The sequence below is a fragment of the Diplotaxodon limnothrissa genome, linkage group LG6, assembly GCF_057381915.1.
Source record: "Diplotaxodon limnothrissa isolate DT_005_m linkage group LG6, D_limnothrissa_male_GT1.1, whole genome shotgun sequence".
NCBI classification, from domain to species: domain Eukaryota; kingdom Metazoa; phylum Chordata; class Actinopteri; order Cichliformes; family Cichlidae; genus Diplotaxodon; species Diplotaxodon limnothrissa.
The window spans coordinates 23,407,625-23,532,202 of record NC_140601.1 but is presented as its reverse complement, the minus strand read 5'-3'; the positions used below and the strand labels follow the sequence as shown (position 1 = coordinate 23,532,202).

At 40.5% G+C, this 124,578-nt stretch overlaps 5 protein-coding genes across 6 annotated transcripts; 3 read left to right on the top strand and 2 right to left on the bottom strand.

Annotated features, from left to right (window-relative positions):
- The first annotated feature begins 17,048 nt into the window (after positions 1 to 17,048).
- On the top strand, positions 17,049 to 25,729 carry LOC146630578 (serine/threonine-protein kinase pim-2-like). Its single transcript, XM_085355954.1, has 10 exons — positions 17,049 to 17,109; positions 17,735 to 17,977; positions 20,751 to 20,993; positions 24,150 to 24,284; positions 24,402 to 24,496; positions 24,638 to 24,685; positions 24,789 to 25,007; positions 25,111 to 25,291; positions 25,378 to 25,548; positions 25,638 to 25,729. Exons 1-10 carry the CDS (start codon positions 17,049 to 17,051, stop codon positions 25,727 to 25,729), a joined length of 1,488 nt encoding a protein of 495 aa, XP_085212080.1.
- Positions 25,730 to 56,337: 30,608 nt separating this feature from the next.
- ankrd49 (ankyrin repeat domain 49) lies at positions 56,338 to 64,197 on the bottom strand. 2 transcript variants are annotated; one of them, XM_085355953.1, is made up of 3 exons: positions 64,077 to 64,197; positions 61,330 to 61,551; positions 56,338 to 57,592 (listed from the first exon to the last, which is right to left on the bottom strand). In XM_085355953.1, exons 2-3 carry the CDS (start codon positions 61,540 to 61,542, stop codon positions 57,116 to 57,118), a joined length of 690 nt encoding a protein of 229 aa, XP_085212079.1. In that variant the 5' UTR covers positions 61,543 to 61,551; positions 64,077 to 64,197; the 3' UTR covers positions 56,338 to 57,115. The 2 variants fall into 2 exon arrangements, with proteins under 2 accessions (XP_085212079.1, XP_085212078.1); XM_085355952.1 differs by having other exon boundaries at positions 61,330 to 61,548.
- Positions 64,198 to 79,611: 15,414 nt separating this feature from the next.
- Positions 79,612 to 118,905, top strand: gpr83 (G protein-coupled receptor 83). The gene is made up of 4 exons (XM_085355951.1): positions 79,612 to 80,034; positions 88,285 to 88,410; positions 115,494 to 115,627; positions 118,188 to 118,905. Exons 1-4 carry the CDS (start codon positions 79,612 to 79,614, stop codon positions 118,903 to 118,905), a joined length of 1,401 nt encoding a protein of 466 aa, XP_085212077.1.
- Positions 81,302 to 82,154, bottom strand: LOC146630576 (uncharacterized). The gene is made up of 3 exons (XM_085355950.1): positions 82,050 to 82,154; positions 81,721 to 81,816; positions 81,302 to 81,541 (listed from the first exon to the last, which is right to left on the bottom strand). The coding sequence occupies exons 1-3, from the start codon at positions 82,119 to 82,121 to the stop codon at positions 81,302 to 81,304; spliced, it is 408 nt and encodes a 135-aa protein (XP_085212076.1). The 5' UTR covers positions 82,122 to 82,154.
- Positions 100,182 to 100,909, top strand: LOC146630575 (zinc finger BED domain-containing protein 4-like). Its single transcript, XM_085355367.1, has 2 exons — positions 100,182 to 100,273; positions 100,411 to 100,909. Exons 1-2 carry the CDS (start codon positions 100,182 to 100,184, stop codon positions 100,907 to 100,909), a joined length of 591 nt encoding a protein of 196 aa, XP_085211493.1.
- Positions 118,906 to 124,578: the final 5,673 nt, after the last annotated feature.

The window sequence follows — 124,578 nt, the reverse complement described above, 5'->3', positions numbered from 1 at the left end:
AGCAGATTTCTCCTGTATTGGCTTCCCTGCATTGGCTCCCTGTTAAATCTAGAATTGAATTCAAAATCCTGCTCCTCACATTCAAGGTCTTAAATAATCAGCCCTTATCTTATCTTAATGACCTTGTAGTGCCATATCACCCTATTAGAGCACTTTGCTCTCGCACTCCAGGCCTACTTGTTGTTCTTAGAGTATTTAAAAGTAGAATGGGAGGCAGAGCCTTCAGTTTTCAGGCCCCTCTTCTGTGGAACCAGCTTCCAGTTTGGATTCGGGAGACAGACACTATCTCTACTTTTAAGATTAGGCTTAAAACTTTCCTTTTTGCTAAAGCATATAGTTAGGGCTGGACCAGGTGACCCTGAATCCTCCCTTTGTTATGCTGCAATAGACATAGGCTGCTGGGGATTCCCATGATGCATTGAGTTTTTCCTTTCTAGTCACCTTTCTCACTCACTATGTGTTAACGTGATATAATTTGAAGCATGCGCGGTAACGATATATATCGTGATATATTCTTTTCCACAACGTATTTTCCACGCTATAAAGCACACTTAAAATCCTTTCATTTTCTCAAAAATCGAGAGTGCGCCTTATGTATGAATTCTGGTTGTGCTTACTGACCTCGAACCGATTTGGGCGTGCAGAGATCTGTTAAATTAATGTAGTTTACAGTGATTGGAATATCTATGCTACACCTCTGTGTTTGCATTTTGCAACAGCATGTAGACAATTTTTAAAATGCAGGGCGAGTCGCCGTTTTGCCTTTTTTTTTTTTCCAGGAAATGGTAGTAAATAGACAAAATATTCTGTCTGCACACAGACCAGACTGCAGGTCTGTAGCTTCTAATATCGTAATACTTGCCAATTTTCATGCATTGTGCAGAAGAGGGACTCAAAGTCGAAACCACTGTTCCTGTCTTACGTTTGAAGTAGTCACAGAGGACAAGTACTTCTACAATGTTAGTACTTATAGTAATTGCAGGTAAGGCTTTGATTTCTGGATCTTTTATAGCATCCTGTAACGTTCATGAACACTATGCTAAATGCAGCATGCTCACATGATGGAGTCTGGAGTATGGCTTAGCACTGGAGCTTGCTTTGGTGTACCAATGTACCGCATATCTGAATGTTAAACAGTGTTCACCATAATGATGCCATCAGAATGGTCCAGCAGAAAATTAATTTACTTTGTTATTTCATTTAAAAAAAATCTAATCATCAACATTATGCTTGGTTTCTGCTACAAAAACAGGTGAGTATTTAATATTCTTATTACTAAATCTTATGACTTAATTTTACTTGTAAAAATATGTCAGTACAGTTCAGGTGAATGGACACAGTGACCTTTTGGGACTGGACTGGACCCCCAGGGCATGTGCAAAACCCCTATGCTAATGATATAGTTTCCCTGGTTCCTTTGACAGAAAACGTACTGGATTTCTAATATCAGTCATATCACCACTAAATAAAGAAAATGGCAATTTCAGGCAATTTTAGACATCAATTAAAGCAAATCAAAGCAAAAATATACAAAAATATAACAAAACAACCAACCAACAAAAAAACAAAGACACGGAAACTAGAAGTACAAAATTATAACTAACTTCAGTGAGTGTTCGCGAGAGTACTCTGGCATCCAGAGTCGAAAGAAATGCATGAAGTTAGTCTAATTGATCATTCATCATGTGAGTGTGATTGGTTGTCTGTCTCTTTGTGTTAGCCCTGATTGATTGGTGACCTGCACACAGTACACCCTTCCTCTTGCCCTGTGGCAGCTGGGATAGTCCAACGCTGGAGGTTGCTGCTTGGACAAAGTACATAATAACAAATATGTGCACGTTATGTTTCAAGCAAACTTGCAAAATTAAATGTGCAAAATTTTTGTATTCAAATTTTAAAAATATGAATCATTTTCAGGTAGGATTAAAAACAAACAAACAAAAAAAACCTTTGAAGGTCCCCAAAGTCATTGATCCTGTGAAAATACTGAGCATGAGTGGAAAATCTGAAGCCAATTCCAAAATCAAAGTAAAATCATTGTTAAACCCCTGAAGAAGTCATCGTTCCTTGTAAACAAGTGTTTTAATTCCTCTGTTCATCCCTTTTCTAATTATGGAAAACATGTCTGTCATGCAGTAAAAGTGCAGTTGACTTATCTGATCTTGTTTTATCTCTCATGTGGAAGCTACACATTCAGTTCACCACCAGCAGGACGATTTTCAAACGGTGTGTTTTGAAATCTGAATTCAAAGATCAAAAGCGTGTTCCCATCGAGGGGACTGGGCAGATCATCAATGGTTAGAGGCAACTACTGACCTCGTGTCCAATCCAGTCTGTCAGCTGTCAAATGAAAACCATTCCTTCTTTAAAGTACTCTCTCTGCACATTATACCTATAGTGTGTAAACCACTTTTTCATTGCAATCACAAGAACATTGTGTTTGAACCTCATCGGGAAAAGTGGGGGCTTTTGTTAGCAGGCTTGTCACGTTATCTATTCAGGACAGTAACACATCAGGCTGCCTGCATTTGTTCTTGTGGTATGGATTTTGTTTGGATTTGTTGCTGTCCAGGGTCCTGCTTCAATCCTCGCCACGAGGAAGCTGCAGAGCAAGGCAAGTAGGTAAAGAAATATATAGGACGTGAGGTGCAGGATGAAGCAGATTATTTGAAAGGTATGCTGCCTGCTGTGAAATATATATGAAGGCTTTGAAAGCATAGATCCATGTCAAGGCTGTGCACATATTTACAGCACTTTTTTTCTCTTACTGAGCACTCAAAGAGCCTCTGCATTCCTCATTCACATGTTCACACACATATTTATACCACACTTTAATCGCTGCACTTTATCATGCACAAACTTACACTTTTGGTGCAGAAAACTAAATGTTTAATAAAAACATAGGACAAAATATATTAAATGTATTCACTTGTTCTTCACTTTTTCCACATTGTGTCATGTTACAACCTTATTCCAAAAAGGATGACATTAATTTATTCATCTCAAAATCCTACACACAATACCAGATAACAATGAAAGTTAACAAATTCTTTAAAACCAAAAACCAAAGATGTAACATGTACAAAAGTATTCACAGCCTTTGTCATGATACGTTTTCCCCTGATCACTACATGATAGGGGTCCAACTGCATTACTTTCAGTTGATTGGGCAAAGTTAAAGTTGACACGTCATGTCAGAACACAAACCAGGCCAGGGAATTGTCCAGCAACTGAGACAGGATCATATCAATGCACAGATCTGATAGATACATACAGAAAAAGATACAGAAAAAAATCTGTAGCATTGTCCCAGTGAGCACAGTGCCCTCCATCATTTGGTAAAGGAAGAAGTTTGAAACCAGCAGGACTATTCCTGTAGCCTGCTGCCAGGCCAATCTGAGCAATCAGGACAGAAGGCCCTTAGTCAGGGAGGTGACCAAGAACCCACTGGCCACTCTGACAGAGCTCTAGTGTGGCTCTGTGGAAAGAAGTGAAAGTTCTAGAAGGACAGCCATTTCTGCAGCACTACACCAATCAGGCCTGTATGATAGAGTGGCCAAACAGAAGCCACTTTTCAGTAAAAGTCACATGACAGCCCATCTGCAGTTTGCCAAACAAAAATTCTCTGGTCTCATGTCTGGAGGAAACCAGGCACTGCTCATCACCTGGCAAATACCATCCCCAGAGTGAAGCATGGTGGAGGCAGTATCAATTCTATAGCGATGTTTTTTCAGCATCAACAGGCAGACTAGTCAGGTTAGAGGGAAAGATGAACGCAGCAATGTAAAGAAACATCCTTGATGATAACCTGCCACAGAGCGCTCTGGAGGTGAAAAATGAATTGAATCCATTTTATATGACAAAACGTGCAACAAATGAAGCGCTGTGAATACTTTCTGGATGCACTACAAAGAAAAACAAATATCTATAGGTAAACCTTTAAAAATGATTCTGAACTTTTTTTATTTACTTAAATAATACATTTCATCTTTTTAACATATCAGTAGAAATTAAAATGAAATGCTTTCATTTTAATTTTATTCATCTGATAGATTTCAAACCACTAGTAGACAGGAGCCCATTCACAAAAATGTATTTTGGGTGATAAATGAAGAATTTTGGCTGATAAATATATTGCACTAGGGCTGCCACAATTAGTCGACTAGTCACGATTACGTCGACTATCAAAATCGTCGACAACTGATTTAATAGTCGACGCGTCATTTGAAGGACACAGGAGGATTTAAGAGTGTAATAACGGACTGAAACAGAAGATGGCAGCACTGCATGTACAAGGATGCCAGCTGCCGTTAAACCCCGAAGAAGAAGAAGAAGTAGCTCTGTCCCAGAATTCATAGCGCAGCCCAGCTCAGTTTCCAACAATGGCAGCAGCTAGTTAGTTTTAATATTACTCTTATTATTCTTTCTGGGTCATAAAATGGGGAGATCGTGGCTCAAGAGTTGGGAGTTCGCCTTGTAATTGGAAGGTTGCCGGTTCGAGCCCCGGCTCGGACAGTCTCGGTCGTTGTGTCCTTGGGCAAGACACTTCACCCGTTGCCTACTGGTGGTGGTCAGAGGGTCCGGTGGCGCCAGTGTCCGGCAGCCTCGCCTCTGTCAGTGCGCCCCAGGGTGGCTGTGGCTACAATGTAGCTTACCATCACCAGTGTGTGAATGTGTGCGTGAATGGGTGGATGACTAGATGTGTAAAGCGCTTTGGGGTCCTTAGGGACTAGTAAAGCACTATACAAATACAGGCCATTTACCATAAAACAAACGTTAAACATATTTTCAGGCGAGAATGTAACTGTGTAAACCTCAAATATCTGCTCAGTTTATCAAGACACCACATATTTTCAAAAGCGCTCCGACGTTTTTGGAGACGTCTGTTACCCACCAGCTCGATAGCTAGCCGGGGGCAAGGCTTACTAGAGCCCGTGAGAACACTGGACTCCCGGCAAATCGTTTTCAAACCCACCGTCGTCTTTCGCTACTCAGGTTAAATATATATAAGATACTTAGATCAGCGGTCCCCAACCCCCGGGCCTCGGACCGGTACCGGTCCGTAAGTTGTTTGGTAGCGGGCCGCGAGAGTTGAGGCTCAGGTGTGAAATGTATGATTTTCAGGGTTTTTATCGGTTTTCATCGTTATTTTGTTATCGTTTTTATCGTTAACTCGGTTTTCCTGGGTCTTTTCACGTGTGTTATGAATAAATCTTCTTTTTTTCGGTACCGGTACTAGTTTTATTTGTTGTATTTATCCGCGACACCTTAAAGGCCGGTCCGTGAAAATATTGTCGGGCATAAACCGGTCCGTGGCACAAAAAAGATTGGGGACTGCTGACTTAGATAACTTAAAAATGTTATTGTTTGGCTTTTTTTTTGTATTTTATTTGTTCCTGAGTAAATCGGTTTGGCTGAGATTAAAGTTATAGTTTTTACAGGGTTCGTATGGGTGCTTGAACTCCTTGAAAATGCTTGAATGTTAATGTTGTCTTTTCAAGGTTTGGAAAGTGCTTGAATTTCAGATGTGGTGCTTAAAAGTGCTTGAAAATATAACTGTATTTCATTCACAATAAATAACTATCTGATTGAATTTTTTTTTTTTAATCAGATAGAGAACTAAAATGGGTCGCAAAATGTAAAAACAAAATTTCCTTTTTGTTTTTACATTTTGGGCCTCTGTCTGTTTCAATGTGTCCCCCCCCCTCGGATAGTCGGGGATGAGTGCGCTAACATACCTGTAGCTTGCTGTTTTAGTGTTGATGGAAAACGACAATGGCGGAGTTTGCGCTCTCCAGTCGCATGATAGGTAAGTCCTAGTAAATAATTTTTCATTACGTGTACGTTACACATGCTATTTTTTAAAATTATGATTATTATTTTGCTAGCTATCAAACTCGCTGGAGAAATGATGGCAGTATGGCAGCGCTATTATGGAATATGCTGTGAACTTGACTCATATCACTGCTAAGTAATGTTAGTTAATTTACTCAAGTGAAAGCTTTAAACATTAGCCGATACATAACTAGCCAACAAGGCTTTCTGATTAACCCTCTGGGGTCGACGGACCCAGAGTCTCCATTTCAACTTGGGTCGAACATGCGGACTTCAAACTATATACCAGTTTTAAAATTGTGTTGATAGGCCATGTAAAACCGATGTTTTTTGAATAAGACAGTGGCGTTTACTCTGGGAAGAAACGGTAAAAACGGCGTTTTCTAAGGAGAGCGCTAGCAAACACACTTTGCTTGTGAGTGAAAAAAGAGAAAGAAAAAACACTCCTTCCTTATTTGTGGAAAAATGTACCACTTCGACCAATCAAAAAATGATATGGCAACATGTGGCATTTGGTTGTTTGGGAAGAGAGGGGAGTTTTAGGAGTGGCCGGAGAGAGAGAGAGAGAGTTTTGATACGTGAGAGATTTGTGACGTTTACCGTGTTTGGAGTCTCAAGTTAGTGTGTTGTCTTGTGTAGTTAGTGTGTAGTGTAGTCGTCGTTTTGTTTTGTATGTCAGTTCTACTAGTGAATGTCACAGTTGCTGCAAAAAAGCCACCGAAGGCAGATTGCAGTGTAAACACTGAGTGACACACCTGCTGTCAGACCTGCAGGATTATCCCTGTGCTGTTCTCATCTGTGTTATAGTGGACACAAACAATTTTGTGGAGTTGCATAAATAATTTGTGTGCCTTCTTATTTGATGCAGAACACCTGATTGTTCTGTAAATAGTTTTAAATGGTTATATAAAAAACGTCTGATCCTTGGCTGCATTTTTAGGTAAATAGTACCATGTAACTTTGTTGTTTGCAAAACTTGTGCATATTTTTAAAAAAAATTTACAATTTCTATTTGCATTTCAAGTTATGAAAATGATTCGTTAAACATGCTTGTGGTTTTTACAGTCAAAAAATATCACTTTCTACTCGTATTTTAAATTTTGTCTGAATTTAGATAAATTGTGCTGACACATTATGTCAAAATGAGTAAATAACAGATTGGCAAGATAAACAGTTTTTAAAGGTGAAATATAGAGGCCAAATCAAAAGTAGTCAAAAATGGCCAGTTATACCCTGGACCCCAGAGGGTTAAAGGCTAAAAGCAAAGTTGTCACCAAGTACTGTTTATATTTGTGTGTATTGCTGCAGCTTTTTTAAGTATTAACTTGGTGCCTTTGGGTGAAATAATGGTAATATGAGGGACCGATCCATATGGTCACAAAGAATAGCCACTTGTTTCTGTGCTACCAAGGTCCCCGGCTTTAATTCAAAATGTGTTTATGGTCAGCACCTGCACATTAAACTACTTAAACAGTCAGTGCTGTTCTCCATGCCTGTCTGACATGATGTTATTAGCACAAACACTTTAAAGGTGATCATTTAGGACTTCAGCAATAATACAGACAGCAATGCAGTTAGCAATAAAACAGTTTTATTGGGAATTAACTTAAAAAACAAACAACAAACAAACATCTGTCTCCTATTTTTTGTTACACAGGAAAGAAGCATCAATATCTGATGAGAAGACTTATTTATTTCTTTTTTGGTTTTTTTGTTTTTTTCAACAGGAGAAGAATATCTCCAACAAGTTGATTTGTTCACATTTTCACATCTTAATTTTTAAGTGAAATGTGCATTTTGAGTTTATACACTACCTATATAAGGCAACTGTTTCCTTTTGCAGTATTTTTGTGTGGTGCGTTTTTCTATGTCTTAACAGAAGGGGAGCAAAGGTGTCTTTTCACATGGTCTTACTGAGGTGATGCGAATGAAACATGCATTCTTTTTTTTCTTTTCTTTTTTTTGGGGGGGTGCTAGAAAAGCTTGAAAAGGGACCTTGAAAGTGCTTAAAAGGTGCTTGAATTTGACCCTGAAAAAGGCGTATGAATCCTGTTTTTACACAGCTGAATAAACGTCAAGCAGACAACTGATTATCAGAAGTGTGAGATGCTCGAGAATATACTCTTTCTAATATGCAAATCTCAGTATGCAGGTGCCTTTCCGTGATTGGTGGATCCAGAGGCCGGACCATACAGACTGGCTAACTAGCTGGAAATGACTTATATGATGGCACCACCATAGACTGCTATTCATTCATCCTTGGCTCATCCCAACCAGCAGACCTCTGCAAACATGCCCAATGCGGTTAATTATATACAGGTGTTTGTAGGGATGGACTGCCTTTTTGCTTTATAGTTTTCTGTGGTTTTTTTTAGTTAAGGAGGCAAGTTGTTGGGATTTGCTTTGATTCTTTTGATGAGGTAAACTTGGTAAATCCTCGAGTTAGGCTCCTTTTGTTTGTTGTTTTGGCGTTAAGTCCACTCTGAAGCTATAAGCAGCTCATTCTTAGTGTCAAATAACCTAACAAACTAACATATTGTAAATAAATCATTATCAAACTGTAACAACTGTGTGATGTGGCTGATGAGGTCTGGCTGACAAGGATGGATCACCCTGTGGTCTGGTCACCCCTAAACGGGCCATAACGGTATCCTTATATTCTTGTTTGTTTAAATATGTATTTTCTTTATATTTTATCTAGGTGTTACTTTATGTGCAATATTTGCTTCTATGCAATATTGAGGAGACTCCGAGACTAAGAATTTCATTGCCGATAGTGATATGCCATCATTTCCTGTATATGACAATAATAATGATATGATTTGAGTTTTTGAGAGCTATATATAATCAGTGGGCTTTTTCTTTAAAAAAAAAAAAAAAAAACTAAATGAATTGCACAAATGTATCATGCACATTAAAACGTATGTATCCAAACTGATATTTAAGTTCTTTAAAGAGAATTGTGAGAAGTCCAGTTTAAAAAAAGTAGATTTTGTGATACATTTTTAAACTTAATATGTTATTGTTATAATTTTACTATGTTTGTCTGGAACAGTTCTCTCTTGTAAATGAGACATTGGGTCTCAATGGGACTACTTGTATAAATAAAGGTTAAATAAAATGAAAAATAACAACTATATTAGACTATCATTTTATTGCTAGTGTTAATAGTTTCATTTGTCTGATCTCGTTTCATTTTTCAGTTACATCGATAAATGTCTATTTGCGTGCACTGCTGTGAACATACAGTTATTTGTGTTTCCTGTTTTTATTTCCTTGTTATTACTTATTTCCTACAGAGTTATTTCTTGGGGAGCCTTTTCCCAGTTGCTGATAATTTATGATTTTCATTATAATTTGAACCTTAGCATTTAACTAGACATTTATCTGTCTTCATTTAACTGCTGTTTATGATTATTGCTGGCTCCATATTGGTACTGCTGATAAAATACTAACAACAAACAGGCATTTAATGCTTACAAAAAGCTTTTATTGCTCAGCTGGTGGAACAGAAATTGCCTGTTTGTTTGGTCATTCCCTTAAAGGTATGTGGTGCACGGCTCAGTGAGCCAGACAATTTGACAACGTGTGTTTTGTCCGTCAGGGCCAGCCTTCAGTGAGACTTCTCTTGTCTGGTCCCTGGAGCTTCAGAGTGGCTCCGCTTCATCACTCCACTCATCCTCCTGGCTCTGAAAATAATTCTTGCCACCTCCAGTGTTGTTTAAAGCACCGAATGCCAGAAGTGAAGGTTTTATGACAAAATCTAACTCTACTGTTTAATACACAACAAGACTGAAAAGCACAAGTAAGCTCATCTGTTTTCCTACGTTTGATAAGGGCTCCGAGAACATCTGATATATCCTCAGAAAGCAAATGCAGTCGGACACTCCTCAATGTGTTAATTAACCATTCTTCAGTTGTGTTAGCACCACATGTAGTAAATGTAGCAGTGGGAAATGGACATTTTACCAATGACTTTATTATGTTATTTTAATTAATAATAATAATGGATTGGATTTATATAGCGCTCTTCAAGGCACCCAAAGGACTTTACAATTCCACAATTCATTCACTCTCGCATTCACACACTGGTAGAGGCAGCTACAGTTGTAGCCACAGCTGCCCTGGGGACTGCCATATCGCGCCATCGGCCCCTCTGGCCAACACCAGTAGGCGGTAAGGTAAAGTGTCTTGCCCAAGGACACAACGACTAGGACAGAGAGCCCGGGGATCGAATCGGCGACCTTCCGGTTACAGATACACTTCCCAACCCCCTGAGCCACGGTCGCTAATTAACACATTAGCAGTAGTTTGTTGTGCATAATGTGTCAGCCTTTAGTGCTTTTAAAGCTATTATAATTCATTACAGAGCGTTGTTCATAGTAATATCAGAGTCTTAGATTATCCTAGATTTAATAAGCTTCTTTAAATGCAAAACTTTGTTTCAGTGCCATTTCAACAATATCCAAACCCGCTACATATAAGATGAGTCACAGGTGTGTGAATCACCGTCTGGAGGAGTGAGCCGTCTGCATAAACAGCGTCTGAGGTGCAGTGATGCTTTCTGCTCAGCGTCGGCTCTAACATGTTTTTAATATAGCTTACTTTCTTGCACATGTAATAAACTTTCCCTCTCCTGAGGAAAGGCCTTCCTCCATTTGAAATTAAATTGGGATTGGATATTTATATTGCCGACGGGTCATATTAATATCCATCTTCAAATGAGGGGCAGATGATTAAAAGAAAAGTCAAGAAAAAGTGTTTTAGTACGTGTCGGGACACCAGATTAGATCATTTGCTGTTTTATAGAGAGTAATGGAGAGCAGTTTCTAACGTGTTGTTGGGTTTAGGCTGAAATGAAGCCACATCTCCCTAACTGTGGAGGGCTTCATCCTCCAGTCAGAAGATTTGTCACCTCAAAATACATGAAAAATGCAGCTTAATAAAAATGCAGATTATAGGACGAAAGAATGACAGTTACATGGAAGAGAAGCTGAAAGACAAAAAATTTTAGAACATTTTACAGCTAGAGGTCAATTGTTCCTCTATATGTTGACGTTTGTTTATTAATGACCTTGTAGTGCCATATCACCCTATTAGAGCACTTTGCTCTCGCACTCCAGGCCTACTTGTTGTTCTTAGAGTATTTAAAAGTAGAATGGGAGGCAGAGCCTTCAGTTTTCAGGCCCCTCTTCTGTGGAACCAGCTTCCAGTTTGGATTCGGGAGACAGACACTATCTCTACTTTTAAGATTAGGCTTAAAACTTTCCTTTTTGCTAAAGCATATAGTCAGGGCTGGACCAGGTGACCCTGAATCCTCCCTTTGTTATGCTGCAATAGACATAGGCTGCTGGGGATTCCCATGATGCATTGAGTTTTTCCTTTCTAGTCACCTTTCTCACTCACTATGTGTTAATGTGATATAATTTGAAGCATGCGCGGTAACGATATATATCGTGATATATTCTTTTCCACAACGTATTTTCCACGCTATAAAGCACACTTAAAATCCTTTCATTTTCTCAAAAATCGAGAGTGCGCCTTATGTATGAATTCTGGTTGTGCTTACTGACCTCGAACCGATTTGGGCGTGCAGAAATCTGTTAAAAAATGTTTTAGTACAACTTTGGTAAGCCGCACTGCTGGGTTGTCAGAGAATTACGGCTGCCGTAGTAGGAGCTTCGCGGAATACTCTGGGTCCAAAATGCCGTCCATTTCAGGTCCCAAAGTCAAACGAACACAGAGTTAAAAACGGTCTAAATTCTTTAATCTTTAATAAAATCATCATCGTTGCTGCTTTACCAGGTGTAACAATTAAGTTTAACATCCAGGCATCCATGAAAACAGAAGTTATTAAATTTAACGGAGTTAGAAGTTAGCAGGAAGTTAAGCTCGCTACTTTCCTCCTAAACATGACATACCATGTTCTGACTGAGAGATTTTTGAAACTAACTAAAACGTACAGCTCTGCTACCACTTCCGACATAAATGAAGACAGAAAACTAAACAGCAGTGGCGTTTGTATGGTTACTGAAGTTGGACTACCTGGAATATAATGTTGTGCTACGCGATTCCTAGCCACACAGCTATGTTAGCATAACATTAGCACAGTGAAGCTGGAGGATGAACGCCAACTTTTTTCCCCACTCGATAAAGGTTAACGTGACGGATTCTGGTGGTCAGGGACAAATGCAGTCGCATAGCAGGATGCTATACACGGGGCAAACTTCAGTCAGGAGAACAACTGAGATTATTCATCCACAATACGAGGTTAGTTATTAATATACTGCAACAACATGGGAATAGAGCAGCTGCGAGAGAATTCAACATTAATGTATCAATGTTACGGAAGTGGAGGAAGCGCAGTTTTTGGCTTTCCCCATATTTCAAAAGTGCTTCATCTCTTTGCTATGACTGTGAGCATAATTTGCAGATGATAATGGTTGTAGCCACTGCGATGCTTTCGACCAAAACAGGCGCAGCTTGATGACATCATCAACATCCGCTATCGTGATAGAGCGGTATAAAATCTCTATCGTTGGCCAAATTTATATCGTTTCTATCGTATATCGTTTCTATCGCAAACCCCTAGTTATTAGACCTCTCTGCATTGAATCGTACCTGTTATTAATCTCTGTCTCTCTTTCACATCATGTCTTTATCCTGTTTTCCTTCTCTCACCCCAACCGGTAGCAGCAGAGGGCCGCCCCTCCCTGAGTCCTGAGTAACCGCACATAGCAGCTATAGCATCACACCTAGCATCGGGGGTACCATCTGTAGCTTAGAACATTAAACACTTATTGTACTTACTGTAAGGAACAACAAGATAAGTAAAACAACACACTACATTCTCACAGTTCCCGACTGTATTGGTGTTTTGTTTAGTTTTTTCAAATGTTTCTGAGCTTAATCGGCGGGAAAAATACATTGTCTAAACTTAACAGGTAGCTAACGAAAGCGAGTGACTCACCGGGACAAATAACTCGACACACGTTATTCCCTTTGTGGTCAGAGTTCGGGGCCTAATAAAAGAGTAGCTTATTAGCATTGATATGTAAAAAAAACAAAAACAATTTGGTCTCATTATCTAGTTTGCAGCACTGCATACTTTGTTGAAAAAACACTTGACCGCCATTATTGCAAAGCTCTCATAGGAAGAGACAGCCAATGCTTCCTGCGCACGAGACACAAGGTCGTAACGCAGCAAGACTGCATCAAAGCGCCCCCTTGTGACAATAATAGGCAATCGTTTTAGATGACAAGAGGGGAATTTGCAGCCCTGTATTTTGCATGGGTTAGACCAGGGGTCGGCAATCCTGGGCACTCCTGCCACACAGCTGGCACGCGAAGGGTTAACTGATGGCACGCCACCCAGTGAATTAATCTGAGAAGGTGTATTAAAAAATTAATGGCCGTGCCAGCGGAGCACATCGCAAATTAACTCGCGTAGACACATTAGTTGTACTGCTTCTTAATGACGGTATCTAAACTAACAACCCCATGTACCAGATTCAACTTGTAGTTGGCTAAAAATAACGTAGCCTACCAGTGAGAGGGACTTTGCTAGCTGGTAGTTTTTTCAAGCGATGTTGAAATTTCCACATTCCGACACTTCAAAGGCTTCAGGAGCTCTCCGCTCAGCGCAGCATCAGCACCGCGGAAATACACGGATACATCCGTAGACTCGAGCAGAATTCACAATGCGTTTTCGGGGCTTTTAGGTGTATGGACCAATGTTTTCTTTTATGATCAAACCAGAAAGCTTTAATGAGCAAGTGGATTTGGGTATGGAATCTAGCTGGACACAGATGACATTGAAATGCAGCTGACTGAACTGAAAAGGTTGACTCTGTGGGGGTCAAAGTTTGCAGAACTACGAACACAGCTGGAATCCATAGGTGTGCCTGTTCATGGAGCTTGCATTTTCACCTGCTGGACATCACTACCTGACAAGTTTAACTGTCTTCAGAACATTGCAGAGGCCTTATTGACAGTATTTGGCTCTACATATCCCTGTGAGCAGATTTTCTCTCACACGAAGAGTGTCCTCAGGTAGCCGTCTGCATGCTGGACACTCGGAGACCTGTTTCTCTTATCATTGTTTTGAGGAGACCATAAATGGCATTTGCATTTTCCGTTGTACAGTTCATTTGCTGTTATGGAGTTCTTGTTCTTAATAAAAAGTGTCTTTTTTTTTTCAAAATAGCTGATCTGTTCTATGCCAACATCTGCGAAAAAAATATAATTCTATAAAGGTGGTCTATATAGTGTGTATACCCATATGACTGAAGAAGAATTAGTTGAAATCTTTATTTCTTTATTTAAATCTTTATTTCAAATCTTTATTATTAGTTTATTCTTGGACTCAGCAGTAAAAACAGATCAACAAGTGTCATGAAGATCTAAGTCTTAGTAGACCTAGTATGGACTCGTGTTGCTCTGTTTTTTATCAAAAGGATAAACTTGTTATTATAATTTAACCAATACTTCCTAAAATGGCATCAAAATCCTTCCAGTCCTGATGTCGAGCACTCTTTTTCACTACTGTGTTGTTGTTGTTGTTTATAGACTCTAAGAGCAGGATGGCTAAAAGAAAGGCCAGTCTGAAAAGACCCCCGTAAAAAGAGGGAGGGTCACTGAGCAGGCTGCTCCTTCCACCAGCTCAGATACACACCAGGTCAAAGCAGTGAAGAGTAAGGCCCAGCAAGATGGAGCGGGCACAACCAGTGCACCGAAGAAGATTAAACTTGCTGAGCCTACGAATGGAGACAGGGAGCAAGCGTCTTCCTCCGTGGACACTGGTAAAGGTAGGCTAATTAGTTGAGTGAGGGGTAGATTAAGTGCACAGCTGGTTGCTCGGTTTAAGATATTAGTGTTTGGGAGATACTTTTCTGTTGTACAGTTCATTTGCTGTTATGGAGTTCTTGTTACTGATAAAAAAAAAAGTGTATTTTTTGTTTCAAAATAGCTGATCTGCTCTATGCCAACATCTGCGAACAAATATAATTCTATAAAGTTGGTCTATATAGTGTGTAACTGTTGATATAGAGCATAGGTGTCAAACTCTGGCCCGCGGGCCAAATTTGGCCCGCAGACTAATTACATTTGGCCCGCGAAGCCATACCAAATTACTATCAGAGCTGGCCTACTGGTATTATACAGCTAATATATATATTGTCTAGTATTAGGCTTTGCTTGTTCCATATTCAGTTTTTCAGCAAAACGTTTTTGAGTCTATAAGAAAAGATTCATTCTTATATCTGGAGCAATAAATATATTTCAATAAATATTACTGTTAGCCCGCGACTTTGTTCCAGTTTTGAATTTTGGCCCACTGTGTATTTGAGTTTGACACCCCTGATATAGAGCGTTATTTAATTTATTGCTAATGCAATCATATGGCACGTTGACTTCTAAGGAAATTTTAGATGGCACTTATCATCAGAAAGGTTGCTGACTCCTGGGTTAGACCTTCATATTAATTTTTTTTTAAAACTTTTTTAAGAACGCATTTTAACATTGGACTCAAAAATAAATAAATCCCCCGCTAACAAAAAAGGCTCTTCAAGTGCCAAATTGCTTTATATTTCTTCACTTAAATATACGGCCGCAAGTAGGGCTGACATGGGCCCCAGGTTTGATGTGTTCTGCCGTAAACTGGACAAACCAACATAAGGATGGAAGCCACTGTGGGACTTTTTCAGTAAGTTGAGCATGTGTTTTATAAGTTAATCAGTAAATTAACACCAATAGCTAGTTAACCCATAGCTATTCACACAAATGAATAGCTATGGGAAAGGTGATACAACCTCAAAAATGTGGTTGTCTCTAGATTTAAAAAGAGAAATAAGGTCCAGTAGTTACACTATATAAAAAAATAAATGCACAATTTAAAAAACAAAATTTATAGGTAGGTATATCGACTTCTCATTAAATTATATGAATTATTATGGCTTTGTCTGCCATAGTGTTTTTCTTTAAACTACTTAGGAACACTTTTACTGGCAGTCGGTGATGTCACTGAAAGGCAAGGTTCTGATGCCATAGTCTCCGGAGTAGGGATGGGTACCGGTGTCCGGTGCCATGATGGCACCGGTTCTGACATAAACGGTAGTAACCAGACCGAAAAGCAGCGCACATTTCGGTGCTTTATTTCGGTGCTTTTTTTTCCTGAGCTGTGATAAACTTCTAGCCAATCATTTTACGTTTCCGAGGATAGTAGGCGGGTCCAGGTACGTGCGTTCTTTTAGAGCAGAGCTACAGATTAAAAATGTCCAAGGCAAAGCGGTCAAAAGTCTGGCTGTACTTCACAGCAATATATGCAAACTCAGCAGCCTGCAACAAGTGCTTTAAGCTGATACTGTGATACTGTCAAAGGAGGTAACACCTCGAATCCGACGAAACACCTGGCGACGCATAGCGTTTTTTTAAAGCCGAGAAATGCGCCGTATTTGATAGCTTGCTGCGAGACCTCACACCGAGCACATCTACTGCGGGTGGGTTGCCTGTTATGCAACATCCCCCAAAAACACGAAGAGGAGAGTCCTGGCCCCTAGCCCTGCCAGTGTAGCAGAAATGATGACGGATGATGATGCAGCAGCAGCCGTTCTTCTCTGCGTGAGTAGCTTAATGTTGTTCGTGTGTAATTTACGTTGAGTAGGCTAACCACGTTATTACATTAATGCAGGTAAGGTGAACTAGCAAACATCATCATAGCTACATGCGGCTGTCTTCTTGTTTGATGCCAGATACTCCCTTCACCCTGGCCAAAAAGGCTAAAAAGACCAAAGAAAAAGTGGAAAACAGTTAAACATGAGAGGTTTAGGACAAAGTTTGTGTTTTTTCCATTGATTAAGCACTGCTTCCAGCCAAGAGTGATGCCATATATGCCCCATAGCTGCAGAAAAGGCTAACATTGTTATCTTTTTACAAAAAACAGCTGAACATGAGAGGTTTTTGGACCAATTTTGTGCTCTCCATTCTTTAAGCACCGGTTTGAGCACCGTTTGAGCACCGGCACCGTTTCAAAAGTACCGGTTTGGCACCGGTATCGGATAAAACCGAAACGATACCCATCCCTACTCCTGAGTTTATTTTGAAAGCTCACTTACGGAACTCGCTTAAACAGCTTAGGAAAGACAAGCGCACACATTTGAAGAAGTATTCCCTCATCACGGTGACATTTTCCATTTTACAAGGTCTCAAAAATTAACATGAAAAAGGAAACGAGAAAAAATACAAATTCAGGAGATAAGAAAGATCCAGGAGATCAAAGTAAGTAAACAAATACATCAAATCTGGGTAAAATCCCTCAAATAACAGAATCTACTTTTCTAAAAATGTTGACAGTCTGTGTATAAAATTAAACATTTGAATCCTACCCATATGGAAAAGATATATATAAATCTTATAAAGTTTGTATCTGTCTTGTGTGAAACTTGTATGTTTTGGATACTTACTAAAACAATATATGAAAGTAATGAGAAAGTGGCCACTTTCATGAGTAAATCATATAAGCCTGATATGATTCACTGCATGAAGTAGGCCACATCTTACGCAAGTCTTTTATAAATTTGTACCATTTCTTTTCCATATGGGTATGTTTGACTGAAAATAGCATAATTACAACACGTCTAATCAAAGAAAGGTTAATGGGGCACTTTGTCTTTTGGTAAAATAATGTGACAAGTTTATTCTTGGACTCAGCAGTAAAAACAGATCAACAAGTGTCATGAAGATCTAAGTCTTAGTAGACCTAGTATGGACTCGTGTTGCTCTGTTTTTTATCAAAAGGATAAACTTGTTATTATAATTTAACCAATACTTCCTAAAATGGCATCAAAATCCTTCCGGTCCTGATGTCGAGCACTCTTTTTCACTACTGTGTTGTTGTTTATAGACTCTAAGAGCAGGATGGCTAAAAGAAAGGCCAGTCCTGAAAAGAAGACCCCCGTAAAAAGAAGGAGGGTCACTGAGCAGGCTGCTCCTTCCACCAGCTCAGATACACACCAGGTCAAAGCAGTGAAGCGTAAGGCCCAGCAAGATGGAGCGGGCACAACCAGTGCACCGAAGAAGATTAAACTTGCTGAGCCTACGAGTGAAGACAGGGAGCAAGCGTCTTCCTCCGTGGACACTGGTAAAGGTAGGCTAATTAGTTGAGTGAGGGGTAGATTAAGTGCACAGCTGGTTGCTCGGTTTAAGATATTAGTGTTTGGGAGATATTTTTCTGTTGTACAGTTCATTTGCTGTTATGGAGTTCTTGTTACTGATGAAAAAAAAGTGTATTTTTTGTTTCAAAATAGCTGATCTGCTCTATGCCAACATCTGCGAACAAATATAATTCTATAAAGTTGGTCTATATAGTGTGTAACTGTTGATATAGAGCGTTATTAAATTTATTGCTAATGCAATCATATGGCACGTTGACTTCTAAGGAAATTTTAGATGGCACTTATCATCAGAAAGGTTGCTGACTCCTGGGTTAGACCTTCATATTAATTTTTTTTAAAAACTTTTTTAAGAACGCATTTTAACATTGGACTCAAAAATAAATAAATCCCCCGCTAACAAAAAAGGCTCTTCAAGTGCCAAATTGCTTTATATTTCTTCACTTAAATATACGGCCGCAAGTAGGGCTGACATGGGCCCCAGGTTTGATGTGTTCTGCCGTAAACTGGACAAACCAACATAAGGATGGAAGCCACTGTGGGACTTTTTCAGTAAGTTGAGCATGTGTTTTATAAGTTAATCAGTAAATTAACACCAATAGCTAGTTAACCCATAGCTATTCACACAAATGAATAGCTATGGGAAAGGTGATACAACCTCAAAAACGTGGTTGCCTCTAGATTTAAAAAGAGAAATAAGGTCCAGTAGTTACACTATATAAAAAAATAAATGCACAATTTAAAAAACAAAATTTATAGGTAGGTATATCGACTTCTCATTAAATTATATGAATTATTATGGCTTTGTCTGCCATAGTGTTTTTCTTTAAACTACTTAGGAGCACTTTTACTGGCAGTCGGTGATGTCACTGAAAGGCAAGGTTCTGATGCCATAGTCTCCTGAGTAGGGATGGGTACCGGTGTCCGGTGCCATGATGGCACCGGTTCTGACATAAACGGTAGTAACCAGACCGAAAAGCAGCGCACATTTCGGTGCTTTATTTCGGTGCTTTTTTTTCCTGAGCTGTGATAAACGTCTAGCCAATCATTTTACGTTTCCGAGGATAGTAGGCGGGTCCAGGTACGTGCGTTCTTTTAGAGCAGAGCTACAGATTAAAAATGTCCAAGGCAAAGCGGTCAAAAGTCTGGCTGTACTTCACAGCAATATATGCAAACTCAGCAGCCTGCAACAAGTGCTTTAAGCTGATACTGTGATACTGTCAAAGGAGGTAACACCTCGAATCCGACGAAACACCTGGCGACGCATAGCGTTTTTTTAAAGCCGAGAAATGCGCCGTATTTGATAGCTTGCTGCGAGACCTCACACCGAGCACATCTACTGCGGGTGGGTTGCCTGTTATGCAACATCCCCCAAAAACACGAAGAGGAGAGTCCTGGCCCCTAGCCCTGCCAGTGTAGCAGAAATGATGACGGATGATGATGCAGCAGCAGCCGTTCTTCTCTGCGTGAGTAGCTTAATGTTGTTCGTGTGTAATTTACGTTGAGTAGGCTAACCACGTTATTACATTAATGCAGGTAAGGTGAACTAGCAAACATCATCATAGCTACATGCGGCTGTCTTCTTGTTTGATGCCAGATACTCCCTTCACCCTGGCCAAAAAGGCTAAAAAGACCAAAGAAAAAGTGGAAAACAGTTAAACATGAGAGGTTTAGGACAAAGTTTGTGTTTTTTCCATTGATTAAGCACTGCTTCCAGCCAAGAGTGATGCCATATATGCCCCATAGCTGCAGAAAAGGCTAACATTGTTATCTTTTTACAAAAAACAGCTGAACATGAGAGGTTTTTGGACCAATTTTGTGCTCTCCATTCTTTAAGCACCGGTTTGAGCACCGTTTGAGCACCGGCACCGTTTCAAAAGTACCGGTTTGGCACCGGTATCGGATAAAACCGAAACGATACCCATCCCTACTCCTGAGTTTATTTTGAAAGCTCACTTACGGAACTCGCTTAAACAGCTTAGGAAAGACAAGCGCACACATTTGAAGAAGTATTCCCTCATCACGGTGACATTTTCCATTTTACAAGGTCTCAAAAATTAACATGAAAAAGGAAACGAGAAAAAATACAAATTCAGGAGAAAAGAAAGATCCAGGAGATCAAAGTAAGTAAACAAATACATCAAATCTGGGTAAAATCCCTCAAATAACAGAATCTACTTTTCTAAAAATGTTGACAGTCTGTGTATAAAATGAAACATTTGAATCCTACCCATATGGAAAAGATATATATAAATCTTATAAAGTTTGTATCTGTCTTGTGTGAAACTTGTATGTTTTGGATACTTACTAAAACAATATATGAAAGTAATGAGAAAGTGGCCACTTTCATGAGTAAATCATATAAGCCTGATATGATTCACTGCATGAAGTAGGCCACATCTTACGCAAGTCTTTTATAAATTTGTACCATTTCTTTTCCATATGGGTATGTTTGACTGAAAATAGCATAATTACAACACGTCTAATCAAAGAAAGGTTAATGGGGCACTTTGTCTTTTGGTAAAATAATGTGACAAGTTTATTCTTGGACTCAGCAGTAAAAACAGATCAACAAGTGTCATGAAGATCTAAGTCTTAGTAGACCTAGTATGGACTCGTGTTGCTCTGTTTTTTATCAAAAGGATAAACTTGTTATTATAATTTAACCAATACTTCCTAAAATGGCATCAAAATCCTTCCGGTCCTGATGTCGAGCACTCTTTTTCACTACTGTGTTGTTGTTTATAGACTCTAAGAGCAGGATGGCTAAAAGAAAGGCCAGTCCTGAAAAGAAGACCCCCGTAAAAAGAAGGAGGGTCACTGAGCAGGCTGCTCCTTCCACCAGCTCAGATACACACCAGGTCAAAGCAGTGAAGCGTAAGGCCCAGCAAGATGGAGCGGGCACAACCAGTGCACCGAAGAAGATTAAACTTGCTGAGCCTACGAGTGAAGACAGGGAGCAAGCGTCTTCCTCCGTGGACACTGGTAAAGGTAGGCTAATTAGTTGAGTGAGGGGTAGATTAAGTGCACAGCTGGTTGCTCGGTTTAAGATATTAGTGTTTGGGAGATATTTTTCTGTTGTACAGTTCATTTGCTGTTATGGAGTTCTTGTTACTGATGAAAAAAAAGTGTATTTTTTGTTTCAAAATAGCTGATCTGCTCTATGCCAACATCTGCGAACAAATATAATTCTATAAAGTTGGTCTATATAGTGTGTAACTGTTGATATAGAGCGTTATTAAATTTATTGCTAATGCAATCATATGGCACGTTGACTTCTAAGGAAATTTTAGATGGCACTTATCATCAGAAAGGTTGCTGACTCCTGGGTTAGACCTTCATATTAATTTTTTTTAAAAACTTTTTTAAGAACGCATTTTAACATTGGACTCAAAAATAAATAAATCCCCCGCTAACAAAAAAGGCTCTTCAAGTGCCAAATTGCTTTATATTTCTTCACTTAAATATACGGCCGCAAGTAGGGCTGACATGGGCCCCAGGTTTGATGTGTTCTGCCGTAAACTGGACAAACCAACATAAGGATGGAAGCCACTGTGGGACTTTTTCAGTAAGTTGAGCATGTGTTTTATAAGTTAATCAGTAAATTAACACCAATAGCTAGTTAACCCATAGCTATTCACACAAATGAATAGCTATGGGAAAGGTGATACAACCTCAAAAACGTGGTTGCCTCTAGATTTAAAAAGAGAAATAAGGTCCAGTAGTTACACTATATAAAAAAATAAATGCACAATTTAAAAAACAAAATTTATAGGTAGGTATATCGACTTCTCATTAAATTATATGAATTATTATGGCTTTGTCTGCCATAGTGTTTTTCTTTAAACTACTTAGGAGCACTTTTACTGGCAGTCGGTGATGTCACTGAAAGGCAAGGTTCTGATGCCATAGTCTCCTGAGTAGGGATGGGTACCGGTGTCCGGTGCCATGATGGCACCGGTTCTGACATAAACGGTAGTAACCAGACCGAAAAGCAGCGCACATTTCGGTGCTTTATTTCGGTGCTTTTTTTTCCTGAGCTGTGATAAACGTCTAGCCAATCATTTTACGTTTCCGAGGATAGTAGGCGGGTCCAGGTACGTGCGTTCTTTTAGAGCAGAGCTACAGATTAAAAATGTCCAAGGCAAAGCGGTCAAAAGTCTGGCTGTACTTCACAGCAATATATGCAAACTCAGCAGCCTGCAACAAGTGCTTTAAGCTGATACTGTGATACTGTCAAAGGAGGTAACACCTCGAATCCGACGAAACACCTGGCGACGCATAGCGTTTTTTTAAAGCCGAGAAATGCGCCGTATTTGATAGCTTGCTGCGAGACCTCACACCGAGCACATCTACTGCGGGTGGGTTGCCTGTTATGCAACATCCCCCAAAAACACGAAGAGGAGAGTCCTGGCCCCTAGCCCTGCCAGTGTAGCAGAAATGATGACGGATGATGATGCAGCAGCAGCCGTTCTTCTCTGCGTGAGTAGCTTAATGTTGTTCGTGTGTAATTTACGTTGAGTAGGCTAACCACGTTATTACATTAATGCAGGTAAGGTGAACTAGCAAACATCATCATAGCTACATGCGGCTGTCTTCTTGTTTGATGCCAGATACTCCCTTCACCCTGGCCAAAAAGGCTAAAAAGACCAAAGAAAAAGTGGAAAACAGTTAAACATGAGAGGTTTAGGACAAAGTTTGTGTTTTTTCCATTGATTAAGCACTGCTTCCAGCCAAGAGTGATGCCATATATGCCCCATAGCTGCAGAAAAGGCTAACATTGTTATCTTTTTACAAAAAACAGCTGAACATGAGAGGTTTTTGGACCAATTTTGTGCTCTCCATTCTTTAAGCACCGGTTTGAGCACCGTTTGAGCACCGGCACCGTTTCAAAAGTACCGGTTTGGCACCGGTATCGGATAAAACCGAAACGATACCCATCCCTACTCCTGAGTTTATTTTGAAAGCTCACTTACGGAACTCGCTTAAACAGCTTAGGAAAGACAAGCGCACACATTTGAAGAAGTATTCCCTCATCACGGTGACATTTTCCATTTTACAAGGTCTCAAAAATTAACATGAAAAAGGAAACGAGAAAAAATACAAATTCAGGAGAAAAGAAAGATCCAGGAGATCAAAGTAAGTAAACAAATACATCAAATCTGGGTAAAATCCCTCAAATAACAGAATCTACTTTTCTAAAAATGTTGACAGTCTGTGTATAAAATGAAACATTTGAATCCTACCCATATGGAAAAGATATATATAAATCTTATAAAGTTTGTATCTGTCTTGTGTGAAACTTGTATGTTTTGGATACTTACTAAAACAATATATGAAAGTAATGAGAAAGTGGCCACTTTCATGAGTAAATCATATAAGCCTGATATGATTCACTGCATGAAGTAGGCCACATCTTACGCAAGTCTTTTATAAATTTGTACCATTTCTTTTCCATATGGGTATGTTTGACTGAAAATAGCATAATTACAACACGTCTAATCAAAGAAAGGTTAATGGGGCACTTTGTCTTTTGGTAAAATAATGTGACAAGTTTATTCTTGGACTCAGCAGTAAAAACAGATCAACAAGTGTCATGAAGATCTAAGTCTTAGTAGACCTAGTATGGACTCGTGTTGCTCTGTTTTTTATCAAAAGGATAAACTTGTTATTATAATTTAACCAATACTTCCTAAAATGGCATCAAAATCCTTCCGGTCCTGATGTCGAGCACTCTTTTTCACTACTGTGTTGTTGTTGTTGTTTATAGACTCTAAGAGCAGGATGGCTAAAAGAAAGGCCAGTCCTGAAAAGAAGACCCCCGTAAAAAGAGGGAGGGTCACTGAGCAGGCTGCTCCTTCCACCAGCTCAGATACACACCAGGTCAAAGCAGTGAAGCGTAAGGCCCAGCAAGATGGAGCGGGCACAACCAGTGCACCGAAGAAGATTAAACTTGCTGAGCCTACGAGTGAAGACAGGGAGCAAGCGTCTTCCTCCGTGGACACTGGTAAAGGTAGGCTAATTAGTTGAGTGAGGGGTAGATTAAGTGCACAGCTGGTTGCTCGGTTTAAGATATTAGTGTTTGGGAGATATTTGTGTGTATGATCTAATACGCTGATGTGCTTTTGCTGTTTTCCACATCTGCAGACTGCAGTCAAAACACAAAGGGGTGCACAAAAAATGGCAGAAACAAGTCTGCGGGAGACAGCAAAGAGTCACCCAAGAAAAAGAAAAAGGACAAAACCAAAAACGTCGTCCAAAATCCAGCAGCCGACCAGCAACGTAAGTAGCAAGCAGCTTGGCTTTTATACTCAGGTGAAGAGCAAAATGAACATTTAGGGTACAGCAGAGAGTAATTTGTGTCACAGCTGTAGTAAAACAACATTTGGGTCTTTTCAGGGGAATACCAAGCCAGATATGTGCAGGAGCACCATCTAGGAAATGGCGGCTGTGGAGCAGTGTTTGCTGGCTACAGGATAACAGATCATTTCCCAGTAAGTGTTCAGATGGTGGGAGTAAGACAGGCAGTAATGCAGATAACGGATAATATCGTCAGCTGAGCATTAAAGGTGCCGTTTTACACCTTTAATGATGTCATACTGAGGAAATGCTCACCAATGCTCTGTGTCTTTTAGGTAGCCATCAAACACGTTCCCAAGAACAGAATCCCCATCAAAGTGACGGTAAGTGTGCAACACTTGAACTGTTTTTACATTCCTGGACTGAGTGCAGCGTTCACCTGTGAAACATCTGTTCCTCATCATCCACTTTGTTGTAATATATCAGGATGAAAACGGGAAGGAAGTCTCAGTGGAAGTGGCCATTTTGCTGAAGCTTGCAGCTGAAGCAGATGGATCAGTGGGAACGTCGGCTCCTGTGTCTCTGTTGGACTGGTTTGACTTTGGCACAGAGCTGATCCTGGTGCAGGAGAGACCTGTCCCCGCGGTGGACCTGTTTGACTACATAAGAGAAAATGGAGGATGTTTACCAGAAGGAAAGGCCAAGGTAAGTTGACTGGAAGAGCCTTAGACTGTACAGCACTGAAAGCACAGAGTATCAGAGAAGCATCAACCTGTTGACTCATTACTGTCTTTTTCATCTTTTCCAGGTCATTCTGAAGCAACTGGTTGATGCAGCAAAGGACCTGGAAGAGAAACACATCTTTCACCGGGACATCAAGAGTGACAACATTCTGATTGAGACCGGCTCAGATGTGCCTCGAGTTCGTATCATTGACTTTGGCCTGAGCTGCTTTGCTACGGAGCAATCGCAGTTCTGCTTCTTCTATGGTAACATATTCAGCTCCTGCTCTTCACAGATGTAGCAATTTGTGCCTTTTGTTTTAGAAGAAATTGTAATTGTGTCTGTTTATTAGGTACACCTATCCACAGCCCTCCCGAATGTTACTGGGGCAAAAAATACAGGCCTGGACCCACCACGGTGTGGCAAATGGGAGTGGTGCTGTACGAAGCGCTTCATGTGGGGGACTTTAATATCATGACGTTCATTAAAAACGAACTGAAATTCAACGAGCATCTGTCCCCACGTAAGAAAACATCACACTTCAAGATTCACTGATGGCTTGGATCACTGGAACTATCATCTTCATCTTTTCTCTCCTTTCTTTCTTTCCAGACTGCCGGAATTTCCTGGATGCGTGTTTAACCGATGTCCCGGAGAAGCGCCCAACGCTGGGGGACCTCCAGCGTCACCCCTGGCTCAGATAAACCCATCTCTCACACACACACATTTCATATATTATCATATAAGTGTGATACGTGACCTAACTTTCTTTTTTTGTCTTTCTTTCATTTTTTTGGTTTTTTTTAACAGGAAAAGGTTGTTTTTTGGGTTTTTTTGGCCAATTCTAAATTTTGCTATCCTGAAATTCCTGTAACCCCCCCAGCCATCCCAGGAAAGGGGATCTCTCTTTGAATTGGCTTTCCCGAGGTTTCTTCCCATCATTCTGGCCCCCCGGGGAGTTTTTCCTCGTCTTCATAGAGAGCTTGGGCTGGGTCAGGAGCTTCATCAAAATTGGCCTTATTTGATTAGGTTAATGTAATAAAATTACGTTGATGTAATCAAAATTAGTAAAAATCAAAAGATTTAACTTAAACTTCCATTAAAACTTGTTTAACTCAACTTTGCTGAGAATACTCTTTCATTACCATGTCAAGGATTGTTTTTTACTCATGATGCATTTTGACAAGTAAGAAAACTGAAAACTCAATCAGGTTAAAGTATGCACAACGAAAGTCACACTGTCACTGCTCTGAAGACTTGCATCTGTTGCCCTAACCTCTAATGCGTCTCAACAGATTTCCTGGATCTAACAGAGGTTGCAACAGTTTTTCCTTCCCACTGTTGCTGATTGTTTGCTCATAGTGGGCTCTCTGATTGGTGGGATTCATTTTCTAATAGTATAGGGTCTCTGCCTTCCAATGTAAAGTGCCTCTAGACAACAGATGTGACTTGTTGCTATAGTTAAGGTTGAATTGAATCATTAATGTCCATTCAGTAGTGAAAATTTTATATTTCTTAATAGGGGTGGGTTTTGATGATCGATTTATCGATTAAAATCGATTCTGGCTTGGATAACGTGATATCGATTCATTAAAACCTGAATCGATTTTTAAATAGAAATTTATTTTGCCCGAAACGCCAGAATCTCAGGTTAAACCTCACAAAATTTCTACAACCACCAAACCGCTAAAACAGTAAATGAGAGCAGGTACACGGATTCTGCACAAAGATGTAAACACAAAACGCGGACCCGACGGATCAGAATCACTGAGATGTGGCTTTCTCACCCGCCGGCACGTACGCTTAGCTGTGTCTCTAATCAAACCTCTGTAACTTTGCTCTGCTTCACTTCGTTTTTGACTGCACAATATTTTTAATGTCATCTGCTATAAAAACCCAGACCAAGTCTCGCAAGCGTCAGCTTTCTATTTATAGATAGAAAAATATAGATATGTACTGATAAGTGATCAGAATTATAATATTTCTGACTGTCTGAGGCAAAATTTCCCTGATTCAAATCGAATCGAAACAAATCAAATCGTGGATCGAATCGATTCGGGACCTTGTGAATCGGAATCGAATCGATTCTAGAAATCAGTGACGATACCCAGCCATATTTCTTAATATCCATCTATACTCAATGTGAATTCCATAAATTTAATAGAGCTGTTTGACTGATCACCTAATGTGTGACAAAAGAATCCACTGTGATGCTAATGACCGTCTGCGCTCTCTTACCTGTCTGTAAAAGTTGGCCTTGTCTCTCTCACTCTGCCTTCTCTCACTCGTTTCCCAGTCCAGTCACGCCTCTCTCCTCTGTTGCAGAAGTTCCAGCCCGTGCTCTTCCTGTGTTCCGCATGCCCGACTGTTTCTCTGCCCCCTGGTTTCCCACGTCACCTGTGCAGAGTTTCTGTTAATGACCGTGCTCCTGTTTAAGTTGATTCCTCTCATGAATAAATCTTGTAAATATTTCAAGTGATTGAGTCTGCTCTTAGGTCCAACTGCACTCTCATTTCCAGTTTGTGACATGGGCTTTTCTTTCTTTCCTTTGCATTATTGTCAGGTCTTTACCTTTCAATATAAAGTGCATAGGAGGCAAACGTTGTTGTGATGTTGGCGCTACATTAATAAAAGTGACTTGAAATTGAATAAGTGCAAGAAGACACAGCTGAGCTCAATCTAAATAATAGAGCAATTGAAAATAAAACTAAAGGCAAAGTACAAGAGACAAAAAACTGAAAACAGAAACTGAACTAATTACACACAGAGACAAGAGACTAACACTCAACTAGTCATAGAAACACAGGGGAGGTTACAGCTAATCAAAACACACCGAAATATCAAATTCAAAGAATTCTTCCCCTCAACCACAACCGCTCACAGCAGATGGCTGCCCCTCTCTGAGCAAGACATGTCCGTCAATGCACATATTAAACAAATATGTAGGACTGCTTTCTTCCATTTGGGCAACATCTCTAAAATTAGAAATATCCTGTCTCAGAGTGACGCTGAACTAGTTCATGCATTTATTACTTCTAGGCTGGACTACTGTAATTCATTACTATCGGGAAGTCCTAGAAACTCCCTGAAAAGCCTTCAGTTATCCAAAATGCTGCAGCAAGAGTCCTGACAGGGACTAGAAATAGAGAGCAGATTTCTCCTGTATTGGCTTCCCTGCATTGGCTCCCTGTTAAATCTAGAATTGAATTCAAAATCCTGCTCCTCACATTCAAGGTCTTAAATAATCAGCCCTTATCTTATCTTAAGGAAAGTGTAACAAAGATGGAAGTCCTTAGAAAGCCCGAAGCATGAATTAATTTCTGTATAGAGCTTAAATAAATTCTGGAAAGCACTGGGCAAGTCTTGAGTGTAAATACAGCATACTGCCAAAAGAATGGGTTGGTCTGCCTTCACACGCCTGTGAACTTGAGTGACATCTTAATGTCCATTCTTTCAGAAGCGGATTTATGAAGTTGAACACTGGGACGAGACGGCCTGTCATGGTTCTGGGTCGGTTCGACCCAGCATTTTGAGTTCCTTGTGTTTTGGTTTATTTTTGAAAGATGGATTGTTCTTTATGTTTCTATGGTGCTTTGATTTTTATTATTATGAATCTATGTTTCTGTTATTCTGGTGTGTTTCTGTATTAGGATTAATGTTCGGGTTGTATTTCGTTGTTATTGCAGGTTTAGTTCAGTGTCTTGTCTGTCTCACTCTGTCGAGTCCGTGTCCTGGAAAAGTGTGTCTTGTTTCCTGCTTTACTTTGGAGGTTCATGTTCCTGTCTTATGTCTGTGTGTCTAGCTTTGCTCCCCGCGTCTCGGTTGTGTTCCCACCTGTTCCTCGTTCCTTCTTGTTCCTGCCTCAGTATTTATAGCGCGTATCCTCCAGTGTTCAGCGTCGTGTCGTTAACGTCTTCTGCCCTCACTCCCTCTGTGTGTTCTGTTTGCCAGCCTGCCAACCTGTCCAGTTATTCGGTACTCCCAGTTTAGTTAGTGTTTTTCTGCTTCATCCCAGCAATAAAGCTGTGTATTTTGAGTTTTTTCCGCGTCCTTGAGTCCTGCAATTTGGGTCCTCTCTTCCTGCCTGCCCACACACAGCGATGACACGGCCTGGTTCATCCCAAAGGTGCTCAGTCGGATTGAGGTCAGGACTCTGTGCAGGCCAGTCAAGTTCTTCCACACCAAACTGACTCATCCATGTCTTTGTGGACCTGAGAGCGACCCATTCATTCACAAATGTTGACAGAAACTGTCTGCATGCCTACGTGCTTCAATTTATACACAGAAGTCACTGATTTGGATGGGTGAGTGAATACTTTTGGCAACAGAAGTCTTGTCTAGGCGATTCAAACATAAACATGGATGTGCAATACACATTCATATTAAAAACTGGTAGAAGATGAGGATTTCTGAAGAGGAGAGGAATTGAGATGAGTTTTATCCTCATTTAAGCATAAAAATATTTGCAAAGCACCAGTCACCTATAGACCTTTTCTCTCTTTTAAACATACAGATCTGTCTGAATAATTTACATTTCTTTACACAGCTGTGAATCGTGTAACTCTACAGCTCTACGGTGCTCCTGATTACGCAAAAAAAAAATAAAATTTAAACAGCTGCAGGTGCCGGACAAAAGTTGTTCGGTCGACCACCGCATGTGTTCATTTACATTTTTCATAAACAAACTTAATTCAGGCAGACTGTCATACATGCTCATTGCTCCCCTGTTTCTCTCTGCTCGTGTTCTTTCAGTGCTCTGATCCGCAGGTGTGTTGAAGTGGAGAAACCACTATCTCCCGGTTTTTCTCTCAACCCTCAAACATCTTCAGCCATTTGCGAAGGTCTTCCTTTCTTCTGGACCGCCTTTTTGTTTCTTTTAACCAGGACTCAGTACTCTTAGTTTATTTGTATTTGTTTAAATAAAAAAAAGTATTGGTAAAGTGCAGGGCCGTGCAGAGAGGTTTAAAGGGGCGGGTGCTCAAAGTTAAAAAGGGGCACATTGAACCAGGCTGAATAACAACAACACACATTCATCAAGAATCTAATATGGGAAGGGCAGGGCTGTGTTGATCTGAGACTGTAGACATTAAAAAGTCCATAGGAGAGATGGTAGCTGATTAAACAAGTGTCATGAGATAATAACAAAATTCAAAGATTGGTGACAGCGCTTAGGCTCTGCCTGTGAATCACTCTTTGCTTCTCTTCTTCCTTCCATCCCATCATTTCATATATCACTCTCCACTTGCTGTCTATGTGAGAACAAGGCACAACTTGCTATTGCAATAAACTATAATCTAATTATCCACACCTAACAACTCTTGCACTTAATCTATAATAAAATGATGACAGAAAAATGTTATAGCCCTGCCTTTAGTAGCCTCACACAGCTCCTACTGTTTCCTCCTCATGTCCTTACCAGCCATGTCTGCACAATGTTATATCATGAGTAATATTTTTTTAAAAATCCATCTAAATAAAACACACACACGCACACACAGGGACATTTTAGACCTTCTTCAGAATACTGTATATACTATGGGCATCACTGTGCTGATCCAGAATCCTTACATTATTATTTATTACTAGAGCTACAATAATAAAGCAATGAGGAGGGGGAAGTAATAAATATGAAATAATGTATTTATGATGATTCCATTTGTTTCACTATCCACTCTGTGCAGGGGCAAAGCTTATTACATTTTTAAACTGTAGAGATACAATCTTTTTACTGCTGTAAAATCCAACTTTTGTCTTATTTAAAATATAAATCTAATATAATCTGCTTCTTAATGTATGTTCTTTAAAATACAGCGTGTGTTTTTAATATATTATAATTATAATAATTATGTGGACATGCATATTAGATCGTTTTTTAGTGAAATATAATCCCTCCAGAAAGGCAGGAAAAGCCCTGTAACTTACTTTAAAACTAAATATGTTCCCTAAAACGGTGACAGAGCTACAGACCCATGACAGCCAGGTAGCCAGCAGCTATGACCAGCACTACTTGTGCAGTTAATAAAAGGACAGGTAATGTTTGTCGCGCTGTTGCACACACAGCACGCTCGTTTGTTTCAGTTTGTCAGTTGCAACAAGACAGCTTACCAACGTGTACGTAATAAGCCAATACTCTGGGTGCTATACACTACAGTGTATGCTGTACACCTACTTACTGGTTTTGTCGCATCAGTCTGTGTCTCTGAGTTAACTTGTGTTTCTCCTACAGCTCCGGACCGCTAAAAATGCGCGTGCTCTTTGTGAGCTCGTTCCCGGCTCGTAATCAGCGCGTTCTGCCGTCAAGGGCGATCATTGGTTAAATGCGATCATGTGACTGATGCAAGCCAGATCCTTTTATTTAGCAAAACTGTGATTAATAGTTAAATATTATTGTTGAGGGGCACAGACAGGACTCCGCACGCGCACACACATAAAAAAATAAATATTTTTTTTTTTAAAAGTTGCCTTATCAAAAGGGCACTTTGGGCACCCATCTGGAAAGGGGCGGGTGCTCAAGCCCCTCTAGCCCCCCCCTCTGCACGTGCCTGGTAAAGTGAATCTTGGCTGTGCGTTTAACAGACCTCCACCACCCTGATAAATATTGGATACATTACCTTGAATAATACATTAACTCGCGACCAGAGATGGGCAGTAACGCGTAAGACGTTACTGTAATCCGATTACTTTTTTCAAGTAACGAGTAAAGTAAGGGATTACTATTGCAAAAATGGTAATTAGATTACCATTACTTTCCCGTAGGAACGCTGCGTTACTGCGTTACTAAAACCGTGATTTTTTTTTTTTGTGAGAATGTCTCATGATAGTGACGTAAGCGAGTGCGACGTTCGTGACAACAGCTGTGTGCAGATCAACAATGGATCATATATCGATTGTGGGAGAGAGTATGAGCGTGCAGCGTTTAAAGCGTGGAAGTACTGACCTTACTTTGAGTTTGATTCCATAAAAAGTGACAAAAACATTAGTGTCCGTTGTGCGTGGGAAGAAAACTTCTTTTTACAGCGAAAAAACCCCTAAACTTCCAAACAAGCACCGAGTGCGCAACGACTTAATGGGAAACTCATAGAGAAACTCGCGGATTCTTCCACTGACCGCCGCGGCACACCTGCACCAGGGTAAACCTCCGCCTACCCCACTCCTGCTTTACAGGTGAAAATAGAGCAAAAGGACCGCTGAGTCTTTGACTTTATTTATTTTCTGCTGTGTTTTACTTGCATCTATTTGAAAGACTGAGTGTAAACACAAAAAATATTTTATTTTATGTGCTGGAATGTGCAGAAAATAGGTTTAAATGTTAAACTAATTTATTCAAGTCAGAGAATGGTGCATATAATTAAATTTTTGCTTGATGTTTAAAGTTAAAAGATTAAAACTAATAAAACAAGTTTTAAAAAGAGACTTTTCCATTTGATTACATTTTGTATGATGGATTATGTAGAAAAAGTAGAATTGGGCTGAAAGATCTATCGCTTTATCACCTATTCAGGTTGTAAATTGTGTTTTTAAAAAGTAACTAAGTAACTAAGTAATTAATTACTTTTGAAAATAAGTAATCAGTAAAGTAACTGGACTACTCTTTTTGGGAAGTAATTAGTTACTGATTACTTTTTTCAAGTAACTTGACCAACACTGCCCGCGACCCCGCTGTTGCTGTGCAGGAGACCTCGGCCAGCATAAGGGTCATCATCTCGTGCACTCAGCTCGGTTCTCTGGGCCATCAAAGCTCCACCATGTCTCGCTGTCCATCCTCCAGGGATCTGACTTCTTTTGCTCCTCAGCACGCATGCACACATCAGCACGCCGCTTGCATTAGTAATATTTTTAACTTTATTATCACTTTATTTCTCAATGGGCTCTTCAGTGACATCCTCTGAGCCGGTTTGTGATCATCTGATGCAATTAACGTTATAGGGGCTTCCCATATGACTCTACAGAGGGTTATAAGCCCAATCTTTTTGGTTTTGTTGCTCATTCTCGGCGCTCTAATGACTTCTATTCCTACTAGCATTTAAGCAGCTTTTTGTGTAATGCTCTTTTATTCACCTAGTCCTCTTTTTCCTCACACTGAAAATTGCCCAAATTTGCATGTGTAAGAATGATTTCCCCCCCCCCCTCTTGCTTAATCGGTCATAATTATCATACCTGCAGTTTGAGTGCATTTGATTTTAAATTATATATTTTCTTGGCTGTGATGTTGTGAAAACTCATTAGCCTCGATCCGGCACACCGTGTTCGTCTGCAGCCCTGCTTTGCTACAGTTCAGCGTAAAAAGAAAATGTCCTGAAGTTAATGAATTATTATCACCACTTACGCGTTCCCTCTGCAAATACAATGTGCTAGAATAACTCCATCAAATTACAGCTTTAACAACTTGCAGATGTGTTGGCCTCAGGGTTGGACCCGAGCACAATCATAGTTGTCTTTTTTTCTTTTTTTGGTATTCTACATATTTAATAAACATGTTTTCCATTGCTTGAGAACAGAGTGTCTTGCCCCCTTGGAAGGCTGTGCCACTGTTTGTTTGGTTTTTTTTTTGTTTTTTTCCAACATTACAGCAAAAACTAACTTTTAAAGCTTGTATTGCAAAGTGAAATTTGACAAAGAAAGTAACCCTACAGTTCACAAGACTGCTAAATGTAGTTTGCAGTTTTCTAACAGTACATTGGTTTGTTTCATGCTAAAAGCCTGTTGAGAAATTTTTTTGTCTTTAATGATGACATTTGTGCTACTCTAAGTAAAAATAAAATCAAAAATCAACCTATCAGTGCTTTTATGTTTCACTTCTTATCATATTGTTTGTGGGCCTTTCTGTCTGTGTTCATTTCATGTCAAACAACTTTGTGTTCCTGTCAAAAATGACCGTCTCATTAAGACTCATCATAAAAACTATAATTATTGATATGCTATCACTACTTGTTGCTCTAGATCTTTTTATCTGCTTAAGTTCTTGTGAACATTACAATTTTCAAACTTCTGTTTGGTATTTGTGGCCCGTATGTCTCATTAATCTGAGTTTATATGCTTTGAATTTGAGTTCTAAAAAAAGAATTTCCAACTTTAAGAAATACTTGGATGAAATATATTGTACTGCTGATCACAAACTTTTCACAAAAAATAACTCCTGTAGTGTTCCCAGTCACGTTTGAATAGGAAGATTTTATTTGTGTATTAGGGAAATTATCCCAAAACTACACTGGTGGGTCTCCCAGTATAAATCTGCATGCTCCAGACATAACTTGTTCTGGCATCATATGTTACCCATATCTTTGTACCATTTTTAGATTGACAGATGCTCATCGACTGTGATTTTGGACTTGGGATACAGATGAGTAGCTGCTCCACAAACCTATTTGATCACTGCCAATTTGTATTGTTGATGGCAACCTGGTCTTGTATCTCCATTGTCAAAGCGAATCACCGTAACAGCGTAATAAAATTTCTTGAGTGAGTTGATGGCCTGAAATATTTTCTGACCAGACTCTGCATCCCATAAACTGTTGGTAGATTAATTTCTTGATCTGCTTTGATCTGATTTGCTTGATGTCTTTCTGGGTTACCACCTTCCAGCTGTCCTTGTAAGTCTTTTTCCTCTCCGAGTCGATCATGTTTACTGCTATGGTTTTAATAGACTGAGGAAGTGTTCAAAGCAGGATCTGATGTCATCAATTCAGGATATGGCACATTTTGTTGCCCCTGCATCATCCTGATGATATTTTCAATTGAAAGCCCAACTTGATTCTTCTTTGGCCGTCCTCTTCATCACTGAATTCCTCCCCACCAGTCATTTCTTGGTCTGGATTGCACTAATTTTATTCCGTGCCGTCTTTAGCTCCGACGCTTCCTCCTCTAATCCAGACCTTCCCAAAGAGTGGGGCCAGCCCCCTAGGGGAGGTGCAGAGTCATGGCAGGGGGGGCACGGGATGATAAGGGGGGGGGGGGGGGGGGACAAAACGCTTGGACACTGCTAGCATGGCCGCCTACAGAAACGCAAAGCAGGAGATGAAGCATCGCTGAATATGCTTCCAAACCAACTTCATTCTAAGCCAAAGACTAGAAAATATGGTGAAGCATATCTGCCCTTTGGTTTCACCTGCACAAGTGCCAAGGTAGGTCTCCCCTGCAGAATTGCTTTTCCCTTCGTCGACTCGGGAGCAGCGCTGGGCTGTTTAAATCACGGACAAACAGTATCCCACATTCTTGATTTTTAGTTCACAAACACTTCTTGTAATGACCAACTACTCCTGACATACAGTAAAGTTACAGCTGGATACAAATAACATCAGGCTGATCCTGCCGCGATTTGTTCCCTCGGTTCAAACAGTATCCCACAGCTGTTGATGTTTTTAAACCTATTTTGCACAGAGGCATTTTTTGAAAAATGTATTGATAGCAATGTTGAACATTATTACACAGGAAAAAAACAACTACACGTAAAATAATCACATTGTGAGGTCTCTGCCTTTCTAAATGGAGGGACAGTAACTGCGTGTAAAACCTGCAGATAGTCAGATTAACAGTATTTTGTCTCTATCTGCCATTCTGCAATTCATCTCATGTAAACAATAACGTAGCGCACAGCGTGATGTGAAAAAAGGCACATACCTTTGACGTTGAGTGACGAACTCTGTATTCCTCGTCCACACGTAAACGCAAAAAAGGAGTTTTAAAAAAAATCTGTTTTCGGTGATTCGAAACGTCGTTTACATGTGGACGAAACAGCTGCGTTTTCAAAAATACCTGTGTAGGTGCGGACGCAGCGTAACAGAGTCAGCCACCGATTGTGCAAGTTCCCCCACTTAAAATGATGACAGAGGTCAGTAATTTGCACCAGAGGTACACTTCAACTGTGAGAGACAGAATGTGAAAAAAAAAATCCATGAATTCACATGGTAGGATTTGTAAAGAATTTATTCGTAAATCAGGGTGGAAAATAAGTATTTGGTCACCTCAAACAAGGAAAATCTCTGGCTCTCACAGACCTGTAACGTCTTCTGTAAGAAGCTTTTCTGTCCCCCACTCGTTACCTGTATGAATGGCACCTGTTTGAACTCATCATCTGTATAAAAGACACCTGTCCACAGCCTCAAACAGTCAGACTCCAAACTCCGCCATGGCCAAGACCAAAGAGCTTTCGAAGGACACCAGGAAAAGTATTGTAGACCTGCACCAGACTGGGAAGAGTGAATCTACAATAGGCAAGCAGCTTGGTGTGAAAAAATCAACTGTGGGAGCAATCATCAGAAAATGGAAGACATACAAGACCACTGATAATCTCCCTCGATCTGGGGCTCCACGCAAGATCTCATCCCGTGGGGTCAAAATGATCATGAGAACGGTGAGCAAAGATCCCAGAACCACACGGGGGGACCTGGTGAATGACCTGCAGAGAGCTGGGACCAAAGTAACAAAGGTCACCATCAGTAACACACTACAACGGCAGGGAATCAAATCCCGCAGTGCCAGACGTGTTCCGCTGCTGAAGCCAGTGCATGTCCAGGCCCGTCTGAAGTTTGCCAGAGAGCACATGGATGATACAGCAGAGGATTGGGAGAATGTCATGTGGTCAGATGAAACCAAAGTAGAACTTTTTGGTATAAACTCAACTCGTCGTGTTTGGAGGAAGAAGAATACTGAGTTGCATCCCAAGAACACCATACCTACTGTGAAGCATGGGGGTGGAAACATCATGCTATGGGGCTGTTTTTCTGCCAAGGGGACAGGACGACTGATCCGTGTTAAGGACAGAATGAATGGGGCCATGTATCGTGAGATTTTGAGCCAAAACCTCCTTCCATCAGTGAGAACTTTGAAGATGAAATGAGGCTGGGTCTTCCAACATGACAATGATCCAAAACACACCGCCCGGGCAACAAAGGAGTGGCTCCGTAAGAAGCATTTGAAAGTCCTGGAGTGGCCTAGCCAGTCTCCAGACCTCAACCCCATAGAAAATCTGTGGCGGGAGTTGAAAGTCCGTGTTGCTCGGTGACAGCCCCAAAACATCACTGCTCTCGAGAAGATCTGCATGGAGGAATGGGCCAAAATACCAGCTACTGTGTGTGCAAACCTGGTAAAGACCTATAGTAAACGTTTGACCTCTGTTATTGCCAACAAAGGTTATGTTACAAAGTATTGAGTTGTATTTTTGTTATTGACCAAATACTTATTTTCCACCCTGATTTACGAATAAATTCTTTACAAATCCTACCATGTGGATTCATGGATTTTTTTTTTCACATTCTGTCTCTCACAGTTGAAGTGTACCTCTGGTGCAAATTACTGACCTCTGTCATCATTTTAGGTGGGGGAACTTGCACAATCGGTGGCTGACTAAATACTTTTTTGCCCCACTGTATATCGACCTGCCATGGTGCTGCCACGCAGTGACCTGTGAGCAAGGCTTTAAAAAAGCATGATACAACAAAGCTATGAGAAAAGTTCAGAGTTATTGAAACAATTTTGTAACTGTCTATGAGAAATGCCAACACAGGAATGGTTCTCATGGAGAAGAAACTCTACTGGGCAAAAGTTTTTGTAGTGGTTGCCAATGAACCCAAGCTGTACGCATGTGTGTGTGCACACACATGCATGTTGTTTAGGGTAATTACTGTATTCCCCCCGTTCATTTTTAATGACCAATTATGTTTGACTTGGAATACCAAAAGTATGTTGAATAAAACACACAAATTAGACACAAACTGCATTTTTCTGAAGTAAAACTTATAAATCAGGCAAAATGTGACCCAAACACAACACTAAGGCTAATGTGGTGGCAATTTCTTTTCTCATGTATTAATCACATATTTTAATCATATCATTTTAGTATAGCAAGGTCGCTCCTGACACCAGTTGTATGCATGCATGTAGAATGTTATCACAAGTGTTATTGCACCTTCACAGAGGGCACATTGTAGACTTGAAGATCTCCAGACATCCTGCTCATAGGGAGGTGACGGGTGGTGTCACTTCACCTATTTTCCTATTACCTAAGATTTTCCAAAACAAACTCAAACCATAATATTTCATAGATTATTCGTTTGCATCTCACGGTGAACCGTCTCCTTCTGGAAAGTGTCTTTCTCCTGTCTCCAGAAAGTTGATTCTGTTCATCTGGACATAGCGTAGCGTGGAAGAAGTCACTTGGATGAGTGACAAAACGCTACGTCCAGATGAACAGAATCAACTTTTTGGAGATACTTTCCTGGATGATTGAGAATGCATCAAGATGTCTTTCTCCTGGTTATTATGTAAAGGTTTGAAAAGGATCCCACAATCCTCCACCACTGTTGTTTTCTCAATGCCTTTTCTAACTTTTTTTCCTTTAAATTACCAGTGTGTGCTGCTGTCTGTGCTGCTTTTCTTGATTTGGCCGTTCCTAATGGTCCAGATCTATTTTGATGGACTTGCTTTGCTTTGGAAGTCTAATGATGGCTATTTTCACCAAGCATTAAAAGCTCCTGTGTGCGATCACAGCAAATGGATCCAAATGCAAGTGCCACACATGGAATCCTCTCCAAAACCTTTTTACCTGCTGAATTTATATAGAAGTGAGAAAGAAAAGCTCTCTGTGAGGAAAATGTCCCATTACTTTTACACCTTTAAGAACAGGGGGCTGTGTATAAAAATAGCAGTAATTAATTCTGGCCTAGAGCATTGTTTAACCCCTCCACTTAAATTTATCATTAGTCATGGCTAATGATGGGAGGCGGAGAGACGAAGCCGTAACAAAAGATACAAATTTATCAGCCAAAAGCCCCTAAATTAACATGTAAGGTGGTGTAACCTAGAATAACCAGGCCAAAGGAACTAAATAAACAGCACGAAGTTGGGCAGAGGGAGAGTGAGCAAAGACTAAGGGTGTTTGTTTAGTTTTATAAATATAGTTTTATTTACTCTGGTGAAAATCATCTGTTGAATTTGTACAATTCCAGCTTTTATCGAAAAGATAAAACTCCAAGTGAACCAAAATGTGTCAGTGCAAAACGCGTTCAGTCCACGTCAGGCTGGATGTTTCTGCGGTGGGAGGAAGTAAGTCAATAAGTAAATAAACTTCCTAAAATTCGTTTAAAATGGTTCCTAAAATTCATCCGACACACTCAAAACAACAAAACAGCCCATCTTCCAAAACAGTCCATGAGATCAGCACTTTCCAAAAAAGTTGACTGGTCCCTCTGAGGACTCTGCATTTGTAGCATTTATCGGGTTATTTATTTATATTTATTATTATTTATTATTATTATCTATTTATAAATTTGTTTTTTACAAGAGCTATGACTTAGAGATTTAAACAAAGAAAACGATATTTCTTGTTGACCTCAATAAACTTTGTTACCCAGTTTATATGCTAATAAGCTGAAGATATGATATTGTGAATATTGTTTTGATTAGCCATTAGTGACCTGACCATAATTGCAAGCCACAAAAAGAGCAATATTTTCAGAATGAATCCAATCCACTGTGGGGTTATGTTTGTACAACCATGCACGACGTCGAAAAATAAAATAACAACGAAGCCAGACTTCTAAAGTTAATGAAATTCAAAATGCAAATAATAATAATGAAAACTCATTTTAAAATATTTACTTGAGTAATACAACAGTGAAAGAGGATATGAGAAATAATAATAATAATAATAATAATAATAATAATAATAAAGACAATAAATACACGCTCACAGGTCATCAGGTACACCTTGCTCGTATGAGGTTGGACCCCGTCTTCCTTGAGAACTGACTTAATTCTTCACAGCACAGATTCAACAAAGTGCTGAAAACAATCCTCGGAGATTGTGGATGATGTTGACATGAAAGTATCTCACAGTTTGCAGATTTGTCAGCTGCAAAGCTGAATTTCCTATTCCACCGCATGCTAAAAGTGATCTGTTTGATTGAGATCTGGTGACTGTGGAGAGCATTTTAGTTCAGTGAATTCATTGTTATTTTCATGAAACCAGTTTGAGATCACCGGAGCTCTGTGACATCCATTAGAAGATGGATATGCTGTGGTCACAAATTTCTGTTATGACCAGCAACGATACTCAGACTGTGGTGTTTAAATGATGCTCACTTTGTATTAAGGGGACCAAAGTGTGCCAAGAAGATATCCTCCACACCCTTACGCCACCAGCAGCCTAAATGTTGATAGGAGGTGGGCGCTGAATGTTTGTACCTAATAAATAAATGAATGCATAACATATAATTTTATCTCTCTTTCAGTTCAATAAGGTAGTTTTAGGATACTTTGTGCAAAAACAGTTGCAACAGTGTATCCACTGATACATTTAATCAATAAGAACATTTAATAAATTAAAAGATGCCCCATAGAAGCCAGGCTTAACCGCTGGATTTTTAAAGATAGGAGTATCTTCTACTGTTCTTAGATCTTGTGGAAGGCTGCTCCAGAGACTCACAACATAAAGACTGAAATGAGCACCATGGACTCTTTTTATTTTTGTATTGGAGCAGATAAGAGAATAGACAGAGGAGTTTATGAGGCTTTCTTTTGTTTAAATACTGTTGAGCATTTCTCGATAGTCTTGTGAAGAGATTACGGCTATTTGTAGAATAATTACTAAACTTTAAAATTATAAATGAATATGTTTCTGACTAATTGTGGAGATTTATGGATGAACTGCAGCCGATTACTGTATTCTGTCCAACCTGCAGGTTATAAAAGAGAGCTACGGCTTTTCCACGTGCAGCTCACAGAGAGAGAAATGTTCCTGCAATGATAAAAAGCTGTTTATGTGAAATGCCACAAAATGACCTTTGAAATTAAAAAGCTAAAACTGGGGTGAGTGTTTTAGCACAAAATCACCAGCTGCCACGCTGATTAAATGTTAAAACCTTCATTAACCACTTGTCTTTGAAAAGTAAATAATTACATAGATTTATCTCATCAATGTCTCATCATGCGCACACGTCACAGCTGGTACACAGAGTGTCGGTGAGGGTTTTACTGTCACACATCTGAGGTTTCCAAATAGCTTGTCGCAGGATTTAATGCTTAAGCTGGTTTTTAATGCACTTCGGGAAATCTACTTTCAGAGAGGAGGTCGCTCTAGGAGTTCAATCTTTTATGTTTAGAAGGAAGTATGGTTTTTTTTTTATTTTTTATTGGAATTTCATTTGAGATGTCTTTGGTTTGAATTTTCATACTCGACTGTCTAATATGTAGGGAGTCACTGCACCAAACAGTCACAGTTTTGATGAAACTGTTGGTCAAATATGCGTATTTATACACGGAGTACTTGTATAAATGTATACAGGGACAGGTTGTAATTATTGTGCTCATGTACTCGTACTCTCTGTCATTGTATTTTACCTCAAACTTTGATTATCAAGTAATCCCATCCATTTCCTAAAGAAGCAAATAAACAACATTAAATAATCAGTTTCTCTGGTGAGTTTTTCACAGTAGCTTTTAGAGCTGCTGAGTTAAAGCCTGTTGAATATGCTGTGGACATTTGCTTTTCATCATGCAGCTTAATCTGAGATTACCGAAAAGCACCACTGAACGACACAGGAAATCATTCCTGCCTGTGGCCATCTCCCTGTACAACGCATCCACTTAACACACTGTTTGCTGCTACAGCTACACATGTTTCTTTTCCAACTATTTATTTATGAGTGACTTATGTATGTATGTATGTATATATATGTATATATTGTACTATTCTTAGTTAGTGTATTGTCTGTCTTGTCTTAATGTTGGTTTAAAATGGAGCACTGTAACAAAAAATAATTTCCCCCAGGGATCAATAAAGTATTCTGATTCTGATTCTGATGATTAATCAGGTTGTGTCTAGAAAGGTTCAGGACTGTAGTAACTGTGTGGAAAAGGCAGAAAACTTCAAACAACCCTTTGAGTGACTGAGGAAAATAATTCATAATCATCAAACACCAAATGTCCTCAAACTCAGCATCAGAGAATCCCATAGGTCCTCACAATGACATGGAGTACACAAACAGTGGCTTCAGACACCAGCACAGTGCCCTTTAAAACTTTTAAAACATTTAAAACTTACTGATGTACGTTTTAGTCCCCATAAGGAAGATAGTCCCTGATATATTACAGTGAAATCAGAGTAAGGTCCCGCATCATAAGAAAAACCTGGACCACACACACACACACACACACACACATCAGTTACTTTATAAAGGCACTGGTTTATGGACTGTCTTGCTATTAAGAAGAAGTGAATCTCTAATGGAAATGCATGCGGCATTTCAAAATAGCTTTAGTACATCAAGACCTTGAACTAGTTTAATACAAAATGAATCATTCATGCAATTTACAAAAGAAAAATAACCTTCTACCTGCTGGCAACCATGTGCCAACTATACATCTACGTTCCCAGTCCACATGGTGCAAATGCCAAAGGCATAAATCAGTTTAAAGCTACTTGTTATTGGCCAATTACAGCATAAGCAATCTTAAACCACTTTACATCAGAATGCTAAAACCCTAGAATACAAAGAAAAACCCAACAATTTGCTTCAAGTAAGCAAATAAAGCAAATATTACAAGAAATAGAAGCCTTTTAGCAGCAGCTTTGGATGCTGAAATACCTGCAGGAAGAGAGGGAGTGAAAGAAGCACAAACTACAGGAGACACAAACACCACATTACACCGCGTTCCAAATTATTATGCAAATTGTGTTTAAGTGTCATGAAGATTAAATAAGTTGTTTTTCAATTAACAACTCTTTGGATGACTAAACTCAATCTTGGACACCTGTGATCATTAGTTTGCCAGGTGAGCCCAATTAAAGGAAAAACTACTAAAGAAGGATGTTCCACATTATTAAGCAGACCACCATTTTCAAGCAATATAGGAAAGAAACATGATCTCTCTGCTGCTGAAAAGCGTGAAATAGTTGAATGCCTTGGACACGTAATGAAAACCTCATATTTCACGAAAACTTAAGCGTGATCACCGTAATGTAAGAAATTTGTGGCTCAGTCAGAGCACACATGGGTTCATGCAGATAAAGGCACAATGATGAAGGTTTCTGCCAGACAAATGCATCAGACTAAGAGAGCAGCTGCTAAAAGGCCATAACAAAGCAGCAAACACATATTTGAAGCTGCTGGTGCCTCTGGAGCCCTGCGAACATCAAGGTGTAGGATCCTCCAGAGACTTGCAGTTGTGCATAAACCTTATATCTGGCCACCTCTAACCAATGCTCACAAGCAGAAATGGCTGCAGTGGGCCCAGAACTACATGAAGACTAATTTTCAAACAGTCCTGTTCACTGATGAGCAGAGGTGGGACCAAGTCATTGTTTTGCAAGTCTCAAGTAAGTCTCAAGTCTTTATCCTCAAGTCTCAAGTCAAGTCTCAAGTAATGTCAGGCAAGTCAGAGTCGAGTCTCAAGTCACTGGTGTAAAAGTCCGAGTAAAGTCACAAGTCTGAAATTTTCAATTTTCAGTTTTTGAATTTCAAGTCCTTTCGAGTCTTTAAAAAAAAAAATGAAAAAATAATGTTGCAGTTATGCTAAATGTAAATATTAGACCATGTAATTTTTAAATCTGTGTTTTTCTCAACACATGACAAAATAGTGAACTTAGAAAATATACACAAATTGTGAAATTGCACCTCTTTAAAATGCAGCTCAATTAAACCTAGCTCCAAGAATAATTTTCACCGACAGTTCTGAGATAAGCTGCATGTTATTCTTGGATGCGGTTGTAGGACCAGCTTTAAAATCGCATGACAAAAATATCATACACATTAAAAAAAACTGCATCACCAACGTAGCCTGGACAACATTTGCTAGTTAGATGAAGTCAGCTATCTCATTGTAGCATATTTATATGCATATTTATAATCATACGGTTCTTGGAGTGAGTGCATACACTCATGAAGTTTAGTAACTTCCGGTCACTGCAACAAGCCCAGGTACAGTTTACCGACGGATGGGTGCAGGACCTTGAAATGCACCGTGTAGAACGAAAGACCATCGTACGTATCATAAGTTTACCAGTCTCACAAATCGTCTTCATAAATACACATTCATTAACCGTTTATTAATAGGACCTTTGAGCTCAACGGTAATTAATTAGTAGTGGAAATAATTTCTGGTACGCGTTACAGAAATGTAGCAGTGACAATAATACTGTATGCTGTAATCGTACTGGGCAATTAGTGATACAAAAAACCTGTTTTATCCTGTGAATAAAAGTATATGTTTTTGTCAATGTACCATAATAACAGAAGCGAAACGCAATATTGTGTCAGGACAATTCACTATTTATGCACAATAAATAAAGGAGCATAGCGCGACAATTTCTGTTCAGCGCCAGACTTGCTTGTAACCTATATCACCAATTATGTTAAGAAAAATGACGCATTAACTACAACAGCAGACTGACCTTTGTGTAAATGCTTGGAGCAGACTAACCTGTGAGCTGGAGTGTTCTAGGACGTTATATTTGATCTTTGAATGGCTGCAATCCAGGCCGTCTTTGTTACTTCGGAAACATGGCTCGAACAATTTCTCTTCAACGACGTAATCCGATAACAACCGATCTCTTTACCCGTCGGCTTCCCGTGGCTGTCATGCGACCGGCTATTGCAGTTAATAATACAACAGCTTCTTGACATTTTTGTGTTTCTTTTTATCGCTGTATAACTGATTTTAATTGAAAGCCTGCGTGTGCTAGTACCTCTTGCCACGAGTTCCCAGAATCCTTTGCGGTTTTACCCCTGAATGACGTCACATTTTCAATCTCTATATAATATGCATGTTAAATTTTATATTTGGGGTGAAATATCAAGTCTTTTCAAGTAAACCGGTTCAAGTCCAATTCAAGTCCCAGGTCATTGGTGTAAAAGTCCAAGTCAAGTCACAAGTCTTAGAACATTTTTTCAAGTCAAGTCTAAAGTCATAAAATTAATGACTCGAGTCTGACTCGAGTCCAAGTCATGTGACTCGAGTCCACACCTCTGCTGATGAGTGCAATGCAACCCTTGATGGTCCAGATGGATGCAGTGGTGGATGGTTGGTGGACAGCCACCATGTCTCAACAGGGCTGCAACGTCAGCAAGGACGTGGTGGAGTCATGTTTTGAGCCGGAATCACGGGGAGAGAGCTCGTTGGCCTCTTTTGGGTCCCTGAAGGTGTGAAAATGACCTCTGCAAAGTATGTGGAGTTTCTGACTGACCACTTTCTTCCATGGTAGAAAGAGAAGAACTGTGCCTCTGCAACACAACCGTCTTCATGTAAGACAATGCACCATCTTATGCTACAGCGAATACCTCTGCATCATTGGCTGCTATCGGCATAAAAGGAGAGAAACTCATGGTGTGGTCCCCATTCTTCCCTGACCTCAATCCTATTGAGAACCTTTGGAGCATCCTCAAACAAAAAAATAAGAGGGTGGGAGGCAGTTCACATCCAAACAGCAGCTCTGGGAGGCTATTCTGACATCCTGCAAAGACATTCAAGAAGAAACTTTCCAAAAACTCACAAGTTCCATGGATGCAAGAATTGTAAAACTGCTATCAAATAAGGGGTCCTATGTTAATATGTAACTTGACCTGTTAAGATGTTTTTGATTAAATAGCTTTTGATTTCAGTAAAATTGATCTACTAATGCTGCAAATTCAACAAATGACCATTTTCAATTCTCTACTATCTATAAAATGTTTTGAAACTCTGTGCGGAATAATTTAGAACAGTGTATTTTAAGTTTATTATTTTTGAAAAACATACTTTTTCATTGGCAGTTTTGTTGAGTAACATTTGAGTTATACTCTAATGGTTGATGACTCGAAAATTATGCTGACTGTCATTTGAATCGACTATTTAGGAAAATCAGAGAAAAACATCATTTGCATAAAAATTTGGAACGCAGTGTACATGTTATGTAGTGGAATATAAATTCACGAGGGGAGGAGGGCAGAGCAGAGTGCCTCCAGCAGAATAGGCTAGATGCATAACTAACTGGTACAGCTCTAAGTACACTGTACCAAAAATGAAAGTTTGGCATCTAATGTTAAATGTAGAGAACTGAGAGCTGGTTCCAAAAGAGAGGAGCCCGACAGGTGAAAGTGGGGAACCTCTAAGATCTTAGTGGTCTGCTGGGATAATATGATGAGGTCTTTAGAATTAATTTGTGGCTTTTACAGGGAACCAATGAAGGTGAGACGTGAGAAGCACAGGTGTATATTTCAGGGAAGATGAAGAGGTCATGTCCCTCTGATGTTTCCAAGCAGAAAAATGTGAGGGTCTTTTTCTCCCAGCAAAGTTTGATTATGAGTAACAAGTGCATCCAATCACTTTTATGGTAAACATAATTATCCCCACCACATACACACAGTGTTGTGAGTTCAGTCACCTGCTGCACAGGCACCCCGCCCACACACACACACACAGATTTATAACTAATAAGGTGCCAGAGGAGAAAAGGGAGTAATGACAATGTAAAAGTAAAGTGTGCATGTTAGTCCCCGTAGGGAAATAGTTCCTCTGCATTTAACCCATTCACCCAGTGAAGCAGTGGGCAGCCACCAATGCAGCGCCCGGGGAGCAGTGTGTAGGGACGGTACCTTGCTCAGGGGTACCTCAGGGTAGCTGTTAAGTGGAGTCGAACCACCGACCTTCCGATCATGGGGCCACCACTCTACCTACTGAGCTATCCCTGCCCTCATGTGCAATGACATTTTCTCAAAAAAGCTTAAAAACAAGAAAGGCGTCTATTAAGTTTAGTTTGTTAACAAATCTGTAGATACCCACTGCCTGGGCATGTTTTTAGTGAGCCTCAGTGACATAGCTGAGATGAACACGATCCTGAAAATGATCCAAAACCACAGATGTGTGTTTCAACACATCTGAGCATTCAACATGCGCAGCTGGTGCATTAAAATAAATGAATTTATCATTCACATAAACAAGGAGGCTACTTCCCAAAAAGACACAAAAACTCAGAATCTCCTGTGTGGACTGAGGCAAACAAAAAAGAGGAGAGAAGAGTGAATCATATCTGTATGAGTGTTGACTCATCAGAGATAATAGTACATTCAAAAATAATATGAGCTGAGAATAACAATTTGAAATCAATGCAAAATGCCCGGGATGCACCTGGCATTATGTTTCAACAGTGTTGACTCATTTTGTGTTTTCTTTGCATCAATGAAGACATATCCAGCATAAATTTACGCAGAAAGAGATACAAATTGATGCATTAGGGGAGGAGGGTTAGGTAAGTATTATGATGACACAGTATAACACTGAAGTTATATTTTCAAAATAATTCCCTTTTTTCTAAAAAAGAAAAAAAGTCCAAGCATAACCAAAAAAAGAGACCAGGGCCCTATTTCAGGAAGCCGGTTTAGAAAACTCAGAGTGAAAAACGATACTCAGGGTTGAGTAACCCCGAACTGTCCAACTCGGAATATTCGGTTTCAGAAAGGCTGATAACAATTAGTTCAGTCAACGCGGAGTTGCTTTAGCCCCAAGTTAAGCGCGCGCACGAGGATACATAAAGCCCAAACAGGTAAGGTGTAATTGTATTATGGGCCATAGTGCTTGGTCTGTTTGTCCAATGTAAATCAATTGCAGTTAGAGGCTACATTAATTTTCTTTCTGTAAGCACTTATTGAAATTATCTGAGCACATTACAAGTACATATTTGCTTACTCTGTATGCTCAAATGTGACCCGTTATAGCCAACAGAAAAAAAAGCGGAGGCCCGAAAAACAGGTGGGGGTCCTCCACCACCACCACTCAGAGGCGGAGCAGTTGGCTTCCACATTTGTGATAATGTTGGCAGCATCACATATGATCTTCACAGTGCAGAGAACACAAATTAGCATCCATTACTATAATTGTTAGATTTGTATTGTTGATTGTCATTTATGCTTAGAAATATTTACTTATATATGCTTAGAGTTTTGTAATTAGTTGTAGATTGGTAGAGGTTTTGATCCTTGATAGTCTGCAAACTTTGTGTGTATTAGACAGCACTTTGGGAGCATGAGAGGTCATACCGTGTCTTATTGTTTTATGGTAGGATTAACGTAGTTGCGTCTGTTCTAGTCTAAGTGCTCTTTGTTTAGATGAACTGCAGGACTTCCTCACCGTGTTATCTAGGATGAACCATCTAGGGTGAGGGGGAGGCTACCCTCTTCCTGACCAAGGATGTTTGACCCTTTGATCAGCAGTCCACACACACACACACACACACACACACACACACACACACACAGGCAAGGTACTCTTTGTGTGTATGTAGACGTCATATGTTAATGAACTTATGCATATTCATGTAACCTCAATAAAAGAACAGTGGTACGGGAGAACGGACGAGAGCAACTGGGGTCAAGCGAAGGAACGGTGCCTGTCCGGTTCTCTCCTGTGCACGAGAAACATGAAGAAGCTTGCCTACTTGTGTCTTGCTTTGCAGTGTAATTATATTGTCTTCAACGTTCCAGCGGATGGGTTCAAGCTACAAACCTATCAATAATGAAATAATTTGTTAGTTTGAAATGCTACAGGGAACTATGTACCTGTACATTAATGCTGTGGAAAGACTTCCTGTTCACATAGTCTCCTTCATTTACTGAAGGAGCAATGATTGGAATGTGAGTGCCATCTATACAGCCAATCACGCCTGGGAACCGTGAGAATAAATGTAAAATTTAAGTAGTAGTTCAAGTATCACCACATCATGAATTAAGTTTTGTTCATCCTGCTACCTGCAATTTTGTGGAATCCCTCTTTGATAAATCTTGTGGGTCTATGACCGGGGAACACCACAAACGAGTACAGGAGACGTTTCAGTGCAACTGTAACATTCCTGACTGCCCGACAGACGGTAGCCTTGGAAACGTGCTCAGCGTAACCAATATTATACAGAAAGCTCCCGTTTGCAAAAAACCGAAGTGCGATACAAATAATATGTACAGAACTGAGACAATGTCCGCGATGTGTCACATGAGCAATATTAGGCCTGAGGATGTTATTCAAATAAATTATAGATTGTGCTGAGAAACGGTGACGTTCACACAGGAAATCATCAGGAAATGATAAAATGTCCGAACGCGCTCTAATCACTCTCTCCCGGCGGAGAGCTCTGCGGAGAATTTGGGCTTCAACATCTACTGGCTCTTCAAGGAAGGGGCACGCCATGTCTGACACTTCCTACAGTCAGGTTTCCGACAAAGAGGCGGAGAAAGTCAGGGTTAGTTGAAGTAAACCTGCTAGGGGGCAGGTTAGCTTCACGGAGTGTGTCGTCATAGTAACTCACTCAGAATTAATCTAAACTCGCTTTGTGAAACCGAAAACCCAGAGTTTTCGTTAACTCAGGGTATACTTACTCAGAGTTTGCACTAAACCGGCTTCCTGAAATAGGGCCCAGAGGTTGTACCATGCTGGGTTAAATATACATTTTTCCAGTTGTGCACTTTGGAGACAGTGCAGGCCACACTCTTTAATGTGCTTCTTTCCAATGGTGAACCACCAGCTACAAGCATGTTCATTTAATTGAGGTGTTAATGAAGTCCAAGTTGCTTTGATAGTGTTACAGTCTGGTGGTGGCAGACTGTATTAATTGTGAAGAGTAGACCCAAAATGCAGACACTAAGGAACTTGGACCAGAGCTTCAGTATTAACAAAAAGCGAGCCGTTTAATAAGACTGGTAAAAAAGGTACAAAGAAAGGGCAAGGCAACCTGAAGTAAACTAACTTCAACCTAAACTGGGAGAACTAAATAAACAACAAGAAAAACCTAGACATGGAAACATTGGCGTGAACAACAGACGACCTGACAAGGAATGAACAGAAACACACAGAGTAAATACACACAAGGGTGATTAGGGGAAGTGGAAACACATGGGGAAACAGCTGGCACTAGTCTGACATAACGAGACAAAGGAAGCAAAGCTGACTACACTGACATAGGACATAGACCTTCAAAATAAAACAGGAAACATGAGACACAGACAAGACAATATAACCTTGACAACATAAGACACACAGCATGAAACACATAAAGGGCAAAAGGAGACTAAAACACAGGGGTAGAAGACACAAGGGGAATCTAAATAAACAAATGAGCTTAGATAACCTAATGAACTAAAAAAATAAACCATAAACATCAAAATAAACTAAAACTCAAAACGCTGGGTCAACAGACCCAGGAACGTGACAGATATCAACCTCTAGCTCGTCTGTACTTTGAGTCGGGTGTATCTCCTTTTCTGCTTAACAAAACTGCATACATATGTTGTGGGTTTTAGGTCAGGTGAGTTAACTGGCCCAGTAATAACATGGTCATCAAATCTTTAGTTTGGGCTCTGTGCAGAGGTGATAGGTGCTGCTGGAAAAGGAAATCAGCATCTCCATAAACCCTATAATCAGATGGCAGCATGAAGTGCTCCTAAATCTCCTGGTAGATGCTGTGTTGAGTTTGGATTTGATAAAACACAATGGACCAACGACTGCAAACAGAAGCAGCTGACATGCCAACCCAAATCATTACAGACTGCAGAAACATCACACTGGACTTCAAACACATTGGGTTTAGAGTCTCTCCACACCTCACACTCCAGGAACTTGATTTCCTGATGGTAAATGGTAAATGGCCTGTATTTGTAGCGCGCTTTTCTAGTCCCTAAGGACCCCAAAGCGCTTTACACAACCTGTCATCCACCCACCCATTCACACACACATTCACACACTGGTGATGGCAAGCTACATTGTAGCCACAGCCACCCTGGGGCGCACTGACAGAGGCGAGGCTGCCGGACACTGGCGCCACCGGGCCTGCTGACCACCACCAGTAGGCAACGGGTGAAGTGTTTTGCCCAAGGACACAATGACCGAGACAATGCGAGATGTCGCAAAAGTTGGATTCCAACAATGGCGGCAGCTACTTAGTTGTAATATTACTCTTTCTGGGTTACAAAATACACTTTTAAGATATTTTGAGGCGTGAATGTAGTTGTGTAAACGTCAGATATCTGCTCGGTTTAAAAGACATCACATATTTGCAAAAGTGCTCCGACGTTTTCGGAGATCTGACACCCACCATCTCGAAGCTAACGGGAGGTCGAGACCTACTACAGCCAGGAGGAACGTCGCTTTCCCGGCACATCCTGCCTCGACCTCCCAGTCGGCTTCGAGCTGGCGGCCTCTGAAGAATGCAGCTAAAACTTTTGCAAGATCCCGAGTTTGTTTTGCGAGATCTCGCAAAAGTCCGTCTTAATTTTTTTTTTCTCCCATGTCCCCTGCGGGGCTCCGTAGATAAGAATATGGATCTAGTAAAATTATATTCTGTGCTTTCTTGAACTGGGCAGCACGGTGGTGCGGGGGTTGCCTCACCACAAGAAGGTTCTGGGTTTGAATCATTCATCTGGCCTGAACCTTTCTGTGTGGCATTTGCATAGTCTGTCCCAGTAGTCTGGAATATGAGCGGTTGTCTGTCTTTCTGTGTTGGACCTGGGACAGTCTGGCAACAGGGTGTACTGTGGCTTTTGCCCTCTGATAGCTAGGATAGGATCCAGCCCCTAGCCACAACCCTAATAAGCGAAAGTAGATGGATTTTTTTCTTGAATTCATATACATATTAAATGTATAATATGCTACTGTATAAGCTGCTGGTCTTGTCTATATACAAGAAACTACTGACAGCTGAGGACCAAAAAAGTGTTTGTGTTGTTTAAAGTTTTGTACATTCTGCACAGAGCCCTTGAACAGAAATATCCTCCAATCAGTGAGAAAACTGCACTCTGCTATTCAGACCGCGCAGCCCATCAGAATGCAGTCCTTCAAAAACACTCAATATGCTGTTGTAAACGGTGCCTTAATAAAAAGCTTGGCCCAACCAGGAGAGAGACAGAGACATGAATATTGTGTTAAAATGCTCACAACCAACATGCAACAGAGAATTTTTGCTGCTGTGAATTCACAGTATTATAGTTCTGTGACTCATAAATACATCCATGTCTCATGACTAAGAAGGACATTGTAGGTACTTACAAAAGGAAGCCGCAACAAACCTAAAGTCTAATCACACCTCCTCCCTGGTTTTCCCAGTTTGGCAGTGCCTCAGTCAGATTCCTTTTGAAATTCTCTTCTGAGTCTTTTCGTGGCATTGAGAGTTAAAGTGGTGGGTTTGTCCCACAGAGCAGATCACTTGTCATTGTGTTCAAAGGCGTCAAAGCAGCCAAGGAGTGTGATAAAAACCAGATGACGTGTCTGCTTCTGCTATTGTATTTTGTATTCGTGATGCTTTTTAACTCCCGACACAAGAATTTGGTGTCAGCACAGATACTCAGTGATAGCTGACAGCTTAAGTCTGTATTGGTTTTTTAACCTTTCTCACAGCTTTGTTATGGTCATATGTGGTTTAAAAGGAACCCTGACAAGTTACTCTAAATATGTTACAAATTATCTCCACTACATAAAAACATACTTGAGAATAACAAATTTTTTTTTTTGTTATTCATTAAATCTTTGTTGTTTAAAATTGTTTTGGAGCCGTGGGAGCGGCCATGTTTTTGTCGCACACAATGCATTCTGGGACGATGACATGTGGTTGTCGGCAGTATAGGCGCTTTCGTTCAGCTAACCTGTTTTGTTTTTTATGGTGTTGCATTGTGATCTCCTATATAAGTTAATTGGTATTAATTAACTTGCCTATTAGTGACCTAGTTACGACTTGGTAGACCAGTGCTATACTGGTCATGGAGACTAACAAGGGCTGCTCAAAGAACTGGAATAAGACATACGGCTTCAAAGTTTTGGTACATTGTGTTGCATGGAATATCTGTAAAAATAACGATATTGTAATTTCACTGTATAATAAAAATTAGAATTCTATTAATGTTTTTATCATGCTGTTATGTGATACTATGGATAGCTGCTGCCATAAAATTGAGCTCTTTACAACAAACGCTCTCAGTCGCCGTTGCCATTGGCAGGCAGCAGCCCCATAGACACCAGTAGTTTTCCCTCACTCTCGCGTCCTCGTGTGACAGATTGTTTTCATCTTCATCTAAACTAAGTACTGGTTGACTATTTTCATCCTCTCTCTCGGTTTGTTCTGGTTCAAACTGTGATGCGGTGCAACCGTATGATGACACTACCCAGAGTGTATTGAGAAGTAAATAACAATGGCGGCCTACTTGTAAATCGGTTATATATACAGGGAGTGCAGAATTATTAGGCAAATGAGTATTTTGTCCACATCATCCTCTTCATGCATGTTGTCTTACTCCAAGCTGTATAGGCTCGAAAGCCTACTACCAATTAAGCATATTAGGTGATGTGCATCTCTGTAATGAGAAGGGGTGTGGTCTAATGACATCAACACCCTATATCAGGTGTGCATAATTATTAGGCAACGACCTTTCCTTTGGCAAAATGGGTCAAAAGAAGGACTTGACAGGCTCAGAAAAGTCAAAAATAGTGAGATATCTTGCAGAGGGATGCAGCAGTCTCAAAATTGCAAAGCTTCTGAAGCGTGATCATCGAACAATCAAGCGTTTCATTCAAAATAGTCAACAGGGTCGCAAGAAGCGTGTGGAAAAACCAAGGCGCAAAATAACTGCCCATGAACTGAGAAAAGTCAAGCGTGCAGCTGCCAAGATGCCACTTGCCACCAGTTTGGCCATATTTCAGAGCTGCAACATCACTGGAGTGCCCAAAAGCACAAGGTGTGCAATACTCAGAGACATGGCCAAGGTAAGAAAGGCTGAAAGACGACCACCACTGAACAAGACACACAAGCTGAAACGTCAAGACTGGGCCAAGAAATATCTCAAGACTGGTTTTTCTAAGGTTTTATGGACTGATGAAATGAGAGTGAGTCTTGATGGGCCAGATGGATGGGCCCGTGGCTGGATTGGTAAAGGGCAGAGAGCTCCAGTCCGACTCAGACGCCAGCAAGGTGGAGGTGGAGTACTGGTTTGGGCTGGTATCATCAAAGATGAACTTGTGGGGCCTTTTCGGGTTGAGGATGGAGTCAAGCTCAACTCCCAGTCCTACTGCCAGTTTCTGGAAGACACCTTCTTCAAGCAGTGGTACAGGAAGAAGTCTGCATCCTTCAAGAAAAACATGATTTTCATGCAGGACAATGCTCCATCACACGCGTCCAAGTACTCCACAGCGTGGCTGGCAAGAAAGGGTATAAAAGAAGAAAAACTAATGACATGGCCACCTTGTTCACCTGATCTGAACCCCATTGAGAACCTGTGGTCCATCATCAAATGTGAGATTTACAAGGAGGGAAAACAGTACACCTCTCTGAACAGTGTCTGGGAGGCTGTGGTTGCTGCTGCACGCAATGTTGATGGTGAACAGATCAAAACACTGACAGAATCCATGGGTGGCAGGCTTTTGAGTGTCCTTGCAAAGAAAGGTGGCTATATTGGTCGCTGATTTGTTTTTGTTTTGTTTTTGAATGTCAGAAATGTATATTTGTGAATGTGGAGATGTTATATTGGTTTCACTGGTAAAAATAAATAATTGAAATGGGTATATATTTGCTTTTTGTTAAGTTGCCTAATAATTATGCACAGTAATAGTCACCTGCACACACAGATATCCCCCTAAAATAGCTAAAACTAAAAACAAACTAAAAACTACTTCCAAAAACATTCAGCTTTGATATTAATGAGTTTTTTGGGTTCATTGAGAACATGGTTGTTGTTCAATAATAAAATTATTCCTCAAAAATACAACTTGCCTAATAATTCTGCACTCCCTGTAAAACGTGCTTAAAAGGAAAACATTTGGCGTATTTTAATTCCACATATATATTATTGAAAGCACATACATATTTTAACACAAACATGTCTTAATAGCCGGGGTTCCTTTTAATGGTCATTGCCTGAGAAAAAGCATGCAGAGAAGAAGATCTGTAAAACCTTGTCACACAAAGTAAGAAGCTATTATTAAAAACTTTAATATTTAGCAGTAACTGAAAAGAAAAATATTCTAGTTGCGATCTATGTTGCACACAGCATGTTTAAACTACTTTAACTGTTGATGCCAGAGGTCAGAGCATAACCAGACTGCTTTGAGCTGACAGGGAGGCCAGCAGTAAATCAAATATTAACTCAATGGGAACTCAAAAATTAAACCTCACTTTAACTAGACAGCACCAAATCACAATAACAGTCGCTCAGTTTTATCTGTGTCACGGCCCATGGCTCGGCATCCAGGGAGCCGTGGGAGGCTACGGTGGCCACACCCTCGGGCTGGGCCGCCTCCAAACCACCTACGTCTCATCTGAGGCAATCACCGGAGGACTACTTCAGCCAGCTCTGACAGCTTCTCTTCGCCAGTCCGTAAGTCTCCTCCCAGTGTGACCAGCATTCGGCGTGGAAGCTTGTGGCCTCCCTCCCTCCCTAGGATTCCCTTCACGGGCACCTCTCCCCTCCAAGCTCCACGGTCCTGCTCTACCTGTAAGCCTCGGCAACTTATGAAGTCTAGCTGTTCATTTCTTGACAACCTGCGTGCTGTTAACTGTGTCTCCCCTTTCTGTTGCAGTTTCCCCACGGTCCCGATTACGGTGCTCCTGGGCTCCACGCTCCTTGTTTCCCCCCGTGGTATGAGCCTTAGTTTTTCGTTTCCTTAGCGTTGTTAAAAGATTCTTCAGTTCAATAAAAACTTGTACATAGTTCTGAGCTGCGGTGTGCCGAGTCTGCTTTGGGGTCCTGTTACCTGAACACTCCGTGTTCTGTGACAATCTGGATTTACAAGCTGGAAATTAGAGGTCATCCAGGTCTTTATGTCTTTAAGATGTTCCTGCAGTTTAACTAACGTAATTGGTGTGTGCTACCTGACTTCCGACTTCATAGATAAACCTGGGTATCATCTGCAAACCAATAAAAATGCATGCTAATGATATTGCCTAAGGCAGGGGTCCCCAATGCCAGTCCCTGCAGGTCTTAGATCTCACCCTGAGTCAACACACCTGAATCACATGATCAGTTCATTACCAGGCCTCTGGAGAACTGCAAGACATGTTGAGAAGGTAATTTATCCATTTAAATCAGCTGTGATGGATCAAGGCCACATCTAAAACCTGCAGGGACACCGGCCCTCGTGGACTGGGATTGGGGACCCCTGGCCTAAGGGATCCATATATAATGTCAGCAGAATCCTAGAACCCTGTGGACTTCCCATTTACATTAACACATTGGGGTTTATTAGATATGATTCAAACCACAGCAGTGCAGTATCTATGGCATGCTCTAATTTCTATAATAAAATATTCTCAACAGTATCAAACACTGCACTGAGGTTTAGCCATACAAGCACAGACATAAATCCACTGTCAGAGGCCAAAAGAAGATCAGTATGAATATTCACTAATAAGCATAAGTTACAACCAAGTTATGCAGAAAAGCATCTCTTAAAACATGTCAAACCTTAAAGCAGATGGGCTATAGCAGCAGAAGACCAACCTGGATGCCATCTCTGTCAGCTAAGAACAGGAAATTGAGGCTACACAACAAGTTCACTATAACTGGACCATAGAAAATAAAAAAACATTGCCTGATCTGATAAGTCTCATCCATCCTACCTTTAATCAGTGTTTCAGGCTAGTAGTGGTGTTGTAATGGTGTGGGTTATATTTACTTGGCACATTTTGGGCACCATAGTACCAAGTGATCATCGTTTGAGTACCAGAGCCTACTCGAGCAACAAATAAAGTGGCTAATGAGTGTAAAAGTTAGGCCCTACACAAATCCAAAGAAAACCTTTCAAGGTTGAAAAAGACTTTTAGTTAACAGGTAGATACTAAAATAACTACTCATATATAATGGTTTGAATTTCTAATATCTAAATGTCACTGAACAATTGGCACTCAGAAACACAGCTTGAATCTTATCACAGCATCTTTTCAGCTCCTCAGAAATCCTGCAATTTCAGGTTTAAAGAGACCTTTTTTTAACCTGTGGTCTATTGCAGAATAAAAGAGAAGAAACTTTCAGTCTAATTGTAAAGAAGATGAATTGGAGATTTGACATTCACGTTTATTATGTTGCTTCAAAAGGAAACCTGACCATGAGCAAGACATCAATACTAATGTGAAAGCCTGTGTGGGCCTGTGCTTTTGTTCATGAGATGGGCACCACATTCACATAGTCTTCCACCATCTCAAACATAAAGTGATGGGGCCCACTACGTCGAGCCACCTCTCCGGCAGTCTCCCCGCTGCTGCTGCGGAGCCCCGGCTTCAGATGGCGCTGAGAGAGCAGCAGCTCTAAGGTGTGTCTGGAGTCTGTTTTTGAGAAGCTTGTGTATGAAGCAGCGAGATGTAATGGTGTGAGTCCACCGTTGGTCTGGGCGTTCAGTTCCGCTCCGTGCTGCAGGAGACAACTCGCCACAGAAACGCGGCTCCAGCGGCAAGCGCTGTGAAGGGGAGTCCAGCCGTCGATGGTGCGGGGGTTGACCTTAGAGCCGCCGGCAAGCAGAGCACAGACGACTTCGATGTGACCGCTGTATGCTGCACGGTGCAGGGGAGTGTAACCATCTTCATCACAGCAGTGCACCAGCGAAGGATCAGCAGCTAACAAACTGTGGACTGTGGCAAGCTGAAAGAAAACCACATAAAGTGATTGTAAGAAAACCTTTCATTTGAGCTGCTCTTTCTCAAATAAAACTTCATTTCTGCAACATTGATCACAAGGTCGGCTCCATTTGTGCTTCATGCAAACTTTAAATAGTCACATAAGCACCTTCGTTTATTTTTTACTTTGCGGTAAAGGCACCAAAAGCTGTCAAAGGACCTGATGCAGCAGTTTGATTTTCAGACTTTCTGATACCTCTTCAGCAAAGCTTCGGTCTAACCAACAAACTGATACCAATAACGTAGGCTAACAAAGAAAAAAGGTCAAAAGGAACACTCTGCAAACACTTGTCAACTAGTCTCTGAGCAGTGGAGAAACTTTAATATAAACTGGAAACGTAGACTGTTCAGCTTCAAAGTAAAGGTTACCCATATGGAAAAGATATATATAAATCTTATAAAGTTTGTATCTGTCTTGTGTGAAACTTGTATGAAAAGCATATAAGAGTGAAAACAGATATAAGATCCCTTGAAAAAGTATATAATGAAACTTGTATGTTTTGGATACTTACTAAAACAATGTATGAAAGTAATTAGAAAGTGGCCACTTTCATGAGTAATCACATATAAGTTTTTACTATTTCTTTTCCATATGGGTATGCCTCACCACTGTAACTACAGACAGACAAAAGATTAATGTAGTTACTGTGATGTCACCAATTTTTAAACCTTAAGATAAGCATATTTGCAGTTGCCATTTTGATTTACTTCAGTTCCATTTAAGTGTTTTTTCACCGTATACCTATTTTAACTACTGACTTCCAGCAACCGGTTGGCAATAAACAGTCTTTCCTTGCAGCTGGTGGTTATCAGGGAGTTACCAACCTCCTGCTATGCCTGAGTAACTGGGGCCCAAGTCCAACTGCTAAATACAGCGCAATGCACAAATTATGATTTAAAGACAGTAATGTCAGACTGAAAATCACCCTGCAGGAGGAAGAACTGCTGTTTAAATTATATTCACACATGCACTGTAGCCCCGGATCAGGCGTCAAAAGATCTTCTCCCTGCCAGCTTCCTTGTACAAAGTCAGTGCAAGGTCAAACTGAGAACACAGAAGGCAAAAGCTCTGGGAATTTACAGCAAATGAGTGGGTGCTGCGCATCCTGCCTCCTACATGCTCTACCCAGCTTCTTAGCTCCAAAGTTAAGCTGACTTGTTCCAGAGGTGAGAACAATGAGAACACATCTGATGAAAATCTCCTGCTGTGGGCTACATGTACAAAAAGGAAACTCTGGACAGCTCCATGAAATTATTCTCCTGACATTATCAGGACATTATCAGGACTTACTGTCTGGAAACTGCTCAGCTGAATTCTTCTACTCACTTAATCAAGACAAAAATCAAGAAAATTCAAATAACTTTTTCAATTATGGTGTGTTGAGGGAAACTGCTGGATGTGACAGTGTTATAATGCAAATAATGAACTTTGATTAAATTAGGCTGACGCAAGTTTAATTATCTGCAAGTGTATATTGTTTTTCATTCAGCTTTTGTGCTTTGTCTTTTTCGGGAGTTCAGGCTGTATTAAATGCAGCTGTGTTTCTGTGCTGCTTCCTGCCTCATGGTGTAGAAAGTCATGAGATTTTTTATTCCTCGGTGGAACTTCTGCAATTCTTGACATTTAAATATTGAATTTACCACAAGTCTCAGACAGCAGGTTACTCATACAGCTATACTGGTGCATTAGTATATAGTTCTATCATTTTTAATCTAGACGGTCACTTTGTAAACTCTGACTGTGTTTTGTTTTTATTTTTTATATAACTGGGGAAAAGGTATTGATGCCTTCTCAGTATTAAAATTTGAAATTCAAATATAATCACTGCTGCCTGTGAAATATTTACAACTAATTCACGAGTTCCCATTTGTGGTTAGAGAGCCATGTGTAATTTTAACTAGAAGAAATAATCATTAAAAAAAAAAATCAACATTCAAGACTATTTATTTACACTATTTAACCTTCTCAAGTGGAAACAACTTAAAGGATACCACAAACCATCCTGTGTGTGGTCAACGTCTCCGTGGGATTAGAACAAAAATCTGCCAAAATAAAGGATGCATATGATGAAACTGTGCTTTTATCTTTGTATTTATCCTTAAAGGTGAAGTGTAAAAATAAAGTGAATATACGAAGCTGATTAGTTTTGCCATTGCTCTACCCTCACACTTGGATGATGTCCAGCTTCAGCCAGTAGGAATTTTATGCAGTTACGGTTAGTTGCTGCTTAGATCTCGCAGCAGGCCAGAGATCTGTCGGGGGAAAATATTTGTTTGACAAACATTTGACTTTAATGGAGTGACTTTAATTTGTGTCCCTAAATGCTGTAATTACTATTTATTCAGCTCTGCTTCTATCCTGAGATGAAGACTCAAAGGTCATGACTGGTTTGAAATTCATAAAGCATCAGCTTGTGTTGTGATTTTTTCCCCAGTGTGTGCCCCCAGGACTTTAATTCAAACTTGAATAAATAGTGTCTAGTAATTGACCAAGAGGGATGCTTGGCTGAGAAATTGCAGTAAATAGACGTGGCAGTCAGTGTATCCTGAACTAAAATTTAGGGGAGACATCAGCAACAGCAAAGACCGGCAGCTCTATACCTTCAGTTTTCATTTCCCAGTGACCTTTAAAATAAAAAAGCTCATGCTTTAAAATAACATAGGTTTCCAGAGGCGTAGTTTTACTGTCAACAAATAGTCAGCAGCAGATGCTACATTGGATAACTCAGTATCTTACAAAGAAAACCAGCGACAAAGAAGGAAAAAGAACAGACTGATCCGCTCGCAGCTGCTGACTGCAAAGAGGAAGATGATGGGGAAGAGGGCAGGAGTGTGTGAGGGGGAAGCAAAGTGCTGCTTTTAAGATGACAGCAAAATGTATTTTTGTGGTATTATGTTGAGACCACTGAAAGCTGCTGTCGCCATTTTCACGACAGGAAAAAGTCATTTGCAGAAGAAGCTGTACTGCGACAGCCGTTTAATCTCGGTACAATAATAGTGTTAACTCGTTTCCTGGTCACTTCTGAGACTGCAGCGTATTTAGGTGAACTTTGTATAAGTTTGGTATCTTTAGTTAAGTAAAGGTCATCTACAGAGAGTTGGGATCAAAACGGGTAAAATTCATCTTAAACTACCAAAAAAAAAACCTACAGTAGTTGACAAAAGTGAGCTAAACTGCAGCAGCACAAGATGTTCATGTTGATAGATGGTTAAAAAAAACTGGATGCCCAAAGGATGAAAATCAAACCATGTTTCAGTTTAAAGACCTGAATGACTGATGATACCGTTTGTGCTGCAACAGATGGAAGAAAAACTCAAAGTTTAACTATTCAGGCTACAATATAAACGAGGATATTATCTCCTTCCTTTGGGTTCTACTGTAGTTCACGTGAAGAAGGAAGGAAATGAGAAGCAAAACAACTAAACTTTTCTTTTTTTTTTTTTAAACGCTGCAAAAACGAAGATGAAGCCAGAAGGGAATTGGTACCAGTTGGCACCAGGAAAAACTGGCACTTTGTTTCAATAGATTCACACTTCAAATTAGATAGCCTGTCAGCAGTGACAGTAGCTCACTGTAAAACAAGGATGGAAAAGATTTTTCCCCATACATAATATCATTTTCACAAATTTCCTTGAAATAATAATAATATTATTTTAAAGCTCTACCGCTCACCCCTAATCTGAAAACAAAACTGGACTTACGCGATTGTTTTCTGCCGCCCACAGAATGAGCTCGTTGGGTTCATCTTTGAGAGCTTCCTCCTTTTCCAGATACCACTCCTCACTGTGCTCCCTCTCCTCTGGCTCTTCTTCATCGTCCTTGCTTCCGGTCCACACGCTGCCAGACCCTCGGGGGATCAGGTGTCCGTGTGTGTCGAGAAGCTCGAGCTGGTTAAAATCTTCTGGAAACTCCATCAGTCGCTGCTTTGGACAGAGAAGACACGTCAGAGTTATTAGTTTGTTCCTCGTGTTAAGGTTGAAGTAGACACAAACACCAGTGAGCCACCCAAAGAACCAATTAATTTCTACCTAGTGTTTGTGTAAGATATGATCTACCAGATCTTTAAAATGTAAGTGTGCAACGACCTAAAGCCTTGTGGCTCATTTATTTCCCCCAGTTCTTTATAGACCGCATTGGATAAAAAATGTCCAGCATCATTAGGATTACAGAAACATATCCAGCTGCCGGGCTCGGGCTACCTCACTGCTGACAAACAGTCATTATAGAAGAATCTGGCATGCACAGATGGTTTCATAATTATTTTTGGTCTGTTGCTTCTTAAATTTGATATTCGCACCTTTAAGAGTAGACAAACAATAAGCCATCACATCTGTTGTTCCCGTCAGATTCTTTCTTAGCTGCGGCACTGACACAATGAGGGAATTAATGAGTAGAAAAATAATTAAAACCTATTTTGGTAACTGGAAAATGTCAAATATAGACCTTTCAAGTTTCTCAAATGTGAGCTGTCATTCCATTATTCCTAGTTTGCAATATCAGAATGGTTAATTGACTGGCAGACTTTACAACAGAAACCATTTTATCGTCATTTTTGTTATGATCAGACATTCTCGCATCAGGTTTTTAGCTATTTTTTTTTCCTTTCTCCCTTTTATGTCAGTCTAAATTAAATCTCTCGGGTAGGACAAAGCTGACTACTCTCAGTGGCTAAAAAATAATTAACTGAAAAATTACTGAAAGGGAAGTGATGAAAATTATAATTGTATCAAAGTAAAAACAATGTTTAATTTTACATGGTGTGAATCGAAAAACTTTAAGTGATTGCTGCTTATTAAAATAGGGTTAGGACAATAAATCGGATGAGTTTGGGTGACTCAGGATGTTAGAGCACAACCCTGGTTTGACAGTGCAACTGTTGTGGGTGGACTCTCAGTGCAGAATACTGTAAATGTCAGAACAAAAACAAACATGCTCCTGTTCAGGGGGCTTATCTTCAGGCTTTGATGTTGGGAACTTCTGTTTGGTCACCCGGTTGTCGCGTGAGGCTCCGCTCTCATCATTAGTGACACTCAGGATTGAGGAGAGTGAAAGGGATTTCCAGAAAACTGCACTGGAAACGGTCCAGAGGTGCAGAGAAAGGTGACTTTAAGAGGCATCAGGTGTGGTTTTTTTGACTAGGTCACTCCAAACATTTTTGTTTTGGAGCCGTTAAGAAGTGGACTGCAAATCTTTTTCCTGCTGCAGGACTCAAATGTGTTCAAGCTTCAGGGCATGAATGTCAGACATTCTCCTTCAGAATTTTCTGGTAGAAAGCAGAATTCATGGTTGCATCAGTTACGACAAGTCATCCTGATCCTGAAGCCGCAAAGCAGCCCCAGACCATTACACTACCACCACCATGCTTGACTGTTGCTACAATGCTCTTTTTATGAAACCTTTGACTCAGTCCATGGAATATTTTCCCAAAAGTCTAAGGCATCATCAAGATGTTTTTGGGCGAATGTGAGACAAGTCGTCGTGTTCCTTTTGGTCAGCAGTGGTTTTTGCCTGTTTGTTGTTTTGCAACCTCCTGGATAAGTCGTTGATGTGTTCTTGGAGGAATTTTGGTAAGCTGGCCACTCCTGGAAAAGTTCAGTGGTGAAGCTGGTCATTTCTAGACAGTGCCTCTCACAGCAGTTTGCTGGAGTCCAAAACCTTGGAAATATCTGTGTAATAATTTCCAGACTGATAGATGAGAAATTGTTTCTCAGGAGTTCTCGACTTTCTTTAGATTGTGGCATGATGTGTTGCTTTTAGAGATCTTTAAATCTACTTCACTTTGAAAAACAGGTTCTATTTACATATTTCATAATTGAAGAGGTCCAACAGTAACCAGGTCTTTGCATGGCTAGCTTTCCAAAAAATGTGATTAATGGCTTTGAATTTGTGACTTAACAAGGTGGGGAATTACATTTTGACAGTGGCCGGTGCGGTTTTTATAACTTTTGCCCTTAATAAATGAAATCACCACTTACATACTGCATTTTGTATTTACTCGGGTTACCTTTGTATAGTATTAAAATTTGCTCATCGTTTCACTTGACTGTAAATGCTAAAGAAAAAAAGCCTTGTTAACCTGACTCATGTGCATTAAAAATTTATTATCTTCATCAATGCTTCTTCAGCATTAAGTCTTTATTCATGCTCAAATGTAAAGCAAAAATAATGTAGGGTTTAGAACTGGAGCTGTAATGCAACTCAATGAAAATAAAACATCTTTAAGGGGTCCTAAATGACCTGACAACGACCCTATTCCTTGAGAAATGTTCACTTAAAAATGAACATGACAACTTTATTAGGAGACCTCCAAAGGTTGATTCTGTTCATCTGGACGGAGCGTTTTCAGTGGGAGAAACGTTTCGTCACTCATCCAAGTGACTATGAGTGAAACAAAGGCGTTAGATTAATTTTACAAGCAGTTCACGACATTTAATTCACACTTACACACCTGAAACTGTTCCGCCAGATGCCGTTGTTGACATTCCGCACCGTGACGTATGGTGGCCGTGTTTTGACGTCCACTATCTGTGAAACACCGCTCACAGACACGAGTGTAACTGCTCTAACTGCTAGCATAGAAAAGCAAAGCGAAGTACGTTTCACCTCGTCCACACAAAAACACGCTGCAGTGAAGACAAGCGGGATATGTAGTTCTTCGCCTAGTTAGCGCCAAGCAGACACGCCATTGAAAGACTCCATTACCCACAAACGCTCGCGGAGGGTTACTTCTTCTTTTATTCGACATCTGGTAGTAAAACTGCTGCTTCCGTCTGGCAGAACAATTGGTGCCGGTGTTATAAATACAGATTTATTAAACAGTTAGTAGTGAACACGGAGGAAGTGTTGAACATACCGATATCGATACTTTTAAACTTAAAAAGGTAGCTAATGTAGGGGAGAGCAGTGTGCCATGGTTTATGAGATGAATTATGATTAGTTTGCAAATTCTGATCACTAAAGCACTGTGAGTTTTAGTTTTCACAATAATTTCCTAATAAAAACAAACCTGCTTTTGATTTATTTTGAAAATATATTTTATGGCAGTCATCTAAAAAATTTTTTTTTTTAAACACAATTTAGTGGGCTACATACCAAACTTAGAGGATAGAAATAAAGTATTGATCCAGTTGTGCTGGCACTGATCAATACCAGCATTTGTATCTATAGTGTAGAGTGATCGGATTGAGCCGCCTGACATTTTTGTGTTTCTTTAAAAGGAGTGAGACTTTCTGGTAATCTTTTAAAGTGATCTTGAACAATAGTTCTCCAGGCTTTCTGAAGGCTTTTGGAAGTTTTTCTTTGGACACTGGCTGCTTTTTCCACTCATTTTCAGTCCAGTCCTTTTACGTGAACTTTTTCATAGGAGTGTTTTAACACGGACCTGTGAACCATTCAAACATAAAAATGCACCTGATTAAAGGGGTCAACTGGTGTTGTGTCCAGTAGCGGTTTTTGATACGGTTTGATACGGTTACCTTGTGGGGGGCGGCATCACGGGCATCGGCAAAAAAAATTTTAAAAAAAGAATGCTCGTAGCCTACTCATGCTGCCCCAACGTCATGCCAGCGCATATTGGGAATGGTATAGGCACCAATTGGTTTTCTATCGCCTATTTGCTGGGAGTAAGGGTGCCCTCCGTTTGCGAGGTGCGCCTGCTGCTTGCGGCACAGGGAGGAGAGGTCGGGGCAGCGGGGGATTCTCTGGCTGGCTGGAGTGGCATCTAATAACCAACTCGCAAAATAAAACAAAATAAAAACAAACCAACAAACACGAAAACACCAGATATTATGATACAGACTTATAATTTGCACCGATGTTTTTTCGAAATTCTATACGCGAAAAGTGAGCGCGAGAGCCCTCAGTGCGCCTGCTCGCTGCCGAAGTCAAAGTCATCTCCGCTACATACAGTCCAGCATAAACGAGGCGACGAGGCTCCAGTTACAGCAGTGCAAGTAAACAAACAATAAATATAAGAAGAGTAAGAAAATAAATATACACTTTAGGACCAGGGGTAAAGGGATCAATAACAATTCAAAATTTATAATTTACAGTTTGATGATTTAAAGTCTCACACACAAACAATCGAAAGGGGAGGGGGCCGGCTGCTTCCAAAAAGAGCACATTTCATTCATAATCTTGTAAATCCAAGCCCATTATGTATTCATGATTTGGATCCTAGGTTGTGCGAAATCCCAGAAATAAGGGAGGGAGTTTTCGCCCAGGGCGCCAAACAGGCTAGGACCGTCACTGGTTGTGTCTGTATAAAACGGACAACTTAGTTTTAAGTTGTGGGAAAAAAATAATCATTTGTTCTAGTTTCTTTGGTTGGATCCATGAGAAATGTCAAAGTAAACATAATTTGACAGGCATGAAATTTTATTTTTGCACCAACAAGGTGATTCCCAAGACCTGTTAACTGAAAACTTGACATATCATGTGCAAGGTGTCCTAAAAAAAGTTGAGGAAATTGGACAAAGTGGAGGACAAAAGAAAAAGTGGCAGGTCTAACAAAGTATCTACACCAGATGAACAGTATCTGAAAGTCATGTCTTTCACAATGAGTAAAAAATTCAGAAAAAAATCTGACACAGACCCTGAGAGATGCATCTGGCCCTTCAGCTAATCAGCCTAATCATCAGAAATGGTCTCAGTGGACGTGGTATCAAGGTGGTGGCTGTCAAGAAGCCATTCGTAATGAAAGGAAAAAGAAAGAAAAGGCTAAGGTTTCTTAAATCAGTGGTCCCCAACCCCCGGGCCATGGCCCGGTACCGGTCCGTGAGTTGTTTGGTACCGGGCCGTGAGAGTTGAGGTTTGGCGTGAAATTTATGGTTTTCAGGGTTTTTATTGATTTTTAGAGTTATTTAAAAAAAAATCACATTTATCATTAACTCTTTTTCTCTGGGTCTTTTCCCATGTGTTATGAATAAATCTTTTTTTTGTTACCAGCACTGGTTTTATTTTAACGTATTTATCCGTGACACCTTAAAGGTCGCGACAGGGCGCAAAAAAGGTTGGGGGCCACTGTGTTAAATTATACAAGAACCAAACTAAAAATCACTAGCAACAGGTCTGATGGAGTGATGAATCTAAATTTGAAACATTTGTTTTAAGTCTTTTGAGTGAGTATGTAAGGAGAGGGTGAGGAGAGGTACAAAAGTGAGAGTCTACAGCCAACACAGAAGAGCAACAGTAGAGGCTCTGTCATGGTTTTTTCCCACAACTCAAAACTAAGTTGTCCATTGGCTGCATTTCAGGCAGTATTATTGGAGCTCTCATCAAAATGATGGAATTATGAACACAGAAAAGTACTGTTAGATATTGATCCACCATGTAATACCATCTGGAAAGCATCTGATTAACAGCAGCTTAATTTTTCACAGTGACCCCAAACACACTGCCAATGTAATAATAATAATAATAAAAAATCAATAAAAACATTTCTATCCAGGTATGCAATAAAAACATACATGAATAGAAAAACACACAATAACAAACTGTCTGTCACGGGTTGGCCTCTCCAGAGCTCCGACCTCGGTTTTAGTGAAGCGTTGAAGAGCTCTGAATGTGCTTCAATGAGCCTGGACACTATTCCTGAAGACTGGCAGCGGTAAAATGGCCAGGCTGAAACTATCACAATGAATGTCTGGCAATTTGCTGTAGGCCAAACCATCAAAGTTTTCAGCACTTTGTTATTCTTTTTCATGTCTCTTCTTCTTTCAGCTGCTCCCTGTAGGGATCATCTAGCACCATCTCACCCTGACCCCTAACATACTGTAGCTTTTGAGGCATGCCTTTCAAACCAATAAACATTTTTTTTCTTTTAAAACAGAACCAAATGTGAATGTGCAGATATCAGCTGTGATGGTATAATTTTAATGCTGGAATCACGTTATTACTTCATAATTGCTGCTTGTAGTCATGATTCAAAAATTTCACATTAGGAGGGTGAAAGATACAAAATAAACTAACATTGCATAAACTGGCATGTTTTATCCACCACATTTTACACTGAGCTCGCGTTAAGTTAAATTAAATTAAATGACTGTGAACTGTAAAATTGCTGTTTTGTAATGAGATGAGATTTTGTTTTGGGTTCGCGGGCACATGATAAGCTGTGCCAAAATGATGTAATTTCCACTTGTGGCCACAGAGGTCGCTGTTATCCCTGAAACACAGTGTACTCCTGCTTTTCATAATACCTGCTGGAATAACTTTAATTTCGAACAGCTATAAATTACGGAGCCCCGCAGGGGACATGGGAGAAAAAAAAAAATTAAGACGGACTTTTGCGAGATCTCGCCTGGAGCCTTTATAGTATTTAAACCTCAGCCAAGGATTAATGTTCAGCAGCTGCCTTGTTATCTCCACAACACTCTCTCCGAGGCAAAGGTTGTTCATCCAGCCATTCTGGAAAAAACAACACATCTTTTGGAGCTCATTTGAAATGTAACGAAATTAAGCCAATCAAAGCAATGTCACAAGAATTTATTCTCATTTTTTGACACATGTCAACACAGCTGGAAAGCTAAAATATAAAAGACTTCTTTTCCACCCTGTTAAAATTTTTCTGAGGGCATTTGCACCGAGAGTCGTGAATCAATCAGATGGCTCATCAGCAAGATAATAGAAATAGGCCTGGGCTCTAACTAGTCAACAGAGTGAGTGCATTAGCAACACTCAGGATGGCATCACCCTGGAATTTTTTTAGACATGAAAATCAAACAAACAAGAAACCTCAGAGTGACAGGTACAAAATATGTGGTTTGCAACACTGCAGGTATTGGTAAGTACATCCACATGCAAAATACTGCATGTGTTTTTCATACTTTTTGCATAGTTTTGATCTAATCATGCAAAAAAGTGTGTGTGGGCAACTGTGCTGACAAATATGTTTTTGCACACACACATATACATATATATATACACACACACACTTTGGCAACCTGCGTTATTGGTGATCTGGTGTTTGCTTGTGCTTCGGCTGGGAAACTTCCACAAAGCGCCGCAGCAGTAGAGGAGATGTCTTTGTGCAGCTGTAATGATGCTGCTGATCCCTTGTTAAAGCAGTATGTTACTGCTTGCCTCTGCTCAAAGCAGAGCCAGAGCAAAAACCCAGACGCTACTGTATGCATTATATGATGACAATGTGCCCTCTGTGCAGCACTTCAGAAATGAGATGTTTACTGACGTTACCCACCATCCTTCAGTTTGCTGAGAGGTCCCTGTAAACACAGGTGAGTCTGTATCCCTTCTCTTGTGACTCTAGTTGAAAATGAGAACTTTAAAAGTTAAAATGCCATTAATTGGGCAAAATAAAAAGAAATTCAACTCTTGATCCTTCCCTCTCACTGGTCCCTCTACCAGGTCTGGTATAAAGAGGAAATAAGCCATGTTTTTCAAAGGGTATCAAACATGGCAGATTCACTTCAGAAGGTTGTAAACTGTTGCGTTGCATTTGTGTTAGATAAAATTTGGTCAAGCTACACTTGAGAATCTTTTAGAATAGGTACAATAGCTGTTAGTGACTCACTGGTTGTTATTTATTCTCAGTTTTTTTTTCTGGTTTTCAGGCAGAGGCAGAGTTTATATGTTTTACTCTGGATTTAGTTTTAGTTTTCATTGCCTCTAGTCAGTCACTGTGGTGCACAGTCTTACTCTTACCATCCATTCATCCACCCATTTCTGCTGATCCTTTCAGGGTGGCTGGGAGCAGGCAAAGGAGCCTATTCCTGCTGGGTGAGAAGCAGGCTACACCCTGCATAGGATGCCAGTGTGTTGCATAGTTGACACACAGAGACAGACAACCAATTACACATGCATTAATACCCATTTGCAGTCATCAATTAACCTCATTCACTGGATTGGATGAGATTCACCTTGACTTCCTTCCTGGAAGATGTGCTCCAGAATTAGGGAATCAAACTCTTTATTTCCGCTGGGACGGTGGATGATGTGGGTCTTTTGGTTTAATCAGGTTGTGGCCTCATGGATCTGAATCAGATACGACAACTGACACATGCAGCTGTGAAGCCATTATTTTCTACCAGAAAAAGGCGATGGCCCCAACTTTAAGTTTAATTTAAGTACCTTAAGTACCAGGAGATTGACAGGCAGATTGATGCAGCATCTACAGTGATGTGGATGAAGTACTGTACTGATCTGTTGTGCTGAAGAGAGAGCTGAGCGTTATGTTGATCAGTAGAGCCAGTACTCTTCCACATCAAAAGGAGCCAGTTGAAGTGTTTTAGGTATGTTATGCTGTGAGGAAGCCCGGCGGCAGGCCCAGGATATGCTGGAGAGGATACATGTCTTGGCTGGCTTGGAGGTAGGCAGGGAGAGGGAAGTCTGACTCTGTATAAGCTGTAGAAAATGGCTGGATGGAGTTAACCTAACACACATGTCTCTGGACTGTGGGAGGAAGCCTGAGTACTCTGAAATGCAAAGATGCTAGCAGGTGCATTCAAACTCAGGATCTTCCTACTGCGAGGCGACAGCTCTGACTTCCACACTACCACGCTTTTACCACTCTTAAAATATTACACATGCAAGCCATTTGCAGGCTCTCTTTGACCATCATCTTTGATTGAATGTTGATTGAATAAAAATGCTAAGAGCATAATGTTCAATCTAAGTGGATAGTGAAAAAGAACATGCAAATGTTTTGCATAAATAAAAGAAAATGAATGATTGAATTAATAGTGAACATCCTGCCCCATGTCCTCCCATTTTCAACGCTTCCTTTTATCATCATTCATCACATCCACATTAAGATAACAGATATTTGTGGGAATGAATGGACGTGTGAATGAATCTCACGCCACCACTGCTTTTGTATGATTTTTTTTTTCACACAAATTATTACTTGTTCACTTGAAATATGACTCAAATGGTGGCTCATAATGCAAATGAATGACGAGTCTGTGACTCCTAAGTAAGCCTAAACCCTGCAATGAATTTTATTATCCACATCATGTTCATATCTGAGACAATCATACCAGATTACAGCATAGCAGCTTTGCAGAACTAATATTTTGCAGCATTTAACGATCAGGCAAACCTTTGAACTAGATGATCGCTTCTGCTTGATGATCAAAATACCTGCAGGCAGACGCTGTGTGGACTGGAAGAGTGGAGCTCAGTTTGCTGAGTGTGGGTTGTGATTGTATTCATTCGATATATATTTATAATGACCTTCCTTGAAACTTGGTTTGAATAACATTTCCTTGTGCCATTCACACTGTCAGTAGAAAATCAAGAAAAATCCTTTCATGGTTCATTTAGTATTATAATATTAGAAGTATTTCAACGAGCTCTATAATTTTCTACGTTTTTTTTCTACAAGAGACTAGGGCTGCTCAATTAATCGAATTTTAATCACGATTACGATCTGGGCTTTCAACGATCATTAAAAATGACTGAGCCGATTATTAGCCCCTCCCTAATTTATCCGCGACACCTTAAAGGCCGGTCCGTGAAAATATTGTCGGGCATAAACCGGTCCGTGGCGCAAAAAAGGTTGGAGACCGCTGATTAAGAGGACCCGAGGGAAGCTCGGAAAGCTAAGCAGAAGTTATTTGGAGAGGAGAGAGTGACTGCCGTTGGTTGAAAAGAGAGTTTAAAAAAAAAAAAAACTTCAGTGGTGTTGCACACTATTTTATATTATTTTTTTAAAGTCATTGTTAACCCTTTAAAGCCGGTCAGAGCAGCACGTTCCGTTTTGCGTAACTATTTTTAAATCCCTGTAGAATCTGAACCGTGTAAGCTAGCGCAATAATTTGTTTTGCATATGAAACCGGAGGAGTTGTACTTACATCTGATGCCATCAGCTTGTCCTCGGTCACGGTTTCGTTCCACATATAGCTTTGCAAAAATTGCATAAAAAGCGCTTGCAGGAACAAAAACATAATATTCCAGAAACACGCTTTGCCGTTCCTATCACTTCCCACAGTGAAATGATGCACCTGCTGTTTTCTTTGCAAATTTGCATCATAGGATTGTTTTTTGTTTTTCCTGCAGTATATAAAAATTGGTGTATCTCCAAAATAAAACTATGAAGACACTCAAAATAAATTTCCTGTGGTGGGAAACTATTTTTTGCAACTTTATTGTATTTAAAGTTTTGAGGGATAAGCCTCTTAAATTTCTCCAAGTAGAAATATATGTAAACAAAACAAAAGCGATTTTCAATTTTTTTTGTAGTTTATTGCACTTTTTTGCAATTTATGTAATTACTATGGACTTAATGCATACATATTATTAAAATATGGGCTATAACAGTTGTATTGATGTATAGCAACTTGAAATGCTCCCACAAATGGCACTACAGCATGTAAAAAAAATAAATAAAAATAATATAAGCTCTGGTGGACTTGGTTCTATAGTAGGTCTTAAAGGGTTAAATAAATATTGTCAAATAATCGTGATCTCAATTTCAGTGAAAATAATCGTGATTATCATTTTTGCCATAATCGAGCAGCCCTACAAGAGACCCACCAGCCTGCTGGCTCATATTTATCCTGTCAAGGAGGGACTTTTCATCACACCGCACAGCAAAACCTCCAAACACCAAAACGTTCCATATGCAGTGCAAACTGGTTTCCCAAAGGTTTATGTTGAGGAGTGTTAAAACAGCTTTTTAGCTTTTTACAGTCTGATTCTGTGATCATTAAATTTGGCCTAATAGTGAGGAGTTGCGAGATGGAGACAGTTAATCAGGATTTTGCAATTGCTTTCCAAAACATTCTGCAGCCCATCTGCTTTCTACAAGGGCTGGTTCAAGCCTCTGGGGCCACGGGGCAGAAATGAATGCTGCAGGACCCCAGACACTGAACGAGATTAGCTATCTCTGGTTCTGCCGCATCGATTTAAATCCAATTTTTAAAACTATCCGTCCATTACTTTTATTTAAGTGCAGTGCTAATTATCAGGGGCACATGCTGAACTTGAGGCTCCCGCGTTTTGCAATCCATCTACCACATACAGGCTCAGAGTGAAGCCAATTTAATGCCTTGGTATCCTCTGCTCAAGACAAGCCAACTTCTTTTCATGCTAGAGGAATTTAGATAAGTGAAGCAACAGTTCAGCTCTTACTCTCCTGTATTTTTGATCATTAACGCGTGTCTTATCCTTTCGTCTCTGACATCTGTTTGTGGCTTTTCTTACTGCTCTCGCCAGTGTTTCTGTCACTTTTCCCATCCTTTCAGCCTCCGACTCATCTGGACTGAGTGGCATTTAAAAACACTGCAGCAGACACTGTAATTGCATGGAAGCAGACTGTCAGAGCAGCTATTGATTGAATAACATTAACAGTTTATTTATTTGATACTTTAATTTTAATCTATTTTTCTGAGAGTTTTTGCAGCACACTGAGCTTAACCGGTACAAATAAAACAAAACTGTTTGCATCTATAGTGTAAAAATCTGAGTCTTGTGAGCACTGGAATCTATTTATCACCTGTGTTACACGTGTTTGTCTTTTCCTTAATTTACATATATAATTTATGCTGGTATCCTATTTCTCCTCCCAGCAGTCCAAGCCTCTTCATGGCTGATTTCACTGCTATTATCGCTCTCAGCAGGGGACTGTGTTATTTGCTAATCTGAGACTGATACTACTTTATGAGCCAGGTATATTTGACTGCATATACAATGCTTATAAAAGGTATTCACCCCTTCAATGCTTTAATACATAAGATCATGGTCAAAACAATGGTCAAGCTTCTTTCATGTTGATAAAATAATGCCAGTTAATTAAAAGTATATATAGTAAAATAAACATTTGATCTTTAAAGTGACAACCTAATTTATCAGAGGTCCAGCTGATTCCAGCAGTTGGGGAAATGGAGATCACCTGTGCATCTACCATGTATGAAGCGATTGTATAAAGGCACCTGTATCTGTAAGGTTCAGACTCTGGTTCATCAGCTGCTGCAAAAAGAAAACATAAAGGAACTCAGAAAACTCTGTCCTTGAAAGTTGGGAGTTGGCTACAAAACAATTTCCAACTCACTGGATATACCACAGAGTTCAGGTAAGTCCATAATTAAGAAATGGAAGAAGTATGGCAGTTGTCTAAATTTGCCTAGAGCTGGTCATCCTCGCAAACAGAGTGACTGGGGAAGAAAAACACCAGTGATGGAGGCCACCAGGTGTCCACTCTGAAGGATTTAAAAGCTTCAGGGGCATAGATAGAAGAGACTGTACATACAACTACTGTTGCCTGGGTTCTTTCATCAGTGAAAACTGTATGGGTGAGTAGCAAAGAAGAAGCCACTGCTGAAAAAAGCTGCCATGAAATCTCACTTGGAACTCACCCAAAGCCATGTGGGTGACTCCAAGGTCAACTAGAAGATGGTTATTTGGTCTGATGAGACAATTTCCACATATCACCACAAACACACCATCTCTACTGTAAAGCATGACGGTGGCAGCATCCTCTGGCCTTGCATCAGAGGAACAGGCCTTTGAAGGCTTGTAAACGTAGAGAGGATAATGAACTAAGAAAATTATCAGGAAAAGATTTATTTTCCAGCAAGGCAACGAACCCAAGCAGACAGGAAACGCCACACAGAAATGGTTCAGATGGGGCCAAGTCCAAGCCCAGATCTCAGTCCAATTGACAGTTTGTTTAACTACACATTTAATCTCTGTCTTAAGGAAAGATAAAGATGTGCAAGTTGAAGAGCATGTCTCAGTAGTTCAATGTGATAAATGCATAAAACTAGAGCCTATCCCAGTTATTATAGGGCGAGAGGTGGGATACACTTCTCTAAATTTCTGATTATGCTCAAAACTATCTGCACATTCAGAACATTTCAGACATGTATTTATCTATTTTTAGAAATCATTAACCTCTCAATTATGTTGCTGTAGAAATCCAGGGAAAACGTGGGGTTGACTCACCTAGGAAGGGATCTCAATACTGCATTATAGGCAGAGGTGGTGCAAGACAGTGAGGTTTTTTAGGGCTGTTCTTAAGCCTTTATCGAGCGATGAACCATATTTGGTGACTTTATTGTTTTCCCCTTCTCTCTCTGCGATTGTGTAGGGACCACACAGCTGTCTCCCATTCAATCAGCAAAGCCCAGGTTATGTGACAGACAGTGACATAACCGCATCTGACCAATCAGCAGATGGCCTGAGCATTTCAAACAAGTAAGCCAGACTTTAGGATTCTTTATTTTTTATTAAGAAATCACACATTATGACTTAGGAGAGTAGTACTCAGTGGTCCATAGGATATTGTGACAGGTTTGTGTATCATTATAAAGTAACCCAGTGAGAAATTAACCCATTTATAGACGTTTTCGTCCTGTAAATAATGAAACGTGTGCGTGACTGTTTCACTCAGTTTTATGGCCTTATAGCAGTTTTTAATATACTTAAATTGCAGATGTCAGTGTTTGTTTTTACTGTGGGTCTTATTAGAACTATAATTGGTTTAGTAATTCAATATTTCTGATTTTAGTTTTTACTGATTTATAAGAAAAAAGTGGTATCATAAGTAATTGTAAAGCTTTTTAATGCTTTGAGTTATACATCTACAATTTAGCCAGAGGCAGACAGAGATGTATCCAGGAGAAAAGTGCCGTCAGCAGCCCGCAGACCTGAGGCCACACATCTGGGCGACATCTAAGCGTCCATCCCATCAGGACAAGGACGAAGGGCCCAGATGGCGTGCCCACAGCAAAAGGGGGAGAGTCCCAGTGAATCTGAAGCTGCCGACCCCGCCAGAGGCCGGCCACCATGGCCCCAGACACCCACGAACCACCCGGCACCAGAGGGAGCTCCCCCGACAAGGAAGAGGTTCAAGCCACCCCGGACCAGCGGCTCCAAGAGAGCGGGTCAAAATCTTTTTCACAAGAGTGTCCTGGCCAAGACAGACAGCAGCCCAATCAGTGGAACTGTAGTTAGTAGCACACACACCAAATCCACACAGGGGTAGGAACCGGCAACAAAAATGAGCAACAAGCAAAAATAATAATAATCTTCATGAATACCTTAGCAAAAGTAACTGTAAGATGTCAGAAACAAATTTAATAATATAATAATTTTATTCTGTACTTTTCCCTCTCATAATTTATTTATTCATTTTTTAGAAAGACGTTTACCCTAAATCAGGGGTGTCCAAACTTTTTTCACTGAGGGCCACATACATAGAAATATAGGAGGGGCTGGGCCACTTAGGTATACAGTGGGGCAAAAAAGTATTTAGTCAGCCACCGATTGTGCAAGTACCCCCACTTAAAATGATGACAGAGGTCAGTAATTTGCACCAGAGGTACACTTCAACTGTGAGAGACAGAATGTGAAAAAAAAAGCCATGAATCCACATGGTAGGATTTGTAAAGAATTTATTCGTAAATTAGGGTGGAAAATAAGTATTTGGTCACCTCAAACAAGGAAAATCTCTGGCTCTCACAGACCTGTAACGTCTTCTGTAAGAAGCTTTTCTGTCCCCCACTCGTTACCTGTATGAATGGCACCTGTTTGAACTCATCATCTGTATAAAAGACACCTGTCCACAGCCTCAAACAGTCAGACTCCAAACTCCGCCATGGCCAAGACCAAAGAGCTTTCGAAGGACACCAGGAAAAGTATTGTAGACCTGCACCAGACTGGGAAGAGTGAATCTACAATAGGCAAGCAGCTTGGTGTGAAAAAAATCAACTGTGGGAGCAATCATCAGAAAATGGAAGACATACAAGACCACTGATAATCTCCCTCGATCTGGGGCTCCACGCAAGATCTCATCCCGTGGGGTCAAAATGATCATGAGAACGGTGAGCAAAGATCCCAGAACCACACGGGGGGAGCTGGTGAATGACCTGCAGAGAGCTGGGACCAAAGTAACAAAGGTCACCATCAGTAACACACTACAACGGCAGGGAATCAAATCCCGCAGTGCCAGACGTGTTCCGCTGCTGAAGCCAGTGCATGTCCAGGCCCGTCTGAAGTTTGCCAGAGAGCACATGGATGATACAGCAGAGGATTGGGAGAATGTCATGTGGTCAGATGAAACCAAAGTAGAACTTTTTGGTATAAACTCAACTCGTCGTGTTTGGAGGAAGAAGAATACTGAGTTGCATCCCAAGAACACCATACCTACTGTGAAGCATGGGGGTGGAAACATCATGCTATGGGGCTGTTTTTCTGCCAAGGGGACAGGACGACTGATCCGTGTTAAGGACAGAATGAATGGGGCCATGTATCGTGAGATTTTGAGCCAAAACCTCCTTCCATCAGTGAGAACTTTGAAGATGAAACGAGGCTGGGTCTTCCAACATGACAATGATCCAAAACACACCGCCCGGGCAACAAAGGAGTGGCTCCGTAAAAAGCATTTGAAAGTCCTGGAGTGGCCTAGCCAGTCTCCAGACCTCAACCCCATAGAAAATCTGTGGCGGGAGTTGAAAGTCCGTGTTGCTCAGCGACAGCCCCAAAACATCACTGCTCTCGAGAAGATCTGCATGGAGGAATGGGCCAAAATACCAGCTACTGTGTGTGCAAACCTGGTAAAGACCTATAGTAAACGTTTGACCTCTGTTATTGCCAACAAAGGTTATGTTACAAAGTATTGAGTTGTATTTTTGTTATTGACCAAATACTTATTTTCCACCCTGATTTACGAATAAATTCTTTACAAATCCTACCATGTGGATTCATGGATTTTTTTTTCACATTCTGTCTCTCACAGTTGAAGTGTACCTCTGGTGCAAATTACTGACCTCTGTCATCATTTTAGGTGGGGGAACTTGCACAATCGGTGGCTGACTAAATACTTTTTTGCCCCACTGTATAACCTTAACTTTACTGTATTAAAGTTAGAAAAATCCCTTAAAAGTGATACATTTCAAGTTTGTTATTTAAGTTATTAGGCTTAGCAAAACATCTATTAACGTCCGTTTGAAACGATTATCAACATTAACAGACTGAACTGGACTTAATAACAGGAGTCCATATAATTTTAGTAAATTATTCTGGTGAGTATCAGCTGCGCTGGGTATGTAAATCGGGCCATCCAGCTGCGGTGCTGATCCGACGCCACTCTGCTAAAAATCCGGACAAATGTCACTTGATCAAGGAGCAGATCTGCATCAGATGAGATCAGCTGACTGCGTGTGCGTGCGCTGTGCACAGCGGTGTGTACTCTGTGTGTTAACAAGAAAAACGCTTATAAGAAAGTGGTGCGCAAAAGCAGGGTAGTGACAGAATTGATGCGCATTATAGATATTTGAAGCATGTGTACCTGCACATGCATGCTTATTAACCCACGGGTACTGTGGAATATATTTTTTACTCACCTAAAGCGCTCGTGCTCTCGTCCACTCCCCGCAAAAAAACATAGCAGCTGACAGCTGCGGTGTCTGTGGCATCGTTGCTCTCATCTCATGCGATGGAGTAAAAATGAAAAGCACAGCTTTATCAGACAGTTGCAGTTTAATGTTGGCTGACGAGTCTTCATGCAGTGCGTCCTGCACTTTTTCCGGGCACATTATTTTGGTGACTTTAACGAGGCCGTGTTTTATGAGGTCTCCATCTGAAAAAGGCTTGCTATGTCTTGCGATGAGTTGGGAGACCTCATGCTATTGGAGCCTTTTCCTGGACAATTTGAGCACGAAAAAAATACTGTTGCTGACCATGCAGGAGAGCTACCCTTTGCTTTAATTTCTGCTCTCGCTCAGCGCCACACTCAGAAAAATAAAAGTGCCAACTGGAACCAAAAGTGGTTCTTTAGACTGATGCCATAGAGGAACCTTTTTTGGTGCCAGAAAGAACCTTTCAAACAATGGTTCTTTGAAGAACCATTTCTTTCCGTGGTTCATTGAAGAACCTTTAAAGGTGCCCCAAAGAACCATCAAGAAATGGTTGGGGCACCTTTAAAGGTCGAACCAAACCAAAGAACCATGAAGACATCTGAAGAACCATTTAAGAACCATAATTTTTCTGAGTGCAGTGTAGGATGCATAGGCCTCTTGTTTGGTTTCATATGACGTCGTACATTATACTCTTTGATAATTGCCATAGTTTCAGTGCAGCTCAAACAGACACACTTCCCCTTGAATTCTTTGAAGAAATATTCACTCTCCCACCGTGTCTGAAATTTTCTGCACTCACTTTCTACCTTTCGCTTCTTTGGTTCTGCCATGTTTAGTAACTTGGGGGTAAATTTCTTCTGTGATTGACCTTTTTGGTGGAGCAACTGCCTTGATTAACAACAGCTCCCCCTGGTGTTAAAACTGAGAAGTGCAATACACTCAAGCAAAAGTTGAAGTGCGGGCCATATTCTATTCTATTTATAAAATTACTTGCGGGCCAATTAAAAATGGACTGCCCGCGAGCCGGAGTTTGGACACCCCTGCCCTAAATGAACAAGGAACCATATTTGGTGACTTCACTGACCTTGACTGGCAACATATACCTGAAAAATCTTCGAAAAAAGCTTATACAAGTAAAAAAAGCAAAGTCCTTTAATATCATCTAAGAACACACTGGGGTTTAAATTACGAATTTCCAAGTATTTAACAGAATGCTCTAAATGGTCGATACGTTTACAGGCCATCAGCTTAAATGTCTGTTGCCAAAACAATTCAATTATAAACCACCAGGCGGTTTAATTTGGCACGCATGGAGACCCGAAGCAGCCTTGGACTTGCAAATCAGCCAGCTTCACCCTGCATCACCCTGCAGGTAAACATCTCACTAAGAACGAATCAATAAAAGCACAGAAGGAAGGAGTCTCTCTCCCTCCCTCTCTCTCTGCTACACACAGACACACACGCGACAGTCTGAAGCTTTATAAACAGCAGCCTCTCCTGCTGCTGAGTCGCTTCACACAACTTGTTGCCCACGCTTCAGCCTCTCTCCTTTACTCCAGTGACACGAATGACAGAGAAGCAGCTGCAAACCTCTCATTCTCTCATTAAAACTACAGGCAGGGGGATGCGATAATTACACTGTTAATAATAATAATAATAATAAAAATGACAGCAGTATGTGTTTGGCTCTCCGTGGTCCTCTGGATGAGCCGGGCAGCAGCGGGACACAGAACTAACGACTCTTCACTTTCGGGAGAGGAGATACTTTCTTTCGCGGAGCGTTTCATGAACGTTTCGGGACAGAGAGGGAACGCGAGTTCCGGATTGTTTCTCCTGGACTTTGATGAGGGTCTGCTGGAGGGCTGGCGCTCTCTGGCCAGCAGCGGCGGAGAGTCTCAGGACAGGGGCAACAAGGCGCTGCTTGTGGCAGCCTATTCCCTCATAATCGTGATCTCCCTGTTCGGGAACACCCTGGTGTGTCACGTGGTGGTCAAAAACAAGCGCACCTTGTCCGCCACCAGTTTATTTACCCTAAACCTGGCGGTGGCTGATATCTTCATCACAGTCCTCAATACACCCTTTACTCTGGTAAGACCACTGCACTGAAAAAAATGTTTTGTTCAATTTACTCAATTTTTTTATGACAAGTGGTTGCACGAAATAAATTTGTTTGAATCCAGAAATATTTTTTAAGTACACTGAATTTAATTTAAGCGAGTAAAACCAACATATATTTTTAAGCTACTTTAACTTAACTGTTGTGGATACAACTTAGTCAAATATTATTAGTAATTCCAACTAAGGTCGTGTTAAATGTACCAGAATAATTTGTTTCCTTTACACTTATGTCCCAAACTTATATTCAAATCAATCAAATTGTTAATTTCTCTCTATTTCAATTAAGTTAAGTTTACTTAAAAAATATTGCTTACCCTGATTTGTAGTTTTTAAAAACGTCAATAATGAAAACTACAACATTCTTTCACATCATTTATTAATGCAAAATTTGTTGCAAACAGAATAAGAATCCACATCTCTAAGAAAAATTGCTGCAATTTGTATAATACAAATTACAAAACTTTTGCCTATGAACTAGTAGCTTTAAAAAGCTGTATTCAAACAAAACAGAAACAACAGACAAGGGAAAGGTTAACCAATGTTTCTCTTCCTCTATAAAAAAAACAAAAAACAAAAAAAACCTTCTTACATAAAAGAATAAAACACTGCCAGCAGTATAAAGTATCACAATTAGAAACTGATGCATCCACAAACTAACCAGTTTCAGACTTGCTGTTCTGCGATCCATATTTAGAAATTGCATTTTAATAAGGTAATTAGACTTAAAATTAAACTTGTGTTTTCCTTACTGCTTATTGACCACTGTCTTTCCATTCTAGTCCTTCCTTGAAGATTCTGAATGTTTTACATATTTTCTGACCTAACATACTTGCTTCAAAACAATTAATAGTCTTTAAAGTGTTACCAGTGTGCTGCAGTGTGGTAATCATGAATGTTTTTTTTGTTTTTTTTATCCGGTTGAGTTAACACTGATTATACGCAGGGCAGCAGCTATAACTGAATAATTACAAAGTTGCTCTTCAAGCTACTCAAATGTACCACACGTGAAACATTCATTATTGAAAGTTAAAATGTTCAATCGAAACATAACACAGAACAAATGATGGTTGTACAAGAGTTTCACTCCTATTCACAAGAGCACCAGTCATTGGTAATTTACATAACAGCATTCTCTTGATGTGTTATTTTAGAAATCTTCCTATCCAGTAGCAATTTTGTTCTTCAGCCCAAAGACTTTGGGGGAGAGCTTTTCACCATCCAATCCCATCAACACTTTCTAAATGAATTCATAATAGTCCTTCAATTCCTTGGGGAAGGCTAGGTTTATTGCATAGATTACTCCAAGCATCAATGCACAAGCTTGGGCCAGAGATCCAATGTTGTCCATGACTATCTCCCCTTCAACAAATATTCCAATGTCATCATAATGTCCATTTTGTCCGTCCTCCCTGTTGATGACATAAATGCCCATGGTGTGCTTCTTCAGGTCTCTCTGGATATCATCTCCTTCAATGTCCTAAACATTTAATAAAAAGGTAAAAGAAAAAACAATTAACTCTACAATTAAATTCCAATCTAGTCGTTTGTGTGTGTGTGTGTGTGTGTGTGTGTGTGTGTGTGTAATACACACACACAGATATCTATCTAAAAAGTGTGTGTATAGATGACTTGCTTACAATGACTTAAATGACTTACAAAGAACTCCCGAATAAGGCTTCCGTCCTCTTCACCAAGGTAGAGGCAAAGTGCCCTGAGAACTGCTTCCCTTTTCACTTTAACATCACTTTCAGCCTGTTTAAAGAGAGTTGCTGATTAAACCAATTTGGAAAAAAGAACAATGTCTGAAATTCGCAATAAGTAAATTTTATCATAAGTCAGTTCAAACATAGTAAATAAAATTTATATAAGAAATTTCAAAATTTAGATTGTTTGGCTGGTCACCTAAAACGGCTTATTGGACTCACCAGTGACCTGCCACTTAAGACAAAAGAAATCCAAATAGAATTTGCAATATTCAGATTTACCTCTTGCATGATCTGCAAGTGGTGGGCAAGTTTCTGCCCAGAAACACCGCCCTTCTTCTGGAAAACTGTCATCAACTGAGGTGTAATTCTGTCTAACTGTGCCGCGAAGGTCGTCTCCAGTTGAAGTGTTGTAATACACTGGAATTCAGCATTTACCTGTATCACACACACACCACACACACACACACACACACAGAAAAAAAGAAGACTGGTGCTTAATCATTGGTATGATTATTTTGTTATTTCTTCATTAAATGCTACAATGCAATTGCCATCACTTCATAAAGCATGATTATCATATGGGTTAGTATACAGTGCATGAAGGATGTTACTACTGTTAATCAAAGAAGAAATGAATGGCATCAGTCCATTTAATGGGTTTAAAGGGTTTTAAAAAGCAGATATTTGTCTGTTTCAGGTGGTTGGCAACACATTTTCCTGTGCTCTTTGTCCACTGGTGGGAGTGTCTCACCTGTGAGGTCAGCGGGGCAGAACTCTGCCATCAGCAACAGAGAGCAGAGAAAATTTAGATGTGCAACTAAAAACATGCTTGCCATGTAAGCCCCAAACATCTCTGAAATTGCTCTGCAAACTTCAGAGTACTTGTACTTCAGGAGTCCTGTGGGTACCGTAAAGACTCATGTATGCAAACAAACCACATTTTTTTTTGCAATCTGATCCTCTTTCTCTTGGCTGTTTCCTTCAGGGATCACCACAGTGAATGATCCACCTCCATCTAACCCTATGCTCTGCATCCTCTTAACTCACAAGAACTAAATTCCTGTTTTTCATTTCACTTTCGCAAGTTTTTTTTTTCTTTTGTCCTGGATAAAAGAAATTTAATCATATATATTAATTGATATTAATTAATATCAATATTAATAATCACAAGAACCCTTAAGATGAGATAGATAAACTTGTCCCTGCAATACTGTGACAAATACTGTTGTGATAAATATGTAAGGAATTTGCATGTACTTACCAAAATAACACCATCTTCTTGAATAAACAGTAACACATAAGGGGAAGAAAATCTGCCAGAAAAGGAAGACAAATAAAAAAAATAAACTTTAGAAAGACAAACAATTACCGTTTCCAAGCCATTAGTGCATTACTTCATGATACTCCCTTGTAACAAAACAAATCTTACTTGTGCCTCTGTGCAAACTACAGATGGCACGATACCACTTTTTTATGTCCGATACCGATATCATAAATTTGATTATCTGCCGATATGAATCCGATATAGTGTATTTTATAATAAATAAAATTGTTTTTATAAATATTTTGCTGCATTTTGTATAAGTTCATACTCAGTTTTAAAAACAAAACATTAAAGCTATTCTGTTATACCTGTATGCAAAAAATACACTGCACCCAAAATATTTTATACTTCAGCAATACTGATCAACCTAAAAAACTTACACCATCCTCCTTATTCAGGTATTCTAAACAGTACATAGAAATATTAAACTAACTAATAGGGCTGCCAACTCCCAGCAAAAATATTAGGAAATCACCCCGCACCCTCCGCCTGATAATGCTTAATTGACGTAATCTACTTTAATGCACAGAAACAATTATTTTTCTATAATAATTAGATTCAACATTTTTCTTCAATACAGTGGCAGACAGCGCAGATGGTACCTTCCCAAAGGAAAAAGTGCTATATGTACTACTATTACTAGGGCATATATTAGACTTAATATTTACTACATACAATAATGGATCTCTATACATTTAACCAGATCACCACTTTGGTAGTAAGATTTAGAATAATTATTTATTAAAAGCTAGACATTTTAAATGAGAATAAGAAAGAAAATTATGTCTTTGTGCCCCCCTTTCCTTGTTAATGCCCTACCTGGCCCCTGGCAAAACTTTGCTAGACCCGCCCCTGCACAGTTACCAGATGTCAGCTACCTAAAAAAGGATCCTGGAGTTATTTGTCTCTCAGAAACAGTTCATAACTTCAACTCATTCATGTCACCTAAAATGTAAACCTGTTTCTTCATTACCTGTTCAGCTCTAATGATTCAGTAAAAACTTCTCCTGGTTTCACCTTCATGTTTCCTTCTCACCACATATCCAAACTATCATGACCAGCAGCTATTACGGCTGTGGCTCCAGAAAACATAAGCGGATACTAGAAGTAATATTAAAAAAAAATTCTAGCAACAGCTTATCAAGCTTAAACGTGCTGCTGTTGTTTATCTGCCGTTTTCCTCTTTCTAGCGCAAACTGGGTGACTAATAAATGAGAGAGACTAGCGACAGAAAAGCCGATCAGCTGATAATCGATCAGTTTCATGATTGAAGTAGCAACAGGAGAGGGAGGGGGGAGAATGAGGGAAGAAGTTTTAGCTGTTCAGCATGAAGACACCGAATAACTCCAGCTTTGTGTCTTTTTTTCATTCTAGCTGAAGTACGAAACAAATCGCTTCCTTTCCCCTCAATACAAAACTCCGACAGCCAGTCCAGCTGTGGCTCCATACATCGGTTGTTAAGCTCAACATGAAAATACTATGCAAACATAAAGAGATGAACTTACACACTTGCTTTACTTCTCTGTGTTAGTTTTCTCTGAGATTAAATGCAGCGGTTTGGAAGCACGTAGCGAGGCTTTAAATGCTAAACCAGACCGCTGACAGGTCTCGCACTCAACAGCTCTATCAAGTGAAGCAACTTCTTTTCTGAGTTAATTTCAGTCCTGACAAACCTCACTCTCAGTGCCTTTTGATCTCACATTTTTGGCAACCACTGAGTTATTCTCCTCCACAGTTTACAACCATTATTTGTTTCTGCACAAAAGACGTTGTGCAACGCCAATCCTACTTATTTATTTCCTACTGCACCCTGACTGTGCAGGTGCGTTCAGAAGCCCCCTCCCCCGCCCGACTATTCCTTAATGCCAATGTTGTGGCGGGAGGGACGATTTCTCAACTTAAAACTGCAGGCGACTGTACAGTGAACTTTACAGCTAACTACAACAGAGAAATTGCCTCGTTCCATAATTTGTTAGTACAAAGTGTGCCACCAGAACTAAGCTAAAAACATATGACATTTTAACGCATCAATACAATTACTCTTTTAATAGAGCAGTAGCTAATAGAGCACATAGCTAGCTTAAGTCAAATCACGACAAAGTTCAGAGCTGTACAACTACTTAGACTTCTTTCTCCATGTGCACACGTCTTAAAGAGTCAACATGCTTTGACTGAGGTAAAAAAACTAAAACGACCGTAAAAGGTTTACTTACCGAAGCTAGACCACCTTTATATGAAGTTGTGCGATTAACTTGAGCCCGCTTGCAGCACACAAAGAGTCCGCTTCTTCAGTCCGCGCGCAAAATGGTGGCCTGTCCTAACGCATGCGCAAAATGGCCCAGCAGGATACTATGAAAAACATACTTAAGCATTTTGAGCTACATTTAATTAACTAAAATTAATTGGATTAAAACGCAGGGAATGTATTCTGGAGTTACTCGAATTATATATGTAGACAGGAATTACTCATTTGAATTGAAAAGATATACCAAAATATAATATGCTATATTTAAAAGGAGACAATATCACTTCTTTCAGTGTGTGTGTGCGCGCGCGCGCGTGTGTAGGTGTGCATGTGTGTGTGATGGGTATGGCAGCTCTTATCTTCACACATAAATGTTTTTTTAATAACAACATTTGTAATGTCCTGCAATAATTAAACTAAGTCAAATTAGGGGAACCTGCTCAACACTCCGAGCACTGCTCCAAGTTCTGTATTAAGCTGCTACCAAAAGATGGCGCTAGTGGTGTCATCGTGATGCCTCTCTTTGGCTGGCTGTGTTGTATTATATATCTCATGTGTGAGTGGGGTAGTTACTTTAAAGCAAAAAATATCACACCCTGTTTCCATTACCAACTTAATATTAAAAAACCGCTTCATAGTTGAAAGTGTTTTTAGCTGGGAGCTAAACCGTCCCGTGAGGTAGAAAACTGTTTAGAAAAATGAGCATTTAATAGGTTGAAAATGTGTCACTCCTGCTTTGAATCATCCTGGAGCCTGCAAACTCACAGCTGACATTGAGTTTGGGACTTACTCTGAATGCATGAAATGTATTTATTAAAAATGCTGCTTTAATCAGACGTGGGCAGCCCACCACCTCCAGCCTCCGACCTCATGTTGGAGTCCACGAAACAGAGTGCGTTTCTGAATATATGCTAATTGAGTCTCTCCATGCAAAGGATTTTTTTTTCTAACAACCTAACCTACTTAGCATTTTTTTCAGTTTGGACTTGTGTTTTTGACATTTGTATAGTGAAACCCCGACTACATGGAGTATTTTTCCCTTCCCACTCCTTATATTGTTCAGCAGTAAAGTGTCACGCATATTTGTCACACTTAAAAATTCAGATAATCAAACAATAATATTAATATTATATACAGATAACCAGAGTAAACACAAAATGTGTGAAAAGTAATTGCCCCCTAAACCTAATAACTGGTTGTGCCGCTCTTGGCTGCAAGAACTTTAGTCAAGCATCTGCAAAAACTGGCAATGAGACTTTCACTCATCGCTGTGGAGGAATTTTGGCCCACTCTTCTTTGCAGAATTGTTTTAATTCAGTCACACTGGAGGATTTTCAAGCATGAACAGCCTGTTAAAGGTCATACCAAAGTATCTCAATTGGATGTAACTCCAGATTTTGACCAGCCCACTCCAAGTGTGTGCCAGAGTGTTTTGAATCATTGTCTTGCTGCATTACTCAAGTGCACTTAAGCTTCAGGGCACAAACTGATAGCTGGACATTCTCCTTCAGGATTTTTGAGCCTTTATGTTAGTTTTGGTCAACAGTGTTTTTTTTTCTTTGGAACTCTCCCATGGATGACCTCTCACCTAAACTGAGACAGGTGAGGCTGGCAGTTCTTTAGATGTTTTTCTGGGTTCTTTTGTGACCTCCTGGATGAGTCTTTGATGTGTTCCTGGAGTCATTTTGGTGCATCGGCCACCTCAGCACTGTTCCAGGTTTTCTCCATTTGTGGATAATGGTTCTCTGAAGTGACAAACCCCTAGAAATGGATTTGTAACCCATTTCAGACTGATAGATATCAATGACTTTTTCACACAGGGCTGGTCAGGTTTGGAAAACCCCTTTTCCTTAATAAATGAAATCACTGTTTAATAATGGTGTTTTGTATTTACTCGGATTATCTTTTTCTAATGTTAAAATTTACTTGATAATCTGAGATCAGATTATCAAAGAGATCACGAATGGGACAAATAATCTTTCAAGGCACTGTAGCTGCAAATGACAGAGAAAGAGAAAGCTTGGTGTTTGTGTATTAGTGGGGCTGGAGCAGCAGCTCCAGTTTGAGGACTGGCATGTGTTATTACGGAGATAAAAAAGAAAAAGAAAAAAGCTTCACCTTGAATGAGCCCTCTGTGGCATGCCAGGCAACTCAATATTACTCTCCATTCTTACCTACCCCAAGGATCACTAAACAACTCCTGCCTCACACACCCTCACCCCACCTTCTCTCTCTCTCTTTCCGACAGATTTTCTTTCAGCACTTTTTGAAATAGTGCACTTAGGCTATTTAGAACATTTGATCATATGTGCCGAAAAATCTAACACGATGGCTGTATCCTGCATGACCTGTACAGCATGTGTCACTGTAACTGTGATTATAAACACTAGAAGAAGCAGGAGCATACCTCAAGTGGGGATGTCTGACAGTGCAGGCTATAAACTGTAATCTTGTGTTACAGGTGCGTCTAAAATTGCTCCCATCTTTGCTGACATTTCCTCACCTGAATCAGAGCAGTGTAAAAGGTTGCTATGCTATGAAAGCCTCCAATGGAAAAAAATCTATAACAAAGCAAAATGTTCCCCACATGGCATACACTATTTTTAGGGGTCTACACTGAACTGCAAGAAAATTACTAATAATTCTGATTTGTCTCATTGGTGCACTAGTATTCCAGAGCTGTTACTTAGAGTTAAGGCTTATTGTTGCTGTGGGAACTGGAGTATGAACATAGTTAGCTCATGTCTGTTTAGTGGCTGCTAATCATTATAATCATAATGAGAAGTACTCTAGAGAAGTACTCTAAGAGCAGCCATGTTAGGCTGCTCTTAGAGTACTTCTCATTTTTGCAGTTTTAAAAGTTGACGTTCCTCCCAGTGTGTCTACCTGATGAGACCGTTGACATTTCTCATTTTGGCCTGCCCTGTGTGTGTGCACTCCTTTAGGTCCGCTTTGTGAACAGCACCTGGGTGTTTGGAAGAACTATGTGCCACATCAGTCGCTTTGTACAGTACTGCTCACTGCACGTCTCCACCCTCACGCTCACCGCCATCGCGCTGGACCGACGACAGGTTTGTCTATAAGGGAGTTGGGGGGATGAATCTGTGCAATTTTTCAAATTTTAAGGATACTTAGGAGCTTCAGAGAGTCTCTGTGAGTTCTATGATGCACAAAAGCAATGGTAAAACAGCAACAGTTGGTGAAAAGTATTTGAGTATAAAGCATAGTAAAGACAGAAAATTATATGCTGGGAAGTCACCATTTTCATATTGTGAGCACATGAGACAATTACTCCACTTTTATTATCACTAGTACTTTCGGGTGCTCCCTATTCCCCAAGTGGTAACCACAGTCGATGGATTCGCATATTTGATTTGGAACAGACTTCCTGCTGAATGTCCTTCACAAAACCTTCAATTTTTTCTGGAATCAACACTAAGAGTACACTAGTTTGTGACCCCATGAGGCTCAGTTTGTGTCTCAGTCTTTATTTTTATATTTATTTTACTTGCTATAATAAATCAAAGAAGCAGACAATAAAGTTTATCTATGAAGGGCAATTAGTGTGTGTGTGTGTGTGTGTGTGTGTGTGTGTGTGTGTGTGTGTGTGGTATTTCTATTTTTTCAAACTGTAATGTTTATTGAACTTTCTAAATAAAAAAAGTAATTTTACATGTATGATTTTTATTTTGTATTGTCCTTGCTATGTTTGGAATTTTGGTGCAATTTATTGAGGTTTTTCTGGGGAAAAAAAATCACACTGACGATATAGAGGTCTTGAAAGCTCACAAAAAGAAATGTATCAAATTTTATATACTTGGCAGGGCTATTGTTATACAAAGTGCTACTGCTATTTTTCCTGTCAGATTTTAGTGCCTTTCATTCCATGCATTGCTGCCAGCTCTTCCATAATCCCAAACTCTGTTATCCCAAGTGCAAAGACGAGTAACTGGACTGTGTCACAGCCCAGGATAAAAAGAGTAAAAAGTGTTATTTTTCACTCCACATTTCCCATAAAATCCTCAATCAAACTTGTTACGGTTCACCTGGAGAGGGGCACATTATCAAATGCTTCTTTTGTCTCACTGTGGCTTACGGTGGGTTTGTGGGAAATCACAAAGCTGGTCTCCACTCCTCCATTCCTGGATTTGTAAAGCTTGGTGAAAAGTCCTTGCTGCACTTGCAGCATTGCTAGCAAATGGTCAGATGTGCGTTTTCGCTCTGCATCAGTCAAATTCAAACTGTAATGCTTAAACACAGCACTCTACTCTTTACAAAGTAGGCACTCACTCTTCCTGACTTAAGTGGTTAAATACAGTGGGGCAAAAAAGTATTTAGTCAGCCACCGATTGTGCAAGTTCCCCCACTTAAAATGATGACAGAAGTCAGTAATTTGCACCAGAGGTACACTTCAACTGTGAGAGACAGAATGTGAAAAAAAATCCATGAATTCACATGGTAGGATTTGTAAAGAATTTATTCGTAAATCAGGGTGGAAAATAAGTATTTGGTCACCTCAAACAAGGAAAATCTCTGGCTCTCACAGACCTGTAACGTCTTCTGTAAGAAGCTTTTCTGTCCCCCACTCGTTACCTGTATGAATGGCACCTGTTTGAACTCATCATCTGTATAAAAGACACCTGTCCACAGCCTCAAACAGTCAGACTCCAAACTCTGCCATGGCCAAGACCAAAGAGCTTTCGAAGGACACCAGGAAAAGTATTGTAGACCTGCACCAGACTGGGAAGAGTGAATCTACAATAGGCAAGCAGCTTGGTGTGAAAAAATCAACTGTGGGAGCAATCATCAGAAAATGGAAGACATACAAGACCACTGATAATCTCCCTCGATCTGGGGCTCCACGCAAGATCTCATCCCGTGGGGTCAAAATGATCATGAGAACGGTGAGCAAAGATCCCAGAACCACACGGGGGGACCTGGTGAATGACCTGCAGAGAGCTGGGACCAAAGTAACAAAGGTCACCATCAGTAACACACTACAACGGCAGGGAATCAAATCCCGCAGTGCCAGACGTGTTCCGCTGCTGAAGCCGGTGCATGTCCAGGCCCGTCTGAAGTTTGCCAGAGAGCACATGGATGATACAGCAGAGGATTGGGAGAATGTCATGTGGTCAGATGAAACCAAAGTAGAACTTTTTGGTATAAACTCAACTCGTCGTGTTTGGAGGAAGAAGAATACTGAGTTGCATCCCAAGAACACCATACCTACTGTGAAGCATGGGGGTGGAAACATCATGCTATGGGGCTGTTTTTCTGCCAAGGGGACAGACGACTGATCCGTGTTAAGGACAGAATGAATGGGGCCATGTATCGTGAGATTTTGAGCCAAAACCTCCTTCCATCAGGGAGAACTTTGAAGATGAAACGAGGCTGGGTCTTCCAACATGACAATGATCCAAAACACACCGCCCGGGCAACAAAGGAGTGGCTCCGTAAGAAGCATTTGAAAGTCCTGGAGTGGCCTAGCCAGTCTCCAGACCTCAACCCCATAGAAAATCTGTGGCGGGAGTTGAAAGTCCGTGTTGCTCGGCGACAGCCCCAAAACATCAAATCAAATCAAATCACTTTTATTGTCACATCACATGTGCAGGTACATTGGTACAGCACATGTGAGTGAAATTCTTGTGTGCGAGCTTCACAAGCAACAGAATTGTGCATCACTGCTCTCGAGAAGATCTGCATGGAGGAATGGGCCAAAATACCAGCTACTGTGTGTGCAAACCTGGTAAAGACCTATAGTAAACGTTTGACCTCTGTTATTGCCAACAAAGGTTATGTTACAAAGTATTGAGTTGTATTTTTGTTATTGACCAAATACTTATTTTCCACCCTGATTTACGAATAAATTCTTTACAAATCCTACCATGTGGATTCATGGATTTTTTTTTCACATTCTGTCTCTCACAGTTGAAGTGTACCTCTGGTGCAAATTACTGACCTCTGTCATCATTTTAGGTGGGGGAACTTGCACAATCGGTGGCTGACTAAATACTTTTTTGCCCCACTGTATATTACAATCCATATCTTGTTAAAAACTCTATATTTATTTTTTAAATCTGAGCTGAAATCTTTCAGGACCAGCAAACTCACATCTCTCATAAATGTCAGTTCCAACACATTTATAGTGAGGCTGAATTAATTTGCATGCATATACATAAACTGTTTGATGATTTCCCACAAAAATTGCAAAAATAGTAATTCTCGGATGGGAAGTTTATCAAAGACTCTTAAGTGTATATTTATTTATATTTTAATTTTAATTTCCCATTGACCTCCACTCAATGGGACAACCAAATGGACAGATGTGATCCAAAGGCTTTACAATGCCCAGGTGAGTCAAATGTGTTTACTACCAGGTCAAATTTCAACAGCATTCTGTGCTCTCATTGGTGGATGTTTCAATCACTTGCCTGGAAGATGGAAAAGTTTATCTTGTGCCCTGCCCACATTGTGTCACTAGTAGTTCCTTTGCCCTTTGTGACTTGAAGTTTTTCAACTTTCTATGGTCTGGGAAGGCTCGCAGCATTGTTACATGTTGTGTTGTCGGTGTGATCATGCAATTCAGAGTTGATTTGAATTACAGATATGCACATTATTTTCTTTGTTGTTCCAAGTCACAAGTTTTTGATTGGGTTGGTATTTGACCCAACACAAGATTTTATCCAAACTTTTAATATCCCAAACGCTACTATGCATTCCAAGGCATAAATAAAGTAAAACATCCACGGCAAAATGACATATACTCAGGCAGCGCAGCAGCATTAATGAGAATCTCAGCTCCTCAGCAACTGACTGTGGTAGAAAGGCAAGGGGGAGTGGAGTGGAGATGCCATGAGCAGAAAAATCAATATTTTATTTAGTTTGATGCAGGTTGTTAAATCTCTGATATTCAGAACATATTTAAAAGAATGTATTTCAGAAGTAAAATGAAAGAAAAGTGAGGTGTTGCTGTGGAAGAGCATACATTGTTGATAGCTGCATTGGTGTTAAGAGGGGGTTTGTTTTGTTTGAATTTCAATAAGGCAGCGAATTTAGTCAATTTATTTAAAGAAAGCAAAACATGCCTCTTGTTTTAGAGGAATGTCTCAATGAAGACAAAACATCTAAATTGCCTGGTCAATTTTGCTCAGGTGGCACCTATATACATCTGCCCCGCTTGTAGACTGTTGGATTAGTCATAAATAACACAGTAACGCAGTAGACATGCAGAGAGGAGCTTTTTGAAAATGTCAGGCTGCAGGGGAGTTCATATCTTTTCTTCTGAAGACTCACAATTTTCAATAATGCAGTTTCTCAAAGGTCCAGTTGCTTTGGCCACCTCTTGGTGCTTACCTGGGAAATCAGTCAAATAAATGACGTCATCTGACCTGCATTAGATAAACTGCTTTACATGGTGTGATTATTCAACAGTGACATGGACTGTTGAAAGTTAAAATTAAATGTGGCTTTCTCACCAGCAGCACGAGGACAGAAATAAGTTTTTCTTAATGCAGGTTTTATTAGGATTAAAATTGACCAAAAACGATCTGCTGCAACATTCGGAGCCATCAGTGGGAGAAGAGGAGGAAAAGGGATGATGAGTGCGAAGTCTTTAAAATTAAACGAATATAGCATCGGGGTTGCTTATAAGCAATAAGAACTATCATACAGAAGACAGAACAAGCAAGGCCTTTTTTATAGTTCTTTTATCTGTAATTGTAGAAACTACCATTGTTCTTAGCCACCTACACATTACACCTACAGGAGCTGCTCAGTAGGTATCTGAATTTATAACAGACGCAAATAAAAACTGAAAAAAGTAAAGACGGGAAAGAAACACCTTTTAACCATCTCATGAGTGTTAAGGTTGCATAGTTTGTCCAGCAGAGAGCACTCTGCAACCTGTTGGCAACAGGTGTTTGGAACCAACAACCAGCTGATCCTAGAGGGCGGAGCGCGAATAAGCCATTCACAACTTGTTGTGGCATTACAACTAGATTATTTTTAAACTGCACCGTCATATCATTTTATTATGGATTCATAAATAACTGCACATGCCAAATATTAGAGAAAGCTGTTTATTATTTGTGTGTCCTAAAGAAAAAAAATCTACTGATATTCACACCTGATGTTCTGTGGTTCCTAAACGCTGATAACCGCACTTTTTGTTTGTGGAAACAAACATTGTTATTGTGGAATATCTAGGAGAGAAGAATATTCACAAAGTGACTAGTTGTTGTGGAGCGGTTAGCACAGCAAGAAGCTCCTTGGTTTAAATCCAGTCTGAAACCTTTCAGTGTGGAGTTTACACTGTGGGTTGGTACTTTAGCTTCCTGCCACAGTTCAGAGACACACATGGGTTTGGCTGACTATAGGTGTGAATGGCTGTCTGTCTTTCCTGCAAAAGATTGGTGACTCGTCCAGTATGTACATGTCTCTTGCCCAATGACTACTGGAATAGACTAAATATGGTCATATCACACTGATTTTGTGTATTATCAGCTCCACTGCTCTGTCAGTGCCTCAAAGTTAGTGCAATAACCATAATTTTACATATGTCAGGCTTGTGACAGCAGGAAACAACTGGGCTTAACTTTTCGAATTTTTCTGTCAGAAACGCAAACCCATGACACACAGCAAACACACAGTTCCTGCCATGTCCTCCTCTGTCGCGTTTAGCTATCACTCCTATTGGCGGTGCAAATACAAACAGGAAAAAAAGAAGTATGTAGCACCCCAGGCAAAGCTTATTAAGTGAAAACTGCAGAAAAAAAGACTAAATCCAAGTGCTTTGTGCCAGAGGAACCAAGAGTCCGTACAGGATACAATCGAATTTGGTTTGCTTATTATTACAGCTTTTCTCCCTCGTCTTTTCAAACCCATATCTGAACAGAGGACAGAACATCAACCTCATCCAACAAAATAGTCTGCAGTTCTCATGCCAGGATTTTAGCCTGAGGCTCACCAGAGATTTTACTGCCCAGTTATTTTTTGTGGTGCGGTTTCATTAGTAGCATACATTTGATTTAAAAATGTAATATTTTTTCATCTTACAAAATATGAAAATATTAATTATAACTTAGAAGCAAAGTAAAACTTAGAAAAACTCTGTGAGCATGCAGATATGAACAGAAAGTTGGTGTCTGCTGAGAGACTGAAGTAAAAAGGTTTTCTTAGCTTAATCACTTGCGATTTCCCTCCACTACTCCTTTCACCGTTATGAAATACTCAAAGAAACTATGAGCTTCTTGTGGAAAAAAAGGTCCTGGACAGACACCATACCCTGAACCCACTGCTCCACTCCTCCCCTGCAGCCGAGCCACCAACCACACCCCCACTTCCTGACTTAGGCTGCGGACCGATCCGGCCTAGCCTATTCTCCCCCTCCAGCGAGAGCGGAAATGACCACCTCTGCCCCTGGCCTATGGACCACTTTGAACTTAAAAGGCTGGTGAGCCAGATGCCACTGTGTGATCCAGGCATTAGCATCCTTTATGTAATGGAGCCATTGCAGTGGGGAGTGATCCAAACAGAGCTGGAAGGCCAGCACCGTAGAATAATGACGGACGCACCTGCTCGCTCCCCAAGTGGTACCCCAGATACTGTACCTCCCTCCGTCCCACTGCACACTTGTTTGGTTTGGCCGTGAGCCCCGCCTGCCTCAGGAACTCCAGGACGGCAGCCACCGCTTCATATGCTCCACCCAGGTGTCACTGTGGATGATAACGTCATCCAGGTAGGCAGCAGCATATGTAGCCTGTGGACACAGCACCCTGTCCATGAGGCGCTGGAAGGTGGCAGGACCTCTGAGCAAGGCAAACGGAAGTGTGTCGAACTGGTACAAACCATACAGAGTGGAGAAGGTCGTTTTTTCCTTGGACCGTTAGATAAGAGAATCTGCCTTGGTTAAATCCAGCGTTGTGAAAAAACGAGCAGTGCCTAACCGGTCCAGGAGCTCGTTGACCCGGGGCATGGGATAAGCATCAAACTGTGACACTTCGTTCACCTTGCAGTGTCAACACAGAACCATATAGGCCCATCTTTCTTCACCACAAGAACTATGGGGCTACACCAAACACTGTGTGTCTCTTCTATTACTCCTAGCTTTAGCATTTCAGCCAATTCCTTTTGCACAATTTGTCTTTTGTGCTCAGGTAACCTGTTGTGCCGTGAACGCACCGTCACACCAGGGTTTGCTTTTAAAAATGGTGCTCTGTGTGATTTTGTACAGAGAAGGCAAGGGGGAGAACACATTTGCAAACCGCTGTTGTAATGCAGAAACATCCACTCTCTGGGCCTGTACGAAATGATCATCACAATGGAGGGAGGCAGGAATGGTGGAATTTGGCACCTTCGGCCCCAAATCACACAGATATATCACCTCAACCTCCTTAAAACATAGAGAAAGCCTGAAACTGCTTCTCTAGAGAACCTGCTTAACCTGTTGGGCCGTGAGCATACCGTCCTTAACCAGGCTCACTGAAGAAGTAGTTTCAGGCTCACTACATACTTTAAGGAGGTTGAGGTGATATATATTTGTGTGACTCCTCCCTATCTCACCGTACGACTTCACAGTCAACGTCCCCCACTAGCTGTGTGACCACGAAGGGTCCTTGCCACTTGGCGAGCAACTTTGAGCTAGAAGAAGGGAGTAATACAAGCACTTTTTCTCCCGGTGAAATTTGTGAGTTTAGCCCCTCTATTGTACAGGTGCTGCTGACATTCCTGGGCCTGGAACAAATATTTTCTTGTGATAACCTTCCCAACGTGTGCAGCTTTGCTCTCAGGTCCAGGACTTATATTGAATCTCTTTCTTGAACTTACGAATCATGGATTTTAACGTCTTATTCAGCCGCTCCACCAGCCTGTCAGTCTCAGGGTAGTCCAAATAGATTTAATTCCCAGCAACTGTTTGTAACCCAGTGAGTTTACACGAGTCAGTAATGCACTACAACATGTTATTGTTAATTGGGATTTATCATTACTCTGTTAATCAGTGAGTTGAGCTAAAGTAAATCAATAGTAAAAGATAAATAATATAAATATAAGAATAAAACCCCAAAGAGTATATTTAACACCCCTACTGGTTAGGAAGGAACAAGCCCCGCCTTCCCCTGCTCTGTACCGTCACATGTGCTCAGACACAGAGAGAGACGGAGGTGCACGAGACCATCGCTGATTTTCAACGCCAAGCTTGTTGCTGGAAAATAACTATTAACTTGATAAATTGAGCAAATATCCATACCGGAGATCTGCATGGACCTTGAAGAAACGGACCTGATTTGTTGTGAACATTTTGGACTTTGAAACCATCGAGATCTGCACGGGAGCGGATGAAGTGGGCAAGATCCTCTCTGAGAGTTGAACATTAGAAGTGTGCTGGCTAGGTTTTTTATGGGATCGTGAGACCTGGATTTCTTCCTGACGAGGAAGATGGCGAGCCTTTCCCTTTGAACCGAACCGCAGCCATTCCGAGTTGGCCCAGAAGGGCAGGTTGCTCTTCTCTCACAAACAATTGCAACAGTGCGGTAGGACGAAATTGCACCAATCACAGACTTTTGACCTATTGGATTTGACTTGACTGAACACTGACTATTAACTCCGGCAAGACTGACATATCTGAGCTCAGATAGGATTCTGATTGTTATTATTATTGCTGTCACTGTATTTTATTTTATGTTTTCATTCCTGTTTATGAAATGCTGTTAAATTGTTGCTAAATAGTTTAATACAATTCATAGCAACTTTACCTGTGGCTCCAGTCATTCTTCTCCACGCAACTCACTTTATCCGAATCTAGCTATTGGCCCATTCTCTCCATCTTACTTTAACTTCCCCTACCCTGTCCTGTACTTGGCTACATGTTGATTTCTTTTACTGTGTGAGACATGAACGGTGTGCCCTGGTAAGTCAGTATCTCTTTCGGGATGCCGACTCAGGAGATGGCCTGAAACAGTGTCTGCGCCACACTCTTTCCAGAACTGGTGTGCAGCGGCACCTCTTCAGGATATCATGTTGCATAATCCACCAGAAATAACACAAAGCAACCCTGCATGTCCCTGCCCACTGTAAACACACCCTGACACACTGTCCCATTAACCTACTGTACCTGGGCCATTCTGTTCCCAAAATTAAGAAGTGTATCAGGCGCAAACTAACCAGAGCCTTCACTCTATGCACCTAATTTCCAGTGGAACCAAGAGATATTTGTGGATGTCCCCATGCACGCATCAAACCTCTACCTACTCTGCCTACAGCAATGCCCCTGGATGAAGCAGGGTTTGGTGGACCAGGGTTTGCATACAGCTTGAATCCACCATAGCTTGACGTGCACCCCCTTGGCACCTTACCGGTATGCATAATGCGTGTCCTGGACTTTGCAAGGGTTTCGGAGGTCTAGTGACTTGGAACACCTTTCCCAGCTCCATTTACAGGCATTTTCAGCACAAGTGCTCTGGTCCTGGAACCAGGACTAATCGGTAGCCCGCTGGTGGCCACTCCACCAGGTGGTCATCTGCCAGTGTCAACACAACTTTGAGGCTTGCCAGCTTGTGACAACGGAACCATTCCACTGTCCTGACCGGGAGTCACTCAACAAACTGTTCAAGGACCACTGTGTTGAGCAGCCGAGTCTCCCCCAGCGTGGGGCCAGGCTGTAGTTACCTGGCTGTGGGGTCGTGCAGGTGGCTGTGAAGATCAGCCTCACCTGACACCACGCCCTGAACCTGCTACTCCACTCCTCCCATGCAGCCGGGCCACCAACCACACACTGCCACACACTTCTATGAAGAAGTTGATATATCCAACAACCTTGCAGCTTCTATACTGTAATCTTTACAGATGTGTCTGGAATTGCTTCAAACTTTCTTGACATTACCTTGCACGACTCAAAACAAGAAAAAGTACACACCTTGAACAGCTCCCAGAACAAAAAAAAAAAACAAACCAATCGTTATTTTACATATTGCAGCTTTAGTGTTGGATAATCATGATTTAGTACCTTGTACCTTAAGCTTACTGATGTACCATGGGAGGTTTTTTTTATTCTAGTAACACATGTTTTAAGTTTCAAAGGAAAATTCACGCTTGCCTCAAAATTAGAGGCTGTGAGCCTTGTGTTGTACTTAAATAACTTCTCATCCATGTTGGTTTAAATAATTAGTGACCTTTTTAGCTTCATTGTGGTAGATACTTGAGAGCTTCTTCTCACTGTGTCTGCTCCAGTGCTGACTCAGGAAAGCTAACTATGCGCAGGTAACAATTTGATCTGGCCCCGTTGATCTGGGCTCTCTGATTCATAACTGTGTTTTCTGCCTCCCTTCTCTATTTTGAGTATTTTCCAGCGTTGGAGGAATAGTTCTTAGATTTTTAAGTCTACCTCTTTGCCGTTTCATAAGAAAATGTATGATAGTTAGGGATGCAGCGATACCGATGCACATTATATGGTATCGGGCCGATACCATAAAATGTGCGTGTACTCATACTCGCAAAAGTTAACCGATACCATGAATCGATACCAACTTACTTCATGAATCAGAGGGTGGCCTGTACTTTCTGTGGTAATTTTTTAGATTGGCCGCTAGGGGGACATGTCGCCAGGGGGTTAGGCGAGTGAGACTGGCGGCTCTTGTAGCTACGCTAAACAAAATGTCAGCAGTGTGGACTTACTTCAAAATTTGTGAAGATGACAGAAGCAAGGCCGAGTGCAAACTCTGTACCAGTAAGATGTCCAGGGGAGGGAAGGAGAGTACATCGTTCAATAAAAGCAATTTAATAAAACACCTGAGGACACATCATGCTCTGGAGTACACCGAGTTTGCTAAGGCTAACGCAAGACCAGAACAGCCCACTTCAACTCGGGTTTTGGAAAAGCGATGAAAAATGTCAAGAGAAAATCCACGAGCAGTTAAAATAACAGAGGCTCGGACTCATTTTATCGCTCTGGATGACCAGCCACTGTCGGTCGCAGAAAACGTAGGATTTCGCCGTCTTCTCAGCATACTCGAGCCGCGATATGAGATTCCCAGCCATCACGGACGTAATGCTGCCAAAACTTTTTGAAGAGGTAAAAAAACACGTGCATAACCTCTTGCAGGAGGTTTCAGCCTTAAGTTTCACTACCGACATTTGGACAAGCAGTGTGTCCCCGATGTCGCTCCTCAGTTTAACAGCGCAGTGGATTGATGAGAAGTTTGTTCGTCATCAAGTAACACTACATGCAAGGTCGTTCAGGGGCTCGCACACCAGCCAAAACATCGCAACTGCTTTCGATAGTATGCTTTAAACCTGGGACATACCAAAGACGTCCGTCCACATAGTGCTCCGGGACAACGCAAGAAATATGATAAAGGCCATGAGTTATGCTGAGCTGCCCAGCCTACCTTGTACTGCTCACACTCTCCAGCTGGTTGTTCATAAGGGCCTTCTGTCACAGAGTGTTGCTGATGCGGTGGCAGTTGGCCGCAAAATAGTTGGACATTTTAAACATTCTGCTCTGGCCAGCTCCCATCTGGAGGACATTCAATTACAGATCAACCAGCCCGCGAAGCGGCTCCAGCAAGACGTGCAGACCCGCTGGAACAGCACCTTTTATATGATACAGTCATTGATCGAGCAGAAACGGGCTCTGGGAATATTTGTGTCTGAATATGGACTCCCTGATATGCTCACGGCTCACCAGTGGACACTGCTGGAGAAGGTGATATCTGTTCTGGGTCCATTCGAGGAGTTAACTCGAAAAGTCAGCTCTGCAGATGCCATGGCTGCAGACGTCATTCCAGCCGTCACTGTGCTCCACAGATTTCTAACAAGGGAGACTGGCGAGGACCATGGGATCAAAGCAATGAAGGGAACCTTGGCTGCAGCTGTCAGGACACGGTTCACTGATGTGGAGGAAGACCCACTCTATAGCATCGCCGCGCTACTCGATCCCAGGTGAGTGTTGTGCCTGTGTGTGTGTGTGTGTAACTGTTTGACTGTATGTGAATATGACTGTGTATGTAACTGTTACTGCAAAAAAAAAATGGTGAGCAAACCTATTGTCAGCTAACTTTTTTCTTTCTCTGTTTTAGATATAAAAATCGTTTTTTCTCCAGCACCACAACTGCTGCAAATGCCAAGGAGATGCTAAAACTTGAGCTGCTAAGGTTGCCTGGAGAGGAGGATCATGACCTGAATGAACCACCTTCAGGAAAAGCACGCAGTGACCAGCCCACAACTAGTCTGGACAGCATGTTTGATGAAATTGCAGATGAGCAGGCATTCGCATCGGTGGGCAGAGCTGCGGTAGGTTCTACTGTAGAGTTAGAGACATATCTTGGAGAGGCCGCAATTTTACGAGAAGACAAACCTCTACAATACTGGATGGTTAATAAAGTGCGGTTACCAAACCTGGCTAAAGTGGCGGGCAGATACCTTTCAGCACCATGCACAAGTGTAGATAGTGAAAGGCTGTTCAGCTCAGTGTCACACATTGTGAATGAAAGCAGAAACAGGCTCACAGCTGATCATGCAGAGATGATTATTTTCATCAAAAATAACCTTCCTCTCACTTTCCCAAAAACAGTTTAGTTCGGAGGTCACACCATTGCTTGCTGACTGAAGTTTTTTTTGTTTGATGAAAATGTGGACACTCTGCAATAGGTGGTTCATTAATGTTATGTGAATCTGAAAGCTGTAGACAGTGCCACATAGTTCACTGTTATTTTGTTTGGATATAATATGGGCATTGTGCAATAACTTAACAAAAGTGTTTATTTTATTCTGAAACCTAAGTTTTATTTGTTTTATTCTGAACATAAGTGTTTATTTTTCAATCTGAAAGAGGGAAAGAGACCCAAGGAGTTCAGTTATTTTATTTTTTTAAATTAAAATGTGGATACTCTGCAATAGGTTCATTAATGTTATGTCCCTCTGAAAAATGGAGGCTGCAAAACACTTTAGTTATTTTGTTTGTTTGTTTGTTTACAATGTGGACACTGCGATAATTTAAGAGAAGTGTTTATTTTTCGCTTGAAATGTAATTTCTGTGGTCATTTTTATTAATATTTTTTATTGACAGAGAATAAAATAAAATCTGTCTTCCAATTCATTGCATTTTTCTGTGTGTGTGTGTGGTAGACGTATCATTTTATGTACTCGGTATCGGCAAGTACTCACATCCAAGGATCGGTATCATATCGGTTTGAAGAAATTGGTATCGTTGCATCCCTAATGATAGTGCTCAAGCATTTGACATTTGTAACTAAAAATGTTTACACAGTTGACTCAAAATAGCTGCAAAAGGTCGAAATGAACAAACTGAACTGTAATTTCTGGGAATTTTAAGCACAGAGCGTTGTTAGTTTCTATAGCACAGACTGAACCTTGAAAATTCTCCAGCAAATGCTGGTATTTTAAACAACAACCAATTAGTCAATTAGTCAAACTTACCTACTACAATATTTACTCGCAGCTCAGTCAAATTTAAATCAATAAATTTGATTTAAACTGTGGCTCATGGGTCAAAGCTGGCCCATACAGGACACCGTATAGCAGACTATTAAGTCCTTAACTTGGATTCCAGTGTGTTGCAGGACTTAACATAACAGATCCTAATTCACCACCAACTCTGTTATTGTTTTATTTCAGAAAATGCCAATTAACAAAAACATGTAAGAAAATGATCATGAACAAATATGAAAGCAAAAAAAACAAAACAAGAAAAAGCATAACAAAAAACCCCTAGGGGTCTCCAAGGCAAAACCAACAACAAGAACAACAACAAATGTTTCTAGAAACAAAAGGAAAGCTGTCAAAAGTGAAATATCAGAGAGACCCTGTTGAAGACTTCATTCATACAAACACAGAAGAATAAGGACCCAGCATTCAAAGGCTTGTCACGAGTCACTTTCAGGAAATGCATTTCAAGCTATATTGGACAAACCCCAGCCTAAAAAGCCCAGTGGTCAAATGACAAGGAACTTATCACAGTTCTGGGTCATTTTGACCCAGCATTTTGAGTTCTCATGTTTTGGTTTGATTTTTGGTTATTTTCTTGATCTATCGTCAGGCAATGATGATGATGATGATGATATTTAGTATGTTCCAGCTTATTCGGGTTTAGGTTTAGCTCTGCCCGTGTAAAGTCCGTGTTTCTTAGTCGGCGTCTTTGTGAATTATTTCTTGTTTTATTTTCAAATCAAATCAAATCACTTTTATTGTCACATCACATGTGCAGGTACATTGGTACAGCACATGTGAGTGAAATTCTTGTGTGCGAGCTTCACAAGCAACAGAGTTGTGCAAAATACAATAATGTAAACAAGCAAAATACAAGAATGGCTACATCTGAAACTAATAAATATATGTACAATATATAATAGTATATGCATTTCTGGATGTGTATACTAAATATTTTTCTGTGTGTGTGTGTGTGTGTGTGTGTGTGTGTGTGTGTGTGTGTGTGTGTGTGTGTACACACATATTTTACAAATTAGAGTAAACAATGAATAGAATATATAAAATAAATAAAAGAAAATATACAGAGTGAGACACGTGCAAAACAGTGGCGTTACTGTACAGTATGGAGTGCATAATGTTAAAGTTCCAGTAGTGAAGCTGAGGTGTCTATGAAGTGTTCAGCAGTCTGATGGCCTGATGGAAAAAGCTGTCTCTCAGTCTGCTGGTACGGGACCGGATGCTGCAGAACCTCCTTCCTGATGGAAGCAGTCTGAACAGTTTATGGCTGGGGTGACTGGAGTCCTTGATGATCCTCCCCGCTTTCCTCAGGCACCGCTTCCTGTAGATGTCTTGGAGGGAGGGAAGCTCACCTCCAATTATCCGTTCAGAGCACCGCACTACTCGCTGGAGAGCTTTGCAGTTGTAGGCGGTGCTGTTGCCATACCAGGTGGTGATGCATCCAGTGAGGATGCTCTCAATGGCACAGTGATAGAAGGTCCTGAGGATGCGGGGGCTCATGCCGAATCTTTTCAGTCTCCTGAGAAAGAAGAGGCGCTGCTGCGCCTCTGTCAGTGTGCCCCAGGGCAGCTGTGGCTACAATGTAGCTTGCTATCGCCAGTGTGTGAATGTGTGTGTGAATGGGTGAATGACTGAATGTAGTGTAAAGCGCTTTGGGGTCCTATGGACTAGAAAAGCGCTATACAAATGCAGGCCATTTACCATTTACCATTTCTTCACTGTTTTGTTTGTGTGTACTGACCACGTAAGATCCTCAGCCAGGTGTACGCCAAGGAACCGGAAGCTGCTCACTCTCTCCACAGCAGCGCGAGAGAGGGATTATGTCTTATGTCAGTGTGTCTAGGTTCGCTCAACCCTGTCTCATTAGCCCTAATCTCTCCCAGCTGTGTCTCCCTCCTGTTTTCCATTCCCTGATTACTCCCCTGTGTATATAAGCCCTGTGTTTGCCTTTGCTCTCTGTCGTGTCGTACCCTCAGATTGTGCCTGTGTGTTTCTGTTCGTCGGGTTCATTGTTTCAGTTCATGTTTTGTTTCTTCGCCAGCAATAAAGCTGAAGTTTTCAGTTACAATTCAGTCTCTGAGTCCTGCGTTTGGGTCCTCATCTACGCTACCTGCACACAGAGCCCTGACAGAACTGCTGCAGGGGTTACATATTTGCTTTCTTTAAGAAGTACAGTGAAGTTCAGCCATGATGCTGACTAGACTAATAAGTAGCCATCTAATTAAATCTGAGGTCAGTAGTTCAAGATTCATGATTAGATGTTACCTATATTTTTATTAAATAGTAAATTAACAAAAGACACTGCTTTTTGTTGACTTGTTTGATTTAACTCCTTAACACTTAGTGTACCATATTTGATACATACAGTTTTTTTTCGTGAGTTTTTGAGACTTCATCATCAGTGTGATTTTTTTTTTCCCCTCCTGAAAAACCCAAATAATTGCGTAATACATTTTTAAAGGATTTCATTTTTTTTTTTTTTTTTTTTTTAAATCCAGATGTAGCAAATACAATACAAATGAAAAGTCATTCATGGAAATTTCTCAGATGATTCAAAATATTACAATTTTCTGACAATTATGGGGACCGCTGCTTTAAAGGGTTAAGCAATAAAAACAACTTATTAGTTAAAAGATCATGGTTTGGATTAAAAAACAGTTGTTGCTTTTTTTAAAATAAAAAGCTCTGCTGTCTTAGTTGGCATGGTGATGGCCCCTGCTTTTTCTGCTTCCTGTGGAAATGCATTACTTATAAACTTGTGCTCACTCTCACCAAAAAATGTGACAATTCGTTTCCATGAATGCGAAATGAATGCAAACAAAAACAATTTGCTGAGTGTGTGTCCTGAGGCACAACCAACAGGTTTCTTATTGTTTTGTTTTGTTTTTTAAAAAGAAGAACGAAATAAAAATGTCTGCTTTCACTGTCAGATAGGATTTAAAATGTCACTCCCTGTAAAAATGGGCAATGGCTGCAATGTTTATTACTGGAGCTTTTCAAACATCAGACATCTAATTTCCTTTATTTAGTGCATTATGGGAGTCTAGTGTCCATCAAAGCCATCTCAAAAAGTTAAACTAAAAGAGTACTTAGCATGCACGCACAGTGATGCCCTAAGGACATTTTAAGTTTTTTATTTTTTTCATTTTCCAGGGTGAACACACCAAACATTCAAAACCTGATTAGAATGAATATTAAATATGGGGGTGGGACACAGCTACAGTGTGCGTCTCTCAGTGTGCTGTCAGTGCTGGTGAATTTTAGAACTCCAAGTAACATGTGGTCACATTGTGCGCTTTACTTATTTTTTATGCTTTAAATGTTTTTCATTTGTAATTTTGTTAAATAAGGGTCCTAACTCCTGGATTCAGTGATAGATCTGTTATGAAATCAGTTTCACCCCGGTTCTTTTTTTTATTCCTCGAGGCATCCAGAGACGGCACCGGACTCAGTAGTCATTTTCACAAAACCTTTATTCATCTTCAGTTAAGCATGCATCTTCTAGAAGGGGAGATGTGCAAGGCCGGTGTCCCTCTGCAAATCTTCCACTCCTTTGTTTGTTACAGTCAGCTTTATAGAAGCGACCCCATCATAAAACCCTCATGGTGTACTGCAAACTCTGTGTTTGTGTGTGTATGCACGAGCACATGAGTGCCTGTGTGTGTGCGTACCCGTGTGTGTGCATGTGGGTGTGTGAGTGTAACAGTCAAAGCACTCTGTGTTTGTGTGTGTGTCTCTGTGTACGTGACTTCATGATGGTCATAAAAGTAATCTCCTCACCCAAGCTACACCAAATTCCTTTTGACAACATACAAAACAGAGTTAACATTACAAACACTGAGACCTCCACTCTGCATCCACTGGGCCATTGGCCTCTTATTGTCTTACATTTACAGATAAGCATGTGGAGAGTCTCCTGCAAACCTGCTTCTACGTTATAATAATTATGAGTTTTTATTAAAGGTACAAGCATCAGCAATCCCCAACTGTAGCTTCCGGTCTCCTTTTATGACAGGCAGACCCCCAGTGTCCATAAATTCCTTTCCCTGTACACAATTACACACACACACTCTCAAGCCTACAGCTAAACCAGACTAAAACACACAAACAAATCCTTCCCTATTCCTCTGATCTATTGCTGGACCCTTTCATCTAAGCAAATTTAACACATTATATTCTAATAATTATTTTCTTGTACTCACAGATCCTTCATGGAGTGATATCCCAAGTTACACCACAAGGGGGCACCACCTCCTCCTGAGTACGACAGTTTAGTGTGGTACTAGCTTTTGTCTTCAGACTTTGGCAGAAGCCAAAAAAGGAAAGCACACTATATACCTTACTTGTTCTTTTCGGGGAAAAATGTAACTTGTTCGCAGACCTTACGTTAGGGGCCTGGTACAGATTCTTGGGGACTTGTCCAGTAGGGGTGCAACGATACACAAAATTCACGGTTCGGTTCGGTTCGATACTTTGGTGTCACGGTTCGAACAAAAAAAAATGTTCATGCCTTTTTAAATTTGTCATTTATTAAAATTATAAATATATATTTTAACTCAAAAGTACAGTTTTTAAATTTAACCCTAACCCTTGTGCGTGTTTTCTATTTTGACAGCGAATGCGCACATGCGGACCACTTATGTGCACCCCTGGTTATATAGCTCATCATATTGCAGCCACAGAAATTATTTTGTCCATAAAGCTGCACTTTCTTTTTGCCTTATAGTCTGATTTGTCATAACTTCTCCGTTTTGTGGTAAGCTTTTCTTTGGCTGTCACTTCTTCTCCCTGACCTGTCTTATTTGGCTCAGCAGAACTAAAATACATATCCTGCTGCTTTTACACACGCACTCACATAAGCTCAGCGATTCTCTGCGCGATCAACCTCTCACATGTTTAAGCTTGCTGCGGAGATTTCACTTGTCATGTTTGCATAGTAAGCTAACGATTAATAAGATGATGTCAGAGGAATTGGTGCACAAATTATCATCACTCACAGATCAGTGCTGTCGCTCTCTATACACAGTTCACGCGATTGCAAAGTGAAAGCAAAAAACAAGCACAAATTCAAACGCGACTTCAATATGTCACATATTGACAGTGGCTCACCGATGCCAATGACATAATTACCCAGCTACATTTCCGAAAGAATGCAAAAGCATTGACATATATTTTTCTTTCCTACAATAGCCCGACAGGCAGGGCAGAGATAGCCCCGGGACGTCGGGCTAGCGATATTGCGAGCCCTGTATCTGATTGAGGAATCACTCATCTTTGGAAAAGAGTTTATTACAGAGAAATGGCTCTTTCCAAAATAAAAGCTATACTATACGCTTCTTCTGGGCTATATTCTCAGCAGCATATTAAACATATCAGGTCCCCATAAGGAGAATCATGTGCTAACGGCTGTCTAAATGACTTGGGTAAAGTTTGTAGCATGTGTGCTTGTTGTTTTTGTCTGCTTCCACTTGTCTTTGCACTAGGATGATGTCGGCATAAATGTGCAGTCATATTTGTTGTGTTGCCACTAGTGTTTTCAGGTTAATCTCGTTGAAATGACGTTAACGCCACAACACGGCAAATCTCCGTTAACTAGCTACCGCCGATCGCCCCGTGCATGGGGCTGGACGGCCAACACGTTAACGAGCTAACTGCGCTAACACACTAGCTCCCACCCATGTAACTGAGCATTGCGTGGCACATCCAACATACTGTTTTACTTTAGTCCATGACTCGCTTACCTTCAGGGTCATACGTCACATGAAAACCAAAATAGTTCCAAACGCCAGATCTGAATGAGGGTGGGGGAGGTTCAATTTGCCATGTTGCAAGGAGAGCTTAACTTCTGTCTCGCTAGCTTGCCCTGCGCTCTTCCTTCTGACTATGCTGTCTGTGTTGAGCGCTCAGTGGATCTGCGCTCGACAGTGCAGCCTAGGCGGAGTAGTCGAACGCAGATTCACTGAGCGCTCAACACAGACAGCATCGTCAGAAGGAAAGTTGATAAAATAAATTACAATTTTGTATTGTTCAATACATATGCGTACCGAACCGAAAGCACTGTATCGAACGGTTCAATATCGATACGAGTATCGTTGCACCCCTATTGTCCAGGATCTGCTCTCCTTGTTGGTCATGAGCTAATCCACAGTCTACAAGACATGCGACTGATAGAATTGGTGGTGCAATGTAGCGTGAGAAGATGAGCTGTTTGTGGGAAGCAAGCTGGGACTAAACAAAGAAGACGAGATGTACTTGAAAGTAAACGGCTACAAAGGAGCGAGGAAGTTGTTGTCATGGCAGACTGCAAGAGGAAGAGTCCGCTTCCCCCGTCATCTAACAGGCTTTTCCAGATTCCTTCCAATATTGTGCCGGTTTCTGTCAGTAATACTGCACAGCTTATCGGTGGAGATGTTGAGGGGTGCTTTGATCATATCCACACTTTCATGTACAGCAAAAACTTGCTAGAGATATAAGATATTATCAATGAGGTTGTTCAGTCTCAAAATGGTGTGATCCTACTTACTGAGTCAAGTGTAAATGTAGAGTCACTTTTCACACCCGTCACTGCCACGTCAAGGAGAAGGCATCTGACCGTGTCACTCTTGGTATCCTGTTGGGGGTGTGGTTTTGTTGGCTTCATTAAGCAGCAAACTCCAGGTCACACTCGGGAGGTTTGCAAGCTGGAGGTGAATCAAATGGGATGAGAGTTAGCATCTCAAATTCTGAGGTCATGGTATCCCAGGTGGACCATTTGAGGTTTTGTTCATGAGTGAAGAGAGAGATGAGCACAAGATTGACAAACTGAAATGGCAAAATATAGGCCGAGGAGCTTGGCATTTGTGAATAAGTCAGAGTGGAGCCTCTATTCCTCCACATTGAAAGGAGTCAGTTAAGGTGGTTTGGGCATCTGACAAGGACGCCTCCAAGGTGCCTCCTATTTGAGTTGTTTTAATCATGTTATGCTGCAAGGAAGCCCTGGGGCACACCCAGGATATGCTGAAGAGCGTACATCTCTCGGCTGGCTTGGAAATGCCTTGGAGGTAGCCAGTGAGAGGGAAGTCTGAACCTGCTGAACCTGGATCTAGTTTTTGCCTTGGCATCTGCCAGACCCACTCTATGCTTGACTTGTCAATAGTAGTAGTGCTAGTAGGCAATAGCAGTTTTGTTTGTACAGCACCAATCCTGTACATATAAATAAGTTGACAAGTTCACAGACTATTTTGCAGGTGTCTCCAATAATTATTTAAAGTTAGTCACTGTAATCTTATTTCTGCTATCTCTGCCATATTTCTGCAGGGTTTCCCACTACACAAATGTGCTTTTATCAAAGTGCAAATCAGCATTACTGTAATCCTGTCAACATATGTGGAAAAAAATTAACAAATTAAATGCTGGTTGGTGTTTATATTATTTGAGTTTATATTCCACTTTATTCGGATTTTGGTAATGTGAAAGATTAACTCCAAGATGCACTTTCTGTACATTTGGAACACATGAATGTGAATAAAGAAAGACTTGGCAGAGGCGAGAGATGAAAACACACTATCCACTTTACCTGTTCTTTTCAGGGAAACATGTGATTTATTGGTAGGTATCATAATAGAAGCCTGTTAGAATTTGATGGCAGAGACATCAAGCATTCTGTGAAATCACAGAAGTGTGTGTACCTGTCAATTACAGCCAGTAGAAGTGTCATAGCCTTAAATGGTTAAAGCGTTTTTCCTTACGCTTTGGGCCAATTCTAAGACAACTAAAAAAAAAAAACCTGCAAAGGACAAGGCTGTGACTGGAGTATGTCTAAGAGCAGTGTTAGCCTCTCTGTCTCCACTCTCTCTTATTTTTAGGCATGAAGAGACAGCAAGGTGTCACAGTCTGGCGGTGTCAGACTGTATTAATTGTGAAGAGTGGACCCAAAATGCAGACACGAAGGAACTTGGACCAAAGCTTGAGTATTAACAAAAAGCGAGCCGTTTAACAAGGCTGGTAAAAGGGTACAAAGAAAAGGCAAGGCAAACTGAAGTAAACTAACATCAACCTAAACTGGGAGAATTAAATAAATTAAATAAACAACAAGGAAAAACCTAGACATGAAACATGACATGGCAACCTTGGAGTGAACAACAGACGACCTGACAAGGAATGAACAGAAACACACAGACTAAATACACACAAGGGTGATTGGGGGAAGTGGAAACACATGGGGAAACAGCTGGCACTGGTCTGACATAACGAGACAAAGGAAGCAAAGCTGACTACACTGACATAGGACACAGACTTTCAAAATATAACAGGAAACATGTGACGCAGACAAGACAATATAAACTTGACAACATAAGACACGCAGCATGAAACACAAAGGGCAAAGGGAGAGGGAAACTTAAATACAGCGGTAGAAGACACAAAGGGAAACTAATAAACAACTTAGCTACCCTAAAGAACTCAAACATATCATCCAAATAAACTAAAACTCAAAACGCTGGGTCAACAGACCCAGGAAGGTGACAGCAAGGGCCACTTTTGGACTACTGTCTAAAAACAAAGCAGCAGATCAGACTGTGCTGCTGAATTGGCTCATGAGTTATTTAACATATTCAGCTTCTCGCTATCTCTGTGCTCTGCAGCTTACTGCCTCAAAGAATCCATTAACATACATGTGACCCTGCATTAATGACTTCAAACCAACAGTTCTAACATCTGTGGTCACTGAGTCATTCAAGGATCACACTTGCATACCTGAAAACCTGATCAGCTCCGCTAATGGACCCCTAAAAGTGTGTATACAGGGCCAACAGACCTGCTTATGATGCAGTGACTCATCACAGTGCTGAAACTTGGAGTTATCTGTTTATATACATTTCCTTTGTGGACTTTTACCACCTGAAATCCCGTTAAGCTTCCATAATAATCACTGGACATGTATATTGACCCTCTACATCATAGGTGTCAAACTCTGGCCCGCCATACCAAATTACTATCAGAGCTGGCCTACTGGTATTATACAGCTAATATATATATTGTCTAGTATTAGGCTTTGCTTGTTCCATATTCAGTTTTTAAGCAAAATGTGTTTGAGTCCATAAGAAAAGATTCATTCTTATATCTGGAGGAATAAATATATTTCAACAAATATTAACGTTAGCCCGCGACATTGTTCCAGTTTTGAATTTTGGCCCACTGTGTATTTGAGTTTGACACCCCTGCTCTACATCATGAAAAGTATAAACAGCATCTTAGTAACTTTAGGGCACATTATTAAAAACAGCTCTGATAAAAAAAAAAGGTGACATATGCTGCTGGTAAGTATATTTTTTCTCTGAATCGTGACTCTATATATCTCACTGATGAAGCTGAGGGAGTCTAAAAATTACCCTCTGTAATATTCTTAATTAACAAAGCCACAAGCTTCTTGTGGTTCTTGTTTTTGCTTTAAATGCATTTAAATAGTATTTCTACATCTCAACAGTGTTTTCTCATTCTAATTGCAATATTTCAACTTTGCTCCCAGCTGTGGAAAGATAGGAGCTGTGCAGTCATAAGTTTGGGTATGCCTGTTAGTTCAAGGGTTATTCAGACTTTTTAATTTAGTACCCACATGGTAGAGCAGCACTAAAGACTTGAAAGCTATGTGCCCTATACGCCTGCTGTTCAAATGCTGTTTCTATTTCTGATATTCGGATAATCAGGAGATTGCTGACTTAGATGGAGGGCAGCTGAATGAAGGCCCAGTATGACATAAAGATCATTTTGACCTGTGAATCATGCAGCGCTACTGCAGTACAGCGTGAGAATAAACATATGGAGTTCGATGTAACAGGTTCTCTTTAAACAACGCAGAATGTTTTTGGATTGCCTAAAATAGCCACCATGTGACAATGTCTCAACCAGTTTTATGAGACTGTGACTTGTATTTACTTTCAGTTAACAAGTGAGTTCAGTGGTACTGCTGGCATACAGTGGCATATAACCAGCAGTGAGACGTGGCAGGTGTGTGAAGTTCCGGTTTTTCAGTGGAGAGGGGGAAATGACTCACTTGGAAATAAGTGACATAATATTTTTATATTGTGAACTCTGGTAAATTAGTTTTCCACTGATTGACCTGTGCTGCTACTGGTTCTAAGGTTTACTGCATTTTGTGGGTTTAGTCAGTTGCATCACGTTGTATGTTACATAAACTGTCATGGAGGCTTCTTCAGTTTAAAGGAGAAAGAATACTCTTTCAAGGATGTCAGTGCTCAAATTTTGGCCCAAGGTGGCAATCTATGACCACTGTGAATGATCATAGTTGAACAGAGTTGGTGACTTCTGACACCTACAGTGCAGTTTTGAGATCTGTTTCCAGGCATTTCAACCCTTACTCACATCTACCTCGGGTGACCTCGGTAGCGAAAATGATTGTCGAATGAGGCAAGTTTCCTAATGAGGCTGTACACTTTGGCCCTAGTGACAGTAAAACCTCGGCTCGTGTGATGGACCACCTCCAGAGAGTGTCCTTGTCTGGGAAGACTCGGGGTTTTTATGTTTGTCTTCCTTTTCCTCTCACTTGATTTTTTAGTTTTCTTTCTCCACACAGGCGAAGTGGTGGGAAAATGCTTCCATGGGTCATCAGGCGTGGCCCTCTCTCTGATTCCTTGTTCTGAGTCTCCTCATCATCCAGAGTATTTAATGGCTGGAAGTATGGCAGATCTTCGTCAGATCGTTACACCTCCCATGGTGGTAATTAGGCTATCCATGTTTGCTTTCCATCCGAGTTATTTACATTTATTAATTTCATTTCTCCCTCTGCCTTTTTGGAGTTAACTCCGTGAACCTGATTTCTTACTTACCTGCATCCCCTCCAAGTTTCACTCAAGACCCCAGCCACACTCATAGCCATGCTCCATGCTGCTCGCCTTGCCTCTCTGGGTGCCTGCTTGCTGTTCCATCAGACCATCCACAATTCACATCTCAAAAATCTGAAGTAAAACTTATTTATCTTACCTTCACTCTAAAGACAAAAGATTCTTAAGAGAATCAGAACAGCTTAGTGATTTGTCCAATAAACCTTTTAAAACTGTGAGTTAAGACTGTGTTTTGAGTCTGTCCCCTGCATTAATAAGATGGGGGGATAATCCTCACAACAGTTATCGCTCTGGCTCATGGATGAAAGGTGAAATGCCTTGGTGAACCTTAAGAAGTTGCCATCTTTTCAAGCACTAATAAAATTAGTGCAAAGGTAGAATTTGTCCTGGCACTCATTAGCCATGATGAAATAGGCACTTATTCAGGAAGCTATTTTGAGACATTATCTAAATTAACTTTAATTTCAGTGGTCAAAAGAAAATGGAAACACATGTACAGACTACCCAGTAAAACCTGATTTAAAAAAATATAATATTAAATGCAGACTTTGCCCAAAATATAGTTTTAAACTTTTTTTTTACCTCGTATGTCTCTACTGCTACTCATGACCTCATCTTTAAATAACCACAGTCTGTCTGTGTCATTGTTACCACAATGCTGCACAATAGCCAGTAAGACCTGTACTTACTGTCCCACGCACGTTTGAATTCGTTCCATAAGTCTTTACTCACACCCCTTCAGTGGTACTCGCTAAATGCTGAAGAATCAGAATCAGAATACTTTATTAATCCCGAAGGAAATTAGGGGAAGTACAAATACTGCAACTTTATTGACATCTGTATGCACGAGAGTGATGACAAGAAAATAAGGATGCTTGCAGAGTCTGCAAGTGGCACCATGGGATGACTTTACTTTCACTGATAAATCCTCCAGAAGGACTAGCAGGCAGCAGTAGATGAAAAGTGAACTGACTGATGGCATATTTTATTGTATTAAACTGCCTGTAAGATTTTATTAGTCAAAAACTGAAGGTGTTTGAACACTATTTCAGAAGGTCTCAGTCCACATTAATGATACTAAAATGGCTTATTTATCCAAAAATCTAGAAAGTTACTGTGGCAAAAAAACAATATTAATGCATCGCAGAGTAAAAAAAGCTAAGAAAGGTAAACAAATTACACTGAAGATGTAGTTTGGGAGTAAGAAGACCTTTTTGCCTCACAGCAAGGTCTTAGGTTCAAATCCAGTTTGCATGGTACTGTGCACTTGCTGCTTACACAGTTGGAGCTGGAGAAACTGGAGAGTGGGGTTTAGCTTAATTAGCAATTCTAAATTGGCCGTAGGCGTGAATGTGAGTGTGAATGGTTGCATGTCTCTGTGTTAGCCCTGGCAGATTGGTGTACCTCTCATCTCGCCCTATGACAGCGGGGAAAGGCTTCAACTGAATTGGATAAGGGGAAGGATGGTGTAATTGGGTAAAAGATCATTTTTTGAAAAAGCGATTAAACAAACCGAAATTTAAATATGACAAAATGAAGAGCTTGGGTCTAAAATGAATACAGGCATTATTGTGTGAGATGGTAAAGATTTTCTCTATGTATCCTAGTGGCAGTGGAGCTGAAGCATAAATTAGAGAAAGTGTTCAGTTGTATGTCCAGTAAGTGGTGCAGAGGATCCATTAGTTATGCCATAACTCCTGGGTATACAGCACATTTAAGCTCTGCTTAACCACAGTAGTTAAAAAGAGCCTTTAAAATATGCAAAGACAAAAGACAGTTGATTGGTATTTTAAGACGTAACAGTCAGCAAGTGTGGAAAAAGTCAGTTATGAAAGTTTCTTTGGGTGTGGTCCGGAAAAACATAAAATAGAAGGGAGTCATATTAGAGATACGAATACCAACAATTACCTCTGCTGCAGAGAATGACTTCATCAGAGCTACCAGGCTCAGAAATTGCAAATCACCACAGAGTAGAGCGCACATAAATACTTCCCAGAGTTTAATTAGCAGGCACATCCAAACGTATGGTGTTCAGAGGCGATTGTACAAATCAGGCCTTCATTGTTGAATTGCTGCACAGAAACCAGCACCGGGGGAGAACAGGACAATTATAACTGCTCGGTCCGAGAAACACGAACAACTTTAGTTTGATGAGCCAAAATTAGAGATTTGCTCCCAGCTGGCATGTCTTTATGAAACACATTGAATCTCCATAATATGGGTCCCAAGATAAAGCAAGAAGGATGAGATCCTTATTTTGAGTGGGATTGTATTTGTGTTTGCAGCAGCTTAATGAGCCAAACCATCTCTGTACACTTTGCAAGGACTTTTTGACCAAGAGGCAGCGTGACTGCCTAACTTGACCAAAATAAAACTTTAATTCAAGGAGGAAAAAAAAAGTGTATTTCAACAGTTATGTCATGCTTTTTGTTGTGGAGAAGGCACAGTATCTGGCCAGTATTTTTAATCTTATTGAACTGAAGTGAACAAAAAGCTTTTGTTTCCTTCCCTTTTCACTTGCTCTCCTGACTAATCTGTGTATCAGGGACATTTTGCCTCCTCACTCACACATCTGCTCATCGCTAAATACACACCGAGACCTTCCTCTTGTGACATTTTATTATCTTACGTTCCACACTGTAGTTGGCTTGTGGCACAAACAAAAACAGCCAGAGGCTGAGAAACAGCAGTTGGCTATACTGCAATACTACGCTGTTTTCGACTAGTTGGAGCCACGCTTGTAAAAAAAAACATACTCTAATCTTTCTTTCTACTTCCCTGGGCACAGACTGGTGATTGATATTGATCTGAAGTGTATGCATTTGCACTGACTTTGATCTGTGTGTGGTGATTCTCAGGTGATTTTGCATCCTTTGAGGCCTCGCATGTCTCCTACACAAGGTGGTGTTTGGGTCGCCGTCATCTGGATAATGGCCAGCTGCTTCTCCCTCCCACATGCAATCTACCAAAAACTCCTGACCTTTACATACAGGTAAAATGATTCACAGTCATTATGTAGAGGCACAATTCAGTGAGGTTAGCTATGGAGATGGAGGTTCTCTACTTTATGTACTGATGGATGTGGAACAGGTTTGCTCTGTGTCAGATTTAAAGGGAAAAAAATCCGAAAAAGAAATATTGGCCTGATTTAAAAAGAACGAACTTAGTCACAAGAGTTACAGAAAGTAGGCGAAAACAGTGGCCAAAAGTCGACACAACAAAGTCAAAGAAGCAAAATGAAAACTGGAATGCTCAACTTGGTAGCACAAAAGCAGTCTGGCAAATTGGAAGAGCTACACAGGAGTTATATCTACAAAGGAGACTGATTAGCTAATTGAGAACAAGTCACACGTTCCCAGAGTTCAGAATTCAAATTTCTGTGCAAGCAGAAATTAATCGTATACAAAGAATTTCTTTTTTATCTCTTAGTATTTTACTCTGTGAAAATGTATTCATCTGTGCACTTTCCCTTTTCACCCAGTTTTAGGCTCTTATCAAATTTTTATATGCATTTTACACACAGTGTGGTTGCTTTTAACAAAAAGCATCAAATTCCACTGGGCTTTGAGTTACATACTAGTGAGAATCAGAGCAAACACAGATGAAGATTTGCCCTTAAATACACCAAAGACTTTGTGGTTGTGAGCCTTCTGTGGGGTGTGAAGCAAGATCACGGCTGAGTTCTTAATGAATTCATTAACTGGTGTGACCAGTTTTTCCTCCAAATTAATGTGGATAAAACCAAAGAAATGTTTGCAGATATTTGTCAGAGGTCCCTTCCCCATGCACTCATGTCTGATTAAAGGGGAGGAAGTGGCTTAAGTATTACTAATATATGCACTTGTATCCTATATTTCCTGCTCTGATGAATGTTTATCCATAATTTTAGTATAAAATTAAAAAGTCATACACAATATGATGAATAACTCTTTGGTTTAAAAAAACATCAGGTAACAATGAAAAGTGAAGAGCTAGAATAACTTTAAAATAACTATGAACTAATAAACTCAGTGGATCAGAGACAAATGTTGTTGTTTTTTAATTCATACTTCTCTATGAAATAACAATAGCCAATGATTATTAATATACAGTACTGGGTAAAGGCTCGAGCTGCACCACCAGTCAGACTTTCTTGTAAATTTAAAGTGGTTTAACTCTCCAGGCTTTCTGAAGGTCCGTCAGAGTTTTTATTTGGATATTGGCAAGGCAAGTTTATTTATATAGCACAATTCAACAGCAAGGTGATTCAAAGTGCTTTACAGAGACATTAAATAACAAAAACAAATAAAAAAAATATTATTATTATTATTATTTTTATTCAAATGCAGCTGAGAACAGGTGAGTCTTCAACCTGGATTTAAATAAGCTGAGTGTTTCAGCTGATCTGAGGCTTTCTGGGAGTTTGTTCCAGATATATGGAGCATAAAAGCTGAATGCAGCTTCTCTGTGTCTGGTTCTGACTCCGGCTGATTTTTCACTCATTTTCAGTCCAGTCCTTGTACCTGACCATTTTCAGAGGAATGTTTGTACTTGTTACTTAACACGGTACTATGTATCATTCAAACATATAAAGGAACCTTACTCAACAGATGACCCAGAAGTGTATCTATACATGAGAGACATTAAGAACAAAGAACCAATTTTCAATTGTAATTTTAGGAACTTTATTTTATTTTAACCAGCACCCTGTCACAAAAGTGCATCATGTGTTTTATTTTCTTTAATTGAATTTGTTAAAAATGGCAAAAATAATAATATTTGATAGACATAAACTACTATTTTTGAACTAGTAATGTGATTCATGGTGTGTCCTTAAAAAGATGTGGAAACTGGATGAGAGTTTAAAAAAAAAGTGGCAGGCCTAAAAAAACCATCTACAGCAGATGAGTGTCAAGTCCTTAAAAATAGGAAAATCTCTAACAAAGACCTGCTGCTTTACTGTTCATGACCTGAGAGATGCATGTGTCCCTTTCAGTTTCACTGAAGTTCATTGAAACCTCATAAGAAAATGGAAGGGTGGCTGTCAAGAAGCCATTCTTGCTGAAAGGATAAGGGTGATTTGGCATGTCACATTACACCAGACCTGCACTGAAAATCAAGAAATCCAATCAGAAATTTTGGGTTCGAATTGATGACTTATAGAAAAACACTGTAAGTCATGGATTGGCCTCTCCAGAGCCCAGGCATCCACATTATTGAAGCAGGCTGGGATCATGGTGACAGAACAGCCAACATCCAAAGAGGTGTTTTGAATGTCCTTCAAGAAGCCCGGAGAACTATTCCTGAAGACTACTTATTTAAATGAGAAAAACCTTGCCCAGAGAGTTCAGGCTGGGTTAATGAAAGGTGGTCGTACAGTCAATCATTGACTTAGAAGCTGGTTAGAATATTACAGCTTCAAGGTTTTTGTTTTGCCATATATAATCTGTATTTCCATTTATGTTTGCACATGTTGATAAATCATTGTACTTATTTCCCATTTTTCCTGACAAAATATAAAGATTTCTGCACAGTACTGTAGTATTTTCTGTCTTCTGTCTTTCTCCTGACAGTAAGGAGAAAGAGCGAAGCCTGTGTGTCCCAGACTTCCCAGAGCCGTCAGATGTCTATTGGCAGTACATTGACCTGTTGACCTTCATATTGCTTTACTTGCTGCCCCTCCTCATCATCACTGCCTCCTACACCATAGTGGCCCGTAGACTGTGGCGCCACAATGCCATCGGTGACACCACAACAGCTCAGCATGCCACGCAGAGAAGGAAGCGCCGGAGAACACTGGCGATGCTGCTTCTGGTGGTCGGAGTGTTTGCCGTTTGCTGGTTTCCCCTCAACTGCTATGTGGTGCTGCTGTCCAGCCAGGCCATCCATTCTTCTAATGCCCTTTACTTCTGCTTTCACTGGCTAGCTATGAGCTCCACCTGCTACAACCCTTTCATCTACTGCTGTCTGAACCCCACTTTCCGTCAGGAGCTCCAGCTCCTCGTTGACAGGTGCAGGAAGAGACGACGGGCAGTGGTCGGCTTGGATCCGGAGCTTCGCCCTGCAGTACCTCACGCTCCATGTCACAGAACTGCCTGGCCCGACAACCAGGACTCCTCGAGGCCAAGGAACGTTTGGTCACACCCGGTCCAAGCTTCCTCACAGCAGAGTCACCCTTCTTCAAGTCAGTCCCACAACCTGAAAGATGCACATGTGCTTTTCACTGCCCGGCAGGCGCTCACAGGGAGGACCGACATCCTCTCAGTGGAGCCCATTGTGGCTGTGAGCTGACTGGAGACAATCCTGGACTGAACTGAGTTGTTTAACCTCTTAAGCCCCAAGCCTAACTGATGTCCTGCCTTTTGAGGTTAAATCTCTTCTAGGGCTTCATCAAATAGGGCAGAACATTTGGTAATCTCAGATCTGTAAGTCTGGGCCAGTAATTTCAAAAGCAGCAGGGTGTGGAGTGGCTTTTGTGGTGACTGTGAATTGCTGAAAGATGTGACTTTTTCTCCCCTGAAGCTTATAAAGCAACCGCTCCACGTTCACACATGCTTTTTCTCTTTTCACGCCAGTTTTTTATTTGATTTCCCTTCCTGATGTTTGTTAAAAACAATGTCCCCGAGCCTTGACAAATGGATAAAGCATTCATCATGTTACTTAAACATCTTTTTATATTGTATTGTGATGGAAAAAAACAAGAAAACCTTCACAGACTGGCTGGCAGGGTAGCAATGAAGTTCAGTCTCTGTGAAAAAAAAAATCCAATGTTCAAGTTTAACAGGATCAGTTGCTGTAAGATATGTCTTAACAACCTTGGTTTACCATTCAGGACACAAGGATGGATTCTCAGAGGGAAACTGAACCCACCTTAGCGTGAAAATATCGTCATATTTATCCGCAGACCACCTGACATCCATCCTGCTGCAGTATTTTTCCTTGGTTTTCCTTTGATTTGCTGTCATCTAGCCAGAGGATTTGTAGAATATGCACAGAGGGGGAAAAAAGAAACAATTTCCATCTTTCTTACACCCGAAATTGAATTAATCCAAAAGTGATTTTGGGTTGTGAGAGGTGAAAACATTAAAAACAAACTATCAAAGATCTAAATAGCACTGTGACATGACGAGAAATTGATGTTATGTTTGTCTCATGCATACACAGGTCAAAACAGGAAATGAAAAAAACTATCATTAATAACCTTTTGATTGATTTCTTGTATTTTCAAACTAGAAGACTTCTCATCCCATATTTTTTTTCTTTCATATTCACTGCAATGCTCCAGTAGACACCGCACAGTGTGAGGCTGATGATGACCATGATTAAATCCATCTCATGCAGCAGGAGGTGTATTCAATGTAGGTGGGGGGTCGGGGTGGGGTGGGGACAAATAATGATGAAATTGGCAGCGGCGCGGTGACCAGAGACCATGGGCGAATTGAAGCGATGGCTGGGAAACAACTGTAACAGTTAATGCTGACAAAGCCTTGTAGAAACTGAAGGATGCCACAGACTGATGAGAAGGGATGCATGCACGCGAGGGTTATCTGTCCACTAGACACCAACTGTCTATTTGGACAGAAAGCAGGGGGGGCGCAAACATGGACATTGTGGCATCACTTTTTGTTGGCATTTTTCATGCTTTTCGTATAAAAAATGTTGTGCAATAGGGTGACAGTTGTGAACAGCACAAGCAAAACACTTTGCAGGATTTTGTTAATGCTACTTAGGGTTCATCTGTGTTTTCTTACATGTGTGTGTTCTTATCTGTCTGTCTTTGCTTCTCTTTCTCTTGGTTTATTCAATCTCCCGTCTTTTTGTTAATGGGTTCTTTCCCGTTGCTTTTACTTTGTCTTTTCCTCACCTTTGTTGTTCCTCGGTTCCAATACCTCATATATAAGCGTTTCAATCAGGTCGAGGTCTGGAACACAAACAAATCATTTGTGTGTACGAAACGCTCTCCTGGAACAAATGGTAACAATTTCAGACATTTTCTTTGCTCATTTACACGTTATAATAAATATATTATCAAGTTAGCTTTACTTTGCTCCATGGTTTATCTCAGTGACTGCAATGCTCCCAGGTCCTGTGGTTGCAGAAGAAGCCTAAAACGTTACTCTTCTAGTTGTTATGCTGTGTTTGGCTTTCTCCAAACATGGTGCTGCACATCATAGTCAAACATCTCCACGTTGGTCTCATCTATCCAAAGACATTGTTCCACGGGTTTTATGGTTTGTTCAGATGCAACTTTGTAAACCTAAGCTGTGCTGTCATGTTCATTTTAGAGAGAAGAGGGTTTTTCTTTAAAAGTCTTTTTCTGATTGCACTACCAACGTGAGATGTAGCTCTTGTTTTTGTTTTTTCCTTAAGCATTGCACTGTCTGACCTCACCTGAATCCTCAAGAAAAACAAATTGCCAAAACTGCTGCTTTAATAAAGATGATCACACTTGCTAGCGATGCCTGGCTGCTCTTACCCTTCTAATTCCTATTGAAGCAGTGAGGCTGTACTTAATTTTTCACAGCATTGCATAGAGTCCTGTGAACACACAGATAACTGTATCAGCATATCAGCAAGTTTTGGCACAAGATGGAAAACACACAGCCAGTTTACATGATAATGGGCATTCCTAATTGGTCACACTGATCATTTGTTTACATGAGTCATGTAAACAAAAGTAGGTCCAGTGGATCGTATGCTAAAATAGCTAACAAAAAAGCACTGGACAGCCTTTGGTTAGTATTTAGAGAATTGGATCAGCTCTTTTTATAGATGGCATTTAGATGTTTTTGGGCCACTACACTCAGGAAGCAAAAGTGACCATTCAAATGCAACCACAGCCTCTCCCTCGTTCTTTTCTGTGGTCCCTGACTTCATTTCTCTCCTGTGATTCTTACCTGTTTTTTTTCTGTTCCCTTTAGTTTTTCCTCCTTTGGTTGTGTTTTGGATTTATTTTTAACTTGATTTTATCTTGATGTGTTTTTGTGTCAGCTGTCTTCTTTAAAGCTCGCCATTTTCCCTGCCAATATTTATACCCACTTTTGTCTATACAAGAAATCTCCTTCATTTTGTATTGCTTACATGTTTAAGTCAACATATGCACTGAAATTGTGAAAAAAGAGAAAGAAATCACTTGCTAATCTCAGGTAGACAGGTAGAAAGTATGGAGACTAGGTTAAAAGACACCAATAATCTCAGTGATGTACATTCAAAGACAGTCATACAATCTGAAAAACTCACATCGACCTTGAATATTCTCAATGTTGTATTGAACTTAAAAAAAACCCCCCATATACTTACTTTCTGATGCATTCAAAGCCATAATGCACGTCTGCACCTTTGGTAGGTATTAGCGTTACTCTGGCAATGAAAGGAGGCAAACTGTGTACATAAATTATAATATGTGGTGGTCACGCATCCTCACCAGCTGTTCAGCTTTGTATTTAGATTCATCGTCTCCTATTAAACATAATCTCCATCATCTACACGCACGCTGAGAGCATGTTATTGCAGCACCACAACGTTGCATAGACATTTTGTGCTATGTTGTCATGGCGATCACAGGTGAAACCAAGTATTTTGAGGGAGATTATATGTGTCATGCTTTCAGCTTTGAATGGTATAACATTGTGCACCAGCGTTGCTGAGTGAAACGGTTTAGGAGACTTCAGTGTTACTCTCGGGAACTCTGAGACTCTGTCTGATGTGACATTTCGGCGTCAGCACAGGCGGCCGCAAAACCTTTGTGTTCAGCGTTAACATAAATATCGTGCTCCCTCGTTTTTTTAATGTTCCAGTAGGTGAAAATAGTAACGTGTGCACAGTTGCATGATGGGTGTTATTGTATGCAAAAGAAAAACGGCGGCCTGTTGCTTGATTCGAATGAGCTTTGTTGTGGTTTGTTTGCTGCCTCGCGGGCAGAAATGTACAGTGGCTTGCAAAAGTATTCGGCCCCCTTGAACTTTTCCGCATTTTGTCACATTAAAGCCACAAACATGAATCAGTTTTATTGGAATTCCACGTGAAAGACCAATACAAAGTGGTGTACACGTGAGAAGTGGAACGAAAATCATACATGATTCCAAACATTTTTTTTACAAATAACTGCAAAGTGGGGTGTGTGTAATTATTCAGCCCCCTGAGTCAATACTTTGTAGAAACAACTTTTGCTGCAATTACAGCTGCCAGTCTTTTAGGGTATGTCTCTACCAGCTTTGCACATCTACAGACTGAAATTCTTGCCCATTCTTCTTTGCAAAACAGCTCCAGCTCAGTCAGATTAGATGGACAGCGTTTGTGAACAGCAGTTTTCAGATCTTGCCACAGATTCTCGATTGGATTTAGATCTGGACTTTGACTGGGCCATTCTAACACATGGACATGTTTTGTTTTAAACCATTCCATTGTTGCCCTGGCTTTATGTTTAGGGTCGTTGTCCTGCTGGAAGGTGAACCTCCGCCCCAGTCTCAAGTCTTTTGCAGACTCCAAGAGGTTTTCTTCCAAGATTGCTCTGTATTTGGCTCCATCCACCGTCCCATCAACTCTGACCAGCTTCCCTGTCCCTGCTGAAGAGAAGCACCCCCAGAGCATGATGCTGCCACCACCATATTTGACAGTGGGGATGGTGTGTTCAGAGTGATGTGCAGTGTTAGTTTTCTGCCACACATAGCGTTTTGCATTTTGGCCAAAAAGTTCCATTTTGGTCTCATCTGACCAGAGCACCTTCTTCCACATGTTTGCTGTGTCCCCCACATGGCTTGTGGCAAACTGCAAACGGGAATTCTTATGGTTTTCTGTTAACAATGACTTTCTTCTTGCCACTCTTCCATAAAGGCCAACTTTGTGCAGCGCATGACTAATAGTTGTCCTATGGACAGATTCCCCCACCTGAGCTGTAGATCTCTGCAGCTCGTCCAGAGTCACCATGGGCCTCTTGGCTGCATTTCTGATCAGCGCTCTCCTTGTTCGGCCTGTGAGTTTAGGTGGACGGCCTTGTCGTGGTAGGTTTACAGTTGTGCCATACTCCTTCCATTTCTGAATGACTGCTTGAACAGTGCTCTGTGGGATGTTCAAGGCTTGGGAAATCTTTTTGTAGCCTAAGCCTGCTTTAAATTTCTTAATAACTTTATCCCTGACCTGTCTGGTGTGTTCTTTGATCTTTATGGTGTTGTTGCTCCCAATATTCTCTTAGACAACCTCTGAGGTCGTCACAGAGCAGCTGTATTTGTACTGACATTAGATTACACACAGGTGCACTCTATTTAGTCATTAGCACTCATCAGGCAATGTGTATGGGCAACTGACTGCACTCAGACCAAAGGGGGCTGAATAATTACGCACACCCCACTTTGCAGTTATTTATTTGTACAAAATGTTTGGAATGAGTTTTGTTCCACTTCTCACGTGTACACCACTTTGTATTGGTCTTTCACGTGGAATTCCAATAAGATTGATTCATGTTTGTGGCTGTAATGTGACAAAATGTGGGAAAGTTCAAGGGGCCCGAATACTTTTGCAAGCCACTGTATTCTGTCTGTATTAATACTGTTTTGTTATTTTGTCCGAATGTTACAGGAATGTGGGGCATGGATTTGCTGTTTATTTGGCTGTCCTCTGTAAAAGTGTGGCCTCCATGACATAAAATACTGTATATTAAACACGCACAATTAAACTTGACACTGAAGATTCAGATTGATTTTTTTCTATCCCGGAAGGGAGGTTCTGTGTAATCGTTTCCATTTGTTCGTCTGTCTGTCAGTTTTCAAGATCTCCTTTTTACACATTTGAGTGATGGTAGATATCAATAACGGTATGAACTGAGGTGAATTTAGGTGAAAATCAGGTCAAGGCTAAGCCAAATGTGAGGATCAGTAAAAATTTGGACCATTTTCACTTGAGGGACATGGGTACCTACTAGTTTGGCTAAGCGTTTGACATTGACTTTCATTGTTAGCATCCATGGTC

Bases quoted from the DNA above. Each gene is read 5' to 3' on its own strand.
- LOC146630578 (XM_085355954.1), top strand. From the start codon at position 17,049: ATGAAAAAGGAAACGAGAAAAAATACAAATTCAGGAGATAAGAAAGAT. The intron at 20,994-24,149 runs GTAGGCTAATTA...CCACATCTGCAG, and splicing joins CTCCGTGGACACTGGTAAAG to ACTGCAGTCAAAACACAAAG. The intron at 24,686-24,788 runs GTAAGTGTGCAA...GTAATATATCAG, and splicing joins GAATCCCCATCAAAGTGACG to GATGAAAACGGGAAGGAAGT.
- ankrd49 (XM_085355953.1), bottom strand. From the start codon at position 61,542: ATGGAGTTTCCAGAAGATTTTAACCAGCTCGAGCTTCTCGACACACAC. The intron at 57,593-61,329 runs GTAAGTCCAGTT...GTTTTCTTTCAG, and splicing joins GGGCGGCAGAAAACAATCGC to CTTGCCACAGTCCACAGTTT.
- gpr83 (XM_085355951.1), top strand. From the start codon at position 79,612: ATGACAGCAGTATGTGTTTGGCTCTCCGTGGTCCTCTGGATGAGCCGG. The intron at 88,411-115,493 runs GTTTGTCTATAA...GGTGATTCTCAG, and splicing joins TCGCGCTGGACCGACGACAG to GTGATTTTGCATCCTTTGAG. The intron at 115,628-118,187 runs GTAAAATGATTC...TTCTCCTGACAG, and splicing joins CTCCTGACCTTTACATACAG to TAAGGAGAAAGAGCGAAGCC.
- LOC146630576 (XM_085355950.1), bottom strand. From the start codon at position 82,121: ATGACAGTTTTCCAGAAGAAGGGCGGTGTTTCTGGGCAGAAACTTGCC. The intron at 81,817-82,049 runs GTAAATCTGAAT...CTCTTTAAACAG, and splicing joins ACTTGCAGATCATGCAAGAG to GCTGAAAGTGATGTTAAAGT. The intron at 81,542-81,720 runs GTAAGTCATTTA...TTAAATGTTTAG, and splicing joins GCCTTATTCGGGAGTTCTTT to GACATTGAAGGAGATGATAT.
- LOC146630575 (XM_085355367.1), top strand. From the start codon at position 100,182: ATGAAGGGAACCTTGGCTGCAGCTGTCAGGACACGGTTCACTGATGTG. The intron at 100,274-100,410 runs GTGAGTGTTGTG...TCTCTGTTTTAG, and splicing joins GCCGCGCTACTCGATCCCAG to ATATAAAAATCGTTTTTTCT.